Source organism: Panicum virgatum, chromosome 7N, assembly GCF_016808335.1.
Source record: "Panicum virgatum strain AP13 chromosome 7N, P.virgatum_v5, whole genome shotgun sequence".
Lineage (NCBI taxonomy): Eukaryota > Viridiplantae > Streptophyta > Magnoliopsida > Poales > Poaceae > Panicum > Panicum virgatum.
This window is the reverse complement of record NC_053151.1, coordinates 50,513,555-50,650,619: the sequence shown is the minus strand read 5'-3', so window position 1 is coordinate 50,650,619 and position 137,065 is coordinate 50,513,555. Positions and strand designations below refer to the sequence as shown.

The following is a 137,065-nucleotide window of genomic DNA, read 5'->3' as shown; positions in this document are numbered from 1 at the left end:
AGTTTCAGACAATACCTCGCTGATGTAGTACACCGGCCGTTGGACGGGCAGAGCATGGCCCTCCTCTTGTCTTTCGACAACGACCACCGCGCTGACCACTTGGGTCGTCGCGGCTACGTACAGATAGAGGGGCTCGCCATCTGCGGGTGGCATGAGTGAGCGATGCCTTCAGCCTGTCGAGGGCTTCTTGAGCTTCAGGGGTTCACGTGAAGCGCTCGGTTTTCCTCAGGAGTCGATACAGGGGTAAGCCTTTCACGCCGAGACGCGAGATGAATCGGCTAAGGGACGCTAGGCATCCCATGACCCTCTGTACCCCCTTTAGGTCTCGGATCGGCCCCATCCGAGTGATGGCCGAGACTTTCTCAGGGTTGGGTTCGATGCCCCGCTGGGAGACAATGAAGCCCAAGAGCATGCCTCGAGGGACTCCAAACATGCACTTCTCGGGGTTGAGTTTTACCCCTTTAGCCCTTAGGCAATCGAATGCGATCCAGAGATCAGCAACCAGGTCGTCCGCCTTCCTAGATTTTACAACGATATCATTGACATATGCTTCTACGTTCCGCCCGAGATGGTCCCCGAAAACGTGGAGCATACATCGTTGTCGGTGTCCCGACCCTGGGGCCCGGATGCCAACTAGTAAATGCCGCGTGTTTCCTCGTCCCAGGTGATGATGCAAGAGACAACACAGTAATGCACGGTTTATCCTGGTTCCGACCGCGGGGCCGTACGTCCAGCAAAGGGGGTGTGCGAGAGCACTGTATTATATTGCACCCGATGTGCTTGTAGTAGGGGGTACAAGCGAGGCGAGAGAGGGAGGGAAGCTCCCAGGTCTCTGCTAGAAGAGGAGTCGGGTATGGCGATGATCGTGAACGTTGGTGATCGCAGTAGCTGAGGCCCATAAGCGTCTGAGCATCCTCAGAGAGCGAGAGCAAGAGCCGGCCCCTCTAAAGGAAGCCCGCCTCCTCCTTTTATAGTCACAAGGAGGGGCGGTGCGGGTGAGTGGGGGCGTGGAAGTCGTAGTTTTCCCCCGAATCGCGGGGGTACAGTGACCGAATACTGTAGGAAGTACACTGTAGGGCACGGCGTCAGGCATGGCAGTCGCCCTGGATATCGTCCTTGGTCCTGCGTAGATCGCGCCGGCGTCCTGCCAGCCCCTGCAGGCGGCGTGGTTATCACTGTAGGGTGTACGGGCCTCCAGATCTGGCGTTCCATGGGCCCTGAAGGTCAGGGTCCTGCGTGCCCCAGCGGTGGCGAGGCACGCGGCGGTCCCGGACCCTTCCGGACAAAGTACTGGTGTGCGCCCTAAGGAGGTCCGGGGGTCGCGTGGAGGTTCCGGACACCTCGAGGGGGGAGGTCTGGGACTTCAGCTGCGTGTGCTGAGCATCCCCAAGGGGTACGTGGCGTCGCCGGGTCCTTTCCCAAGCAGGAGGCGGGTCCGGGGCCATGCGTATGATGAGGAGGAGTCCGGTCAACCGGAGTTGGCAGAATAGTAACGGGGACTGTGCTGAGCGCGTCTTGTCCTGCGTCACAGGTTCCGGGATGGCGGAGCAGTGACCGAAGTCGGCGGATGGGACTCAGGTCGCAACCATCATGAGGAATGGCGGTCTGACACCGTCTGTCCTGGGCGCCGTGGAGGAGTGATCGGCTTTTAATTCCCCCGTACGGCGAGCGGTTGAGCGGCGGGGCCGTTTGTCCTTTATGCCGAGGGGTGGCCTCGAGCGAGGCGGAGGTGAGCCGCATGCTCGAGGGTCGGTTCGCTACCCTCGAGCGAGGCGGAGATGCGTTGCTTGCTCGAGGTTACTTCCGCTACCCTCGAGCGATGCGGAGATGTGGGGCGCAGTCAAGAGATCTTGACGGGAGCCCTCGAGCGAGGCGGAGATCATCCCGCGGGCCCGAGAGATGTGTGAATGGGCCGCATGCTAGGTTTCGTTGAGTTCTTTCCTTTCTCTTAGATTGGAAGGAGGCCGTGGGCCTTCGTGGGCCCAGTTGCCTTAACATGTGTTTGCGTTTTAAGGCAGTCTTAGTACCCCGATTAGGATGTCCCTAATCGTGGTACCCAACAGTATCCCCCGAGGCTTTGGTCGAGTCAAAGGATTCGGCCAAAGGGTGGTTTCGGCGATTTCCCCCTTGACGTGATCAGTCAATGCCGCGCATCCGCCAGACGCGCCTTGGCGCCAGCACGGCGGATGTGACAACACGCCGGTTGGGGTAGTGCGCCCGTGGGAGGAGTACTTCGAGGCGCGCGCCTCTTTGTTTGTTTGTTTCAAGGACAAGACGTGTCCGCACGCTGAGGGGGGTCAGGGTGACGACGGCGCCTGCTGCTCGGCAGCTGGCACTTTCGTCGCACTGTCCCGCACTCAGGGCCATGGCCCTGCCTTCCCTGGTTGCCTGGCGGCACGCTATTCGAGGGCAGTCGGTCTGAGCCGATGCTGCACCACTTAGCGTTCAGGGGCTCAGCTCCACTTTATTTCGTTCGGTTGCATCTCGGCGCGGTAACCGAGGGTATCCTTTGCTCGTGGAGTGCCGCGCCGTCACGGGCCATCCAAGCCCCCGCTCTTCGACAGGCTTGAAGCTTGGTGCCTGGCGCAGCTATAAATAGGGGTCGTGGGGTTCCCTTTCCTCTCCAACCTCCCAGCTCTGTCTTCTAGCGTTGCCCAAGTCTTAATGTTTTCCTTTGCATTTCGTGGCCGGCCCCCATATGGGGTGGCCTGGCTTTTTTAGGCTTCGGTGCTAGAAGAATGCTTGCGAGCGGTGGGGGAAGACCGGAGTGGGTGTGCGCACCATCCCTCAGCTTAAGTGGGATCAGCAGAAGAGCATTGGGCCCGTGGGGTCCTGCTCCTGCGATGTCCCCTAGCCTGAAGGGGGATGGAGACGCCTGACCATGGCGCTGGCGCTAGGTCTGGCGGCTGTTCTTCGCATCGTCCCCCCCGGCAACAAGGTTGCTCTCGGAGAGACGGTGCGGAGGGCCCTGTCCGCCAACTCGACCCCCCGCGTGGTCTTCGGTGGAGGAGAAGCTAGAAGAAAGCTTGCGAGGAGAGCATCCCGCTGGACCCATGCGGCCTGGGGGCTGCTCCTCGCATCCCTAGCAGCCTGGCCGTTGCGTCAGCCAGGGGCTCGGTGCCTTCCTTCGTCACTCGCTCCTCCCCAAGACAGGGAAAATTGCCACGTAGGTGGCAATGTGTTTGTATCTTTTGACGGCTTCGCGCTGGTGACCCTTTGTAATCTTTATTTGTATTGAGCAATAAAGTCCCCTTTCTCCCTTTCGGGGAGGATGATCGAGGGTATAGGGATGTACAGAGGGTTACAGCCCTCGAATATGTGTGAAGTCTCCTTCGCGGGGGCGCGTTAGCGCACCCGTGGGTGTAGCCCCCGAGGCCTTGGAGGAGAGTTTGTGCTCGTCCAAGGGCTATAAACGTTGTCCCACTGGGTTGCCTCACCGGGGTGGCCGTCCAACGTCTTTTTCAGCCGGCAACGACACTCTTTCAGCCGCCCTCGGCATTCCCGTGCTGGTACAGCGACCCGACATTCAGCTTAACCATCAAGGGAGCATACGTTAACAGCGGGGGGTTTGGTTATACATGTGGAGCCTCACAACCGACGGTCGTCGACTTATTCGAGGGTGCGGTTTGGACCGTGGTGTGCGAGGACCCCCGAGCCTAGGCCTGTGTGAAGGCGTTCAGGGGAACCCTCGACTTTGATTACGACCCTCGTCGCCCTTCCGCAGGGAGGAGGGGGTGAAGCGCACCATGCTACCCATGCCCGGGCCGCGAGCTATGGCTGCTTCAGTGAGCTATTAGCAGGTAGTTCAAGCGGACGTCCGTGCCCCATTCGATAAGGGTCAGCTCGTGGTCCATAGACACATCACATAAAGCGCTTGCGAAGGTTCGCTAGGCGGGGCTCGGACCCATTCGATAGGGTCTGAGGGCTCGATGCTCTCCCTCGATGGGATCCCCCTTCTAGGCACCCCCGACTGGCCTTGAACACTACGTAGGATGTCTCGAACTCCGCGTTCAAGGGTAGCTTGTATGGAACATCCATGCAGTCCCTGACTCTGGCGATCTAGGGCGCCTGTCGAACCCCCCGACGGGCCAGGCTTCGAACCCCTGATCAGTAAGGCCTCGGAATGCGGTTCCTTTGAGGGTAGAGAGACCCGGGGGGGAATATTCCATCATGATTTGAGAACGACGCGGAGTCGCGAGTCACGTGCGCGGGTCTTCCGCTGGTGGTGGACGACGTGGCCCGATTCGTGCGGTGCGGTGCGGGCGCGCCTTTTCAGGCGGCAGCCTCGGGCAGACGAAGCGGTGTGGGCGGCGGCTGACGGATGGGATAGCACAACAGTCGCGCCGCGCCCGCCGGTTACCGTGCCGCAGTTACTGCTGTGTGCGTGCGTGGGAAACTCCCCGGCCATGGGGCCCAGCCATCAGCGACAGCGAAATCTATCGCATTCAATGCGGTAGATTCGGGCTGCGGCTGCGGATCCGCCCGTCGTGGTGAATAAAAACGAAAAGGAGAGGGTTGTTTGGGCTCACCTGGCCATCTTCCTTCATTCTACCTCGCCTTCTCCGCCTCCCGTGCATCCTGAGCCTGCAGCCAAGGGAGGAAGGAGGAAGAGGAAGGAGAGAGAGAGAGAAAGAGCAGCTTAGCCGTTTTGGAGCCTCCACTCCCGCATCCCCCGTCGACTCGCAGAGATGTCGGACATCTAGGTGCCGCTGCCGTGGGGGAAGTCCTCCGCCACTGTGGCGGTTCTGGAGCAGTTGGTCGCCGACCGGCTGCTGCCGCGGATCTCCGACTCAGGGGCGCCGGGGTGGATTTCCCCGCACCCAGACGAGACCGAGCAGAAGCCCCCGCAAAGCTAAGTCGTGAGCTTCATGCGCATCCACGAGCGAGGCTTCGGCGTCCTCGTCAGCAGGTTTATGCGGGCGTTGTGCGACTACTATGGAGCGGAGCTGCACAACTTCAGCCCCAATTCCATCTCGCAGGCGGCGGTCTTCGTCGCCGTCTGTGAGGGGTACCTCGGAATAGAGGTACACTGGGATCTCTGGATCCACCTGTTCCATGGCGAACTCTTCGTCGAGAACGCGCGGGGCCAACCGAGGCGATTCGCACGAGCTGGTGGCCTGACATTCCACGTGCGTCACTCTCGGAAGAACCTCTACATCCCGAGCAGGATGACGACGAACAACGCCGGGTGGAGCCGAGGGTGGTTCTACCTTCGGAACTACCGTGGTGCGCTCCCGGCGTTCACCAACAGAGTTCTCCGGGAGCGACCGCCGAAGTGGGACTGGGGGGTGTCGCCCCAGCGCAACAAGACAAGCTCGAAGTCCTCACCGACGCGCTGGCGCATCTGGCGAGGAAGGGGTTGACGGCAGCGGCCGTCATTGCGAACTTCCACCGGCAGAGGGTGATCCCTCTCGTGGAAAGGGCCCTGCCGATCTTCCAGCTCACCCCCGGGAGCCAGTGGAAGGCTCGAGGACGTCGTACAAGCTGCTCTCCCGCACCACCGCCGCACGGAGGGTAAAGTATGCGGTGGCAGAGTTCCCGCGCGATCCCGAGGATCTTTGGAGAATCAAGATGCGCCCCGAGACGGGGTACATTTCTCTGGTAAGTTTTGATTTCGAATCCTGCTGTGTCTTGTGTAGCCCCTTTTCCTGACTCGAACTCGGGCATGCTTTGCAGGGGTTGAGGTGCGGCACCTCGAAGCCCCCGATATCGGAAGAACGCCAAATCATCTGCCTTCACGCGGAGAAGATGAAAAGGCAGAAGGACGCGGCGGAGGCAAAGGTCGAGAGGAAAAGGAAGAGGAAAGCGAAGCACGACAAGGCGTGCAAGCTTGCTCATGCGGAGGGGAAGCCGCGGCCCGCCATGCCCGAGTCCTCGGAGGAGGATGAGGAGGAGGCCTCGGATGACGAGGACCACGCTCTGGGGGGCGACGGGACGGCAGCGGGTGCGAGCCCCCCGCCGACCTACCAATGGGAGGATGACGAGGGGGCGCCGGCGGCGTCGGAAGAGACAAGGGCCGTGGCAGAGTCGTTGGTGCGCCCGTCCCTCGAGGGTGCGGAGCGGGAGTCGTCCCCTCCGGCAACGGGTGAGGAGACGCCCGCGCCCCAGGTGCTGATCCGTGACGGCGAGGTTGCGGCGGGCGCGGAGTCGTCCGTGCCGGCAGCCTTGAGTTACCAGGCCGAGACGAGGGGGGCGCCCTCAGGGCAGTCTTCGACGGGCGGCTCGGTGCCTTGGGCTCGAAGAAGCGCCACGAGGAAGCGGAGCATGAGTGCTCGATCCGGGTAAGTAAACTTGGGTTTCGTTTTTGTTGCGTGTTTGGTCGATTCCTCGATCCTGTTGTTCTCAACTTGTGTTCCTTCATTTCCAGCCCCGGGGCCGTCACCAAGGATGCGGTGCAGCTTGCCCCAGCTAAGGCCCTCAAGACCGGGACACGCAGCACACCGCACACGGCGCCGCAGCCCCTGCCTGCCGTGGACCTCGTGGCGGCGGCCGCGAAGCTACGGGAGGCCGTGGCTCGAGGGGCCCAGGCGGCCCAGCAAGCTCGAGCACAGGAGGAGGAGGGCAATGTCAGCCGAGGCGGCGCCGAAGCAGCCGCTGAGACTGACGACGACGAGGAGACCGGCCGTGGCGGTGCGGGTGGCGCCGCCCGGCTGGACATTGAAGTTGAGACCGGACAGGGCGACGCGGCCTGTGCCGCTCGGCCGGTCACAGAAGGAGAAATTTGTGGGGGGGGGGGCGCAGGAGCACCCCGCCGACTATGTGGAGGAGGAGACCCTCGTCTTCGAGCCACCGAGGTCTGAGGTCGAGGGTATCGCGGAGGAGGAGACGGCGCTAGGGGCGCCAGTGGTGGAAGGAGCCCCCGTCTCGGTGCCCACCGAGGCCCGGGATGAGGGCATTGTCGTGGTGGTGCCCGCGCCAACGGCACAAGGGAGCGTGGTGGCGGTGGTGGAGCTGCCGGACAACAGCGAGGAGTACGGGGACTCGATGGACATCGACCCCGCTACTGCGGCAAGCGCAGCCGCGCACATCGCCGAGTTCGCATCGGCCGGCACAGATGTGCTCGAGGCGGGGACGTCTGAGGGGCCTCATCACGGGGCAATCATCCCGTCTGGGCTCCCCTCGGAGTTTCTCCGCAAGGAGCAAGAGGAGGAGGAGGCTTGGAACGCGCAGCTCAACGTCGGCCGGGAGATCCTGGAAGCCCTCGACCGCGCCTTCACGCTCCATCAGAGGACGGATTACCAGGTCAGCCAGGTAAATGCTTTCCCCTGAAAATTACTCGGATTCGGTTTGTCCTTAACATGTTTTTACCCACGCCCTCCTACCTGTAGCAGCTGAGGGACATCTCGCGCGGAAAGAGCGCCGAGATGACCCAGATGTACTCCCAGATGAGCCAGCTCGGGCAGCACAACGCCGAGCTGGTGCTCAAGAACATCGAAGCCAACACGAAAATGGCGGATCTGGGAGCGCGTCAACAGGCGCTGGAGGAGGATCTGGCATGGGTTACCGGTGAGCGGGACGTCCAGAGGGCTGCAGCAGAGCACAAGGCTCGGGAAGCCGAGGCGCAGGCTGCCGAGCTACAACGCCTCCGGACGTCGCTCGAGGAGAGGGCTCGGGAAGCTGAGGCGCAGAGCGCCGAGCTGCAGCGCCGCAGCACAGCGCTCGAGCAGCAGAAGGCCGAGCTCCTCCACAAGGAGGTGGCCGTGGTTGCGCTCACCGGGACCCTCCGGAAAAAAGGCGAGGCCCTCGAGGGGAAGGAGGTGACCCTCCAGAACGTGGGGGCCGCCCTTAGGGAGAAGGAAGCCTCCTTGTCCTCGCTCGAAGAGGCCGCCCGAGCCCAGAGGGAGGAGGCACAGAGGAACATCCCGGGTGAGTACCTTCGAGTTTTCGTCGATTTGTTTCCTTTCATAGCTTACGTTGATTTTCTTTGCCTAGAGCTGAGGCAGAAGGTGGCGGGCGAGTCCGCGGCGAAGGAAGCGGTCCACACCGCACTCACGGCGGCACAAATAGAGTTCGCTGAGCTGGAGCAAACCGTCGTGAGCGTGTGTCAAGAGCTCGAGGGGGAGGGTGCCATCTCGGGCAGTTCGGTGATAAGCCGCCTGCGCGCACTGGGCGGTCGGATTGCCAAACACGCCAAGAGCACCTTCAGTCTCTGTGTCCTGCGGGCTCTCGTCGTGGCCTCGACACACTACCTCATGGATCTCCAGAGGGTGTCGTCGGGGTACGTCGTCGAAAATGGCACCAACAGCCTCCTCGCTGGTGTTGGCGGGACGGCTTCGCGCAAGCTCGTGCACCAGGTTCCTGCACGTCGTGCCCTCGAGGAAAGCGTTGATAACCTCGACGTGGGTGACGCTTGGGAGCTCGGTGCATTGCTTGTAGAAGCGTCGCACGTAGTCGCGCGGGGACTCATTGGGCTTCTGGTGACTCCCTTTGAGATCCCAGGAGTTCCCAGGGCGCACGTATGGCCCTGGAAGTTGCCCACGAAGATCTGGACCAAGTCGGCCCAGTTGTGGATCTGGTCCGCGGGCAAGTGCTCGAGCCACGTTCGTGTGGCGTCAGCAAGATGAAGGGGAAGGTTGCGGATGATAACCGCGTCTTCCGTCGCACCGCCTAGCTGGCACGCTAGGCGGTAATTGTTGAGCCATACTGCAGGATCAGTCTCGCCCGAGTACTTGACGAGGGTGGTGGGTTGTCGATAGCGCGGGGGAAAAGAAGCAGTTCGAATCTCCCGGCTGAACACCCAGGTGCCCGGAGGCTCCGGCGACTGACCCCTGTCGTGCTCGGGGTCGAAGCGTCCACCCCGTCGAGTGGTGTACTTTTTGCCGTTAATGATGTAGCAGGCGTCGCCGTCGCCGGTGTGCCCGCGTGTGTCGTGGAGTCGCTCCCTCGCGGGAGCCTTTCCGATGCGGTCGTGCACCGAGGGTGCCTTCGCATCATGCGCTACGTCTACCTTTTCTTTCCCTCCTGGCGAAGTGTGCACCGAAGTCTCGTGGTCCTGGTGTGCAGTCCCACTGGGCTGCTTCGGGGCTATCGAGCGCATGCGAGACGCAGAGCTCTCGGCCTGCTGCACAGCAGCTTGCTCGATGAGCGCCTGTGCCTCGCGGCGCAGGTTGCGACCCAAAGTCGTCGATGGCTCGGGCATCGTTTGGAGTAGGTAGGCCGCAGCGGCGAGTTTTCCAACGTTGTCATTTGCAAGGATCCGCTCTCGGGCAACGCGTGCCCCCTCCTGGGCATGCGCGCCACGCGCGGTGCGCTGTTTCTCGAGTGCGGTACGCAGCTCCTGAGTGTGCCGACGCTGCTCATCGAGCTTGGCTTGAAGCTCCTTGAGCTGTGCCAGCGGTGCCTGCCGCGCCGCCGAGCTTGATGAAGAAGAAGGGGCCGCAGGCGGCACCACCGGTTGGTTCGCCTGCGTGTCTGCCCCGCCGTTCCCGTCATCACCCGGAGCGTTGTCGTCTTGCACGTCCGCAAGCTGGACCATGAAGCACTACCAGGCGGGATCGTAATCCCCCTCGCTGGAGTCTTCGGAGCAGGTGAGGCAGTAAGCCGTCGCCAGCTGGAATGAGCAGAAAGTGCCGGGGTCGTGGACCCCGGAGTAGTCCTCGGCCTCCTCGGCCGTGAAGTTGTCCATGAAGAAGTTGATGTCGTCGGCGATCGAGCTCGCCGTCTCGGGGTAGGAGTTGTTAGGAGATGATGCGATGAGGCTGCGGATCGATAGGAGATGATGACCCGGCAGGTCATCGTACTCGGCGAAGTTGGTGCTGGATGAAGAAGCGTAGGACGTAGCGTTGCGCATCCCAATGGGGAAGGGCGATGCCGCAGTCGCGCCCCCCTGGGAGGCACCAGAGCTGCAGTCGGTGATGGTGCCGGCGCTGCCGACGCCGAAACACGTGATGACGAAGCGACAGCCCCGTCGGTCGCGACGCTGAGTCGTGACATGGCAACCTCAACCCACGTAGGGGAGGTGAGGCGTGCCGCTCGGCGCCGCTCGGCGCCGCTCTGCGCGCGCTTGTCGCGAATGCTGGCCCAAGCGCCTGTTGCGCCGGGCTGGTGAAACAGGAATGTCCGGGTCGCGTGTGGGCGAGAGGAGCTCCATGAGGTAACCGTTGCCGGTTGCTCTGAACTCGAGACTCCCAAACCAGATCACGTATCCCGCTGGGAGCGGATCTGAGACGTCCATGGGGTATGGGTTGGATCTGCCCGCCATCCCTGGAAATCAAATGGGAACAAGAGAGAAAATGTCACACAGCGTGCCCTACCTAGCGCCCCAATTGTCGGTGTCCTGACCCGGGGGTCCGGATCCCAACTAGTAAATGCTGCATGTTTCCTCGTCCTAGATGTTGATGCAAGAGGCAACACAGTAACGCACGGGTTTATCCTGGTTCCGGCCGCGGGGCCATACGTCCAGCAAAGGGGGTGTGCGAGGGCACTGTATTATCTTGCACCGGAGGTGCCTGTAGTAGGGGGTACAGGCGAGGCGAGAGAGGGAGGGAAGCTCCCAGGTCTCTGCTAGAGGAGGAGTCGATTGAGGCGAGTGCCAATAACGAGTGCTGAGCGTTGTGCTCGTGTGAGGATGATCACCCAACGTCCCCCTTAAAGGAAGCACGTCTCCTCCTTTTATAGTCGCAAGGAGGGATGGTGTACATGCGCAGGGGAACGTGGAAGTCGTCGTTTCCCCCCGAATATCGGGGGTGCAGTGGTCGAATATTGTAGGAAGTACACTGTGGGGCATGGCGTCGGGCGTGGCAGTCGTCCTGGATATCGTCCTTGGTCTTGCGAAGATCGTGCCGGCGTCCTGCCAACCCCAGCAGGTGGCGTGGTCGTCGATGTAGGGTGTACAGTCCTCCAGATGTGGCGTGGTGGCGTTCCGTGGGTCCTGCAGGTCAGGGTCTTGCGTGCTCTAGTGGTAACGAGGCGCGTGGTGATCCCAGACCCCCCTGGACAAAGTGCTGGCGTGCGCACTAAGGAGGTCCGAGGGTCGCGTGGAGGTCCCGGACCCCTCGAGGGGGGGAGGTCCGGGCCTCCAGCTGCTAGTGCTGGGTGTCCTTCCTTAAGGGGCACATGGCGACACCGGACCCCTTCCTGAGCAGGGGGCGGGTCCGGGGCCATACGTGTGATGAGGTGTAGTCCAGACAGCCGGAGTAGGCAGAACAGTAACGGGAACTGTACCGAGTGCGCCTCGTCCCGCATCGCAGGTCCCACAGTGTTGCCACAGCGTCCGGGATGGCGGAGCAGTGACCGGAGTTGGCGGACGGGACTCCGGTCACAGCCACTGTGGGGAATGGCGGTCTGACGCCGTCTGTCCTGGGCGTTGTGGAGGAGTGGTTGGCATTCAATGCCTCCGTACGACGGGCGGGTGAGCGCAAGGACATTTGTCTTCTTCGTCGAGGGGTGGCCTCTAGCGAGGCGGAGATGTTTTGCCCGCTCGAGGGTAAATTCGCTACCCTCGAGCGAGGCGGAGATGCGGGGCGCAGTCGAGGGCCCCGATAGGAGCCCTCGAGCGAGGCGGAGATCGCTCCGCAGGTCCGAGGGGGGTGCGAATGGGCCGCATGCTGGGCTTCTTTGAGTCCTTTCCTTTCTTTCAGATTGGAAGGAGGCCGTGGGCCTTCGTGGGCTCAGTCGCCTAACATGTATTTTGTGTTTTTAGGGTGACCTTAGTACCTCGATTAGGGTGTCCCTAATCGTGGTACCCAACATTCCCCATGGACAGATCCACGCCGGCGTCCCGCGCCATCTCCGGCGGCGGGCGGCCTCCCCGTCCTACGACCGCTCCCCCGGAGAAGACGCGACGTCGTCCATTCGTCGCACCGCACCCCCATCCTACTGCAAATCCTCCCGCTGCCGGCCTTCCTCGTCGCCAAGATCTGCCATCTCCCGCCGCCGTCCTACCTTGTCAGCTCCCCAACAATGCGCTCGTTCCTCCACGCGGCCGTCACACGTCCACCTTCACGGACCCTCAAGTTGCTTCACCACCATTCTCCACCACCGCCACCTTTGACGCCCGCAGCACGGCATCATCGCCAGTACTCATGTACGAGGCCGCGGACGACGACTTCAGCTCCACCCCAATAGTTGACTGGACGCCTGATTTCTCTGCAAATGTAAGTCAATGTTTACTCTGCGCCTTGCTTCTTGCACATCATCAAGTAGGCAGTGAATGTTTTCTGAATATTGCTTGTCAATGTTTTCTGAACCTTGCTTTTGGTCATGGACTGAAAATCATGTGGTGAGTGAAGCTCTGCACATGATTACATCAACTCACCTTTTCATGTAGGGAGTACTGAAAATTATGTCCAATCTAAATGCAACAGTGAACAGTGAATAAATCAGAGTTGATCTTTCTATTTTTCCGTTGCCATTGTATATTAGGTATACTGCTGCTACTGTTTCAGTATCTATATTGCAGCACCCAAAATGTGGCACAAGAATTCCATTGCTTGCCAAAGTTCTAATTGCATTCAGTAGACATGCTTATTTGTTTTAATTTCACAGTGATGATGTATTATTTCCATATGGACTATTGTTACGCCTGAAACTATCAACCTTGGAAACTGATTATTTACCTTCATATCTGGATTTTCAGACTGCTAACTTTACGAGTGCCAACTTGAGAAGAGCTAACAAATGGAACTTTTCAGTTGTCTGAACCATATTCTGTTTTTTTTCAGTTGGAACACTAACAGTTTGCACACTCCACAGGAATATAGAAGCCAATCCCTTTTGAGCGAGAGCTGTTGTAGCACTGCATCTGCACATGCAGATAGAAAAAGGCCTGCACACTTCATTGAAGTATATTCTCTTCACTCGAGTCTCAAATAAACACTTGACAGAATGGAACAGAATGCTGATAGCATTGCAGTTCATTTGTGCCATTTCATTTTCCAGAATAACATGAACACTTCATTTGTTTTTCAGAATCAAACCTGTTTTTCAGAATCAAACCACTGAAAGTTCAAATATTGTGCTATGCTTTACAATCTGTGAGCTATTTGATTCTTGATAGTTGAAATACAGTGTGCAAATAGAAATGCGCCCAGAAGGCTCACAATCCAAAGTAACACTCATAGGTGCTGAGTGTTCTTTTCTCTCTCATTCTAAAGCAAAACTCACAATCCAGTACAGCCTTGGCAGCACACTAAAAAAACACTTTTTGATCCAAACAAATGGGCACTGAATGTTCTTGATTTCTCTGTTCTACCCACAGCTGCAGAGTTCATCAAATAGGTGATGGGAAGAGGAGACGAAGGCGGTGCCGCCACTGCCGCCGCCGCAGACCGGCAGCTCCACCCCTGCTCCTGCGTGCCGCTGCCGCCACCGCAGACTGGGCCAGTAGCAACGCTCCTGCTCCGGCGTGCCGCCGCCGCGGACCGAGGCCGCCGAGGACAGCGACTAGGCGAGGGAGCACTTGAGCTCACCCACGCTCGCGCCATGCTGCGGGCCCCGCGCCAGAGAGAGCACCGCAACTCGGCCATGGAGCCTCGGCCTCGCCCAGGCAGCGCGTCGAGCTCGAGAATGGAGCCCCGCAGAGAGGAATCGAGGGGAGAGGGAGAGAGATGGAGAGAGAAATTGAGATCCTGATGTGTAGACCGAGAGAGATGCGAGAAGGAGAGGGATGCATCGGGAGGAAAAGGAATGGAGATACGCAGCAGCAAGATGGGCGGGCAAGGCGGTTGGGGGCGGGCCGATTCCGCGGAGGGCGGGCGACGGCGACGAGCGGACGCGCGACGGCGGCGGTGGAGCGTGGCCGCGCGTGGGAGATGGGAGGGCGAACTGACAGATGAGTCCCACGTGAATAGGGGTTTGAGTTGCAGGCCCGGCTGGAGTTGGGCCTCAAATTGAGCCCTTATTTGTTGCAGGCCGGCTTGCAAAATGAAATTTCAGGACTTAATTTTGCAGGCCCAGCTGGAGATGTTCTAACGGAAGATGCCCGGAAGTACAGTATGCCATCCAACGCACATGCATGCATGGATCCATAAAAAGCAACTTTTTACGGACTGCCTGTCGCCACGCACCTGTTGCCCACCACAGCACCTTTTGTTTAAATAAAAAAAATCACACCCATTGGGCCAAATAAATTAAACGTACACATGGAAGCATGCATGCAAGGCAGCCTAGCTGTAGATGAATGAACAGTACGTGATCTTGACTTTTGTAGGGCCAGGCAATGCAGTAGTGCATATGCACAGACTTGACCCGCCGATCCATCCCGAGTCAAGATTTATCAGCAACCACATGTACTAGTACTACTAGGACTAGAAGCGTAATTAATATTGTAAGCACGCGTCCGATCCGGCGAGTCAAGATTAATCAGCAGCTAGCCTTCAGCCCTTCATCGTCTATCCAGCAAATTGCATGCAGGAAAGATCATATGGATCCAGCATTTCCCGGCAAGCAAGTACTCGATCTATATGCAGTAGCAATTACATATTACCAAGTTGGCAACTTGTGGATCAATCAAATCAGACACAAGTCATCAGTTCAGACCGATGATGCATGCAGAATTGAAAACGAATATACAGTAGCAAAATCTCGACTGCTGCTAGCTGCGATAGCAAGCAGCAGGATGGCCAGCTCCAGAAGCAGAGCGGCGGCGGCCGTCCTCCTCCTTGCGTGCAGGGCTGCGACGCCTCACGCCTCCGTCCTCCTGTCTGGGTCCAGCAGCGAGCAGCTTGAGGTCCCCAACCAGACGCTGCGCCCCGAGGCCCTCAAGCTCATCGACGACATCCGCGCCGCCCTCCACCGCGCCTGCGGCCCAAAGGTGTGTCGTCCGAAGCTAGAGCAAATTAATTAAGGAGGCGCGCTTGTCTTGTGGGTGCATCAAGTTGAGCTGTGGAGTGCATATATATATATATGGTGAAAAACTAGACTTAATCTCATCAATGATGCGATTTTGCTTATTTTGCATTGCAGGTGTCCTGCGCCGACATCACCACGCTCGCCACCAGGGACGCCGTCGCCGCGGTGCGTCGTCGTAACTACTACTAGATAAGGGAAGGGAGGGAAGTTTCGGTGATGGGCATGCAGTCATTCACTGAACAACTTTATAGTATTTTGGGTTGATGCTGGTCTGCTTCTTCTGAATCTGCAACTTTACTTTAGCTACTAGTTGTTTGATGTATCTATATATTCGATTTTTTTATTTTAATCCTTTTTAATTTAATATTTCAATAATAACACATGCATATCTAAATTTTCAAAAACTAGCCCTTTTGGCCGCGCCAAGCTCCGTGGCGCGACTCCGCAACATACTTTGGCGCGACCAAGCTGCCATGCTGGAGCGCCCGCGGCCAGGCAGCTGACGTGGCAAGGCTGAGTCGCGCCACATGCGTTGGCGCGACTGAGTCACGACATGCCCCATGGCGCGACTCAGCTGAATATAGGCCCACCTGTTGGACGGCCTCTTCCTCCACCTCCCTTTCTTTTTTCCTTCACTCCCACCCGACCTGAGCTCCATGGCGCCGCCCGTCGCTGTCCCCTCTAGATCCACTCGATCTTCCACCCGATTCAAAGGGGAAACGAAGGGAAATCGATCAGTGAAGGTAGCTCCTCCACTCTATCCGATTGGTTTTCCTCCATTTCTTGGTTTTGTTATGGTTTGAGTTGGCTAGAGTTTAGGTAAGGTTTGAGTTGAAATGGGGGATTAAGTACGAAACGGGAAGGATTAGTTGTGGTGTTTCGTGCAATTGAACGATGGTGACACTTTTATATCGTGTAATAATTGCTGCATGTATCAATTTAGAGGTGATAGTGTTGTCTAGATTTTTATAGTACAAAGAGCTATAAAGTGTGAATAATCGTCATAGTAGCAAATCTATTTTATGTGTATTTTGGTAAAAATTCTTATGTTTTGCTATATATAGTTTTATTATCTTAATCATGTATGAAGTAATGAAGTGTGTTGTACTTATAATGAAGTAATGCCATATATAGTTATATTATCTTCTTCATTTTGTGTATAGGTATATGTGTAGATGGATCGTTTAGTACGTTTATTTTCGGGTGGGACGATTAAAGAAAATGGAGAGTTTGCAAGAATGAGGCAAGAAGTAGCAAGATTTGATGTGGCACCTTCACTTGATGATATAATGTGTCGAGTAAATTCATTATTCAAAGTAAAAAATAAGCGTATGGAGTTAACGCTTTGTGATAGTTTTGATGCTGGAAAGGAAAGGTCACATTATGTGATGATGCCAATTGGTTATGAGAATGATTGGTTATTTTACAAAGAGTTGGTCAGAGGTTCGCAAGTGGGTTGTGCAGAGATAGTAGTTGATGTGTGCAATCGTAGTATGGATGCCCCTGCTGAAGATGCTGATGATTACCCCATTGAACATGTAACTCAAAAAGCCATTTCACCGGATCATGATTCCGATGCACCCGAGGAGGAAGATAAAAGTTATGATGATGATCTTTCTCATGACTCAAATGATGATGACAGTGGTGGTGAAATTGGGTTTGACACATGCCGTGTAAAACAATAATTTCGATGAAGACGACTTTGACAATGAGGAGGTCGATGATGATGACATATCTCAGAGGTCGGAAGAAAATGAGGGTGGCAAGGCCGGGCCGCCGCTGGCGGCGGCGCCAGGGACCGGCGGCCTCCGCGGCGGACAAGGCCGACCTCCGCGGGAGGCAAGGCCGGGCCCCCGCTCGCGGCAGGCCAGGGACCGGCGGCCTCCGCTGGAGGCAAGGCCGAGCCGCCGGCGGGCCAGGGACCGGCACTCTCCATGGAATCCGCAGTCGGCGGGACCGGTGGCCCGCGCCGCGCCCTTCCTTCCTCGCTCCGCGGCGACCGACCGAAGATCGGATGGCGGCGGCCCAGTGGAGGCGCGGGTGGTGGTGCCACCAGGCGCCGCGCGGGTAGTGGTACCTTGGCGCGGGGTCTCTCCGCTCCGCGATGCAAAAAAATGGCGGCGGCCGCTGCCTGGAAGAGGATGGAAGAGAAGGAAGAAAGAGAAAGGTGGACTAGGGTTACTTGCTGTGCCGCCTAGTAATGGGCGGAGTCGCGCCACGGCGCATGGGCGACTCAGTCGCGCCGATGCATGTGGCGCGACTCAGCCTTGCCACGTCAGCTGCCTGGCCGCGGGCGTTCCAGCGTGGCAGCTTGGTCGCGCCAAAGCATGTGGCGCGACTCTTCAGGGAGTCGCGCCACGGAGCTTGGCACGACCAAAAATGCTAGTTTTTGGAAATTTAGATCTACATGAGTTATTATTAAAATATTAAATTAAAAGGATTAAAATAAAAAAATCCTATATATTCCCCCTCCCTACGAACCTTTCGTCTGCATGCAATGCAACTTTACTTTAGCTACTAGTTGTTTGAGCGCGCGTCCGGCCTTTTTCTATGCTATCTGCTGCTTGCTCTCGGATAGATGCAAACCATGCAAGGGGGCCTTGCACAAGTCAGAATTTATGCGCCCAACTGAAGATAATGTTTGGTGTGCAGATAATATAAGATACACAGTATACATAAAGGCCTTGTCCTCCCGCTCATCTTCCACTGATGACGGTGGCTTAACTTTGCTGCTGTGCTCAACCAAACCACCTTATCTGTGTTCTCGGCAAGGGATATGGATGCATTCGTATGAAAGAAAGCAAATTAGAGGAGATAAGATGAAGACACTGACCATCAGTATCTTATATACGGGCAAAGTCGGCACAGTCAACCTCAAATTACAGATTATTATTAGGGTTTGTTAGGTAGGGCTTCGGCTCCGCTTAGGGCTTCTTTGGTACGGTGGAGTAATTTCTCTAGTAAAGCTGAAGCTATTTTCGAAATTGTTTGGCAAAACAACTTCTCTTATTTTTATACATAGATAATAAACAAGGTCAAATGTCCATTGTACCCTCGGCTACCTAACTTGGTTTAGGTACAAGTCTTATATTTTTCACAAATTTATAGTGCGGTTTAATGTGAAATGTTCAGATTGTTAAGTGGGCTTTACAAGAGAGTTGTGGGCTTTTAGGCCCAACAGAAGCACGGAAGCATGAGCAAACCAGGACTTGAATGAATCGGTCTTCTAGGACATGGCGGCCCAAATTGATGGAGGAGAGGATCAGGTTGGCGGCGGCGGAAACACGATGGCCGCGACCGGCGGGAATAGATGGCGCTCCAAAAATCGTGACCCTGTTTCGCAAAAAAAAAAAAAGATGGCGCTCCGAAAGGGGCCGCAGCATCGTGCCTACAGGCTCGCCACGGCTCCCCGCTCTGCTTCGCTGCGCCACCAGTTTTTTCTTTTTCTTTTTTTGTTCTCCCCCAACATCCCGCGCCGCTCGGTAATTCAACTTGTTGGAATAGGGAGGAACCAGTCAAGGTAAGCAGCCGAGGGGTTTCTTCGCAGCTCTAGTACGTGCCGAAGGCCGTTTGGGAGGGCTTCGCTTAGAGCCGCCCAAGGAGCCCTCCCAAACACAATGCAACACCATGCTGTCGGCTTCTGAAGATGGCGTCACATTACACCATGCTCAAGTAACTTCCAAAACAGCATGCGTAGTTGCCCAACGGGTTTTAGGCCCTGTTTGGATCTTTACATGTGAACACATTAAAGTGAAACGGAATCTTGCTAATTTGAAGCACTAAATGAAGTCTATTTACAAAATTTTTTGCATGGATGGACTGTAAATCGCGAGACGAATCCAATGAGCCTACTTAATCCATGATGTACAACAGTGATGCTACAGTAACCATCCGCTAATTATTGATTAAACATGGATTAATTAGCATCATTAGATTCGTCTCGCGATTTACAACCCATCTATGCAAAAAGTTTTGCAAATAGACTTCATTTAATACTTCAAATGCCCTGTTTACATCTATACACGTTTTTGCAAAATGAACTAAACACACCCTTACAAGATGATGGTCGCCTTTGCAGAAATGCACTGTAAGACCATTAGCCATCTCCATGGTCAATGCAGCTCACACCAAAATTATTGGGAGCAACTGAGACTGGGTACTAAGCTAGCCCTTGATCGATTGGAAGACAACAGCAACAACATATGCAGCTACAGCTCTCAGCAGCAACATAGTATGACCTTGATATTATAGGGTCCATTTGATTGGGTGGCTAAATCCCAACCAGACTCCAGTAAGCCACCCAGCCTATGTTTGGTTGCCTGGTTAGCCTCTTTAACTAGGCTACAGCAAGCCAAATCGGTCTCTTGGCCAGGCTCCATGGATTCGGCCGTCTCCAGTTAGCCAGGCTTGTGCAAGCTGAAGTTGCTCCAACGATTTGTCTCGCGTCACCCCCCGTGCATCCACCTTCTCCTTCCTCGTTCCCCAACAGCACTTGGCTCGCGCCCGAGTTCCGGTGCCACCGCGTGGGGATCCGCACGGTCGTCCTCCCAAGCCACCCCGACGAGGTAGCAGTTCGAGGGGTGGTACAACGCGCGCAGCAGCCTTCGGATCCGCGGGCCATCCCCGGGGCCGGCACCCGCAATAAGGTACGCGAGCCTTGGCGGCGGCCTCCGCTGCTGCTGCTGCTGCGGCCGCCGGCGAGGAGCGCGAGGAGCAGCGCGCGCATCCCCCACCGCGAGCTGGAGCCCCAGCTCCGGCGCCGCCACATGCAGGAGCCCGAGCTGTCCTCTCCAATTTCACGTGGATTCAGGCTTGGTGGCCTTGTTGATTCGGGGGAGGTCTAATTGCAGGATTGGTGGCCTTGGTGCCAGCCATCGAGCTCAAGATTCGATTGGTTCTGCAGCGAGGACGTCCAATTCAGGTCAATTTGCAAGAATCCTTGCGTCGAACGCTAACATTTACTCGCTCCCCTGCTTCTCATCGTCTGCTGCCGTTCTTGGCGACCCGGAGCTCGAGGTCACAACGGATCCGCGCGGCTCGTGGCGACCGGGGGCGAAGCTCGTTGTGCGGCCAGGGCGACGGAGTTTTGCAGCGCAAGGCGGCCCGCGGCAGTGGAGTGCGTGGCTCCCGCAAGCGGACCTCGGCTCCCGCCCGCAGCTTCAATGGCGGAGCGCTCCACAAGGCTCCTGCCCGGAGCTCGCATCCGACGGCTCCCGCTTGGAGCGCCCGGCGAAGTGCTCGCATGGCGTCGGTGGCAGAGCACGCGGCTGCCGCACGCACCACTTGCGGCTGAGCGCCGGCATAGCGGCGGAGGAGTTTGAGGAGGGTGACCACTCACCGCATGAGGAAGCGGTGACCCTACTCTAGTAAACCAAGCAACCAAACACCAACTTAAATAAATCAAGCTTATCTAATCTATGCAACCAAACAGGTCACGTTGTATCTCCAAAGCCAGACTTGAGCTAGCCAAGTTTAAAATTCTAGCCAGACTGGCTTAGTCCGATAACCAAACAGACCCATAGCTCCGCCGCTCCTCCCCAGGCCAGGAGCCCAGGGCGTGCTTGGGCCTCTGAATGGCAAGGCAAGGATAATAGGGCCCGGCCCTCAGTGTGTTTCCCAGTCTCCCTTCACAACAGGGCGCTCTACCTAACACCATTCACAGCTCGATGATGCAGCTCCAGAAAACAAAAAAGAAATACAAGTGTCAGGATCGGTCTGGAACTGAGGGGGTCAAGGTCAATGAAAAGGATAATAATCAAGCATACAACTGATCCCCAGGACTGCGCTCAAGCTCAACTGATTGCGCACACATTCAGATGCTCATGGCCCCTTGAGCACAGTCAAAATCACCACCCGAGACTGCTTCCTCAATACCCCAAGTCCGGATGATTCTGCCTTGCAGCCAAAATGCTTCTCACAAAGCAAACATACCTTTTTAATACTTGAAGGACTTTACCTGCCTTTCTGCTGAAGGCGAAATGCAGAAATGTACAGATGCACACAGGAACGTGCCAGCAGAATTTCAGCAGCAGCGCGATTAGATTTCTCAGTCAAGACCTTGTTTAGATCCCAAAACGCAAAATATAAAATTTTTATAAACCGCTTACATGGTGTATTAAATATAGTCAAAAAATAAATCGCGGGAAGAATCTAATTATGACGTGATTAGACACTAAATTGCTATATTAATGCTACAGTAAATATGCTCTAATGATGAATTAATTAGGCTCATTAGATTCGTCTCGTAGTTTACAGATGAGATCTGTAATTAGTTTTATGATTAGTCTATATTTAATACTTTAAATATTAAAAATTCCCTTCCAAAAACACAAAAATACAAAATGATCTAAACACATCCTAAATTGTTGGTAGCGCATGGAGGCTGCAGGAGCCAGGGAACCACAAGGGACAGAAAGTTTTAAAAAATAGGAGCACAAGGAGATTTTGCCTATTGACCAAGAAACATGCAGCGTGCATGATACTGCACTGCACCAGTAGCCGACAAAAAAAAAACAAAGGGTCCATACCAAAAACATGCACATTGACCAGCTCACATGGCTCAACTTCTTTGAACAATTCTAGAACCCTTGAATACTTAAAAAAACCACATCAGACTCCTATAAATCATTGGGACTCCACGAGAATTTATTCAGAGTTGACTCAGCCAGAGGGTAATCCAAATACCAAGTGATAAAATGTAGTAACCTGGCAAAAATATAAACCCAAAGATCACAACTCCATCTAAACAACCCTCGTTGACACTGAAATTTTCTCACTGACATCTATAATATGGAAAGCATTTTGAAGAATAGATCTATATAAATAATATGTACAGAGGTGTAAGGTATAGGCACCATTTTACAAAGCTTTTGTATGGAAAACAACAAAGTATGGCACCAAATGCTCTGAAATACAGCACCATTTCACAAAAAAAAAAATAGAAGGGGGGGGGGGTACAAGAATAGCATAAATATCCACGATACTATCAAATTTGACTGCATGGCCAAGTAAGATTAGGTTGGCTCACACAGCTCATTGCCCCCATCATGAAACATGATGAAACAACTACAAGTAGTATAAAGTTCTATACTCTGAACTAAGAAAGTAAGTCAGCTAGCTTCTATGGTTCTACCCCTCAATAACCGTATCATGGACAGAGCATGCAGTTCAAATGTCTATCTGAAATTAGAAGTCTAAGCCACAAGGATGAAGAAAAGAATGAAGGCAATGGTATGGACTAAACCAACAAAAGTAAAGGCCAAGTGATCAATGAAATGCTGTTCCTATTGTTTACAGGTAGTAAAAAGAGGGGACCATATTTGCAGCATCACTTCAGAATGTCTCAACAGGTCCTTTTGGGCAGTTCGGAACACTCATGCACACAGGACCATAAGCCTGCTTCAGTGTTCCACATGAACATTACTAATAACCATACCATGAACATAAACCAATCCCTGAAGCGACTCATATTACCAATTCAGCCCAGATTAAAAGAATGGAACAAATAGTATTAGGCCATTACTACTAAGCACCTGCCAAGTAAGGATTCACAATCTACAAAGGTAAAAATCAAATAAAAAAATACCAAAGCCCACGCCTCTATGCAGACATATGTATATCATGTAGCTGCTATATATACCTCATTTCGATCAGTGAAGCCGTGACATTTCACACGATGTTCCCTCAAGCAGCATCACAACAAGCATTCCCTCTTGGCCTGCCTACCTCATCACTCTGTGCCATGGGGCCTGCTCAAGCAATCAAGGATTTCTGTGCGGGTGCGCACAATCCGGTGGAACATCTCCCTGACCTGGCGCTCAAGAGGGTCGAGCCCGTCCTTGAGCGATTGGCACACCTGCACTAGCTCCTGCGCGGCCTCTTGCACATCAGCATCCTTCTCCTCAGGTAATGGGAACTCGGCGGTGTCAGTGATGTCCATGAGGTGCCTGGAGCAGAGCTCAATCTGGTGGATCTCCTTGAGCAGGCCGCACGAGTTCTTGCGGTCCTTCTTCTTGGACTCGTCGATGATGCGGTCGTAGAGCGTGGTGACGGGTCCAGACCAGGGGAAGTTCCTGGGCACCGAGAAATGCGCCTGGAGTCCGCGGTCCTGGCACGGGATGGCAGCCACAAGCGCAAAGGCGACGATGAAGAGCACGGCGCCCATGGCGTAGACTGCGGAAGCAAGGCCTCCTGTGGCGGTGATGTCGTGCGGGCGGGGCACCGGTAGGCCTCCGGCGATGGCCTGCAGCTGGCGCGCCGCGGACCAGGCCCGGGAGACGCTCCACGACAAGGACCTGAGATGGGAGGCTGAGCCTGAGCCTGAGCCTGAGCTGCCGCCGCTGCTGCTCCGGCGGTGGTGCCCCTGGACCTGGGGGCGGGCGTCCTTGTTGGCGCGTCCGAAGGAGCGGTTGCGCTGGCCGACGACGCCCCCGCTGTCGTCGAGCATGAGGATGGTGAGGTCGGTGAGCGCCTTGCGGGCGCGGCGGATCTGGGCCTCCCCGAGCGGCGCGGCGGGGGCGGAGAGGACGGCGGCGGCGATGGCGAGATGGTTTCGCCACTGGCGGACGAGGTCGAGGCCGTCGCGGACGGCGTTGCAGAGGTCGAGCGCCTTGACGGCGCGGTCGAAGAAGTCGGCGACGAGGCGGTCGAGCGGGGGGCGCGCGGCGGCGGCGGCCCCGGGGCCGAAGAGGAGGGCGCGGAAGTCCTCGAGGCAGAGGAGGAAGGCGTCGAGGAGGCGGGTGGTCCAGGCGAGGGAGAGGAGGTCGGGCGGGCCGTCGGCGAGGAGGTCGGTGAGGAGGTCTGCGGCGCGGCGCTGGAAGGCGTCGGCGGCGTCGAGGTCGGAGTCTCCGGCGGCGTGGAAGGAGTGGATCTGGTTGTGGTCGCGGCGGAGGGAGCGGATGGAGCGGCCGATGGAGGCGAGCGGCGCGGCCGGGGAGGAGGAGGAATCGGTGGGCGGCATTGTGGCTCGCATGCCTCGGCTGCTGCTAGGGTTGTTGGATTGGAGTCCGGAGTGGGATTGTTTCCTCGAGCTCTCGACTCGTCCCCTCCCTCTCCCTCTCCCTCTCCCCTAGAGGCAGGAAGGCTTCTAGAAGAGAAGAGAGGAGAATGGGGGACGCGTAGCGAAATGGCAGACCAGAAGAGAAGGGGGGGGGGGGGGGGTTGTCTGTCCGCCTGTCTGCTGCTCTCTACTCCCAAGGGTTCACCAAACCGCTCGGAACCGGACCGGTTACCACGGTTACCGGTCTAACCAGCCCGGCCCGGTTCCGGGCGGTTAGAAACCGGTCTAAATTCAAATTTTAAATTTGAATTTGAAAAAATGGAAAAATTCCAAAAAATTCTTAAAAATACTTCAAGTTGTGACGAATTTAATGGTGTCAAATTTTTTCAAATATTCATTCATTTAGTATACTTTGCGAGCATTTGAAGTTAAACAAAAAAACATGCATACAAAAGTATACAAATACAATGTAAAATTAGTAAAAAAAGAGTTGGAGGGTTCATTTAGGCTAAAACATATTATACAAACATTCATTTAGTATACTTTGCGGGCATTTGAATTTAAACTAAAAAAGAAAAAAGTTTAAATTTAGCCTAAACCGACCGGTAACCGGTCAAACCGACCGGTAAACCGGTCTAACCGGCCGGTTAGATATTCAAAACCGGTATAACTGCGGGTTTTGAATTCAAATTTGAGTTTGACCGGTTTCAACCGGTAACCGGTCTGGTAAACTGGAACCGGTGGCCGGCGGTTAGGTCACGGCGGTCGGATAAAAAAATCCTGCTCCCAACAGCAACAAGCCGAGGTCACAAATTGCTGGCTCCACCCTGGCCTCGCCTCTCTGTCTCCTTGCTGGCAAGCTCCCTTTTTTTATACTCTTCACGGTTAATCAATCTCACCCTCTCCCTCGTTTTTTAAGGCCAATCTTAATGGAGGTGTCATGAGAGTATTATGAACATTAACTTTTGCTGACATGACACAAGAGAGAATGCTGAATGTCATGAGATATGAGAGAAGTGTCATCACCATGACACTCCCTCGGCACGGTTACCTAGTTTACGGTCTTGGCAATCGTACTCCCCACTGAGACTGGTCTAAGAAGCTATTACATTAAATATTTGAATGTCAATTTAATATAAAAAATAGTTACATTTAGAGCTTGTTGACACCAGATTTTGACACGTGTCAGAATTGAGCGTTGAAAAGGAAAAAAAATTATTGTTTGGAGGGGAGCGTTGGATTTGGCAGGCTGATGGTTCGCCGTTTGGAGATCCTGTTGACCGGCGAGAGATTAAGTTGACTAGATTTTGTTGAGCCCCAGTTTGATAGGTGATATTTTGTTTAGAGAAGTTTTTTCTTTTGTGTAAAGATTGTGTTTTGCCGTGATCGGCTAGGATTCGTTTAGTATGGGGGTATAAATATGCACCCCCGATCATTATAGAAGATTCATACATATCCAACAAACAAACATTTACACTTTCCTGCTATTTATTTTTTTGTCGGCGATTTCGCTATTTTCTTTTCTGCGAGTTCTTTCAAGCTGATCAAGGACGTCTCACATTCGAGCGACTTGGTTTACTGGTAAGTGTTCGTTTTACCGAGTAAGTCTTAGCTTTAGCTTTCGGGCGTATCAATGTTTCTTCGTTCAGATCTATTCAAAAGTTATCCAATTTATCTAAGTTTTGATCTCTGGTGCATCGCTGTTTTCTCGTTTAGATCTATTCACAATCTACCCGGCTCATAATTTGTTTAATCGATTGTTAGTTCTTTTGCTGTTACGTTAAATCTTGCAGAGCTGATTTAATCCGTTGTGAGTTTAGCTTTGCTCAGATTCATACATTTGTGGGTTTGTGCATTGTCTCTTAGCACGTGTCGGTTTAGATCTCTTCATCTGTTGCATACCGGTATCGACAGTTTCTTGCCGATCCCTTTAGATTGCTTTTATTATTGTTTTATCTTTTTCGATCTGTTGTCGTCTTCTGTATCGGTAGCGCCTTTGCCGATATGATGTATGAAAGTTATTCAGAAATCCAGCTGATACGCTCTCGAATTTGACGGTTTGTTGATTGCTCGTCAATTTACAGGTCAAATTGACTGGCACGCTCGGTTTGAAGCATTTGCAGTCTGAGCTTGGTGAACGGTGCTCTCGGGTTTGGTGTGTGACTTTTTCGCGTCAACAGAGCTCAAAACGAATCTATTAAGTATAATTAATATATGATTAGTGAATGATTACTATATCAATTAATAATCAAATTATGAACTAATTAGATTTAATAGATTCCTCTTGTGATTATGAACTAATTAGATTTAATAGATTCGTCTCGTGATTAAATCGCGACTTATAAAATTAGATTTGTAATAAATTTATATTTAGCATTTCTAATTGGTATTTAAATGTACGTGTGCTGAGACTTATAACTGAAATTTAAAAAACCAAACCTGACCTTATTGTGTGCTACCGACGCACGATCCATCGCACAAGCTCCGCCCGCGGTCCGCCACTGCGAGTCAAGTGGCGGTCGGACTTCAAAGCTGGTTGCTAGGACGCCGATGGTTAGGCCCTGTTCCAAAATTTTTTTCAGAAGTCCCTATCACATCAAAAGAAATTTTACTATTTTATATTATTAAATAAAATCTGTTTATAAATATTTTTTGACAGTCGAGTGTTTTTTCGCGAGACGAATCTAATGAGCCTAATTAATTCATAATTTGCTACAGTGATGCTACATTAACCATTCGCTAATCATAAATTAAGATACATTATTATATTCGTCTCGCAGTTTAGCCCCAGAGTTCTGCAGTTAGTTTTATAATTAACTTTTATTTAATACTTCTAAATACTAAAAAGTCCCTAGGATTTTTTTAGTCCCTGTTCCAAAACACCTTCTTACTTGTGGCCTTAGGAACTGAGGGGAGGGGAGCAGGGAAGTCCGACAGTGGAGGCGGATTGTAAGGACGCTTGGGGGATAACTAGGGTCGGGGACGCCGGGTGAGGGCTGGGTGGTGGAGGTGGATCGGAGGTGGCGACGCCATAGGAACGGTGGCCGGAGGACGGGGTGGGGCGCAACTGTGATTGGATAATTTCCAAGACCGTCCCCTTCTCCTGCTTGCTACTACTATATACTAAGGTCAATCTCATAGTGTTATCACACAATTATCAAGAGTGCCATGTTTGTTTGACACTAAAATGAAACTATCTCCCTCAATGCATAGTTTCATTGCACAATTCCATAGGTAAGCTGTCATATTTAATTGCTTATTGGTATTAATGGTCAAATATATCATGTGACCAGTAGAAGTTGATGTGTGTAAATGAAACTTAAACCCTCAATGTAGTTTCATTCCAATTTCATGACGCTTTGTAGCTGTGCACACCAAAATCAATCACTATAAAACTCTATTATTCTTAGAGCTATGATTTTACAAGGACAGAACAAGGCGACGAATGTGGCTGGCTTCTTAGTAATGTAATGCCATGTTTTTTTTTATTTTCGATCATCTAATACCATGTTTTTGAAAATGATAAAGGCAAGTTATTAGTTATGTCTGCAAAACATCAACCAAATATACCCCCTTCCTTTTATCACTACTACTCCCTCCTTCCCCGTTTATAAGGCATGGTGGAACATGACACGGTCTTCTAAACAACACTTTGACCATTTATTTATCATATATTATATCACTTTTGATTATAAATTTATAATCATTGTAAAATATATTTGATTATGAATCCAATCATATGAAATTTGTATTATAAAAATAAAAATTTAATAGTCAAATTATTGATCAAAGATGACAAGGTTTGAATCTTGATATACGTGTATGCCTTATAAACAGGGAAGGAGGGAGTAGTAAAAATGGTATGGTAAAAGCTACGTTGATGGCTCGAAGGAGGTGTTGAGTGTGCTGGATGGCGGGCACCGCACGACACGCTGAAGCAACATGGAGAAGAGGTCAAAGTCACGTGACATTTTCAACATTGATTGGGTTTCAGGAACCAAGCGCGAATACAGCACGTGCCATGCTTAGTATTGGATTGGATGGAAGCCGACAAGGCATCAACAGACCAAGTATCCGAATTTCGGTCAGCTGCCTGATTTGGTTTGATTATTTGATTTGATTTCAACCCAATGATCTGGATGTTTGTTTTTGCATCTGGCATTGCAGCATGCTCGCGAATCTTAATTCCTGCTCGCTTGGTTGCTTAGGCACCCACCATCTTATTCTTATCCAACTCCAAGCAGCTATGCTCACCACATCCGTCGCTGTATATATCAAGTTGTTACTGTCATGGACTAGCACTAATCTAGATTCATAATAATCATGATGCTGAAAATAAACAATCAATCATTCCAAACACCAACCAAATTTATCTTCAGATTTTCCAGCGCAACCACTACAACATCATCTGATCGACGACCCACCACCAACATACAAACTCATAAAATTCAGGTTTCAGACCAAACAACACCTACTAGCCGTTATGTTATGTATGTACATGCACACTTGAATGCTCTGCTTATCACATACAACCTGCTACCTGCTGCTCTAATTCCTACCCTTCCTACCCATCATCTATTCGCAGGCCAGCTTCGTGTCAAAGCTGGTCAAACATATGGCGAAGGCCTGGAAAGCTGACAGCGGGTACCGGTAGTCCATGGTGAACATATCCCTTGCAACTTTGCCGAATTGCAAGATCACCGTGTCGTGGCTTGATGACGAAGATGGACCCGACGCCTGGGGCTGCGTCTGCACACCAGGCGCCCAAGCCCCTGCTGAAGCTGGCGGTGGCACAGAGGCTACCAGCTGGAAGTTCTTGACTGATGCCACTGTCACGCGCCCACGGAAGTTGAGGCACCAACACTGCAGCTGCTCATGCCACCTTGGCGCCTTGTTGTGCAGAACCAGGGGCCTCTCCTTGTCTGCGTCGTCGCCACCTTGCGGGTTTCCTCCACCACACTCGGAGTACCCACAAGTGCTCAAGTCCGTGGAGCTATCTGCGATGGTGTATTTGGAGAAGCAAGTTGCTGTGCTGCGGAAGGACTCATCGAATAACCTCGGAAGGAGCTCTTTCGGTTGCCCTGGCACAACACCGCCAGGCTCTACTGCTGACTCTGGGATGGAATGCATAGTGCATTGCATCCGCCTTGGCCCCCGGGTGCCGAGCACATTCAGCTCATAGTTCACCTGTCCAATGGGGTAGCTACCCACTGGAACTTTTGGTGAGACTTTTCTGGAAGAGAACCGACGGCTAGGGGCCCGTTCCTGTGAGCAAAGTCCCCCAGCATTGAATGGAGGCAGTGTGTCATAAATGATGAATTTGGTTCCAAGGAAATTTGACCTGCGGTGCCATAATTTATGTCAGGTTTGAATTGGCGACCAAATTCATCCAAATGGCATAGATGAGTTAAATTCACCTCAGCTTCCCAATGTATCCAGTACTCGATCGCGAGAAACTTTTTGAATCCATAGAAATGGCATAGTCCGTGCACGTCGTCCTCTGGCTCCTTTTGGCAGCTAGTAGGAACTTCCCGTTCTCATCAAGCACAGCTACAAGATCCAGCAGAAATTATCAGTGTGTTGTCTAGTAGCACCTGATGAAGTGATGAAAGTATGAAACCATTCTATTTTGTTTCTTCATATAGTCTCGGAATGTAGCTTAAAATATTTCCGCCAAATATGTTTTTTACACCATTGTCACTGAGAATGAAAGCAGACACAAGCAACCACAGGTAGAACTCATATATCATTTCGCATGTATTAGATACTAGAATGGAAAATATATGCATGAATAGTTGATCCAGGGAGTTTGGCCAAGATGGAACAGCACCATTTAAGAGGTGAATCATTACGATTTGGTCATTCGAAATACCAAACTATGTTCAGATGAACCACATCATTTTGGAATTCATAAGTGGAACTGTGGAAGGCACAATAATCCCAACATGACTAATGTAGAAAGTGAAAGAAGCCTAATTCTATTAAACTATTCATTGATTGATTTTTGGATAACTACTGAACCATTAATTTAGATGCTTTACTCTGCTTCTAATCAATTCTAATCACCCCCTGAATTTTCCGGCGGTTCAGAACAGACAAATGTGTAGCGAAAATTTTCCAACATACTGAAAATGACCCATGGTTCTCCTTCAAGCACAAAATCGAAAATTGATGGTAAGGACAGGAGTTTCAACAAACAAACAAAAGACTGCTGACTTCAATTCCTAACGTGAAGACAAAAGCTTGACACTTACCACAGCTAAGGCACAAGTAGAGACGGTACGTCAGTTTTGATTTGTCCCTTTTTATGAAACATTGGATCACTCCATCTCGTGGTCCAGGCTGCGCAAGAAAAAAAAACAAAGAAGCAAATAACAGATGAAACAGCATATCTCAAAACTATTGTCAAATTATAGATGCAAAAAATAAATAAAATACTTAAATTCAAAGTTTCGTTGTTAATTAAGCAATAATCTGAATAGCTATAGCTAAGGCCTTACTAATATTAGGCTATACGAGAGAATTTTATGAAAGGCAATGTGCATTCAGAGATCCTGAAGCTACTCATTACCTGCTTAAGAGATACTGGAAATGTGAGCTTTGCGCAAATTTCTGGACTTCTCACTATATCCTTACACATATCCCTCCAGGTTGTACAAACAGAGGCACAGGAAACAACATCCTTGCGGGATGGCCAGCTACTCTCATCTTCCTCCAACCTTTTCATCACATCACGGAGTAACTCAGGAGGAAGGCTAGCCCATCTGCTTTGTTGAATTACCATAGGCCCGTCTTGCAGGTCACTTGAAGATCCAAGAGACTTCCCTCTGTGATGAATTCTCACCTCAAAGTTACGCCTCGATATATAACCAAAGCTTTCTCTTAAATCACGAACCATACTCCGAAAAGACATCTCCAGATAAGGGGAAAGTCTGAAACAACAAGAGACACTTAATGCCCAAAAAAAGAAATGCAGAAGTTGAAACTCACAAGTAGCGTGTTTATCACAATCTCCTAAATAAGCACAAAAGTAGTGTTGTGAACACTATACTGCACGAAAGAGCATAGAGTTATGCATTCCCTTACGTTGTTCTTCGTATTTTGGTGGTAAAATTTCGTGATGTATCACGACATGGCAAAAAAAAAAAAGCCAGAGAAAGTGAGAATATGGTGGGACGTGAAGAGGCAATCAAAAAGTCAAAGCTATCAGCTTTATAACTATTGGCATGTATTGCATATCCTGCCCTTAGAGTCAGTGAGATTGGAGGGCGTCACCAATAATCATGTGATGTCTCGCTCTAGATTATTCCATACCAACTTGAATAATGTAGAAGTTTGCCTATGGTCGTTGGACTATCATATAGTAATTAGTTGTTCTTGTCGTGTACTTCATACAAAGATGGCCATTGGGATTTCAGGGCACAACCTCTGCGATGGGGAAAGGCCAACAAAACACTATTATTAGACCTAGTTATAGAAAACAAGCACGGTCAGCATAAGTAACCTTTTTATTTGGTTCCAAGCCTCAATTTGAAAGCTGTGGATTAAGCAGTATGTTATATAGGCCTCGTGTTAGTACGGCATATGCTTATGACACAGATAAGTGAGGACCTTGCTAGAGTCTGAGGAACGGTGAATAAAAATAATGTTTTTTTTCTGCCTACATAGTATCTGGTAAAGGAGACAGCTTTGGCCAGATCAAGCAACGAAACGCAGGGAACAAAGTGTCAATCCAGCAATCAGCACCGTAGGGGGGATAAACAAGATCTGCGGAAGACCAACTGCGCCTTAAGCTACGGCCAGCGGATACGTAAAATCGAAGGTTTAGTGCAAGGGTGTGAGAGAGTTTTCTTACCACCGACACGCAAAATCCAGCGGCCAGTGGGCAGCGGCGCAAATCGAAACCTCCTGAAAAAGATCCGGAAACGAGGAGGAAGAACACTTGAAATTGCTGGGTCGCGAGAAGGGAAATTGATCTATCTCTCTGCGCATGTGCGCGTGGTGATGATGGCTTTATTAGTAGTTGGGGCCTTGGGGGTGCGCGTGATGGTGGGATGCCAGCAGGAGCTGTCGATCGGATTTAAGGGGAGGGGGAGGGGAGATGAGGAAGAAGAGGTGGGTGAGCTGAGGACAAAATCGTGTGAAGAAAGAGGAGGGGCCCCGCCACGTCGGAGAAGCCGCCTTTGTCCTCGGCCCACTTTTTTCCTTCTCTCCTTTCAGGTTTCAGAGAGATGATTTTTTTACCCTTCTTTAATTCAGTATTGAATTCCTTACCCTAATACAACTAACTACCTGGCATAGAAATACTCCACTTAGAGGGTGTTTTGGAACATGGAAAAAAAGTCCCAGGGATTTTTTAGTATTTAGAAATATTAAATAAAGGTTAATTATAAAACTAATTGCAGAACACTGGGGCTAAACTGCGAGACGAATCTAATGATGTATCTTAATATATGATTAGCGAATGGTTACTGTAGCATCACTGTAGCAAATTATGAATTAATTAGGCTCATTAGATTCGTCTCGCGAAAAAGCACTCAGCTGTCAAAAAACATTTATAAACAGATTTTATTTAATAATATAAAATAGTAAGATTCCTTTTGATGTGATAGGGACTTCTGAAAAAAGTTTAGAACCAAACAGGGCCTTATAGCTTGATATAAGACCAGACAATCATAGTTAGGGAAAGGGAAAAATCCACTTTACACTCTCGAACTATCACATAAGTCTGAATTTCAATCTTTAACTACAAAATTAGATAACATAGACCATCCAACTATCAAAACCGTGCAAATTTGGACCTTGGGTTGGTTTCCAAGGTGGTTTTGTATTTTGTGAGAACAACATTATTCAAATTTAAATTTTAAAATTCATAAGTAATTCATTTTAGATCAAAAAATACGAAAGGGGTATCAAAAGTTTTCTAAAAATGCAACATATCTATTGGCATGATATATTTTAGTAATTCAGATTTTTTTTATTTCATAATATTTGGCGGCTTGTAGTTATGTCTATTATTTTTTAATAACTAAACTTCAAATAGAGCAATAATAGATATATCATATTTTTAGAAAAAGTTTAGTGCTAGTTTATATTTTTCTGATTTAAAATAAATTTTGATTTTTTAGATCTAATTAGAATTTTTTTAATTTTTTTTTAAAAATACAAAATCACCTTAAGGTTCAAATTTGTCCAGTTTTAATAATTGGATGATCTATGTCATCTGGTTTTGTAGTTGAAGGTTAAAAATAGAACTTCTGCGATAGTTTGAAGGTGTAACACGGAAAGTAAAGAAACTTACGCATGCTAGAGCAACGTACTCCTCCCTTGCTAAAGTCAAAAGTGGAGGAAAACAGCTGATCCATCACTGGACGAGTATGCGATGAGTAATTGCAGGGGTGCATGTATGAGTATGACTCAGCATACAGGCTGCTACGAGTCTGAGGATGACTATCTTTTTGATACAATTGGACATTCCATTTACATGTGGATCTGCATTTGTTTGACTTTTATGGCAAGAGCAGCAAGCGGAGCAATACGATACGATACACGGCCGCGACAGAAAACAAAAGAGAATCCATGCACTTTGCAGAGCATAATCCGATGTGGAGAGCAGGGAGAGCTAGGGATGTCGATCCGATAAATATCTGGAAAGCCCAAGCACGGGAATCCTGCCTGCCCTACTGAATCACAATTTGCCCTGAAACTCTGACTCCACTACTCGAGTGCCATCTTGAATGAAATCAGCATGCTGCTCATGATGAGACAATGACAACGGCTTTGGCAGTTTTCCTACCGGTCCATCCACAATTGCCAATGGAGAGAGAGGGAGCTTTAAGCAATGAATTCAGGACTGCTTCATTCGGGTTCCTCAAGGGGTATCATTTGGTTCCGAGAGGAGATGATGGTTCGCATGCGCATCCGACGGCAATTGCGAGCAGTGAAGGCATCCGGTTTTGTGTAACTATCAGCTATTCATAAGCTCAACTGGTACTCCACTGTATTCATTTCATTTCAGCCTTTGTTTAGATCCCAAAACGCAAAATGCAAAAAATTTATAAATCACTTGCATGGTGTACTAAATGTAGTCAAAAAATATATCGCATTACACAAATAGACTGTAAATCGCGAGACGAATCTAATGAGCATAATTATGACGTGATTAGACACTAAGGGCGTGTTTGATTTCTGCGCTCTAGAAGGCCTGGGCGCCTGGCTCGTGGCTCGCCAGCCACAGCTAGGCTCAAGCCAGCAGTTGCTCTTGTTTGATTTAATTGTACCAAATGAGCCAGGCTACGTAGCGAATGTGTTTGATTTGCGTGTACCAGCGGTATGGGTACCTTGCATCCAGCAACATGTAACCTTACCACCCATCCTTTCCCTGCTCTCGCCTGTGAGTCATTTCGTCGAACACATGCATGGCGACCAGCCAACCACCTCTGGGCCGGCGAAGCAGCACCTCAGCGCCGTGGAGACCCTCGTGTCTCGCTCCCGCCAGCCGCTGCGCACGCTCTCGCTCGTCGGTTGGCCACCGCGCTCGCCCGCCGTTCTCGCGCATCTCAACGCCGGAGCAGGGAGCCCGCCGCTCGAGGTCGACGACAGCACGGCCGGTGTGCGGGTGCCCGCGCCTGGCCCACGGTGGGCGAGTCCGGCGGCCTCGCTCAGGCCCACGCGGAGGTCGCCGTCGCCCGCGACAGAGCCTGCTGCCGTGGGAGCCGGTCGCGGACGCTGAACGAATGAGGTCGGACGGGGACGCCAGTGGAGCAGGGGAGAGCGGCGCTTGGCCTGGGCGGCGGCGGGGGACGCGGCCAGCTTCGGGATGTCCATGGTGAGGAACACCGCGAGGGCCGCGGCCGAGGGTGAGACCGGCGCTGGCCTCGACGCCAGCGCCGCGGACGGGGGCACCGCGGCGACGGCTTGGACCAGCCGTGCTCTGCTCCACCACGAGCGACGACACGTCCTCGCCGCGCCGGACTGCGACAGGAGCGTCGAGCAGAACCCCAATCCACCGCCGCCCTGCTGCCAAGCTCTCGGCGCTGGCTCCTCCTCCTGGCGCGCCTGCCTGGGCTTCGTCGGTGTCGCCGGGCACGACGACGAGGAGGCGTCGAGGTACCGAGTTCAAGGGGGCGGTGGGTGAGAATGGAGGTAGCGCTATCCTCACCCGTGGCTCGCGCGAGCACGAGACGCGCTTGGCTCCAGAAAAACGGAAGTCAAGAGCGTCGCACGGGAGCCAAGAGAGCGAAGGTTTTTTGGTTCGTTGGAGCCTGGTCGAGGAGCAGTGAAAGGAAATCAACCATCGGCTGCCTGCATGTGGGGAGCTCGAGCCACTAAATTGGCCCATATCAAACACGCCCTAAATTGCTACCGTAATGCTACAGTAAATATGCTCTAATAATGGATTAATTAGCCTTATTAGATTCGTTTCGTAGTTTACAGACGAGATCTATAATTAGTTTTGTGATTAGTCTACATTTAATACTTCAAAGATTAAAGATTCTTTTCCAAAAACGCAAAACTACAAAATGCAAAGTGATCTAAACACACCCTTAATGGTTCGAATGTTAGCTCATGACAAGTGACAGCAATCCACCTTGTGATTATGAGTCCTGATATTTTTCAATGGGGGATGCAATTCCTGACTTGTGACTGAAAGAGAGGTGCTTCAGTGCCCATGCCTCATATTCTCCCAAATAGGAAGATAAGTAGATAACTACTTCTTTTTTTTTTTGCGAGTACAAGTAGATAACTAGCATATATTAGCATTCACAGTGTTGTTACTCCGATCCTACTAGCGCTTGTAGTAGCTCTGTTGGGGAACAGTGTGATGCAGGAAGGAGACAGAGATGATAGCCACGAGGAATTGTGGCAAGCAAGGCAACTAGGCAAGTGTGTGTATCCATCATGGCTCTGCCGAAGGGCAAATGCATCGCAGGAACATAGCAGAAAGGTGCGCCTGCCTGCCAGACAAAAACGGCGGCTATGCCAGCAGCAGCTGAGTGTGTGTATCCATCAGATTAAAAGAGGGCTACATAGATCGATAGAGGATAAGAAAGCAAAAGACATTACAACGCCACAAAGGCAACCTTTTTACACATCGATCTGACGATCCATCATGCAAGGAAAAAGATGCATAACAATAATATCTTTGGCAGATATTTTCTAGCCCAGTTGCACATGCTTAACGGACGACGGTCAATAATCATATGTTCAGCACGGCATAATATAATCACTTACTTCAATTTAAAAGGAAAAGGACATCATATATCTCCTTTTTGTTTAGTTCGATGGTGCTAAGACAAGCACAAAGGCTGATCATACAGGAACATACAGCAATGTTACGCTATATATGACATGTATAAAAGGAACAAGCAGAGCATCACCCAACTGCTGGTTGTTGCATCAAACCAAACTGTCCAAACAAATCAAATGTGGTTGTTGTTCTCGAGTGCAGATAGGGTTGCCTCTCGCTCTCATGTATTAATCATCTTCATTTTTTCTTTACTGAAAAAAAAATTGTGTTTCACCGGTTACCATTGTTTTAATGAACTTATAAGGCCTAAGTTTGCAGAAGCAAGATTAATGTTGGCAATCACCAAAGAAAATGACATGGAGACTTAATCATATATATATAAATAATAATTAAGCAGCAGAAATATATCAACATATGTGTATACTAGCTAGGAAAGAATCACTATTGTTTCATGAGTGCTGCTGCCGATACAAAGTTGGACACGAATGTGATCTGCGGAAGGCACACTGAAGAAAGTTAACACACGAGTGATTCAGAGTGAAGATGTCCCTACAGATAACATTGAAAAGGTCATGATCCTCTCTCGCTCTCTCTCCACGTCAACATGCACTGCATTCTTATCACCACTTAAAGTCAGTGTCGGTCTGTGCCAGCATGCATGTTGGAGATACAACTAATAATTAAAGCGAGCATACTAGCCAGCTTTCTTTGATGATACTGATGCCCCACTACTGCTTGCATTGTTAAGCAAGTGTAGTTCGTTGTAGCATCCATTGATTAATAATAATTATAATAATAATGAATAATTACCAAAGAACACGATCGAGATGAGATCCTGCAGCGGGCATTATTTTGGGAACGAATATATAGTTCCTTTTGAGTTGCTCACCTTACTTTCTTGCGTATAGTATTATATAGTATATATCCGGTGCTATATATATAGTTTGTTTTGTGTTTGTGTACACTGCTGATTGATAGCGTTTATATTTAAAGAAATTGTATTACTACTTTAGTTCGGCCGGGCGAATTAAAAGCAACACATGTGCTTTTTTTTACCTCTACTTTAGTTCGAGTGAATGAAAATGACAGCGAGCTTTATCCTTATCTCGCGTGTATCAATCAAGGTGTTTGGCTGGCCAACTCTAGGCTGCTCTCGGCTGGAGGTGTTCCGGCCAGTGGCAGCAGACAAGCAGCCCGGCTGCTGATTGCAGCCGTGCACTGTAGCAGTAGTGGGGGGAGGGGTGGTGTGGCAGTGTTGAGCCGTTGGGGCGGCTGCTAGAAATCAACCAGCCGAACAGCTTGCGAGGGCCTTCCGAACGGCTGCGCTGTACAGGCCCAAGCCAGCCGCTGCTTTCAGTCCAGAGCAGCCGCAAGCAGACCAGCCGAACAGCTTAATATTGCACAGCTAGCTGAATTTGATCACGCCAGTTGTTTAATGGGCCGAACTGAGGGGTCACTTTGGATCAGAATCAACACGACATACAATTTCTCTAACGGGCCGAAAAAAGGCATGTCAGCCTACCTACACATGTACGGTCTTGTTTCCTTTCCGATAACTCATTTCATTCCATTCCATCTCATCTCTGCTGCTATCCGACTCATGCATGTCATAGAAAATGAATTCATTCCGGCTGCTGCTGATGATCGGCGGTGGTGGGCAGCAGGTCGCCGACGACGACCTTGGCGTCCTCGTCGGCAACCTTATTGGTCTCGCGTCCCTTGCCCCAGAGCACGGCGTAGAGCCCCATGACGATGAGGACCGCGCCGAGCGCGCTGCCGAGGTGCAGCCTCTCGCCGAGGAGCAGCGAGCTGAGCACGGCCACCACCAGCAGCATCAGCGGGTTGAAGACGGAGGCGAACAGAGGGCCGCGCCGCTTCACGCACCAGGAGAGCACCACCAGCATGACGCCCGACGCGAGGACGCCCGAGTAGACGACGGAGAGCAGCCTGACGTCCAGGCCGAGGCGCCACCGCGCGACGTCCCTGCTGTCGTAGCAGAGCGCCAGGGCCACGGACTGCAGGGTGCTCATCACGCACATGATGGCCGTGCTGGAGTAGTGGAAGGGGTACTCTTTGCTCAGCTTGGCCTGGAGGATGAGCCACAGCGCGTAGATGAAGCAGCTGCTGATGCAGAGCAGCGAGCCCATGGCGCGGTTGGTGGCCTCCGCCTCGGCCTCGGCAGCATGATGCCGGCTGCGGCTGTGCCAGGGCGTGATGTCGGCGCCCTTGTACAGGGTGAGCAGCATGGCCCCGGCGACGCCGAGGAAGGTGCCGGCGAGCTTGGCCTGGCCGGAGAAGGTGCGGATGGCGAGGCGCTCGTAGCGGAAGATGAGGGCGAGGAGGAAGGTGACGGCCGGGATGAGGTTGGTGGTGGCGGTGGCGAAGGTGGCGGAGGTGAGCTTCAGGCCGGAGATGTACAGGTTCTGCGCCAGAGAGCCCCTGCATTGCATTCGGTTCATCAGCAGACTTGACTAGTACTACTTTAGAGCAGACAGACATACATACTGACTGACTGAATCCATGGATCGGAGCTGACTCATCAACATCAGGATCAGAGAGATTTGAAGGTAGGACAAGAACAAAGAAGCTACGTGAACTAATAAGCAAGTCAGAGCATCATGTGGTGTATTGTATTTGTATGCCGGCTGCCAACCTGCTTTGCTTTCCCCGGCCGGAATAGAATAGTGCGTGGTATTGCTTGCTTGCTAAGCTTGTATGCGTGGACGACGACATGTCGACATGTGAATGTGGTCGGGTGTGCCGCACCTGAATTCCGGCAGGCAATACTATAGTACAGTGATGGGCATGCCCTTGCCAAACTAAGTCTACTATATCTATAGGAGCGGTACGTTTAACGCGGGACGGCTTGACCCACCGCCATGGCTTTCTCCGGCTCCGGCACCACGCCGCTGCCACCTTTGCCGCCGCCCACCGCCGCCCGTACACTAACCGCTCTTGTTCTTCGTCCCCCGCCGTCCACCGGCCGCCTCCGTCTCCACCTGGCGCCCATCGCCTCCGCCGAGCCGGCTGCCACTCTCGCTTCCGCCAGGCCGCCCGCCGCCCCCGCCCCCTTCTCGGCCCGCTGGGGATAAAGCTCCCGCCAGAGGTGTAGCCAGGAATTCATTTTTTTCTATTATTAGAGAGACCGGCAGTGCTAATTTATCTAATAATTTGATTAAATTCAAAATTTTCAGTGCAAATTACAGATCATAGGGGGCCAGCCCCTGCACCCCCTGACTCCCGCAGCAACCTCAAACCCTAATCCGGCGAGCGATTCCGGCGCACAACGGATCGTCTAATAGACTTAGACATATCCATAACTATCAGGGCAGGGGAAATGAACGAATGGTCTGAACGAAGCAATCAATGTCAATGCAACCCACCCGGTGAGGCCGCAGATGAAAGACAGCACCACCACTCTCCACGTCAATTTGGTTCGGTTCCTCCTGGGGGAAATTAAAAATGCAAAAATTGATATATAGATATAGATCGAAGAGAAAGCTCGCTCACGCATTCCCTACCTCTCGATGAAATATGCGAGCGGCGCTAGGAAGGCGGAGGCGAAGAGGTAGCGGTAGGCGACGAGCACCCTCATGTCCATGCCATCCGACACGGCGAGCTTGTACACGATATTCACGCCGGCGAAGACGACCTGCACCACCACCATCGCCGCCACCGGCTTGCCCGCATCATCGCCGCCGCCGCCCATTATTCGAATTGGAGCTAGGTTGGCGAGCTCGAGCCAGCGGCGGGGACAGGATATATAGGCGCAGGCAGGCAGCAACAACAAGACCGCCTTACTTCTTGCATTGCTTGCAGCTAGCTCAAGCTGGGAGAGACAGAGAATAATATATGCAATGGTCAGTCAACCCAGTGGTGGGGTTGGCGGCTTTAATAAGCTACTAGTACTAGCTAATAATATAATACTATACAATTAAACTCATGCATCATCGATCTGTACCATCCATGCATCTGCTATCAACGAATTTGCACGTGCCCGTAATGCTATATATATATATATATATATATATATATATATATATACACGTTCTCTCTACCCGTATAACAAGCAACTTGTATGCCACTTTGCATGCATCTATCCTTTTCCATCAGCCTTACATGCAAACTTAACTAGCTTATTCTTACCACAATGCAATGCAACCTCTCTAAAACAACTGCGTAGCTTACAAAAGTTTTGAATGCACAAAATCTAGTACACACATCTATTAGATCGCAAGATATATACGTATACATGTAGCATGCATATGCCCATTTTCATAATCTAATTGCAAATTGTATAAATTATTGCTAACACTTGACCATCGATTCTATACGTGGATCATGGTCTGCCCCCCCCCCCCTCTTTTTTTACCAAAAAAAGAGAGAGCACCCATCTGCTGCATGAATCCATGTCCGTCCATCTCCACTAAAATTTGAAAGTCCAGCCAGGCTTTTCAATGGCACTTTGGACGACCTCTCTTTCTGAGTATCTGCAATGTGTATAATTTTCCCTAATGTATTTAAACAGTTCTTGCATATTTTATTTGTTTAAGATGTTAGCCGAATTGAATGAACTTTTTACATATGTATAGACTGGTGCCGTCCATCCATACATTTCACAAAAAAATACATACTCCCTCCGTATCCTTTTATTTGACGTTTCAGACAAGAATCTGTATAGAAAATGAACTATTGTTTGATGTCCTAACGTCAAATAAAACAATATGGAGGGAGTATATATTATTGGAACATAAAAAAGCGTAGAGGTCTACCAACAAAGAGGACACACACAAGAGATCGAAAAGGAAAATACAATCATATACATGCCGTTTTCCAAGAAGCCTAGCTATGTGGAAGTTTATTTGTATCTAATACACACACGCGGAACATGTTAAATCATACACACTCCTATATATCGTTGTTCACTAGTACAGGATACCCAATTTGTGCCTGTTTCCAACCCTCTTTAATGCCAATTATGAAATCGGAACTAAAGACCCACTACTACAGAATAGGCCTTTGTTCCAAGCCATTTATCCCGGTTATCTTTAGGCCCGGGACAAAATGTGGCTTTTGTCCCGGGTCCAAAGGATAGCCGGGCCAACGTGGGGGACAGGGGCTTTTTGTCCCGGGTGGAGCCACCAACCCGGACAAAGACCCCCCTTTTTGTCCCGGTTGGTGGCTCCACCCGGGACAAAAGGGCCCAACCCTTTTATCCCGGGTGGTAACACCAACCCGGACAAAAGGGTGACCCTTTTGTCCCGGTTGGTGTTACCAACCCGGACAAAAGGCCCCTCCACATGATAGTTCAAAAGTAAGTTATTCTATACTGAGTCACGTGTACTACTTAGGTGAGTTAGCAAGGAAACCATGCGCTAGGAAAGAGGTCTTGGGATCGAATCCCGTGGTGTGCATAAATTTTTTTAACGTCAGGCACCTTTTGTCCCGGTTCTGCCACCCAGGACAAAAGCCAGTTTGGAACCGAGACAAAAGGCTGAATCTGTAGTAGTGACCTGGATATTATTAGTCCCGGTTCCTACACCTGGGACTAAAGGTCCGTGGCAAGACAATACATATACTCCGCTTAGGACTCGAACCCGAGACCTCTTGTCTTGCGCGTAGCTTTTACCACCCCCACCTACATAGCATATGAAGGACCCTTTAGTCCTTACAAAAGCCTTACACAAACACATCACTAAACCATCACAACACTCGCCTGCTTAGAAACTCGATGTCCGAACTATCTAATGCTGCCGAGGTAACTTAGTTAGATTCAAGGATCTCCAAGATGACGCTCCAAGAAGAAAACAACATCAAAATACGCTGTCGCGCCACCTCATCTAGCAAGCTAAAATTTTGTTTTCACCCAAAGATCCACCAAAATTTGTGTAGATAGCGCATGGACAATGCCTCCAAGAAGGAAATTGGCTCAAGAAGCGTCGCCATTGTCGGCTGGCATGAGGCCGAACTGGAATTTCTCCCTGCGCTCCCCAAAGCCACCTCCCACCAAGAGCACCAACCTGACGGTCGGCCAACCTCCGAGGCCGAGTCTCCACCACAACGGGCCGTAGATGCCATTGCCACCACCCAATCAGGCATGCCGCCACTGCGTAGCGGTCGAGCGGCCGCTCCTGCAGTGTTACCACTTGGGATTAAATGTCCAGAATCTTTTTGTTTCGGTTGGATACACCAACTGAGACTAAAGTGTGACTTTTAATCTTGGTTGCATTGATGGCTCTAACCCGGACTAAAAGGGACTAAAGGGTGAATTTTAGTGCCGGTTGATGGTTCCAATCGGAGCAAAAGCTCCTGCCGGCCTCAAGCCGTTGGATCCGAGATTAAAGTCTTCATTAGTCTCGGGCCCAATAGAAGCCGGGACTATCAAAGATCAAAGACCATTTATGTACTAGTGTTTCTTTTTTTTCTCTGTTGCAAAAAAAGACCTCGGGTACATACTCCTAGTAATGAAAGTATATGATAGTATCTCTTTGGCTCCTTTTCTCCATCTAGCTAATTCCTATAAAGTTTCTTTCGCATTTAATTAGGCAGTTGTCGTCGTCCTTTGTGCTATGATCAATCTAGTGCCGGCCAGGCCAGTTCCCCGCAGGTTCCTAACTCAACTAGATAGACCACCCGCGTGCTTGAATTGCTACTCTGTTTGTACTACTACTTTATTTTCTAGGTGATGTTCATTTCCAGTTTTCCACATTGCCGTACACTTGTGTACCTTTGGTCTCTTTCCTTTCCGCTCGATCGACGACGGATGATCCTACCCATAGCATATAAGCCCCATGTATTTGAATCATCATCATGCATGTACAGCGAAAAGGCACAGATGGACATGCATGAGTCTATGAGAGCGATGTATCATGTCTGCCTCGACCAAAGCCTTTTTCTCCTTTATTTTTCATTCATGTTCCATGCATCTTTTTAACTCTTAGTCATGGTAGACAACAACTGCTCACATGACATCCATCTGTAGCTGAACAAGAAAGGCGCTCGCTGGCTGCAGCTTTATTTTTTTATATAGAATATATATAATAGAATAGATGATGGGAGCTAGCTTTGAAAGGCCATGGAATAATACGCACCTGTCAACTTAAAGAAAGGAAGGAAACAAAATTAAACATGGATCAATCTATCTGTAGTGGAAACATTTCATCATGAAAAGGGGAAAAGGTTCTGCGCGCACACTTATATGAATAAAATTTTGGTGGGAATTATATAGATAGAATAAAAATCTTGAAAGTAAAAAAAAAATCTTATTTATTCCACAAGCAAATTAAAGGCCTGAGTGAGTGCATGAGTGGAGCGAGTGGACGAATAAAAACACTGTACGTCGAATTATTTGAGTGACGAGGGAGTCGTATTCGTTCGAAATAAAGCACGGTGCCAAAGCAACTCTGATTTTTTTCTAGTGCTTTCTGAGCCTGCCGAATGAATCGATCGAATTTAGGTAGGAGCTGATGGAGCCCATTGCCCAACCCAAATAAAGCACGTACGTACTAGTGTACCTTTATTTAACAATTTGGCAGGATTAGCACCTTGCCTGGTGCAGCATCTATCATCCATCAAAGCAACGTGATCCAATGACGATGGAGACAGCTAGCAGGGCCTAAAGGTAGAGTCATCTGGGCCTCAAGATGACTCGGACATGGGCCTCAATCCAACCCAACCACAGCTCCATCGGTTGCGGTGCGGTGATTCCCCTCCGTGGCTCCGTCCCTCCCTCTCCGGCTGGCTCCCCCCCGTACCAGACGCCGCAGATGGAGATGGAGGCCGCCTACGCACTATCCCTGCCGCTGCCGGCGACACTGCCTTTATCGAGTGATGACACGGACAAGAGATCCTATTTCTAATCCTCCTCCTCCGTCTCCGATTGCTTCTGCGTGTGGGCAAGGCGAGCTGAGGTCAGGCAGGCCAGGGGAAATCAGCATAGCCAGATTCGCTCGCCCGCCACGCCAAGACGGCCAGACCATGCAGGCCGCCGCCCCACGGACGGTCAAGACCCTGCCCGTCCTAAGGAATCACCTTTGCGACCCCACGCGCCTCGCCGGCGCCTCCTCGTCCTTCCACTCCACGCCCGCCTCCTTCGCCAAGTGGAAGGACAAATGGGACTGTCCCAAGGTCCGTCCTTCCTAGTTCCTACCTTCATTTCTCCCCATCCAGAATCCTCATTTAGTTACTTTAATTACTACGAAAAGATAAGGATGTCATAGAGCACGACTGGATTGAGTTGAATTGGGGTTTCTTCACTCGTCATGTGCCAAATGTGCGCCAAAGCAGCAACATATATATGCTTTATTCCGCCAGACAAAGTAGTTTGGATCTCCAAGCCAAGCATCTGCACAGGATGCTTGCAAACATAACTCAGCATCTCAAGTGGCCAGATTCCAAATCACCAAACTACCTGCGTCATAGTTGATCATGGTTAGTTGCTTTTACTATGTATATCAACTACAGTATTCAACTGTGATGTGAACCCCCACTCTTTAGTCATTACTCATCTTCCTTCACTTTACACACTCAACCTGTTATCACCATGATATCATTCTCTGTTACCCACTACTGGGACTCCGAAATAAATTAGGACGACACATATCAGCAACGGATTAAAATTGCTAGGATGATGCATACCACTTTATGACACTTTTCCATACCATGATACATTCCTTCCAAGATATTTCCAGGATGTTGCGTATGATTAGCTAAACTTTTTTCTCCGTTTTTTCATTCTGCACAAGTAGTTCACAAGCTGACATGAATTTCCTGATGCCAAAATACTATGCAGAGTGAAAAAGGAGCGCGAAAGGCATCCAGGGTATGTTTTTGACTCCTTCCTCTGTTGAGATTTATCAGCTTTGAACCCTCTGCAATCTGTCATCTTATAACAGTTGGACCACAATATAGCAGTTTAAGCATATAACTTGATGTCTTATGCAAGAAAATTACTAGCATATACAATACCAATGCTCAATAACTAAAGGACGGTGGGCTGTAAGGAATGGGACTAAATGTAGTATTTTATCGACTGGACCTTGGCCTTAGGATTAACTCTATGCTCATACAATATACTGGGACATATAGTTAGATTTATGGTTAGCTGGCATACTTGTGGGATATAGACCATATTGAATTCCACATGCTTCGATATGCTGTAGCTGGAGAGTTTAGTATCTTATGAGTCCTTTCTTGTTGTGTTTGACGTAAACATGACCACCATTTCCTATGTCCATGGGAAATGGAAGGGTGGTGCGGCTCCAGTACCTATAAAGGGAAAATTTTCCTTTTCTACCACAGGTTTACACATAATGAGCTTGTATAGCTGCCACAATATGATCTTGTCAAAAAAAAAAAAAAGTGAGCGAAGCTGGAAAATTGATCTTGGTAGATTTAGTTGTGTACAGCATCAGCGTGCTTTTATTTTATGGCACTGTAGACATTTTTGAATTGACTAAAACAAAATTATAATCCTATGTTAATTACGGAAACAGCTTATTGCTTATGTTGTCAATGATATCCATATATTTATTTATGCATTTAGGTGATTCTTTTGACGAATATCTTGTCAAATGTCAACAGAATTATGAGAGGTATGTTGTTCGGCAAAAACGAGCAGAAGGAAAGAAGGCCCTAAAAGACTATCTTCTATATGGAAAGTCCTCACCTCATTTACAGGTGAATCTTTCTACTTCACTTTTGTCAATTGAACTGTTTCTTCTTTTTTGGGGGCTGGGGGGTTAAGCACCTAATTCCTCTTTTTCTTCAAATAGCTCGTTAAGGCAATAGTGTGTGTGTGTAAGGAAATAAGTCGGCAAAAGAAGGAAAAATCATCATCGTTTATGACATCTGAAATCTGTAATGTACATGTGTTCCCTCCAGGATAGAAGCACTGGAAGCTTTGCTAATTCTCATGAAATTCCACGGTTCAAAACCTTAAGGAAAGGACCTCAGAGTCACTGGTCGTCGAAACCTCGGCAAGGAGTACACAATCACAGAAAGAGTAGGTTATTCAACAAAGTAGATGCATATTGTAGTCCTGAAACTTTACTTCCTTGAAGTTATTCATGAGTTTTTTTTATCATTTCTGAATTATGTCGTGCTGCTAATGTGTAGCACAGTCATGAGTCTTGTATGATCTGCATGTTATTTTTGTAGCTCCTACATATTTTTCTCTGCTTTTATATACATATTTGTGTGCAATCTATTAACACATAAATGATGCAACTAGCCATATGCAAGTACATTCTCTGTCTCATGTTGATATGGTAGCTTATGATGCCGTTTACTAGCAACAGCTTGTTTCCTTCCCTAAGATAATGATTCTAAACCATGGATTTGTCCCTTTAACTCACGTCTTGTTTGGTACTGGATCATAAAAGGTCGTACTTAGCAAGCACTTCTCTTTTGCAGGTAAAAAGGACAAGGCAAGGTTCTGCAACTTCTTCCATGAAGACCACCATGTGCACCCAGACGAAATCTTTGAGGCCATATTTGGCACACATCATGGTTTTACTTGGTCCCATATATCATGGGAGGATTTTCACTTCAGAAACAGATCGTTCAGATTTAGATGGAGTGGTGGTGAATCACACAGAGAGAGGATTCCAAGTGACAATGAAGATGAAAGTGAGGAGGACAGCAGGGAAACAACCAGTGTCGGTTCACATGCCCACAGGGTCATCCTTGGATTACCACCATGTGGTCCACTAACTCTAGAAGATGTTAAAACTGCGTATGTTGTCCTGTTGTTATGGTTCTTCAAATTGTTGCTTGTTTGCTGTTATTGCTATTTTGTACAAGATGCGCCCCACACTGTGGTTCACCTGAATTACCGTTGTGGCGTGCAGTTTCCGGGCATCTGCTCTGCGGTGGCACCCTGACAGGCACCCGGGGTCTTCACAGGTGTGTATCCAATTCTATTTTCCTGAAATTTAACAGCAGAAGCCGGATGTAGTCTCTGTGTGTGTTCGTTATCTGTTGGCAAATAAATATGCAAAGGCAGAGATATAACAAGGGTATGCCACATGTTTACCTTGTGTGCGCAGGCTGTGGCCGAGGAGAAGTTTAAGCTCTGCGTGAATGCGTACAATTCACTCTGCAGCATCCTCAAGGCTGCTTAGAGCCCCCTGCGACTACACACATGACATGACGAATGTTGCAGCTTGTATTATCAGTTTTGCAAAGCGCAGGCTATTGCTTTGTTTCAGTTTTAATTTGAGATGCACACATTTGTGGCAAGAGGCAAGCTCCGACATGGAAGGATGGAGCCACTGTTGTACACTAGTGTCAATCAAATGTAACAACATTTGATTCCTTGATTTGTTTAATCAATTCAGTTATTCAGAAAGAGGGAATAAAAGCAAGCAACTTGTCAGAAAATCTGCGTATGGGATTGGTAGCTACAGCACCGTTGTGTATCCTCTATCCTGTGTGTGTTTGCTTCTGAAACTGGTGGCTGCTGCTACATCTGGTATTCTGATGTTCAGCCCTGCGAGGCTGCTGGGTGTACTGCTGCCGCCATCATCAGCGATTCGGTGTGGCCTGGAAGTTGCAAGATGCACCGTGGTGACATGATGGACACCCTCGCCTTGTGGCGGTTTTATTCGAAAAGCCCAATAGCCTCAAAGTGCACGGGAGAGAATGAGAGTCCCGAAACTGCTTGTCACAATTGCAGTTTGCAGTGAAGTGAACAGCATCATCATCTCAATAACTAATCGAGAATGGTACATGGAATTATCTTAACAAGGGCAACAAGGCTAGTAGTTAATAAGCTCTGGTTCCCTAGTCCATCTCCTGCCCGCTACAATGCTACATGGGCATTTCTAATGGAATACAGGCAGCAGTGAAGTGATAACCTAACCTCCTGGTCATGGAGATCCATAATAGACTAGAACTAGAAGCAGAGGATTGCGACGGATGCGGCGACGGAGAAGGCGAATGTGGCGATGAGGAAGGCGAAGTGGATGGCCCAGCTGCGCTTGAACTTGGCCAGGTAGCTCTCGGGCGGCTCCTGGTAGGGCACCTCGACGTCGGCGGCGGGCACGACCTCCCCTGGGCCCGACTTGAGCATCCTGAGCCTGTCGGCTGCCAGCGCGAGGGTGAGCTTGTGGCAGCGGCGCTGGTAGCGGAAGCCGTTGAGGCAGCGGAGGTGGTGCGCGACGGCGGCGTAAAAGGCGAGGTGCGCGAGGGAGAGCAGCCCGGCGGGCGCCCAGAGGTGGCGGCACTGGAGGCGCGCGGGCGGGGAGCCGGCGACGGCGGAGAGGACGAGCGCGAGGAAGAGGAAGAAGGCGAGGAAGAGGCGCCAGAGCTCCTGCTTCTGGGCGTCGGCGGCGCGCTTCTTCTCGACCGTCTTGTCGAAGTGGAGCTGCACCACGGTGCCGAGCGCCTGCGCCGCCGAGTCGCGGGTGACCACGTCCACCACGCCCGACCCGGCGCCGGCGCTGGCAATGTAGGCCGCCTCGCCGGCCCGGCCGCCGTACCCGTAGTGCAGATCCATCGATCTTGCAGCAAATGCAGCCTTGCAGTTGCAAAGCAAAGAGAGAGAGAGAGAATGGCCTGGTCTGGTCTGGTCAGGTCAGCTGACTCGGGTGTGGGTGGTAGTTTGGCTGCCCTGCCCTGCCCTGCCGGCGAAGAAGAAAGAGAGATGGCGCCCTGGAGACTGGAGTGCTGGTGGTGAGATGAGATGAGATCTCATCGATCATCAATCAGGACAAGATAGATTTCGGTCTGCTTGCTCTGGACTGCTGATAGCAATTAAATGGATCCATGCCTCATGTCATGAGTGGCCAGAATCTAAGCTAATCCGAGTGAAATTAGCATTGGTTTGTTCATCGCATCGAATGGGACAAATGCAAATGCCAATTTTAATCAGCAATAAAACTCGAGAGCAGTACTCTGCAGCGGGCACGTGGGTTGCTGTTGAGTTGAAAATGAACTGTTGGAAGGAAGAGGAGCCTGATTGGTTAGAGCAAGTATTATAAGGGGCGGTAAGAAAGCTAAATCCTAGGTGGAGGAAAGAGAAGAGAAGAAAGAGAAGGAAGCGGGTGGTTTGCTTGCCGCCGGGCGTTGAAAGCTTCGTGCTCTCTGCTTGTGGGACCGAATAAGTTATTGCGCCAGCATGCAGCCGGCACCAGGCGCGGCAGCGGGCGCATGGCCGCGCGTGCAGCCCGCTCGGCGGCTGGGTTATTGCCCATGCTCTTATGGCCACCGGCGGGAGTAGCGAGAGCTACGCTGGATTGAATCAGACTGGGCAAATTTAACAGAGAACTGAGAATTGAACCGAAGGAATCGGAACCCAGAAAATTCGGTTTTGCTTCAGTTAGGCAAGTTTTTCGGTTACTCGGTTCTTGAACTCGGTAAACCAAGGAACGAGCCGCGCGCCGCCCTGTTGGCCAATTTTCGGTATATTTTAATTCTAAATATTACTAGTAATTTCATGGCATAAAACAGTGATAATGTGTGAACAAAAAATTTGCTTGTGTTCATATTATTCTCACTAATAAGTATGAACAAAATATTAAACCATAATAGGTTTAGAGTGTACCCCAAGGCGGGACCAGTGCCGGAGGCACCGGTTGCGCCGTTACTAGCTGGAATAGACATTCTATTCGACTGGCCTTGCCTGAAGTAGCCGAACGACGTTGATGCAGGAAGAGGTTCGCAGTGCAGTCCCACGAACGATCACCAGGAAGTAGACGAAGTACTCGTTCGTTCACGCCGGCATATAGACGAAGTAGTCGTTTAGGGAGCGAGCAATCGCGTCAAGACGCTCCCCAAAAACCTGATTGACCGCGTCCCGTGCAGGACCTTCAGCGAGCAGAGGTTCCGGAGACCTGCTCTCGCTAGAGCTGTGCGCGCAGCGCTAGCGATGAGAATGCAGAAAGCAGCAGAGGGAGAAGGAAGATGTCTCCTAAGCAGGAGTACCTGAAGCAAGAGTGCTTGTGTTGTGAGGATGAGTGGAGGAGGGCCTGGTTTACAAAGGCGTGGAGGTGCCTCAGATTCAACGAACCTGGACGTCATAATGGGTTTTGATGAGCAGCAATTACTGGTGAATCTCATTAACCGCAAAGGTTTTATTCTCTGTTATCATTCACCTATTAATGCCAACGTTTTATTGTCTCTGTTTTAATGCTTTCAATAGCAAAACATTCTCTCATCTCAGCACATCACGTCGCACCGCACTGCACCTGCACATCACGTCACGCACACGCACACGCACATGCACCGCCCGGCCGCGCCGCGCCGCGCCGCGCCACGCCCACACCCTCGCCCTCGGCCTCGGCTCGGCTTCACAAGTGGTGTACACGAGGTCCACCCTTTAAGTCGGTTGAGATCCTCCTCAAATCCCGATACGAAATTAAGCAATTGATTCTCTAGCATTTAATAGTGGGTTTTTAATTCTTTTATTGCATTAATTAGAATAAATGGGCCAAGCCCATAATTCCAACAATCCCCACCAAGAAATTCAAACCACACTAGAAATGCTCTCATTCCCTCATTGATATATCAGTATTTGACAGAGACTGTTAAGTTGAACTTCCATCTAGAACAAAAGCTACACTTATTCACAACTATACAATGGACTATGCCTTGAATTGCCAGTCTTGTGCAAACAAGTTTGACTAGAGCCCTACACTGGTACTAGGCTGCATAAGCATCCCCGCGGTTTGGAGCTTATAAGTCATACTCCAGGCCTTCATGAGTTTCTAGAGAATACTCAGTTCTCATAGACTATGACCAGTAGTCAGACTCATATAGGTGTGTTCCTTTCAGATGTTCTGTAGGTCAACATCTTTGTTTTAAGAAAACAACTCATTTATTTTAAAGAAACCACCTGGAACACATTAAGGTATAGACCATCCTGCCATATAGATTAGAAGAGAAATGCACCTTATACACGAAATGAGCCTTTTTCACAAAGGTTCTCTTCTCTCAGTCAGACTTTAGTTTGTTTCACCATCCTACTTCACGGGATCTCCGATCACGTAGGACAGATTTCCACTATAGAATGACTCATGTGGGTCTCAAGTCCAATTCCATAGATGCATTGTCTATCACATTCCGTGAAAGACCCTTTGTAATCTGATCTGCCAGATTTTTAGCCGTCTGAACATAGTCCAAGACTATAACTCCGGAGTTTCTTAATTTTCTGACAGATTTCAACCGCCTTTTCACATGTCTAGATGACTTCATGTTATCATTTGAACTGTTCACCTTGACAATCACCGTTTAATTATCACAGTTTATTAGAATTACCGGTATCGGTTTTTCAACTATCGGCAAGTCCATAAAAAGCTCACGAAGCCACTCAACCTCAACAGTGGCGGTATCTAATGCTGTGAGTTCTGCTTCCATAGTTGACCTCGTTAAGATGGTCTGTTTGCAAGACTTCCAGGAAACAGCTCCACCACCAAGTGTAAACATATATCCACTTGTGGTCTTTATCTCATCAGCATCAGAAATCCAGTTTGAATTACTATACCCTTCTAGTACCCTTGGGTACCCGGTGTAGGGAATTCCATAGTTCATTGTCCCCTTTAGATAGCGCATTACTCTTTCAAGAGCCTTCAATGATCATCTCCCGGGTTTGAAACAAACCGGCTCAGTTTGCTTACAGCAAACGAGATGTCAAGTCTTGTAGTACTAGCTAAATACATCAATGAACCAATGATCTGAGAATATCTCAGCTGATCTTGCATTATCCTTTTGTTCTTCCTAAGAATTAAACTGGCATCATATGGTGTTGAGACAGGTTTATAGTCGCTATAACCAAAGCGACTTAACACCTTCTTCACATAGTGAGACTGTGTAAGAATCACCCCACCATTGCTCTCTTTTACCATCTTTATATTAAGGATAACATCAGCTTCTCCCAGATCCTTCATCTCAAAACTTTGAGACAAAAACTCTTTGACTTTCTTAATCACATTAAGGCTAGTGCCAAAAATCAGTATGTCATCCACATATGTTGGCGCTCCTTAAGTACCCATTTCTTCGGGATGATTCATGTACTAACCCGCCACTTCGCACCCGAACTTGACCGTTTTTGATTTTGTCTTGGATTTTGGAGCATGTTGCATTTTGGCAGGAAATTAGACATTTTCGGAGATGTTTTGACGCAGGGTCACAACTGGGCTAAGATGAAGAATAAGAAGAAGAGCCCGCACGCGAAAGATGGAGCTGAAAGGGGGCAGAAGGAGCCCAAGCCGGCCTTGAGCCTTTAAGCCGGCCGGCCTAGCCCATTCCAGGGCCCAATCGGCCTCAACTTTCTTCAGCGCGAAGTACTCGTCAACTCTAGCCGGTTTTACAAAAACCATCGACCAGAGCTGCCTACATATGCCCCGAAGCCGCCGTCAAGAAAGAGGGGGCATCCAGAGACGATTTCCAGAGAGATCCATTCAAATTAGACACAAGAGAAAGGCGACACCGGAGGTCTCATCGTCCCTCGGCGTCGCTGCAAGTTGGAGGACAGTAAGGGATCCATCCCTTGCCGGAGATTTCATCACCATGATCGACTACGCTTCGCTTAGCTTCATGGGGTAAAGTCCTCGTTTGTTCATGGGGTTGTAAGGAGACCTTGAGTTGTAATTGCCGAATCCTTTATGAGATTGATCTATCATGATTCTTGTTGATGATGCTTTGATGCTTAATAGATCGCGACTTGGCTTTGGGTTTGCTTTGCTCTTGCATGGTTTACTTAGATTACATCAACTATCGTGTTTTAGTTGTTCGTTACCGATTATTCTCGTGTAGTGACAGTATGCGGGAGGGAAATGTTTTGATCTTGGAACACACCTTTGGTAGATTAGATTCGTTTTTTGTTGCTCGGCGATTACATCTCTAGTGATCCTAGACCCTATGGACAAATGCTCTTCATATCTTGTGCACACACCTGTCATTGCTCACTAGTCTAGATTAGATTAGATTGGTTAGATTAGATCTATTTCACACTCAATCACTCAATATAAATCTTTTACCAACATCATTAGTGCTTAGTTAAGTATAGTAGAATGCTTATTCAGTGGATTGATAAACCTTGGAGGAATGCTCTAAGGGAAAAGCTACACGATCCGTGCGCTTTGCGGTATGTAAATTGGGGCTCTAAGGAGCGTCAACAATATACAAGTACAAAATCACTTCCTTCAGCCCCATCATAGCAATAGTACACACATTTGTCAGCTTCGTTCACAACAAAGCCAACAGACGTCAAAGTTTTGTCGAACTTTTCATGCCACTGCTTAGGCGCTTGCTTGAAACCATATAAAGATTTCAACAATTTACAAACCATTCCTTCTTGACCCTTTGCTACAAACCCATCCGGCTGATCCATATAGATCTCCTCTTCTAACTCTCCATTGAGGAAAGCCGTCTTAACTTCCATCTGATGAACGAGAAGACCATAAGAGGCTGCCAGGGAAAGTAACACACGAATTGTGGTCAATCGAGCAACTGGTGAATAAGTGTCAAAGAAATCTTCTCCTTCTTTTTGGGTATAACCAGTGTTATCCAAAACACTAAATGGTAAACAGTCGGTCACCTACCGTTTAGCCCATTATTCGGGCAAAACGGGTGTTTAAACGGGAAAACGGCCGTTTAAACGGTCAAAACAACCGATTAAACGGAAACAGTGTGCCACTGTGTAGCGTTTAGACGGTGTTTAAACGGGCTAAACAACTGTTTAGGCGAACAATGGGTATAACCCTTGGCCACAAGCCTGGCCTTATACTTTTCAATAGTACCATCTAGCCTAAGTTTTTTCTTGAACACCCACTTGCATCCAACAGGTTTACATCCATAAGGACGTTCAACGACCTCCAAATTTCCATTAGACATAAAAGAATCCATCTCACTCCTCACTGCTTCCTTACAATAGTCAGCATCAGGAGATGAATATGACTCTTCAATGGTTCTGGGTGTACCATCCATGAGGTATACAATGAAATCATCACCAAAAGACTTTACAGTCCTTTGTCTCTTGCTCTTTCTCGGAGCATCATTGTTATCCTCATCAGAATTTTCCACAAATGTAGGTTCATTTTGTTCTATCGGCTCAGCAGAGCTATCATCCTCGATGAACTCTTGCCTAGATGAACTTGTTCCATCTCTCATGGGAAAAATGTTTTAAAAAAATGTAGCATCTCTGGACTCCATTATAGTACCAACATGCATGTCAGGTACTCTAGATTTCACTATTAAAAATCTATACCCAACGTTGTGAATAGCATAACCTAAAAAGATACAATCCACAGTTTTATGTCCAAACTTACGTTTCTTGGTTATTGGCACACTCATTTTTGTCAAACAACCCCATGTACGTAAGTATGAAAGTGTTGGCCTTTTCTTCTCCCATTCCTCGAATGGTGTTATCTCTTTATTCTTTGTAGGAACACGGTTTTGGACATGACATGCAGTCAATTTAGCCTCACCCCACCATTCCTTGGAAAGTCCCGTTGTATCTAATATGGCGTTAACCAAATCCGTTAGAGTGCGGTTCTTTCTTTCGGCAACCCCATTTGACTGAGGTGAATAGGGAGGCGTCCTCTCATGAATAATACCATGTTCCTCGCAGAATAAAGTGAATCAATTTGGGAAGTACTCGCCACCACAATTTGACCTAACTCTTTTGATCTTTCTCTCAAGTTGGTTTTCTACTTCAGCTTTATAGATTTTAAAGTAGTGTAAAGCTTCATCTTTTGACCTCAACAAATAGATGCAACAAAATCTAGTACTGTCATCAATCAAAGTCATGAAATATCTTTTACCACCTTTTGTCAACACTCCATTCATTTCGCACAAATCGGAATGAATTAATTCTAAGGGTGCCAAGCTCCTCGCCTCCGCAGCCTTATGAGGCTTGCGAGTTTGTTTTGATTCAACACATACATGGCACTTAGAATTTTTGACAAAAGTAAACTTTGGAATTAAACTCAAATTAGTTAAGTGCATCATACAACCAAAATTAACGTGACAAAGCCTCGAATGCCAAACATTTATTTCATCAACGTTAATAATATTGTATGCAACTTTATTACAAACATCTGACAAAGAAAAACGGAACAAGCCTCCGCTTTCATAACTTTTTCCAACAAAAGTACCAAACTTAGACAAGATACATTTATTGGTCTCAAAGACTAATTTAAAGTCATCTCTACACAGTAGAGAGCCGCTGACTAGATTCTTCTTGATGGTGAGGACATGCTGCACGTTCTTCAGCTGCACGGTCTTCCCCGAAGTAAACTTCAAATTTACCATACCAACACCAAAAACACGCGCATGCGATCCATTCCCCATTAGCAAGGAGGAAGTCCTGCCGTCCTGGTAAAAAGAAAACAAAGAAGCATCAACACAAACATGAATATTAGCACTAGTGTCAACCCATCACTTGGGTGAACAAAAAATTGAAAGAACTGTAGGTAATAAATTACCGTACCGTGATGTTCCTCCAGGCTCGCTAATGATCATGTTGGCTGAGTCGTTGACTTTGCGGTTCGGACACTTTGCAGCAAATTGTTCCGTACTAGCGCACACATAGCAAGCTCCCTTCTTCTTCTTCTTCTTGAAGGTGGTTGTCTGCTTAGTCTTTGGTTGTCTCTGCGGTGGTTTTTTCTTGTTCTTGTGGGAGTTGTTCTTCTGAACAAGATTGGCACTAGAAGCACCAACAACTCTTTTTCCACGTATGTCCTTTGCTCTCGCCTTCTCCTCAACATTAAGAGTCCCAATGAGTCCATCTATGGTGAACTCCTGTCTTTTGTGTTTTAGAGAAGTAGCAAAGTCCCTCCAAGAAGGTGGTATCTTAGAGATAATACCTCCGGCCACAAACTTATCGGGTAACACACATGGTGACTCTTTGCTGTAATTTTTGAAATCTTTTGCCAGAGTATGTATTTCATGAGCCTGTTCCACTACAGAACGGTCTTCAACCATCCTATAGTTAAGGAACTGCTCCATCGTATACAATTCACTGCCAGCATCAGACACTCCATATTGAGCCTCAAGAGCATCCCACAATTCTTTGCCAGTTGGCAGTAGGACATAAGAGTCCACCAGGTTTTCAGCGAGAACACTAATGATGCAGCCTCGAAAGAGGGTATCAGCCTCATCAAATGCACTCCCTTCCTCTGGAGTAAACTGTTCAGGCTTATCCTCTTTTACATGCATCACTCTCAGCTAATTTGAACCATCAAAAAGTGGTGGTTTGATTGTTGCAGCAAAGCTAGATACCGAAAGCCTATTAACAAGATCAGGTTTTTGGATTGTTAGATAACTAGGCAATTTTCGATATATTTTAATTTCAAATATTACTAGTAATTTCATGACATAAAAGAGTGATAATGTGTGAACAAAGAATGTGCTTGTGTTCATGTTATTCTCACTAATAAGCATGAATAAAATGTTAAACCAGAATAGGTTTAGAGTGTACTCCAAGGCGGGACCAGTGTCGGAGGCACCGGTTGCGCCATTACCAGCTGGAATAGACATTCTATTTGACTGGCCTTGCCTGAAGTAGCCGAACGATGTCGATGTAGGAAGAGGTTCGCAATGCAGTCCCACGAACGGTCACCAGGAAGTAGACGAAGTAGTCGTTCATTCACGCCGGGATATAGACGAAGTAGTCATTCAGGGAGCGAGCAGTCGCGTCAAGACGCTCCCCAAAAACCTCATTACCCGCGTCCCGTGCAGGACCTTCAGCGAGCAGAGGTTTCGGAGGCCTGCTCTCGCTAGAGCTGTGCGCGCAGCGCTAGCGATGGGAATGTAGAAAGCAGCAGAGGGAGAAGGGAGAGGTCTCATAAGCAGGAGTACCTAAAGCAAGAGTCACGCCCACGCCCTCGGCCTGGCTCGGCGAGGCGAGCGAGCGCGCGGTTCACCGACCTCCTCTTACCGGCTTCACAAGTGGTGTACACGAGGTCCACCCTTTAAATCGGTTGAGATCCTCCTCAAATCTCGGTACAGAATTAAGCAATTGATTCCCTAATATTTAATAGTGGGCTTTAAATTCTTTTATTGCATTGATTAGAATAAATGGGCCAAGCCCATAATTCCAACAGCCCCAACCCCTGTCCGACCCTCGTCGCTCGGGCCGCCGGTCCCCACCCCTGCTCGGCCAGGCCGCTAGCGACTCGGGCGCCCGTGAGGTGGTGACGGCACGACCGCCAACCGGCTCCCGCTCCGCCAGGCCGCCACCCCCCCCCCCCCCCGCGACGATCCCGTGGAGGCAAGGCGGCTGCGGCCTGGCAGACACGATCGGCGCGTGGTGTCGACCGCCTACAGTGTGGCAGTTCTCCAACGGGGTTGGAGGGTCTCTGATGAGATCCGGATCCAATTTTTTCCCTCCTCCTTCACTTGTGTTGAGATAGCCTCGGTCAGTTCAGTTAGATCTGAACCGAATCGAACTAACCGAAGCCGAAATTGCTCAATTCTTAATTCTCTGATCGGTCTCTATTTTTAAAGAACCAATCTTCTCTGAAAACCAAAAACCGGACCGATATATCGATTCGGTTAGTACCGAATGCCCGGACTGGAACTAGAAGAGACTAGCTAGCCTTGGGGGTGTAGGGTCCTTTCATACAAATGCAAATACAAATGGAAGGGAATGTAATTTAATAATAAACAATTATTACTTGCATGCAAATATATGGGCCTGAAGATACGATACAGGCCGGGGCGTCAGCAAAGCGAGCTTACTTGGGTTGGTTCTCACAGGCCGTGGTGGGCCGTGCGGCGATTCCTTCCTTCGCGGTTTTTTCTTTTTTATATTTTTTAAAAATTAAAATTTCAAAAATATATGTCCGTTTTGAAATATTTCAAAAATATACCCCGGTCGCCCTCCCATAGGGCGACAGGCCCAAATTGTAAATTTTTTTCTTTAAATTCGCAACGAAGTCCCTGGAGAAAAAAAAAAGGGTGGCCCCCCCCAACGGGCGACAGGCCCCTGTCGCCCGAGGGGTGGGCGACAGGCCCCTGTCGCCCGTTGGGGGGGCGACAGGCCCCCCCCTTTTTTTTCCAGGGACCTATTTTGAGCTATTCGAGCGTGTATTCGTCATCATCGTCGGCAAGATCTCGGCCGCTAACTCCTACCGCACGTAACTTGTCCTTCATTAAATCACGAGAAAAAATCGCATGAACTTCCCTTATTTCACGAGCATTATGGAACCCACAAACATAATAAGTTCACATCAATAATATCTATAGAAACAAATGACAAGTAACCTAACATAATCATAAACATCGGATACAACTAAACGGTCCACAGCTATCTCATTACAAATAAACATCAGATACATCTAACCACCCCTAGGGCGTCGGACCCTCTTAGCCCTCTGCTGGGCACGGACATGGCCCTCGGAGTAGGTGAGAACATCCGGAGACCTCACCTGTCGCTCAGGACGCGCAAGGGGCTGCGGTGTCTGCTGCTGAGAGATCCCAAGTGGTGCTCCTCCTAGCTGTGAATACCCCAAGACATCGGGGTCACCTTGCGCGGCAGGCTCTTCTGGACTCAAGCTGTCGAAGTCGTCTAAGGTGAAGGTCTCGTTATCTGGTCGAAAGGAGGAAGAAGAAGGTCCGGCGGCCGCATGGGGGTAGAATCCTACGCAAAAAAATGTGGATGTTAGCGTACGCTCGTATATTTTGTCATGCCATGTAGAAACCGAAATACGAAACATAAACTAACCTGTGTAGGCCGGTATCTGTGGCTCCGGTACCATCCCTGGATACGGTCCGCCAACTGGTGCTGTCCCTCTAAACATTCCAGTATGGCCGAACGCAGTAGCTAGATCGTATCATGTATGTGATATTAGTAAATATGTAGGAACACTTGATGTAATTTTAAAGAGATATGTACATTACCTGCACTTGGGAAGAACTGCGACGTCGGCCCGTGCATGGTCGACGGACACGGGAACGACGACGAGGCCTGAGACGACCCGTGGCTGTCTTCGTACTGCACACGGCTTCCGAAGTTGTGCTGGACCTGACGCAACTGATCACGCTGCCTCGACCATGCCTCTGTCTGCTCAAACTGGGTCATTGGGGATCCGGCACGTACCCTCGTCAAGTAAGTCGAGCAGTCCGTCTCCATCATGTTGCAAAGGCGAAGCTGCATCAATTCAGTAAAGTTACATTTACAAACACATGAATTATCTTATGAATATGTATATATATATATATATATATATATGCAAATATGATTAAGAGACTCACCGCGCCAGCTAGTGCCTCCACGTGGTGCCGGCCATATCCATCCTGAGGCCTCGCCTGGTGTGGCTGCGGGTGAGTGTCAACAAAAACCAGACGAGCCCGAGTCCGGGGTAAGTACCAGGTGAGGTAAGCCCTAAAGGAGCTGTCTGTGTGTGGTCCTGTTGGATGGACCAAGAGCTCGTCTGCCTGTTCCCATTGGTCCACCCACGGCTGGATCTTGGTGAGCCAATCATCAGAGCACGGCAAGCCACTCCTTGACAACCTACAAAGTGGACCACGAAGAATCGTTAGATTCGACACGAATGTATGAGCCAAGTTCATTCATAATTACCTGTGGTCCTGGCGACTGACACGCTCCAACGCGGTGGGCACCGGAAACTCCTGGCGCTGCCCAAACTGTCTCCTGACTCTCCAGGGGCAATATGCCTCAACCGCGATGTCATAAACCAGGACGGCGGAAGTAAACCACAGGCTCGCATTCGCGGAGCAGTGCGAAGACAGGCCTGCTGGTGCACGGGTAGCCACAGCCTCTGGGCTGTAAGGCTCCCAGATAACGTCCTCGGGCGTCAGCATGTCGAGCTCCTAAACAAACTCAGGATATGCGCGTCAAACCCGCGCATGTGCCTAGGACCTCTGCATTCCGAATAAGTAAAATTAAAATTACGCTAATACATCATGTAACAATGAATAACAAAATTAGATTTGTTGCGAACGTACCTGACGCCAGATCCAGATAGTTCCCATAGTGGGCCTCTCGTCCTCCTCGTTGCCGTACATGCCTCCATGGTAAGGCTCGTGGCTGACAAAGGGCCGACCAACGGCTAGCCTCTCGTACGACCAAAGCTGTAGCAGTAGTGGGCACCCTGACAGGATAGCATTCCCATGTGTCTTCATGCAGCCGTCACAGAGTCCACGGTAAGTGGCTGCAAGTACCGCCTCACCCCAGCTGTAGGGCGGTACGTCCTCGTCCCCATCCGCAATCTCCCGTGCATATGGAAGGAGAATCCTATCGACCGAGTTGCCATGAGTGTTGTTGAACATGATGTAACCAAACAACCAAAGTAGGTACGCCTCCAGCGATCTGGTCACACTGTACTCGTCGGCATCCGCAGCCAACAGGGCAGGCTGCATAAACAATTAAGATTAATGGTTTCAACTATCAATGGAACATGTGAATTGTAACAATTAAATTTATATATGGAATGAATACGTACTGTAAACTGTAGGAACCAGGTCTTCGAAGGACCTGCTGCTCGCGGGTGCGGGATGATCGGACCTGCTTCTTCCACGCGGTCAACCAGGGCAAAACGGGCCTCCAGCTCATCCTTCCATGAGGCCGCCACCACACGCGGACCTACAGCCTCCCCGACGATAGGGAGGCCGAGGAGGTAGGCCACGTCCTGCAGCGTAGGAGTCATCTCCCCACACGGGAGGTGGAACGTGTGTGTCTCCGGCCTCCATCTGTCAACGAGCGCCGTCAGGAGGGATCGGTCAAGCTGAATAGGCCCAACCTCGACAAGACGGCTCAGAGTCAGTAGGCCGGCGTCACGTAACCTGCAAAAAACAAAAAATGTTGAAACAAAGGAATACCGGCGAATACATAAGTGATAAACAATAATATTTCATTACATACCGGTCACACCAATCGTGGTGTATAGAGATCGCCTCGCCGGGTGGACGAGTACGTAGCACCTCTAGGGCTCGGTGCTCAACAGCTGCAAAGTAAGACCTGTGGCTCGAGACGATCACTGGGTCTAGTAAGGAGTCCATCTCCATACCTGCATTCAAAAATATATGAGAACACATAGGTAAATATATATTTCATACAAACTGGACGTGTAATATTTATACATTACATATAGGTTCGATACAAACTCCACGCACGATTACTATATATTACAGATAGGTTCGATACAAACTGCACGCACGATATTTATACATTACAGATATCCTCCATACAAACTGGACGCACGATTACTACATATTACAAATATTGAAATACAATTGTGGATCATGACACGGAATGTCTTCCACGAGCAATTCTCGCCGATGCTCGTCTGAACGTAGGAGGTGCTCCATCTCTGGGATTTCCGGAAGGACCGACGTCAGCAGCATCATGAAGTGCATTCTGAGGACACTTCTTGTAGTTGTGACTCAATGATCCACATTGGCTGCAACGCTTTTGTGCCTTGCTTGCTTCCGACTCGTCCATACCATTCCGAATACGACGTGTCTGACGGCGGCCTTTGCCTTTCTTAGTGGCTGGATCAGGAATAAACATCTTATTCTCATTATCCTGAGTGAAAGGCCCCACAATTCCAATCCCGTATACCTCATGTCCCCAGGTGGATACAGCTGCTTCCTTGCTGAAGTACGGTGAAACAAATACTCCTGGCTGCAACGCAGACTCTGCACATGCCGCAATGAGATGGGAGCATGGCAAATGCAATAACTTAGGCTTCATGCAGGAGCAGAAGGCTTTGCCATCAACTGTAATCAAACTCTCCTGTACCACCCTATCTCTACGGATACCACGACCAGTTCTATCCTTGCATACAACCTCGAATCTATGCTCCATTGTACCTGTCGATATGACGCGGTGCAGTTTGGCCTTTTCAATCTTCTCTTGCATATATTGTGTCACTCTTTTGCAAAACTGAATTTGGGGGTTGCTGATGTTTATGCTTGCAGCCGTGTAACGCTCTCTGAAATACTTCATGCACCCATACATGATGAACTCAACAATTCCCACAAGAGGAAAGGCACGACAAGAACGCATAACCATATTGAAACACTCTGCATGGTTCGTTGTCTGAATACCATACCGTATTCCGTTGGTATCATAAAGGAATGACCATTTCTCCTTAGGTGCACCTCGAATCCACTGTGAAAATGGTTTCTCAATTGAATCCCTAGCCTCTGCAGCCTGACTCGTGCCTGCTCCTGATGCCCTTACCTTCACTAGCTCTGCAGTCAACTGATCAAGCATCTGCCATAATGCATTGAATTTTCTCTGTTGATTTTGGGTGCACAACCTCTTAAACAAGTTCTTAAGATCCTTGTTCTTGAAGTGCTCATAGAAGTTTGCACCCATATGCCTAATGCACCACCTGTTTTGGACATCAGGCCATAATGGAGGCGTTGTCGCAGTTCCACGTTGCAATTTCAGTATTGATTGCAGGATACCTGCATGCCTATCACTAATAAGGCACACATCTGGACGTGCAGCAACAACATGAATCTTCACTCGTTCAAGGAACCAATACCAACTGTCTATGTTCTCGTTCTCAACAAATGCAAATGCGAGTGGAACAATTTGGTTGTTGTAATCTACACCGATTGCGGTGAGTATCTGACCTTTATACCTTCCAGTCAAAAATGTGCCATCAATGCAGATCACCGGAAGACAAAACTGAAATGCTCTAACACAAGCACCTATGCAAAAGAAGGCTCGTTGCATAATTCTTTGTCCCCTAGTCGCGGCTGGTACAAGGTATGTGTCATAAAAGGTTCCAGGATTTCTAGCAGCAACCTGGGATAACATACGAGGTAGGTTATCATATGATGCCTCGTATGTGCCGAACCGCATCTCGAACACCCTTTGTTTAGCCCGCCATGCCTTCAAATAACTGATGGTGTACTGGTAAGTCTGCTCAATGTGTCGAACAATCATTTTTGGCTCATAATTTAGGTTGTCCATAATAAAACCATACATTTGCTTCGCAACAAAGTCGCATGATATATTGCGATGCAAGGGAATAACTTCTGACAGCAAACAAGTGTGCTCTGTGACAATGGAACATTTCCCGTTTGACTTCCATTTTCCCTTGAATGCATGTACTCGCCATGGACATCCAGCATTCACACACTTCACCTCATATTCTTTACTGCCAGACTTTACGACTCTGAATTCTCGTTTCAATGAGATTGCCCATAGTCTCACAGCATCTTTTACGGCTTCAATGTTTGGATATGTTGCACCTTGCACTACCTCATTCCCTCTGTACTCCCACTCCTGATTTCGTACATCTTCTGCGACATGACTGCCAAAACCATGCTCTTTCCACTCTTTTGGCAATGAGTACTGCTCGTCATCAGATGAGTCCTCATATTCTTCAATCTCTATTGCGGTTTGGTCTTCTGCCTCCATCTCGTCCACAATGTTATGTATCCTCTCTCCCTCATCAGCAAGGCCCTGTGGTCCCATGTTCTGGTTCTCTGTCTCTTCTGACTCATCTTGCTCAACATAATTGGTCTCTCTTCGAATACTCGGAGTTCCTTGATCTGCACAATGTTGGATTTCATTTTGTGTCTTCTCCTGAATTTGAACAAGGATGGCCAGAGGCCACCCACGCTCTAGAGCTGCTTGCATGTACTTCTGCCATTCATCAGTGCTGTGTATCATCATTAATTCCCATAATTCACTATCTACCTCCCAATTAACAAGAGACTGGACAGTGATCACATGTGTCAACGGATCAACATGGAACCCACGCTGCAGCCACTTACATATGGAACCAAAACTCCTTTCCAGAGATTTATCTATGCCGCTAGATGTGCGCTTAAAGGCTGAAAGATCTACTCCATTTGGCCCATACATAATATTGTATTCACCATAAAATACTTGAAACTGCATCTTGCTCGACATATCTGTATATCACATAATACTTATCGAGTTATACTCTTTACTTCACTACCTTATTCAATAATTCGTAAAAACTAAGTATGAAATTCAACTACAACGTATAAGTATTCATAACTACGTGATGACACTCAAATTCTATACTGCATATGCCAAATTCTATTCTAAATCATAATTAATTTATAAACACATCTCTAATAGTACTGCAATTGCAATAATAAATGCGTAGAACTAATTTTCTAAACTAATTTACTACTACGTAACTACAAACTAAAGTATCATTGAACTCCTACTTAAATGGTTCTACTATAGCACTAATTAAATTAAATTACTCATATTTAAATACGTAGTACTTAAATATAACAATATTTAAACTAAATTTACTAACCTGCAGATCACAAGTGCTGAATCCGGCAGGGCTTCGCCGCTTTCCTTCTCCTTGCTCCTCTCTTTTTTCTGGATTTTTGGTGGAATTTTCGGGCTCAAATGAGGAGGGAAGGGGAGGGTCAGCCCTTTTATAGGGGTGGGTACCCCGGTCGCCCGCGGGGGGGGGGGGGGGGGGCGACAGGCCCCCTGCCGCTCGTGTGGGCCGAGCCCAGCGCCGGTCGCCCGTGGGCTGGGCGACAGGCCCCCTGTCGCCCCCCCCAACGGGCGATATGTCTTTTTTTTTTCTCCAGGGACTTCGTTGCGAATTTGAAGAAAAAAATTACAATTTGGGCCTGTCGCCCTATGGGAGGGCGACCGGGGTATATTTTTGAAATATTTCAAAACGGACATATATTTTTGAAATTTTAATTTTTAAAAAATATAAAAAAGAAAAAACCGCCCTTGCTTCCTTCCTCCACAACAAAAACAAACCGAGGCCATTCCTCTGAAGCCATTATAAAAGTTCACAATTCCATACATACCACTGAAAATGTTCTTGTGCCTTCGGAGCCACTGGTTCAGTATCTTATTTCCCTTAGTGCCACTGCCATTCATTTTGGCACATATGGCAGCTAACGTCAGGTCGCATTGACCATCTTGCCCTTGTCTTCCACCTCGAGCTCCCCTCGCATCAATCCCTCGCCGCCTGCCATGAGCACGCCCTGACCTCCCTCCTCCGCCTGCTCCCCTCGCCACTGGCCGTGCGCCATCGAAGACCTTGCTAGCCGCCGCCACTGCGCCATGCCTCGAGACATGGGTGCTGCTACGGTGGGCGCCTCCACCCAGGGCCGAGCAGGCCTGGCCCCTCTGCTCCTCCACTCCGTGGCGCCTCCCTCTGCTCCTCTTCCCCCGCCGCCCTCTTCTCCTCCTCGCCCCTCCATTCGAGCGCGCCGGCCGCGGCGGAGCTGGCCCGGGTGCCGCGCTCGGCGAGCGGCGGCCGCCTCCCTCCAGCAAGCAGGGGCCCGACCCTCCCTCCCTCCCCTAAGATTGAGAGCGCTTACCCTGCATGTCGTCAAGCTTGGCGGACGCGACGGGGATCCCTGAGTCGCCGGCGCCCCCCCGACCGACCGTGTGCGAGAGCGACGTGAGCCAGGGGCTCACCCACGGGGTGGCCGTCGTGGGCTCGTCGCCCCGTCCCCCATTGCTGCTGCTCCCACTCCTCGGCGGAGGAAGATGGGCGCGGGCCCGGCGAGGAGGCGGACGAGTCGACCAATGGAGGCGGGGGCGAAGGCGAGTGTGGAATCGCCGGATTGGGATTGCTGAGGTGGGGAGTGGCGAGAGGAGGGGATCGGGGGATTTGGGGGCGTCGGACTCGAGAGCACCGGAGCAGTGGAACAGGAGCAGCCGGGGAAGAGGATGTGGTGGGCCGCGCAGTCCCGGCGGAGGTGTAGTCCCGGCGCGGGCGGGCGGATCGTCGCGCGCCGCCGCGAGAGGGAGGAGCAGGAGCAGCCTACGCCACCGAGAGCGAGCTGTGAAGCGGGGCAGTGGTGGGAGATGAGGCGGAGGTGGGGGACGGGACGATGCGCAGGGAAGGCTGAACAAGAGCAACACCGAGAGGAGGCTGGAGGAAGAAGACGGCTTACACGAGCCCACCTGTAAGAGGGGCAAAAGAGACATTTTAAGCTGCCGTTAGCGGCCGTCCTTAAAAAAAGCTAACGGCAGTGGCATGCAGGCTCATAAGAAATAGCCTCAAACAAACCACCGTCCCGTCGCACGCACGCACGCCTTGGTTGTCTCTCTCGGTCTCGGCGGCCTTTCCTTTCCTTGCTAGCGCTAGCGGCGACGACCGGGCGAGTGCCGCCGTCCGCCACTTCTTCGTCGGCCGACCACCATCTGAAAGGGGTAAGGTGGTACGCCCGCCCCCCTCCCTTCCCTTCCCTGCGCGAAATCGACCACCCAAACCCTAACCTTCGGTATTTGTATTCGGATTTCATCATGATTTTACCCACTAGCTTCGATTTTTTTTCTTTGAAAATATTAGGACTGGGTGGACAGTTGCCTCGGCCCTCGGGGAAGGAAGCATTTGTCCGCATGATTTTACTCACTCGATGATTTGCGGTTGCGCGTCTCCTCTCGAGAGACATCGGGGTCCGACCCTCCACCTCATCCACTGCCCCCCCCCCCCCCCCCCCCCCCCCACACACACACACAAGAAGATCCCTCTGCGTTACTAGCTGATCGATGAACAGTACATTTTTGCCTGCCTAGACCTTTTACTGCTCTAGTGGCTGCTGATGTGATTTTGGTATTCATTATAGCAATTCCTGGAGTTTGATTGCCTCACTTCAAAGTGGAAATGGTTTGTTACATGTTTCTCAGTGGAAACAGATATGGATCTTGCGCTGGATAGATTTATTGATTTGTGGCTCCTTTCCAATGCAGGATGAGTGAAGAGGACAAGACTGCTGCTGCTGCTGAGCAGCCGAAGCGAGCCCCTAAGCTCAACGAAAGGATCCTCTCTTCTTTGTCCAGGAGATCTGTAGCTGCTCATCCATGGCATGATCTTGAGATCGGTGCACAGCTCGACTATCCTTTTCTAGCGTTCCTAGCACCTTCATCAAGTAAGCATATGCTAAACGAATTTGGTTATGCAGGTCCTGGGGCTCCCGCTGTCTTCAATGTTGTAAGTATCATCATTGCCCTCTACATGTTTGACAAATTAGATGCTTGCTGTTGTGGCCTTGTGGATAGTCCAAATTTTGGGAACCTTTGAGGAGGGTTTGCGCAGCTATAGTGTGGCTGTTTTTCTAGTGGTTTCTGACCACTCAAGTCTCGCTCACCTCACCTCATCTTTGTATGCTGTCTAAATCAGACTGAAATGGTTGGGAACCACAATCTGCATACAGCTATCTACTCCTTAGCTTATTCACATTGAGTTTACCAAAGCGTTTACCAAATAATTTTTCTTAGCTAGCAGAAAGGCACCACTAAAGTGTATCATTAGTTTGTTTTAATTAATTTTATCCTGTAAAAGGTGGCTAGTTTCCACTCTCGATTGTGCTGTTAGTAGTGCAGTTAATTCTGTCATGCAAAAGGTGGTTTCAACTCGTAATTTTGCTCATACCAGTTAGTATAATTAATTTTGTCATGTCCAACGAAGGCCTCCTGAGGCGCCGGTGCGTAATGGGGTTCTTGAGCGGGTCGATAATGTAAAGAGGGGTAGAGGTAGACCTAAACTGATGTGGGATGAGTCGGTTAAGAGAGACCTTAAGGATTGGAATATCTCTAAAGAGATAGCTTTGGATAGGAGCGCTTGGAGACTAGCTATCAATGTGCCTGAACCTTGAACTTATTTCTTTCGGGTTTCATCTCTAGCCTACCCCAACTTGCTTGGGAAAAAAGGCTATGTTGTTGTTGTTGTTGTAAATGGCGGGATTATCTCAGGATATTGCCCTTACTGTTGAATGGTTGGTATAATTATTTCTGTGATGTTGATGGCATTTAGACTCGCAATTTTGCCATTAATGTTGATTGGTTCTTTCTAGCCTTTAAAAAGGAGTGGTTCCTCTAACACACCCCAAGCACCTATTTAATTGTTTAATTGCACATTTTTGCATTGCGATTGCCAAATATTTGATGCTCCTAATGTTCACGAATCTGTTGACAATAATTTGATTGCTGGTAAAAAAAATTGCTTCATTTTGTTATGATTACGATGTTTAACGTTTCTATTTAGTTCCAGAGAGTGACTGGACATCTATACATCACCATGCAGGTCGTTGAGATCACAAAGGGAAGCAAAGTTAAATATGAGCTTGACAAGAAAACTGGACTGATTAAGGTCTGTCCTCAAAGTTGCGTACATCTTGATCACCAGTTTCTGTCTCAAGAGCTGTATGACTTGATTTCTATTTCTTGTAATTGTGCAATGAATGAAAGTCATCATCCATCATCAATTTGAACTTTTGTTACTGTGCACGCATTAATTTTGTCAGGATTATTAAGTCTTCCACTTATGAAATGTGAGAGTTTATTTTGCACTTTTTTCCTGACATCATATTATAACAATGTCAATTGATCATTATAATTTACCTATTGTGCTACAACCTGACAGGTTGATCGAGTCCTGTACTCATCAGTTGTATACCCTCACAATTATGGTTTCATTCCGAGGACTCTTTGTGAGGACAATGACCCAATGGATGTTTTGGTCCTGATGCAGGTTAGTTAGTCTTCCTTTTTCCACTTTTCTGTGTCATGTACTCATGTGGAGACATTTGGGAGGAATGTAGAGTGTTCAGTATTACTATGTCCTCTTGCTAAGGACAAAAAATTTGTTAGTCCGCTGGCTTTCACATTCTCAAACTGCTCAGCTGTTCTTTAATTGTGTCATTTCCAGTTATTTGTAACTGGATTGTATGGTACCATATAAGCAGTGGTGCCATGATCCTGTGATGATTATTTGTTCTTTTTTTATTGTGCCAAGCATGGAAAAATTACATAGATTATAGCATGCAGAATTAAAACGTTATGATTGTGTATTCTTATCTCCTACAGGAGCCTGTTATTCCGGGTTCATTCCTCCGGGCAAGAGCAATTGGCCTTATGCCTATGATTGACCAGGTATTTCATGTTACATTCTCTTTGAGGTAAATGGAAAATGAAGATCTTTTCAAGTTTTTTTATTTCTAAATATGGATATCTGTTGGGTGTTGTCAGGGTGAAAAGGATGACAAGATAATTGCTGTCTGTGCTGATGATCCTGAATACCGTCACTACAATGACATCAGTGAGCTGTCTCCTCACCGCCTGCAAGAAATCAAGCGCTTCTTTGAAGATTGTATCCTGTATAATTCATCTACTGCTTTCTTACTATATGCTCTAGTATATTTTGCATGATCACATTCACAGGTACAAGCTTCCTTAGCAGTATCTTTCAGACAAGAAAAATGAGAACAAAGAGGTTGCTGTTGATGCATTCTTGCCTGCGACAGCTGCTCGAGATGCCATTCAGTACTCCATGTAAGCTCAGTTGGACATTAAAACTTTGCTGTGCTGTTACAAAAGTGCATTTCCTTTTGGTGCTTGCTGAGTATGAAAATGCTCTGTAACTTTCAGTAACACACATTTCCTGACTTGATTGCAGGGATCTGTATGCACAGTATATTTTGCAAAGCTTGAGGCAGTAGAATGCCAGCAACTATTTATTGTGGCGTCTTTGATTGTGTGTGATTTTAAGTGGACGCTTGAATTGTGTGCAACCATTACAACTGAATGATGTTGCTGGCTGTTATTTCCTTCTGCTTTTCCCAGGTCTTGTATAACTTTGTTGTTAAATTATGAATAAGCAACTTTGTTGTTAAATTATGAATAAACGAAGTTCTTCGTTTACCTTGCCCATCCAAGCTAGGTAGCCATATGCAGGATGTTTAATGTTGCCGTTGTTTTTTCTGTTATGGATCGCTATTCGCTAGCTCTGTTTGTTGCAGGGATTTGTGTGCGCAGTATACTATGTGTCTTCATTATTGCGGCGGGTCAGACACTGATAATCGTCTTCTGGATCATGCGTGTGGTTGGAGATGAAGAAGTCTGCCTTCAAGAACCAGCTAACAACATAATGGGATTGTTAAGGATTGAGATGCCATGAGTGACCTTGGATGGCTTGAGTTCTTGTTCAAAGTGAGGCACATTAGTGGCAGAAGATCGGTAGTGGTCTATTCGGGCAGTAGCGGCGATCGCCGGGAAGGACGTCTGGTCTTCTAGGGGCAGCTACGTCTAGTGGTGTGGCTATGAGCCGGCCGGGATTATTTCACAAGACGCGCGCGATAGATGATGGTCCATGGAAAGATCTATTTGTTGCACCAGGCAATGAGTAAGGAGGACATAATTTATGCTAGCAATATAAGTTGGTCTGAATTTGCTGGTGGCATTTTTTTTGCAACATTCTAATGACTATATCTTTTCATCCGAGCATCTATTTCATTTGATGATCTTTCTGAAACCTAAGTTTAAGTAGTCTCTACACCTATCATTCCAAGTGATATCACTACAGCATAAAAAGTTTGCCAAGTAACACTCAACATTACTTCCGTACCGAGGATCATATCATTCTCACTCAAAAATAGATATTTCACCGGTCCAGCTACATGAAGCAATCACATTTGGTATTACAGGGTGGTATACAACATCAGTGCAGGCTTCTTTGAATGCTTCTATTTTCAGTAAAGGCCTTCCTGATTTATAATCAAAAAAGTAAATGGATCCATCTGACGAACCGGATGCAAGTTCTCTTCCACTTCGAGAAAAATTGCACTTTATCGGGAAACCCCAAACTCCATGTCCTTCAAACCGCATATACTTGTTCAGCTTGAAGGGTGACCTTGCTGAAAAAATCGCAATGTAGTTCCCATTCGATTGTGCAACAAAAGAAGCTTCATGCGGGTGGTATCTTACACATGGGCATGTGAATGCTTCAGTATAAACCTGTGGATACAATGGTGATTTGTGTCAGCTTCCATTCTGCTGGTAGGATCCAGTTCCTATTTTTGAACAATATATTCCCTGGACTAACAATAGTTTCACTATCTGATTTCAGATCAGTCATTATGGCCCTGTACCTTTTTAGTTCACAGAAAACAATGCACCTTCACTATTTCTCAATCATTGTATTAGAGTGTGCAGAATATGTTCTGTCCATGCTCCAGCCCAAGTGTTGCAGCATGTCAGAATATGTTCTCATGAATATGCTGAATCTCTATATAGCTCTATGTATCAATCCAGAATATCCAAGTGAAAATTGCATAGATAACAGCTATTCTCTAATTTATAGCAAAAAAAAACTAACTGGGTTTTCAAACTAAGGCTTTATTTTATACCTTATTAACATGCTGTACACACACATTGATGCAGGCAGATAATATGACACATGCAAGCCACATCCACCTAAAGAGTAATGTAATTATAAACATATTACCTGATTAGATAAAGGAACTTGTCGCAGGACATCCCAGACAATTATAGTGTTCTCACTAATATTGCTTCTGGTTGTGTCCGTTGAAGAGATAAATTGTTTCCCATCAGCACTGAATTCGATGTCAAGGATGGTCCCAAGACTTTTATGAAATTCTTTTATTACCAGACCACTTCGAATATCCCATAGCCTAAGAGAACCCTTGGACCCACCAGATAGGAAGAGATTGGGGTTACTTGGGTTGAACTTGATAACCTCCACAGCTTGATCTTCCTTGAATACTTTGATTACCCTTCCTTCCACAACATCAATTAGCTGTACGGAACAATCGAGCCCTCCAGAAAGTAAAGAGAGGCTATGAGGGGACCACCTCACATCCTTCACAGCAGCAGTGTGATGCTTCAAAACACGAGCAATAGTATTCCCTTTGTCCCATACGTTCCATACATGGACTGTATGATCCATTCCAGCAGAAGTGAGTAGATGTGCTGCCCCAAAAAAAAAACATTAGCATCTTCTGACTTGGTCAAATTTACTATCAATAAAGATAATGCAAAATCATCCTAGGAATAGTGTATGTCTAAAAGTAATATCTCAATCAACCAACCAACAAAATTTGAAGCTGGTGGGCTGGCCTCTTTTGTTCCTAGTTTTAGCTGCTTTTGCTACCTTAATGGCGTAGTTTCTTTTCGTGGTTGATGCTTGCTGAATCTCCGTGTTTGTAAATAAGTGGCAAAACCACCCCGGCTACTGTTTGTGAACTGAAAAATCTTTGTGTAATTTCGTTACTGCGAGGTAATGAAATCAGAGCGTATGCTCGGTTTGGATTTAAAATTTGAAGCTGGTGATTTCACTATCAACTCATCTCATTAATTGATACTTACTATCAGATTGTCGGATGCATCACACTGTTAGTTGATAGTGGAGCATAAAGACAGAAAAAGGAACTGAACTTATATCTTTTGAGTTAAGCAACAAGGCATCAAAATATTTATTTATTTTGAAAAACCAAGCTTGTTCATGGTTCCGGTTAATAATAACACACCAATAATTATTGCAGTTTCTGTGGGTTCTGTGGTTGTAGAATGAGCTCTTTTATTGATGCTCTACCACGTTTATAATCTCCTTCCCTTGTTTATTCTTTAAGGAAACATCAAGTTACAAATGAATGTAGATATCAACACAGCTTAACATTTCAAAAGAAGTCAAATTTACTAACAACTTTTTATTCGCCACGTATCTGTCCAACCCATGTCAAACTTCTACGTAGATATCAACACAGCTTAAGATTTCAAAAGAAGACAAATTTACTAACAATTTTTTATTCGCCATGCATCTGTCCCACCCATGTCAAACTTCCTCAGATAATTTCTCCTGTTTGTTGTCCAAGACCACTAGACTAGACAAAGTAGTGCAGTAAGATTTCAATCAGAACGTATTATCACTGTAAAGAAACAAACAAACCAATGGCTGGTATATCACAAAAGTATGGATGAAAGAAGTGAAGATAAATTCTCATCGATTTTTTTTAAAAAAATAGGATCATTCTATTTGTTTTTTTTTAAATTCCATAGAGATATTGCCAAATATGATATTTTATAAGCATCCCCAGTTAGCGTTAAATTAGCAAGGGATATGAATTTTAAGAACTTCCACAACAGTACAAAATCCAATATGAAGAACAAGGGGTTAGTAGAGGTGACATATGACACAACTTGGCTCATACAAGATTAGAATTGCATAATGGTCACTTAATCCTAATGGCCTTCTTAGTGAACAACATTACCATGCACCAATGCATTTCAAAGCATAATTATCTGTATAGTGAGTTACTTGGCTCAATGGTAATCTACTATGACTAGTAGCCAGATCATAGAGAACATTGAGAATGCCACCCAAAAACTTGTCAAATATGCGGGGGCGGAGCTGCCCATTGGCATTGGGGTGACAAGACCCCCGACAAAATTTCATAAATCCTATAGAAATCTACTGTTTATTAGTATTTTTGACCCCATTCCATAAACGTGGCGACCCCGGTAACATTTGTGGCTGGCTTCGCCCCTGTAAATATGCTAGCCCAGAATCACATGATCATTTGGTGAAAGACACTGCAACTTCTAATGCTGCTGTTCTCTTGTAAGTTTTTTTTATAAGGGTCTCATGCCTGAAATTGGTAGATAATATTTTGCCATTTCATATCACTAATGTTGGTAAAAACAAATCAATACCAGGGCAGCAGCGCCACGCAGCACAGTACCTGCTTTGTTTCCTAGTTAATATAAGAGATATCCCCATTCCCCCCATGTTGGTTACCCCATTTTCTTGACTATAACCAACTTATTGATACCTGTTTCCACACCCCAATTAGCAAGGTCTGGTGTGATAACCATTGCACAATGTCTCCATTTTCCTGATATCCCAATACACAACTCCAGGTCTAATACCATACTCATGCTGATAATGTAAGTCAAACAGAACGGCAAAGAGGCAGTATCATGTAAGAACAATGACTGACCATGAGTTGGCGACCAATCTATACAATTTATTGCCTTTGTGTGACCCTTTAAAGAAACCGAGAGCTTTGAAGGTAAACTTCTGCTAGATCCAGGCTTTGGTTGGCATCGCAAGGAATGCAAAATGTCAGCTCGCAGATTTGAATCGGTGATGGAGCCAACTGCAACAAGATGTTACAGTGAGGATTAAGAAAGGGCTGTTCAAGCAACATAACCAAAGAAAAACCTGAAGTATAGAAGCATCACTCTTATACACTAGTTCCTCGTGAAATCATCATGATAACAATAAAAGTGGACTCTTGAGACAAGCATTTTGGCTTTCTCGCACATCATGGGTAACACAAGCTTTTTATTAGCCTTTATCCAAGATCTGAACAATTCCTCCAAAAAGTTCAAACCATTTGAGATTAAATTGATTCTAAAATGCAATACATTATTGTCAAATCAATTTATCTCAAAACCAATCACACAAAAATATTCTAAACTCAACAAGCGGTTTGGTGAAGCTGCACACATGAGTGCTTTCCCATGTGAGAATTAGAATCCCAGGACGAATTTTATATTAGGATAAATTAGTGTAGACGTATGGAAAGCAATTTTCGCTTCCAACCAGCTGCTAACCTGAGGAATCGATCTCTGCTGTTGTCTGCGGAGGAAGGAGCGATGCGGCGTCCACGGGTGCACGAGATGCAGCCAGGAGGGCGCGCTCCCTCTTAGAGACGTACCTGCCGCTGGCTGGAGATGGCGGCGGCGGCGCTGCTTTGGATAGGGGCGGCTGCGGGAAGGACGAGGGTGGAGGGAGGTATGGTTGGTATTGGTATTCCCACCGCGGCCGCTTCACGGGAGGTGGTCCGAAGGAGGTGAGCGCGGTGGCGATTGGTGTGGAGGAGGGCGGCTCGCCCTCGTCCTCGTCGGAGGTAGTGCCGTACGCAGCGGAGAGGAGATCCATCGGTCGTCGGAGGTCTGGGCGACCGGCCTTTTTTTTAACAGGAGAAATTTTGATTTTTGACCCTCCCTTTAAGGGCAGCCATAATGTACGAAAAATTTGACTTTAACATAATGATTGCATCAGTAAAGTTAATTATCAATATTACTGTAAAAATTAGCTTTAGACTAGTTTCAATGCATAGTTTCACGGTACATTTAATTAGACTGGAAATTAGATAACTGTGTCAGATGAGTTTCATGATGATAAAATTTTTCTCACATCCTATGAAACTTCATCCTTCTCTCTCATTATCTTATCAACAAAAGTAATGATATTTAATGCCATAAAATTCTCCATGAAACTCTCATTAAAACTTACTTTAGCTTGCGGTGCATCTCAAGCCTAAAGGTCGACCACGAGCAATTAATAAAGCATTTCTCTTTCTCCCTCTAATCAGCTGGTTCTTTTGTAGTTGAAACCTGGCAATACTGTGTGCATTGCTTTAACTATAGCTAACTATTTATGAATCCCACTCTTAAGGTTACAATGCACCTGAACATTTGTTGTTGCCCTAAGGAATCTTGATGCCTTCTATACGTTGTCCTTTTGCAGTCACTCCCTTTAAGCCATTTAGCGCTTCCATCAACAAAACAATTTTCATTACCTACCCACCCCAGGTAAAAATCAAAGTTATAGTAGTTTTTAATACTGTATTTATTATAGTTAATTCGGCATTAATTTGTATTTGATTTTTGTAGTGATTATATATATCATTATTGTGCACGTGTTTTGCGATATTCGACTCTTTATTTGCATTTATATAAGTAATGTAATACAATATTTCTGTGAGGTCAACCTTATATCATATTGTAAAATGAATACGGAGAGCAACTGAATGCCGCGATGCTTATATTATCCTTATTTGCATTCCTTGCACAATGTTGATGCTTGCACACCAACAATGAATCTTGCCTTTCTTTGCACCTAACCTAGTGCTAGGATGTGGATGAGCAAGAAAAACAAGAAGGGTCGGGGAAGAATCACTTTGATAAAAAACACTTGGTGTTATTTGATTTTTTTTTACAAATTTAGTATTTTCTATTAGAATATTTAATAGCTTTGGTATGGCTATGACTATTGCCATTTTGAAAAATGTTCTAATAAAAAATTAAAAATGATTAGATAAAAATCAATAGCATCAGGGCCGGATAGAGGGGATCAAGCCCCATCTACCTCCACAAGAGATCAATGGATATCCCCCTAAGCCCCGCTCCCCCCCCCCCCCTCCTGAAAAAATTCATTTTTTTAGAAGAAAGAATGAAGAAGGAGGAGGAAGAAGAAGAAGGGAGATGAGCTCCCTCTATATATTGGCTAGTTTTGCTAATCAATAGTATTATATTGAGCACGTAGCTCTTAATTAGCGAAAGCAAAGAATCATGTTTCACTAGAAAAGGTTTTCCCTGATAACATTCTCCTGAAAGATTCTACAAACAAGTTCTTTAAAAACTTCCTGAAATGTAGGTTTTAATATGGTAAACTTATTATAAAATAAAAACTAGAAAACCTTTTCAAAATAAACAGTTAATAGAAAAAAGTTTGGAATAATTAAGCTGTGAGAGGTAGGGAAAACCAAGTATGCTAGATGGGTGGCACACGGCATGATGGTTGATTATTAGGCCTACTTTTGTCGATGGACAATGGAGTGTGGAGCCAGCAGATGGCCGGGACAGGACAAGGAATGCACATATTATCCGCATCTCATATCTTTGCTTTATTTGTCAGCACTCACTCGATCACTGGTGGCAATTAATTAATTGATTAATTAATTAATTGTCAGCACATATTATCCGCATCTCATATCTTTACATGATATATGAAGTGAGAAATTGATTAATTAATCAGTACACTTGAAAGATACAGAGATGGATAGGCAGTATAGCTAGTAGCTAGTGTGTTTACACATGCATTATTCCATATATAGTCGCGTCTTAGACTACTCTTGCTTGGAGCTCACCCAGGCCAGTATATTACATTAGCGTTGCATGAATGCATGCTGGTAAACCTATCGATCTATAAAATTCAGCAGCAGCAGCAGCAGCAGAGATGAGAGCAGCAGCATGCAGGTGGCCGGCTATACATATGATATGAGGCCTGCAGGATTACAGGTGTATATATAGATAATGCAACAAGATCATCGTCGTCTATCGCTGTGATACAGCAGCTAGCTACTCTCATGGGATATGATGATGGTTAGGAATAGATGCACGTAGGAAGCAAGCAACAACACCAAGATCAGAACAAGTATATATGAGCTAGCTGCTAGCCAGACAGACCGACCGACCGACCGACCGGCCGATCAGCAAGTAGCAGGCAGGCAGGCAGGCAGGCGCACACGCCAGAACGTAACGAAGCGTGTTGGAAAGGACGATCATCAAGGAATTATATGCCGGTGGCTTTGAAGAGCCTCATGAGCCCGAAGGTGACTCCCATGGCGGCCCAGCCGCCGAGCACGACCCGCGCGCACGACCTCGCCACGGGGGCGCGCCCCAGCACGGCGCCGACGCAGCCGAAGGCGGCCAGCGTGGCGGTGGCGAGCGCGATGACGACGGCGATCCGCAGCCTGTAGTCGCGGATGAAGCCCGCGGCCAGCAGCGGCACGAGCGCGCCGACGGAGAAGGCGAGCGCGGACGCGGCGGCGGCCTGCACGGGGCTGGGGAGCGCCTTCTCCTCGTCGTCGCGGTGGAGCTGCGCCAGCTCGACGTCGCGCTGGGAGCACACGGACACGAACTCGCCGATGGCCATGCTGCAGGCGCCCGCCAGGAGGCCCGCGAACCCCGAGATGACCATGGCGCGCGCGTCCGCCTTGACGGCGCCCACGCCCAGCATCAGCGACGCCGTGGACACCAGGCCGTCGTTGGCGCCCAGCACGGCGGCGCGCAGCCAGTTGGCGCGCTGCGACAGGTCGTCGTCGTCGTCCACGCCGCACGAGACGAGGGCACGCGGGTTCTCCGCGTCCAGCTTGCGGCTAACGTTGCCGTCCATGTTCATGGCCATCCGCGGAGGAGGAGGAGGGATGTAGCTAGTGATCGTCAAAGACTAGCTAGCTAGCTAGCTTATTGGGTAGGTAGCTAGTCCGCAGCGGCAGTATGTAGTGTGGCGGACACACGCTAGCTCGTGCCGCGTTTTATAGAAGGAAGAAGAAGAAGAAGCAGAGGAATGAAGATGCATGGTCTCGATCGATCTCAGGCCAGGGAGGAGGAGAGGTCGTTGCTGCCTACTAGTATATTATTATATTGTTTGTTTTGTTGCGTGCGGCCAATGCACTCGCTGCTCGTATGTAGTGGGGGATCCACTTCCACTGCACTGCATCTTTAATTTTGGTGGATCTTTTTTTTTTTTTTGCACCCCGGCCGGCTAGCTCTTGTCTCTGACCTCTGGTATCGGTGTGTCAAGCACACTCCCTGATATAAAGGTAGGTAGCTAGCTAGCTACCCGGCCTTCCTTTTGCAGCTGGTTGTGGTTGCCGATTGTATATATGCGCAATCGAAATAAAGCCTAATTGATCACATATACAGGGAGCAGCAGCAGATGTCATTATCCAATTATATATATATATATATATATATATATATATATATATATATATATATATATATATATATATATATAATCCAAGTCTGTCTGTCTGTTGCGCCACAAAAACTGCGGCCATGCATGCATTTTTGTTCTTACTAGCTAGTCATGCGCCACAAAAACTGGCTAGCTAGCTACCGAGTGTCACTGCAGGTATGCACCTTGAAAGAATTATAGTATACTTACTAGTCATGCATTTTGTACTGTACGCGCGCGTGCCATATTATATTAGGAACGAACACACCAAGTATAGCTAATAACGGTTCTCCTTTCGCCTTTTGAAAAAGACGGCTGCAATAATATATATATATATATATATATATATATATATATATATATATATATATATATATATATATATATATATATATATATATATATATATAACGCCACGAAACATGCATATATCTTGTCGCCTTTTGCTAGCTACCTCTACCTGCTAGTCGAATGGAGCTCTTGTAAGGGTGCACTAGCTAGCAAGCAAGCTGTATATAGCTGGTGGATCGAGGGACCTAGTACGTCAAGAACTGAAGAAACAATCAAACTAAGAATCACCGCCGGAAGCCGCCTATTTGCCCAGTGACTTGAGCTTAGCTAGGTGCTTTCTATCGAACACTCGGTAAAGAAGTTGTGTGCCGGGTTCTCTCTAGATCTAAGAAGATGTATATTTAGTAGAGTACTCATTTGTTCATTTTACTGCAATAGCTCAAAGGTGGTAACAGAAACATACAAGTCTGTATGTACAAGTTGTAAACGACATGTATATGAAACTATCCTACAAATTGGATTTTATGTAACCATAGATGCGGACCTACGTGTGTGTATATTATTTTCTTATCTTTTTGGTTGGTTTAAGAAATTGTAATCATGCAGATCTGTGTTTGTAAATATATTATTTTTTAGCTCTTTGCCGAGTGTCATTGCAAAGGAACTCAACAAAACTTTGAATCTTTGCCAAGTATCTTGATCCAGGCACTCGGCAAACCCTCTGTTACCGTTATTTGGCCATCTCCTCTAATTTTTTTGGCCGAGAAATAGCACTCGGCAAAGACAGTTTTGCCGAGTCTTTGGTTGCCGTGTGATGTATGCCATGAGTGGCACTTGGCAAAGTCTTTGCCGAGTGCATTTAGAGTTTTGTCGAGTGCCTTAGTCTTGGAATCCGGTAGTGAATGGCCAAAAAGCTTGTTGTCTCCATATATGCATGCATATGTTCCTCCATTTCTGTCGTAAATTAATTAAAGCGATGAGTACCATCGAACAGGATATTGCTAATTGGAGATAGATTCTAGTGGAAAACGATCAAGTTATTAGCAGCTTTTTTTATCAAGGGTTAACCCGGCTTTTATAGAAAGCACAAGAGTACATAGTTGTATTAGCAGCTATTTGGAATGGCATATCGTTGTGGCTTGTCATGAAGATCGAATCCACCAGCTGGCAGATGCATAACAAGAAAAATGAGAAGAAGAAGGGGAAAAAAGAAGCAGCGATAATAATTATTGATCATGCAACCATACCGGCCGGCCCTCTCGCGGTCGCGGTTACTGTTTTCTTTTTGCTTCTTTGGAATCCAAAAAATGAAAAGAAAAACGAGGGAAAGAGACAGAAAGTTTTTTTTTGAGGGAAGATGATGACAAGGGAGACACACAGACAGCATCGACGATCCATCTCACGGCTTTTGCTTTGGTAACAACAAATAAATAAAGCAGACGACCCAAAACACGGATCGGCCGGAGTACTTGCCGTGATCGATGGATTGCGAGAAGAAGAAGAAGGGGAAAGAAAAAGTAGGTCATCAAGAATTTAGGTCCGGGCGGCGATGATACGATCTCCATGATGGATGTGGCTCGGATCGGATCCATAGTGAAGCAGAGCAGGTGAAGGCATGCTGCAAGCAGCAGCAGCAGCAGCTGGCCGGCGAGATGCATGAGGTGAGGTGACGGCCGTGGCCGCCGGCCGGAGAATTATTCGCGTGTGTGCTGTCGGGTCGGCCGGCCGTGCGGGACGGAGCCGATCGATGGCTACTAGTGAGTGAGTGAGTGCTGAATCGGCAGGCACCCTAGCTAGCTGCCTGCTGGCCTTGTTACCCAATAACCAGGATGATCATATCTGAGAGCAGCTAGCTGGTTGCATGCGCTAGCTAGCCAACTGCTGGAGAAATTAAAGTGTAAATAAAGCAGCAGGCCAGGAGCGAGCAATCAGATGCTCGCAGGGAGTAGTTAAACAAAAAATAATATAATGGATCGATCCGAACTGAGGGAGTGCGCGATAAGCAAGCAGCAAGCCGCATGCGCTCCACACGAAAGCCACCACCCCAATCATTCTTTATCTTATCGCCTCCACCTCTTTTCCATTTTTCCACTCGAGTATGTTGGAAATAAATTTCAGTTAGTATATTTGTGATCTTCACTATTAAGGAAGCGTTTAAACCATCTAAATGCGATTAAGGAAACCTAATGATAAAATCCTAATGATAAAATCCTAATGGGCTGTGATCTGCAGGCCCATTAGGCCCGTTTCCAGAGGCTGGCCCCCAGCCCCACAGTGCCTATAAATATAAGGTCGTGGTTAGCACCTTAATCACCCATTCACGTCATTCTAAAACCCTAACCACCGCTAGTCTGATCGCTAAGGGCACCGGAGAGGTTTGGAAGGCCAAGCACTCCCGTTGGCGCCCGAAGGACGCCGATTCGCTGCTGCATCTTCTACACCGACAAGAACGTCTACTTCTTCTACGGATCAGGCGTAAATGGCTGCTGCTACTACTAATGCTGGTATAATGATTACCATTTATTCCGCATTAGATTGATTTGTCATGAACTAGGTTATGCTAAGATTCTGGGTAACGTGCCACTAATGTTAAGTTTTGGTAAATTCTAACAATTGGTATCAGAGCCATCTTAACCTAGTCATGCACGGTCAATTTTTGAGCCATGTTTATGCCTCTGTTTTCATCGGTTTAAGATGCAAAACGTGCTGTGCAGATTAGATCCTATTGCACAGTTAAGTTTGATTCATGTTTTAGATGCAATTAGATCCTGCAGAATGGTTTTTATGTGTTAATCATGCGTGATTAGATCTAAATCATGGTTAATTAAGTTTCTGATCATGAGATTAGATCTAATCTAATTCGGTTTAGGTCAAGTTTAAGATTAATCTTGATCTGTTAATGCTAAGTATCTCGGATTAGATGCAAATCATTAATGTTTATGCTAATTCATGTTTAGACCGAGACAAATTGATGATTAGCTATGCAATTAAGGTTAGGGTTTACTGCTACTTAATATGTTCCCCAAATTAGATCTCTGTTCATGTTTAATTTCCGCAAATTAGATCCAAAATCATGAAACTAGATGCATCAGTAAGCATTTGAGAAGAAGGGGAATGCAAATTTTCAGATCGATTTAAGAAATCCCCAAATCCCATGATGAACCCTAACCCTAAGATTGAAGGAGAACTTACCTGTGTGGCCATGAGTACGCTCGCTGCCATGAAAGAGCACCACAGCAGGGCCTCCCCGATGGAGCCGCGCGCGACTTGCGCACGCGGCGCCGGCGGGATGGCCCGCGGTGGTGCCAGAGAAGGCGGCAGGGCACAGCAACTCAGGCGCATGAGGACGCGGAGCTCTGCGCGCATGAGCAGCGTGCGGCGCTCGCGGCCGGGGGGCCCGTGCTGCTGGGCCCGCACACCAGCCGGCGGCGCATCAGGAGTGCCGGCGTTGGCCGCACGGCAGCTCTCCGGCCGGCGCTGGCGGCCGCAGGGCCCGCTGGCGCACGGCACCGGGGCCGCGGGGCACGAGCCCGCCCACAAGCGCTGGGCGCGCGTCGCCTTGACGTGAGGCGCCCCTGGAAGGCGCTCGGGCGCGTGGCCCTGGCTCCAGCGCGGCTCGCGCATGCGGCCGGCGGTAGTCGGGCTGCAGCGGCTGACGGCTGCGGGGCCCGTGCGCGTGAGCAGCGGCCGGGACAGAGCAGCTGCGCATGCGCGCGCATGAGGAGCGCCGCGCTCGCGGCAGCGGCATGGCAGCTGTGTTGCGATGCGGCAGCTCAGACTGAGGAGAAAGGAAGAGAAGTGAGGTCATGACTTAGGTTTTCCGACCGGGCTTCCATGTTTTATACTGATGCCATTAAGTTTTCAGCCGTCAGATCGAAACGAACGCTCCAGATCCACCCGCATTAGGGTTGCTGGTGGGCAGGCCGCTGATGGGCCAAGCAGCTTAATGGGCCGCGCGCAGAGGGGAATGTTTTAGGCCGAGCTGGCTAGTGGCGCGCCTAACGGGCCGCGCGCTACTGGGCTGAGCTGAGTGCGCGCATTTGGGCCGTGCGGTTTGGGGTGTTCACGGGCCATTTTAGTTTTTCGGTCTGTTAATGAGTTTTGAGCCCAGTTTAACGTTTAAAGCCTTTTCCTTTACTGTTTCTTATGATTTAAGCTCAATTTAATTGCTGTTATGTTTAAAGACTTTAATTATTTCTGTTGCACTTATTATTACCAGCATTATATTTATTTAATTTTTCCATGAGTTATGTAAATGCTTTTAATTATGTTTTAATTGCATTTATTCACTGAAAATTATGTTCATCCACCATAAGCAATTAAGATGCACTCTATTTAAATGGAACCATCGGGAAGTTTATTTAGAGTACTTGTAATTAATTCTGACCATAGTTGATTTAATTATGAGTTTTAATGATAAATTTCGTTTGTTTTCCCCATCGGTGATGCAAATTGAAATTTATGTATGATTTTAATTAGACCATCGTAGGGTTAATTTCATACTTCTTATGCGCATCTTAATTGTGAGTTTAATTAAGTTATTGTTCTCATGATTTTCAGTGAACACTGTGACGGGCTACCTGAAATCCATTGAGCCCCTGAATGGCACCAACTATCCAAGGTGGTATAAAGATGTTAATGTTGCCATTGCTGTGTGCGAGTATGATCTCGCCTTACGTCAAAACAAGCCAGCAGAGCCCGCTGATCCCAATGGTGATCGTACTGCCATTGAGAAGTGGGAGAGATCAGACAGGATGGCCAACATGATCATTAAGAACACGATCACTCCAGCCATCTGTGGTGCTATTCCTTATAAGGACCAGGATGGTAATGATCTGAGTGCCAAGGCATACCTTGCCAAGGTGGAGGAGAACTTTAAGAGTTCTTCCAAGACTTATGCTAGCACCCTGATCATGAAGATGCTGACTTCACAGTATGATGGGCAAAGTGGAATCAGGGAGCACATTATGAGCATGTGTGACATGGCAAATAAGATGAAGACACTGGATATGGCTATCTCTGATGGTTTTCTGGTGCACTTCATCATGACTTCTCTGCCAGTACAGTACAGTCTCTTCAAAATAAGCTACAACACTCAGAAGGCGACTTGGAGCATAGCTGAGCTCATTAGCTACTGTGTTGAGGAAGAAGAAAGGCAGAAAGCTGAAAGGATGAAGGATGCTGTCAACATGGTCAGCGAGCGCTTTTGGCGTGTTAGCATGAGCAACACTCCTAAGCATCAGGCTGAGTCTGGCAGCAGCAGGCAGCATAAGAGAAAGTTTAAGTGCCATAAGAGCAAGGCCGTGTCACATAAGAAGACCTCTAATGAGAGGCTGTGCAAGTTCTGCAAGTCACCTAAACATGAGCAGAAGGATTGCCATGGATTTAAGGAGTGGCTTAAGAACAAAGGTACAATTACTGATTATGTATCTTTTATTGATGAATCATTCTTAGTGAATTTTTCTCCTAATACTTGGTGGATTGACTCAGGTGCCACTGTGCACATTTCCAATTCACTGCAGGTATTCAGTTCGATCCGAACTATAAGAGAAGGGGAGCGAAGCCTAAGAGTGGCTGATGGAAATGAAGTGAAGGTTGAAGGCATTGGGAGCTTCAATTTGGAGTTACCAGGCGGCTTCAACCTTAGTTTGCATGATGTTCTTTATGTTCCCAGTTTGAAGAGAAACCTTATTTATGTTTCGCGTTTAGATAAGTCAGGACATATTTGTAAGTTTGGCAAGTCCGTATGCAACATTAAATTTCATAATTTAAGTGTGGGACTTGGTCATTTGCAAGGCTATCTTTATTTGCTCTCTCTTGATACTGTTTATTCTGCAATGAATGTGGATGATGTATCGCATAAACGTAAGCGTGATGATGAGACTTCTTCGAAATTGTGGCATTGTCGTTTGGGCCACATTTCGAGGGGGAGAATTGAGCGTCTCATAAGAGAAGAGATACTCCATTCATTAGATCTCTCAGACTTAGATCAACAATGTGTTGATTGTATTAAGGGGAAATTCGCTAAGACAATTAAGAAAGGAGCTACTCGGAGTTCGGGCCTATTAGAAATAATTCATACTGATATTTGGGGCCCGTTCCCAGTAAAGTCTGTTGATGGTTTTGACTCGTTCATTACTTTCACTGATGACTTCTCTCGTTATGGTTATATTTACCCCATTCATGATCGATCCGAGTCATTAGATAAATTCAAAATATTCAAGCCTAAAGTGGAAAATCAGCATAAGCTCACTATTAAATTAGTGAGATCGGATCGAGGTGGTGAATATTATGGGAGACATGCTCCATTCGGCCAAGTACCTGGACCATTAGCTAAGTATCTTGAAGAGAATGGCATAAAGGCCCAGTACAGTATGCCGGGCGAACCACAGCAAAACGGAGTTGCTGAGCGTCGTAATCGTACACTAATGGACATGGTACGTAGCATGCTTAGTTATTCTGCTTTGTCTGTGGAGCTGTGGATGGAAGCATTAAAAACAGTTGCACACATACTTAATCGTGTTCCTTCCAAATTCATGCCAAAAACACCTTATGAGTTGTGGTTTGGGAAGAAACCATCGCTTAATTATTTTCGTGTGTGGGGCTGTCCTGTAGCAGCACCGTCCAAATTAAACCGGCTTAAATGCACTAACCATCATCTTAATACTTAATCAAGTTACTGTGCACTTAAAACGGTGTAACCTGACAGGCTGTCGGGTAAAATCCCGATTAAACTACTGTACTCCAGGATCACAATTGCACTTAGACCCGTACGAAGACGAGCACAGGTGATACCAGCATACAGAAGTCTTCAAATTAATTTACAACACAAGTTTTACATAAAAGTCTTAATACAAGCGACAGAGTTTAAAACACAGCGGAAGTTTAAAACTGAGTTTGAAATACAATATGATAACCACGACGACGATACAAGGTGAGCTCCACATCCTGCCCACCGATGTGATGCCAACCTGCCCGGTCTTCACGGGGAAGACGGGGCCCACTCGACGGTCCACCCAGGAGGAAGCGGCTGTCCAATCCAAGACGCACATACCTCCTCGAAGTCAGCGGGAACGCAACCTGCTAAGAAGGGTTACAACAACAACCCTGAGTATACTAATACTCATCAAGGCTTACCCGACTTTGGGTATACTTAGCCCATTACCTAGACATGCAAAGCTTTTTGGCTTTGGAGTTCTTTTGCTGAAAGGCTACTAGCAGTGAGTCCTTACTTTCAATATTTTAGCTCCATTTAGTACAGCGAGTATTAACTATATTCGCCTAACATCTAGAGCACACATGGTAGTTCAGATTAATTCTTCAAAACAACAGATACAACATGCCGACTTCACCTTTCAAAGCTTATTCCACTTCTTACTACGATGTGATGCAGTGACCAAGGTTCTCTTAATCGAGAGAGACGGCGAATCGATCTGATTTAACCTTGCAAGGTGGACCTAACTTACACGACACGCGTAAACCCCGTCGGGCCACACACGTCAACTGTTACCATCATCACCCCGACGTCTGAATCACGCCTGCCAAAACCCGGGTGAAGGGTCCCTCACGGCGAACTCCCAGAGAACCCGGAGGCGACATACAATCCAACACCCGCCATCATCCCACTCCCAGAATAGCAGGTCACGATTCAAAGTATCATTGCAATTCAGGTAATTAGCTTACCGGTTTCGACTACCTCCTACTTCCAGCATGTGGTTAGTACTGTTCAAACTCGGTCATCAGAGCCAACAACGGTACGGTCCTCAATCGACACAGGCGGGAGTTCATTTTCTCATCTATTCATAGCAATACTCCAACTCATTCCCGCCCGGTCTCCAATTCTTTTTACTCATCAGCGCATTTCAAAGCCATAGTTAAGGAACCAAGATCCTAAAACTCGCGAGTGACAGTAATCACTCGACTTTTACCGAGATCCTACTTAGCATAGCATTGCTAATGATACCTGCACACTAGTATGGACTCTCAGGTACCTAGGGAGAACATGCATACTAGGGTTTCATACAACTCCTAATACTTAAATACACAATTACTTAAATAAGCATTGAATAATTAAATTATGGTTATGCTCCGGGGCTTGCCTTGTAGGTCAGCGGGGTTAATGAGATCTTCTGGAGCGGGCTCAACGGCGTCCTTCTGCGGCTCTTCTGCTCGTGGGCGACTTCGTTCGCGGCGTCTACACGAATAAAATATGCCATGCAACAGTTAGGATACGGTGTAACGCATGAGTGCTTATGATGCGATGCAAAGATCAACTTATTTTAGCCTGAAATGTTTCCTTCAAAACAACAACTACTAAACTTGCTTAGAGCAACATGGATTAAAACAGAGGCTTGCTTTGCTAAGGTTACACATGCATGAAACAAATAACTAACAACATTTAAATAAAGAAAAGAGCATGGCTAGGGGCAAACTATAAGCAAAACCCTAACTTGCATACAGGATCTAGATATTAAAATTTACCAGATCAACGTGAATGCAATAAAGCATGCCTCACACATTTTTCCAACATTTACTGATATAGAAAAACATTTCTTTTAGCCCTAGAAAAGGAAAACAAACACTAACAGATCCACAACCAAGCACATATGCCATGCATCTGAAACTTTTACAGTGGACTACACATACAAGAATTAAGCCACTGCAAATTTTTCATAATTTTTAGAGCCACAAAACAAGTGGTACAAATTAAACTACCTTAAACACAAACTGAATTTTCAATAGGGCAAAAGTGACATTTTACATGCACAAGTATTTTTCCTCTGAATATCTTGATTTTAGAAACCTAAAAAATTTTACTTTGTATTTTTAGCATTTTTCTACGAATTTCTATGAATTTTCAAAGTTTGCAGCCTATGTAAGAAAAAGGTAAAACATTAAAAGAGGGGCTGACAGCCGGGCCCCACACATCAGGGACCCAGGCCCGCCCCCCTCCTCTGCTTCGCCCGCGCCACGGCCGTGGCTGGCGCGGCGGCCACAGGGCGGCGGCGGCGGCGTCCCGGCCCGCCCGCGGCACGCCGGCAGCGCGGCCTGGACCGCCCGCGGCCAGGGCAGCCCGGCGGGCCGGCGCACGCGACGACAAAGCAGGGCGCGCGAGCGGAGCGGCCCGTGGCGGCGCTGGGGGCAGGGGCGCGGCGGCGCACAGCCGTTCCGGCCCGGCCGGCGGCGGAGGCGAGGTCAGACGGCGGCGTCGCGGTTCACGGGGGCTGGCGGCTGCGAGGCGCGCGGCATCGGCCTGCGGGGCCCGCGCAGTGCGGCCCGCGGCGTGCGCGCGCGGCGCGCCGAGCGCCTGCGGTGGCGCGGAGGCTAATCAGCGGCGGCGCCGGATTTGGGCGGGGAAAAGGTCGGAGAGGGAGAGTAGGTTGCCGGGAAGCTCACCATGGTTCGATTTGAGGCGGAGGATGGTCGGAGGTGCGGCTCGACGGAGAGGGGGCGGAGCTCGACGAGGACAGCAATGGTGGCCGCGACGGAAATGCCCGATTTGGTCGGGAAACAAATCGAACGGGCTCAGGGAGGGGCGGAGTAGGTGCGAGGTGAGGTCGCGCGGCTCCGGGTGCGCGGAAACGAAGCAGGGTGGTGAGAGTTGGCCCGCGGGATGGATGGCGGCGAACTCGAGCTCGTGCGCTGCGCAGCAGCAGCTCGAGGCAGAGAAAGGGGATGAGGAACACGGAGATGTCTCTGGGAGACGATAAGGCTGAGCTTGAGCGGCGTCGCGGCGCGATTGCCGACGCGTGGCGTTGCTCACCGGCGGCCAGACGTCGGGACGGCGTCGGTGCGGCACAGTGAAGGCACTGGAGAGCACAGTGATCGAATTTAAGGATTTTGACTTGATTTTGGTTAACTGAAACTCCAAATTTCATGTAGCAACTTGAAATTTGGCCAAAATAAAAGTTGTAGAGGATTAAAAGATCAACAACTTTCGTTTTGGGCGGAAGTTGATTTGGAGCTCAGATCAAGGACAAAAACGAGATCGAACATCGGTAAAACAAAGATTACTATGCGAACCCGATTAACGCTAACGACGAACTCGAGTCCACGATTAGCGAAATAAATCGTGATTAGCGAGCATGATTAACACAGGGGTGTTACATGTCCAGCCGAAGCTAAGTTATTTAATCCACAACAAAAGAAATTAGATGATAAGACGGTGAGCTGCTATTTCATCGAATACCCTGATAAGTCTAAGGGATACCGATTCTACTGTCCTGATCGTTTCACTAAGTTCGTTGAGACCAGACAGGCTGTATTCCTAGAGGATGCAGGAATCAGTGGGAACTTTCCGAGGAGGGAAATTAATCTTGAAGAAATACGGGCTGAGCTTCCCATCCCGGTGATTCAAGAAACAGTAACACCTCAGTTAGTGCCACTGTTTGTTCCTTCCGTTCAGAGTACACCATCTGTTCAGATTACGCCTCCTGTTCAGAGTACTAGCGCTGCTCCGCCTGTTGAAGTAGCTCCTGAGCCTGTGAGCGAACAACAAGCTGAGCAAATGGCGCCTAATGCTGAAGTTGAAAACCCTGTCGAGGTGCCTCAGACTGCACCTCAACCAGCACCTCAGCCTGTTGAACCATTAAGAATATCACAGCGGGCTAGGAAACAGACAGTTTTCCCTGATTATGAGACATACTTAAGTGAAGACATGTATGATATTGGGAAAGCTGATGATCCTAACTCGTTTAGAGAGGCAGTATCATGTGAGAACTCTGCCAAATGGGTTGAGGCCATGGAAGAAGAGCTTAAGTCCATGAGTTCCAATGATGTTTGGGATCTGGTAGATATTCTTAATGGAGTCAAACCAGTAGGTTGTAAATGGGTTTACAAGACTAAACGTGATTCTAAAGGGAATGTCGAACGATTCAAAGCAAGGCTTGTAGCCAAAGGTTTTACACAAAAGGAAGGGATTGATTATAATGAAACTTTCTCCCCTGTGTCTAAGAAAGATTCATTCAGAATTGTTATGGCGCTAGTAGCTCATTATGACTTAGAGCTACATCAGATGGATGTCAAAACTGCGTTCCTTAATGGTGACTTGGATGAGACCATTTTCTTGGCACAACCGGAAGGTTTTGTTGTGAAGGACAATGAACATTTAGGATGCAGACTTAAGAAATCTATTTACGGGCTTAAGCAAGCATCAAGACAGTGGAACCTTAAATTCGATCAAGTGATTAAGAAATTCGGATTTAAGGAGAATGATGTGGATAATTGTATCTACACTAAGATAAAGGGTGGTAAATTTATAATTCTAATGCTTTATGTGGATGATATCCTATTAGCGAGCAGCGATAAGCGTATGCTGCATGAGACAAAGGGATTTCTTTCATCCAATTTTGATATGAAAGATCTTGGTGAAGTCTCTTATGTTCTGGGCATTGAGATACACCGAGATAGGACCAAAAGAGTACTAGGATTGTCTCAAAAGGCATATATTGAGAAAATGCTTAAGAGATTTAATATGGATAAGAGTAAGGCCACACCTGTTCCATTAGCGAAGGGTGATAAGTTTAGTGAAGCCCAATGTCCTAAGAACCAATTGGAATCAGATGAGATGAAGGACATACCTTATGCTTCAGTTGCCGGAAGCCTGATGTATGCACAAGTCTGTATGCATCCTGACTTGGCATTTGCTACCGGAATGTTTGGAAGATATCAGAAAAATTCCGGAAAGGTCCACTGGGTTGGTGTCAAGAAGGCATTACGTTACTGCCAAGGCACTAAAGACTTCATGCTCACATACAGAAGATCAGATAACCTTGAAGTTGTGGGTTATACTGATGCTGACTTTGCTGGATGTGTGGATAGTAGGAAATCTACATCAGGATATATCTACACGTTAGCTGGTGGAGCTATATCATGGAAAAGCTCTAAGCAAAGTTTAGTTGCAGCGTCGACGATGCAAGCTGAGTTTGTAGCATGCTATGAAGCAACTGGACAGGTTGTTTGGCTTAAGAATTTTATTCCGGGCCTCAAGGTAATTGACAGCATTACAGAACATATAATGTTATACTGTGATAATCAGTCTGCAGTATTCTTTTCGAGTAACAACAAGTCAAGTGGTGCTTCCAAACACATTGACCTTAAGTATCGTGTTGTGAAAGAAAGATGCCAGGATCGAACCATTAAGATTGAACACATAAGAATTAATTCTATGTTAGCGGATCCGCTCACTAAAGGCTTACCACCGAACGTGTTTAAGCAGCACGTTACTAATATGGGTTTGGTGGATAGTCTTTAGGTCCTGGTTTAGGGCCATTATGACTCCCAACTAACGAATAAGCGTTCTACCGAGGTGTTTCAGTGAGACTGTGGGTAATGGGGTCCCAGTAGTGCATCAAGCTACTAACGACGCATTGGTTCGGTACTTTCTGTTACTACTAAGGGTGAACATTAGTATAATACGACCATTAGCCTTAACCGTTCGATCAAGTGGGAGAATGTTGGAAATAAATTTCAGTTAGGATATTTGTGATCTTCACTATTAAGGAAGCGTTTAAACCATCTAAACACAATTAAGGAAACCTAATGATAAAACCCTAATGGGCTGTGATCAGCAGGCCCATTAGGCCCGTTTCCAGAGGCTGGCCCCCAGCCCCACAGTGCCTATAAATATAAGGTCGTGGTTAGCACCTTAATCACCCATTCACGTCATTCTAAAACCCTAGCCACCGCTAGTCTGATCGCTAAGGGCACTGGAGGGGTTTGGAAGGCCAAGCACTCCCGTTGGGGCCCGAAGGACGCCGATTCGCTGCTGCATCTTCTACACCGACAAGAACGCCTACTTGCTCTACGGATCAGACGTAAATGGCTGCTGCTACTGCTAACGCTGGTATAATGATTACCATTTATTCCGCATTAGATTGATTTGTCATGAACTAGGTTATGCTAAAATTCTGGGTAACGTGCCACTAATGTTAAGTTTTGGCAAATTCTAACATTGTATTCACTAATAATCTGTTGCTGCCCTCGCTTTAATTTGCTACTCCTAGCTAGCTAGCTTTTACTTTATCTGTCCACAAAAGAATGCTATAATGAATTCAGTCACAATAGTGTTTAAGTTTGACCAAATTTATAGTAAATAGTATTAGCGTTTATGTCTCCAAATAAATTTAAAATAATATATTTTATAACTAATCTAATGATATTTATTTTTTAGTATCATGAATATTATTATTATATAACTTTAGTCTAAGTTTAAACTGTTTGATTTATCAAAAAGCGAGAATTACATTCCTTTATGCAGTGGAGGGAGTACATTACATACATACTCCGTACTCTCTTCTAAGCCTGACCACAGCGGAGGGAGCAAGAGCAAATTTGCTCCCTCGTCGTTTTTCACGCCCTCTCTGTCTACAGTGCCAAACAGTACATCTACAGTGTCAAACAGTACATTTGCTCTTTCATTTGCTCCTTCCACTGTGGATGGTCTAAGTCGTCTCTGCATGCGGTGGACTGCCGGCCCCGTCACTGTCTTGTTACTCCCTTCCTGCTTGTGCTTCCTCTTGATGTTGATCATGTGCATGCATGGTCAGCACAAGAGATTTGGGCGTCCTCCAGCCTCGACGACCCTTGGGTGTTCCAAGCAGTCAGTCGACTTGCCCACAGGAATGGGTCCCACACCAAGGGTGACGGACCCACATCAAAAACACCGGGTCCTTTCTTCTCCCCCGAGTAGTCATCTGTTTGTTCCCCAACAAAAAAATCCCCACCAGGCCGGCCACCACCAAACCCCACCCCCATCCGCCATGGCTGCCGCCGGCTCCGACCCCGCCGCCGACTCGCAGCCCCCGCCGCCGATCCACCACCTTCCGCCCGACGCCCTCCACAACGTCCTTCTCCGCCTCCAGCTGCGCGACGCCGTCGTCTGCCGCCCCGTCTCGCGCCTCTTCCACGACACCCTCTCCGCCCAGTTCCTCGCGCTGCTCCCCACCCTGCGCCTCCTCCTCCTCCGCCACCCGCGCCCCGAAGGCGGCGGATGCCTCCACGCCTTCGACCCCGCGCGCCGCCACTGGCTCCGCCTACCCTTCGCCCACTTCCTCCCCTACCACTCCTTCTCCCCCGTCGCCTCCTCCACCTCCCTCCTCTACCTCTGGCTCGAGACCTCCACATCCACCTCGCCCCTCCTCCCCTCCACATCCACATCCACATCCACCTCCACCTCGCCCGCGCACCCGCCCAAATCGCTCGCCGTCTGCAACCCCTTCGCCGGCACCTACCGCCTCCTGCCCCCGCTCGGATCCGCCTGGGCGCGCCACGGCACCGTCCTCGCCGGCCCCGCCGGCACGGTCCTCGTCCTCACCGAGCTCGCCGCGCTCTCCTACACACCCTCCGGATCCGCCAAGTGGATGAAGCATCCCCTCTCGCTGCCGTCCAAGCCGCGGAGCCCCATACTGGCCTCCGCCGCAGCAGCCGTCTTCGCTCTCTGCGACGTCGGCACCCCGTGGCGCAGCCAGTGGAAACTCTTCTCCTGCCCGCTTGCCATGCTCACCGGCGGCTGGGCGCCCGTCGAGCGCGCCGCATGGGGAGATGTCTTCGAGATCCTCAAGCGCCCCCGCCTCCTTGCCGGGGCCGGCGGCCGCCGAGTCCTTATGATCGGCGGCCTTAGGTCCTCCTTCGCCATGGATGCGCCGTGCTCCACGGTGCTAATCCTCCGCCTAGATCTGGCCACCATGGAGTGGGACGAAGCTGGCCGCATGCCGCCCAACATGTACCGCTGCTTCACTGGCCTCTGCGAGGCTGCTGCTGCTTCACAGGGCAACACAATGCCCACTGCAGCTGCTGGTGGCAACAACAAGGTGAAGGTGTTTGGAGGTGATGGGAAGGTCTGGTTCGCCGGAAAGCGGGTTCGTGGGAAGCTTGCAATGTGGGAGGAGGATGAGACCGGGGGCAGTGGTGGCAAGTGGGACTGGGTGGATGTTGTTCCTGGTTACGGCGATGGTGTATACCGTGGATTTGTGTTCGATGGTGGGTTTACAGCGATTCCTTGATGCTGATGGAAACTGTATCCTAGTCCGGTGCGTGACTAAATGAGCTAAGTTAAGATTTTCATTTGGTATGGGACATCTATCTGTTGCGTACACGGGAACTGATATGTCCCCGCATTTTATTTACAATGTTTAGCATGATGAAAACTTCTAATTGTTGTACTTGATTAATGGAAAATGAACCTTAAGTTGTTTGTTTTGGACATTGAAATGCTGTAGAGTGATCCTCATTTCCTTGATGAAATGTTTCTTGATTAAGTTGGAATTTGTAGTGTTTGGTTACCATTCTGCTTGCTCATATGCAAGGTGGGAACATTATCATAATACCTTTACGTCGGTGCTGTTATTGGATGTTTGCTTCGGATTGAAATTTGGTCACCCAGCTGCCTTTAAGTAACCAAACTGATCAGCATTATGATTTACTGGGTGTTGGTGGTGTTGATACTTTTTCTAGGGTTTGCAATGGTCTTAACCTACCAGTCTACCACTTCCGTCGCTCAGCATAGAGTACTGTCAATCTGTCATGCACAATTCATAACTGCTTGCTTACTAATTCGCCTGGATTGGATGGTTAACTTGTTTAGTACTCAATCGCGGTTACCTGTTATTTGATCACTAGGCCTTTGATTACCTCTCAGTAAATAAGATGTATGCACTATAGCTGTTATTTTGGCAATCATTACATGAGTTGTGGAACCACAGGGTAACTAGTGTCTGGATGTAGCGCTGTCCTAGTTAGCACTAAAGTAATTGATGTAATTGGGCTGGCCGAATCATGACCTTATCTACCTCTAACGATGACCATGTATAGAATTTAGAAGGGATATTAATGAATATGCCACTTTTCAATATGGTCATTTTCACGATTGTGTCACAATGTCACTGATATGTTAGGGCTGCTTCTGTCTATGACAGCGGTTCAGGGTGGCAAATACTATGCACTTGCAGTGCCCCCCATTAAACATGATTTCTGGTCTACCTTTTGGCACTAGCTAGTATTGTTTTGTTACTTCACTATTGCGTCATTAGTCTCTTGAATTTTCTCAAAATAACTCATGGTACTATCATGTTATTATCAGCCTGTTTCCACTCAGAATTTGATAAAGAAGATTGCTAAAGTCTTGAAGAGCCATTTGCTTGAAGTTGGGATGTTCTCTTGGAGTCGTTGTAGTGCTCCTATGGGCTATCATGTTCACCAGTGCTCCACTTCTGCATAAAGCAACGAACAAGCGTCAACTATAGCCAATGTTATCTAAGTAAATTATAAGATTATATCTTTGTGTCTTAGGGATGTATTACTGGTAATTTTAAGCCTATGTGCAAAAGGTAACATCTTTTCAAAAAAAAAAAATCATGCTCTACAAACTCATGTGTGTACACATAGGTACTTGTATCTGATGTTTTTGGATGCCTGTGTGCTGATCTTAGCTAACAAAATATCAAAAATTGCTAACATATTTTGACAACTATTAATGGTAATTATTGTCAGCCCTGATTTTCATGAAGTTTGTTATAAGCTGCTTAGTGAATCATTAGCTTGAAAATTTGTCTGTGAAGTGTATTTGTTGTAGTGCATATTTATGCGTCGTGATAATACATATGATCCATAATTCCATTTAACCATAATTAGTGGTGGAAGCTGTTGAAACCTCACATGCCTATCTTAAGCAAACTATATGCAGTTTGTCCTTTGTCACCATAATAGAAATTTACAGATTGTGAGCTTGAAAATTTCACACTTTAGTGGTCGCTGGAGTCCATGTTATCTAGTCGTCCGACTAATCGCGATTAGTCACGATTAGTCGGGCTTATCGGTCCAGTGACCCCGATAAGGGACACCGAGTAGGTCTGGGCGACTAGTTTTCTAGTCGTCTGACTAGTCGCGATTAGTCGCGTCGATCAGGTTGAAAAACGATCAGACTTGAGATTGTTTTGTGGGCTGTTTGAGTTGTGGGCCTCGGCCGGTGACGGCTGGCAAGGTGGCCCATTAGGTTTTTAGTATATAGAGGCTGAGACAGAGTTCTAGACAGTTCACAAATCATCTCACACAAGTGAAAAATCAACCATCATTGTTGCCTTCATGCTTACTTTTTATTAAGTAATATGCAGTACATATATCATATTGGTCTTGGGACATATAGGACGACTAGGCTCGACTAATCGGCCTGATCGACGACTAATCGCGACTAGTCGTCTGATCGGTCCCATGGCGACTAGGTCCGACTAGACGATTTGAAAACATGGGCTGGAGTTGAAACTTCACATGGTTGTCTCAAACAGTTTAGTTGCAGTTCATACTTCGGCATTCTACTAGAATTCTTTGATTGATTATGAATTTGAAAATTGCATAGCAACACCTCCTGAGGGCTCTTATATCATCATGTTGCCAATTGATAGATGTCTATGGTTCCTTGATATTGGTATCGAGCCAAATATCATCATCACATTTGGTGGAATTGTGAGAAACAGTGAGAATTAGGCACTATTTCTCACGGTTGCTGTCAGTTTATTTTTCTGGTGTCTCTGAAATCCATGTTGATAAAGCTCCTCCAGATCTGGAAAAGATGCCTCAGTAGTTCCTAATTCAGTAGAAATGCTTGATTTTTGGTTGCATGGAGTTTTCTAAGACCTAGAGAAATTGACAGTGGGGCATCTCAGAAAGCTGTCCTGGCCTGCTGGCTGCTGGCCATGTCCCTGTTTTGGATTCTGGAACCGTGATTTCTGTATGTAGCCACACACACAATATTTGTAATATGGCTGGCCATTGCATTCTCCCAAGTGTGGATGTGGTCTTGTACTAAGCACCACAATATTTCAAGAAGCTGGGAGGCCTGTGTTGGCCACGGAGGTGATAATAATCTGAATGGAAATGACTCGGCATGGGATTCTTTCTGATCAGCAGCTGCTCATGTCTGATTTGGCCACTTGATTACCACCATTACAACTTACAAGCACTTTTGAGCCTTGACTGACTCTTCTCCCCCTTTTCGCAATGGATGCCACATCTAAAAGCTTGGATCTCTTTTTGGTTGCTGCATGCTACTTTCTCCTGCACAGCTTGGTTGATTTTGAGTTTGGCAGTGACGTTTTGCATTGTGTTTTCCCCTCGGTGGTGGTGATGGCAACAAAGCTAGATGTTGAGACAAACAGATTTGACACTGGACCCACATTTCATAAGCACAGATGGTTCCACAGTGTCATTCAGTGGGAGTGGCAAAATTACGAGTGGTCAATGTTTGCTGTCCTAATATTACAATTTTTTCCAACACAAAATGGCCTGCACCAAATAAACCAGAGTGGAGTCCGTGCACAGGTCCTGTCCTGTTCAGCACCAGCCAAGTGTGGAAGCGAAGTTCGGCGTCGAGGGGACCAGTAGTGCACGTTGATGGCCTCCAACCAGGACCAGGAGCCGTGGAAACCGAGGGTGGACCCTGCATCGCCGGCCGGCCGGCCGGAGATGTCCGCCCGCCTCTCTATAACTACGGTGCCGGGCTGCCGGCGGCTTCTGCCACAAGATTCTGCCAAAAAAAAATCCCCTCGGAATCCCCCCCGCCCGCCCATTTCGCCGTCGCCATCGCCATCGGACTCTGTCTCTCCGCCGGCCGCCGCCACCGCATTCTTCGCCCCTAAATCCTAGCCTTGATGCCGGACGTCTCTACGAGTATGACCAATCGAGCCGCGGGACACGATGGGGTACCATGACATCGCGGAGAGCTCCTGGACTTCCGCCGCCGCTGCAAACCGAGGAGGCTCGTCGGGCGGCGGCTACACTGACATCCTGAAGGAGATCTTCGACCGTCTCATGGCCAAGGGAATCGAGGAGGTCGTCTCAGACCCGTCGGCCTTCCGCGAACAGCTCCACCGGCACTTTGAGCGGCTGCCGGCGAGGTCAGCGTCATGCCATCTCTATCTCTTATGCTCCCTCTCTTCTCACCTGCATGCTTCCCTGCTTGGTACGGTTGACTTCCATTTCTCGGCAATTAGCAGCTACTCCATCGACTTGGACGTCGAGAAGCCGGAGGACGTGTTGCTGCACCGCAGGATTCTCGACGAGTGCGCCAACAACCCTGACAAACGCCCCGTCTTCCATGTCCGCTTCTTGAGGGTGAGCACTGCTCTGCTCCATCGTCTTCTCACTGAAAAGCGAGGGCAATCCAACACAGACTGAGAGACATTCTATTTCTTCTGCATCTATATGTGCAGTGCATTCGTGCCCCATTGGATTCAGAAGATAGTGGAGGCTCTCTCACTTCCACTTTGAGGTATTTTACGGTGTTATGTCTTACCTGCTATGCTAAAAGGTGTGTATATATATAGAAGATAGTGGAGTCTCTCTCGCTTCCACTTGAGAAACTGAATTTAGGGGATCTGAACCATGTGAAAGGATGATGGAGGACCTGAGTTTGGAGAGAAGAAAAGTTGACTCTGAGGCCAGTTCTGCGAGGGACGGCCTCGTTTAGTTGCCTCCGTAAAGTTTTTGAAATAGAATCTTTACACATCTGAAGTATTAAACATAGAGTAATCATAAAATTAATTATAGAACTCGTCTGTAAACTACGAGACAAATTTATTAGGACTAATTAATCCATCATTAGCACATGCGTACTGTAGCAATCTAGTGTCTAATTATAGCTTAATTAGGCTCATTAGATTCATCTCGCAATCTACAAGCAAACTATGCAATTCGTTTTTTATTTAGTCTAGATTTAATACCCCATGCATGTAAGATTCCTTTTCGATGTAATAGTTTTGGAATTTTGAATTTTGCAACTAAACAAGGCCGTAGTATTCTCTAATTCAGAGTTATTACACAGCCCCGGAGCTGTATCAGGCAACAACTCTTTTTTGACAACAAATATCAGGCAACAACTCTTGTATTGCATCACGATCGATCTTGTTAAGTTGAGCCATATGGCTCAATCTGAAACATCCACCTCGCTCTATCATAATTTGTAGTGAACAAAGAGGCCGCTTCTGCAACCATAGTTCAATGGGAAAAGTTATTGCTGGGAGTTGCTTCTTTGACCATGAGCACAAACTTCTATGTTATAAATTATCAATTCAGACCTGTAAAATGATTGGCCTTTCTTCCTCGCCCGCTTTTATATTTTATTACTTATTTGTGCTATTTCCGACCAGTTTGGCGAGTCCTGTGTTTTGAACTTCCCTTTTGGAAATCATTCTCTTAAATTGCTTGAGATATGTGTTTGTGTTGTCTGGTTCTTGACACTGCCAGAATTGACATTCAAATATCCACAGGAGGGACATAGAGATTCGCCCTATTCATGAAATTATTTTTTCTACCATTGACAAGACAAAGCTCCTACGTGAGGTAAGACTTAGAACACCAATCCATGTTCTATGTGGTTTCCGTTTAGGCTTCAGATGAATGACCTTCCATATTACTTAGGTGCAACTTTTTTTCGCACTGTTGTTTTGTAGTTATCTGATTTGATGTCTGAAGTTGGACTGAACATTCATGAAGCTCATGTTTTCTCAACAACCGATGGCTTTTGTCTTGATGTATTTGTTGTTGATGGCTGGGATACAAAGGTAAATAGAGTCCATGGTTGTGTAGCGCAAGCTATTCCTAATTATGATCAACCTAGGCATTAACATCTTGACTTACAAAATTTGAAGACCCCTATAAAATGTTTGATGTACTTGTACAAAACTATTCACTTTGCAAACCTCATTTCGTTGAAGGCCTATATTAGAAAGCATGTGTAGTTACTTCTTGTCATTTCATTCTCATAATTGTATTCCTAACAACATGATCATGCATGATAATGGCATGTTCAACCTTAACAACCGTAATTAATACCAAAGGTTTTTCAATGAATCAGGCATCAGTACTTTATGTTACATACTTTTTTTTTGCACGGACTTCTTGAGTGAAAATACTGTGTAATGCTGATTGCAGGAGACAGATGGTTTGCTACAGGGACTCAAGGAGACAGCAGCACGCAGTCATGTATTCTGCTTTCTTTCTCCATTAGTTTTGCATGGATATTTAAAATTTGCTGGTGCCTTCCTGGTTAGGATGAATCCACATGCTTGTAAATTACCTTTTCAAGTCAATACAGTGTTTTTGTACTTCTACTCTGATTTATAAGACAAAAGGATGAACTCATTTTGAATCCCATGTGTTATGTAGGCCTCATTAATCGAACCCAACAAATTCTGCAGCCACGGAAAAAAATACTAGAGCTGCTAGAGAAGATTGGTGATTCCGGATGTTGACAGAAGTTTACGGCAGCAGATTAGGGAGAAGATTGCATCTGGATCTTCTGGAGTCTTGTAAGAACAAAGTAACACTTTGCAACGAGTACTACGATATATGAAGCCAATTGTCTGGAGCAATATCAGCAACTGAACTTCCAGTGTCTATTTCATGCCCTTTGTATGCATTACATATTAAGGAAATGGTTTGATATGGGGACAACCTGAGTCCCTGAATAAACATAAGCAGCTGCATTTTAAAAAAAAAATATTTTGACTATATATACAGGGTAAGACTTGAAGATAGTTCAGCAATCAAGAGGTTGTGTATCTGTGTCTGCAGATTCTGGGAAACTTATCATGGTATGAATGTCGCAATAAAGTTCCTTAGAGCCGACCATGTTAAGGACTCTTCAAAAGTGGAGTTCTTGCAAGAAATAATGATCTGAAGTAAGCATTCATACTAAATCAATGTGGTACATAATAACATATCGAATCATTTAATTTCAAATTGACAGCGAGGCATCTCAGAAAGCTTTCCAGCCAATAATTCATAGTTTCATTCACAGTTGCAGGAGTCTCCGGCATTTTTTTTATCTCAGAATTTTACTTTGTTTGTGCAATCATCATTTTTTATTTGAAAGTCCTCATATGCATCTCTTGCCCAGGATGGTGGTCAAAACTATCTTAAACTTGTGACAATTGGAGCAGATCTCTTTGAGCTTTAATCTTTTTCTTTGTCTGTATGGCTATCTTGCCTTATTTGTAGTACTGTGTGGCTTGCTCACTGCTCAACTTGTTGCAAGAATACTGCGGTTTGGGTTGCATGGACGTCCCATTCCCATCACTCTCAATCTTCACCTATCCATGTAGGAGTATCTGCTAATATGAAACAGTAACCCTATGTAAGCACTGCGGCGTTAATTGCCTGATAAACAAGTAAGCCTTGCAGCAAGCTCTTATGTCAGCAAAAAAAAAAAAGGTTAAAAGTCATTGCTGTGTTGCTACTATATTATATATATCATGATTCTTATCATGTTCAATAGTGTAGATTTTCCTTGCTCGATGTTCGTGATGAATGGAAGTGTAGCCTGAGGCATGGAAACCTTGACTTATAAAAATAACTAATATTACCGTTCACTTGTGATCGATGTCCTATCATCTGAGTCAGTAACTTTGAGCATTGTATCGTTTTTTGTTTATGTTTATGAACCAGGGGGTGCGAAATGAGTGATGTTATGAATTGGGTGTCAACTGAATGATTTTATACGACGATCTTGGTTACGTGATGCCTGAAGACGTCTGTTTATGCCCGTGGTGCCAAACAGACCAATGAGCGACCAAGCACTTGCTTTGTGATTGCTTGGTATGTGTTCAATTTTTTTAAAATGAAATTGTCTAGAGTACGGAGCAGTTTTATTTTGACTTGACTGGGTAGGAAACAAAAGGAGCTTTATTACTCCTATAGATAGATTAATACTAACTCATTGAGAATTTCGTATGTGCTGACGCCATTGCCTGAGCTTTTTTCTGCCACTCTACGCATGTGCGTGCGTTGTTTGTGCATAATCTTTGATTAATTATTATCAATAAAAATGATTTTTTCTGATCTGTAAACACTAGTGGTACAGTAGAAAATCTTTGACGACTCTGAGGTCTGATGAATGATGATGGCCTGCTTGGATTCTGGAACCGTGATTCCGTAGTATAATATTAATTTCAAGTGTGGTCTTGTTTTGATAGAGTTGTATGTATTTGGTAATAAGCAGGCAGTAAGCACCCAAATCATTTAATTTAGTTTCCAGAAGCTGGCCTGGTCCGATCCTGTATTGCCGTATTGGCCACGAATTAATTGAAGGTGAGTGATGCCGCGCGCACGTAATGATAATCTAAATGGAAATGACTCGGCACGGGATTCTTTCTCATCAGCTAGCAGCTGTGATTTGCCCACTTGATTCTAATCAATCAGCTTCAAAGGTGGCTGCATCAGCATCAGCTTAATTTGGTACCTGCACCTGCCCATTACAACTACTTTTGAGTTTTGAGCCTTGACTGACTCTTCTTCCTTCTCCCCCTTGTGGCAGTGGATGTCACATGCAAGCTTTCATCTCCTTTTGCATTGGTTGCTGCATGCTAGTACTTTCTCTTCTCCCCCCTTCACAGCTTGGTTGGTTAGTTTGGCAGTGACATTTTTGCATTGTGAGCCGGCCCTCTCCCTCTTTTCCCCTCGGTGGTACGGTGGTGATGGCAACAAAGCAAGCTGCTAGATGCAGGCTGCATTGCATTGGCTCTCAGGAGACAAATAAAAGAGCCACACACAACACCAACATACTGAACCAGAGTGGAGCGCAATGTATTCCAACTCGACTCAAACCAAAGGTGCACTGCTTGTTGTTTAATTAAGAGGACTCTCTCTCTCTCTCTCTCTCTCTCTCTCTCTCTCTCTCTCTCTCTCTCTCTCTCTCTCTCTCTGCAATACAGTGGTCAGCTTTAACCACGCATTTCCTTTTCGTTCGTCGATGATGGCCTTGACAAGAAACAATTACTATATATTATTTAGTGATGAGTAGCTTTCTAAATGGGAGCCGCCGGTGGCACGACGTCGTCGCTTGCTCTGATTAACATTGCCAAATAAACTACTCCCTCACACTAGTCGATCAACAACTTGCTGCTTGTAACCAATCAACCAATCTGCCGCTCTTAACCTCTTTCTTATTGTAATACGGGCATAACCAATACTACTTGAGCCCCCCTCCACTCCGCTAGGGTCTAGGGCTAAAAAACAAGAAATGGCATCGAGGTTGCTATGCTTCTAGCCAAGTGGTGATATGATGCAGGTCGGCCCGGAACCTGACCTGACCTGACGACAGATGGACAGCAACACCCTCCGTGCCGTGCCTGAAGCCCCAAGCCAAAGCTTCTCCATGGCCTGATTGCATCTCTTCAGCTTCAGCACGGCAGATGGATCGAAAGTTGAAAGTGGGTGAGGTCAAGCGCGGAATCTTGGGTCCAGTAGTCGCTTGGTGGAATCTCCGGATCCTGTCTCTCGGAATCTCCAGAGAGAAGAAGAGAACACTACAGTAGTATCAAAGAAAGGAAGTGGCTCTTGGAGCCAGCCCCCAGGCCGGCGACCGGGGTTCGATCCACCGCGTTGGCACCGGGGAGGCCCTCTGTTACCTCTCCTAGTGAAAAAAAAAGTATCAAGAAAAGGAGCCGGTGCAAGAGATTTTTTTGGCCCTTGCTGTCTTCCGCCGGAAATGATGATGATCAGGTCAAAATCTCCGGCGGCGCACAAGGCTTTATTTTATTTACCTCATGTATGTATTGTCCTGAACCATCAGTATAGTGAGTAACTAGGGAGCAAAACCTAACAAGTCAAAAACACATATACGTACTCCCCATCTTATATATGACACTTTATATATATGAAAAGAAAAGAAAAGAAAAAGGCCTAGCCGCCTAGGACATGTCTGCATCATCCTGTCAGCAGCTTTTGCTTCAGCTTTCACAATCCGGCTTTTAGAAATCCAACTCTGGGTTTTATCAGCTTTTGCCAATTATATAAAAATATAAAAGCCGTGGGGGTTCAAGCAGATTAAACTTTGAAGTACCTGGTAGCTTTATAATCATACAAACATTAATAAGTAAAAAAAGAAAATGAAGGCTAAAGTCATCAAAGGGAGAGACGTAGACACGTAGTCTACTAGTGGTTACAAAGAGTCCTGATAGCACTTTAATTTCTGAATTCAACTCCTCGCATGAGCCTATATTTTAAGATTTAACGACGTGGCTTTATTAATTTTGATGATTGCTGGCTTAGTCTTTGAAGATGTTTACAGAAGTAGAGTTTGCGTACGCGTGTTAATAGGGATGAGTATACATCTGTTGCGATTATGTGTAATTAAAACAAAAAGTGAAGGGAAAGCACGATAATGCCAAACCTAAGTACAAGAAAGCTAACAGCGATTATGTGTAATTAAAAAAAACTGAAGGGAGAGCACGATAATGCCAAACCTAAGTACTCCCTCCGTTCGGAAATGATCTACATATTTTGACTAGAGAAAGTCAAATTTTATAAACTTTGACTAATAATTAGTTAAATTATATGTATAATTAGTTTATAAAATTTATGTCAATACATATGTATTCAAAGAGGTTTTGAGATGACATTGAGTTATTCGTAATTGACATTATATTCTAAGAGTGATTAATAAGTCAAACTTTACTTCGAATGACTTTCTCTAGTCAAAATATGTAGATCATTTCCGAACGGAGGGAGTACAAGAAAGCGGGTCCCACCGATTATATCTCGTTGTCTGTCCAATCTCCGCTGGTCGCGCGCGGAAAGGCATCTAGTATCTGCTCCGTCCATCCTCCGCCGCTCCGGCTAGCCGGGTAGTCATTTCCGCATCGGATAAGGACCCCACGCCGCCGCCGGTGCAGCAGCGGATCCGCCGCGAGCCAGAACAAGAGCATCATCTCACACACAGGCGCCAACAAGAACAAACAATTCGATTCCTTCCCTTCCGATTCCGACGACCACCCACAGGCCACAAGCACAGGGGGGCTCTGCTCCGCACTCTGCTCGTCTCCACCTTTTGGATTTGGACCTGCATCGCCGGCCGGCCGGCGACGTCACCGGCAAGTACCAAACTGCCCCCACCGCTCGCCTCTCTATAAATACGGGGCCGGCGGCTCCCGCCACAAGATTCTGCCAAAAGGATCCCCTCGGAATCCCCCACCCGCCCATTTCGCCATCGCCATCGGACTCTCTCCCTCCGTCTCTCTCTCCCTCTCGCCGCCGCCGCCGCATCCTCCGCCCCTAAACCCTAGCACTTGCCTTGCTGCCGGACGTCGCTATGACCGAGCCATAGGCGGCACCTCGGCGCCGCGGGACACGATGTTGGACGATGACATCGAGGAGAGCGAGGGCGAGAGCTCCTGGCCTTCCGCCGCCGCCGCCGACCGGGGAGGTTCCTCGGGCGGCGGCGGCGGGTACACTGACATCCGGAAGGAGATCTTCGACCGTCTCATGGCCAAGGGAATCGAGGAGGTCGTCTCAGACCCGTCTGCCTTCCGCGACCAGCTCCACCGGCACTTTGAGCGGCTGCCGGCGAGGTCAGCGTCTTGCCATCTCTATCTCTTATGCTCTCTCTTCTCACCTGCATGCTTCCCTGCTTGGTACGGTTGACTTCCATTTCTCGGCAATTAGCAGCTACTCCATCGACTTGGACGTCGAGAAGCCGGAGGACGTGTTGCTGCACCGCAGGATTCTCGACGAGTGCGCCAACAACCCTGACAAGCGCCCCATCTTCCATGCCCGCTTCTTGAGGGTGAGCACCGTACCGTACCACTGCTCGATCGTGTCTCGAGTTCCTTCTCACTGAAAACCGCGCCAACACAGACTGAGAGACGTTATTTGTTCTGCCTCTCATCTATATGAGCAGTGCATTGAGGGCCAGCAGGGACCCCTGGATTCAGAAGAAAAGCCGCAGGGCCCATCCACGAGTGAAAACGGTAATAGTGGGGGCTCTCTCACCTCCACTTTGAGGTACAGTACAGGCTAAAAACCCACGCACTTGGCAACAGGCAGCAGTTAAACTCAACCTGTTGTCGTTTCCATCAGCTTTCTCAAGGAAACAAATTATATTGTACCTCGTCGTATCAGTACTGTTATATCTTGCTTGCTAAAAGGTATATACATGCTTAAATACACTGCACAGAGATGCTGAATTTAGGGGATCTGAACCATGTGAAAGGATGCTGGAGGACCTGAGTTTGGAGAGAAGAAATGTTGTGGATGACTCTGAGGACTGTTCTGTGAGGTATTTCTCTACTTCAGAGTTATTACACATAGCCTCGGAGCTGTATCATCAGTCAAAGACTCTTGTATTGCATTGCGATCCATCTTGTTAAGTTCACCCATATGGCTCGATCTGAAACATCCACCTCGCTCTATCATAACTTCACCCACAAAAAGCTCATGCTTCTATTTTGATCTACAAAGCTTGAAAGACACTGAAGGAGGAACTACTGTGTTTGGTTTTAAAATATATATATATATATATATGCCTGATTGGTGTAGATTTCATATAAATATTTTTGCCATGCTTTCATTTCTTGTGAACAGAGGGTCTGCAATCATAGGTCAATGGGAAGAGTTATTGCTGGCAGGGAGCTTCTTCTTTGATGTGAAAGCTACCTTTTGTAGTCACCATCAGTGCGGTGTTCATGGCTAGATGCGTCATGTTCTGTTTGCTAAATTTGGTTCATCATGAGCACAAATTTCTAGGTTATAAATTTTCAATAATTCAGCATATTCCTGTAAAATGATCGGTCCTCACCCGCCTTTATATTTTACTTTATTGTGCTATTTCCCACCACTTTAGCGAGTGTTGTGTTTCAAACTTCCCTTGAGATTATTATCTTAAATTGCTTGAGATATGTATTTGTATCGTCTGGTTCATGACACCGTTGCAATCGACATTCAAATATCCACAGGAGAGACAAAGGGATTCGCCGTATTCATGAAATTATTTTTTCTACTAATGACAAGACAAAGCTCCTCGCAGAGGTAAGACTTAGAACACCAATCCATGTTCTATGTGGTTTCTGTTTAGGCTTCAGATGAATGACCTTCCATGTTCTATGTGGTTTCTGTTTAGGCTTCAGATGAATGACCTTCCATATTACTTAGTTGCAAATTTTGTTCGCGCTGTTGTTTTGTAGTTATCTACTTTGCTGTCTGCAGTTGGACTGAACATTTGTGAAGCTCATGTTTTCTCAACAACCGATGGCTTTTGTCTGGATATATTTGTGGTTGATGGCTGGGATACAGAGGTAAACATAGACCATGATTGTGTAGTGCTATCTTGTTTGTTGATATATTTTTGGAGCATGTTCCTGTTTGGATTTTTCAAACTTACGGTGGAATGTTCCTGTTTGAGTCAGGCATCAGTGCTTTATGTTAACTACTTATGTTTGCACGGATTTATTGAGTGAAAACACTGTGTAATGCTGATTGCAGGAGACGGATGGTTTGCTACAGAAACTCAAGGAGACAGCAGCACGTAGTCATGTATGTTGCTTTCTTTCTCCACTAATTTTGCATGAATAGTTTTTTTAGGCGAAATTTGCATGAATAGTTACCATTTGCTGGTGCCTTCCTGGTTACGATGTGTCCACATGCTTGTAGATTACCTTTTCAAGTCAATACTTCTACCCAGCTTTATAAGACAAAAGGAATGAACCCATTAGCTTAATATTTTTCTTACAGACTTGAATCCCATGTGTTATGTAGGCCTCATTATTGAACCCAACAAATTCTGCAGCCAAAGAAAAAATACGAGAGCTGCAAGAGAAGATTGGTGATTCGAATGTTGACAGGAATTTCCTGCAGATTAGGGAGAAGGTTGCATCCGGATCTTCCGGAGACTTGTAAGAACAAAGTAACACTTTGCAATATGAAGCTAATTGTTTGGAGCAATATCAGCAACTGAACTGCCAGTGTTTGTTTCATGCCCTTTGCATGCATTACATATTAAGGAAATGATTTGATATGGGGACACCCTGAATAAACACAAGCAAGAAACCGGCTTAATCATGAACTCTAGAGACATCTAGCTGCATTTTAAAAAAAAAAATATTTGGACTATATATATACGGCAAGACCTCAAGATAGTTCAGCAATCAAGAGGTTGTGTATGTGTTCTTATCTGCAGATTCCGAGGAAATTATCATGGTATGGATGTCGCAATAAAGTTTCTTAGAGCCGAACATGTTAATGACTCTTCAAAAGTGGAGTTTTTACAAGAAATAACGATTCTAAAGTAAGCATTCATACTAAATAACTGTGGTACGTAATAACATTCCGAATCATTTAATTCCAGAAAATTCTAACAGCCTATGTTGTGCCCAGGAGTGTTAATCATGACAATGTTGTTCGGTTCTATGGGGCATGCACTAAGCAGAGCAAGTATGTCATTGTAACAGGTGATGGTCATATTGCCTCTAATCTTAATTTCTGCTATTAATTTGGATGGGTGTCAGCGTCATTGCTATCTTGAATTTATTTTTTTAATGAAACACATTTATTTATTGATTCTGAAATCTGAACTTGACTCTATTAGATCTATATTGTTGTACTATTTTAACTTGTACGTTGTGTAATTAGAGTTTCCTGCTAACTGCATGGTTGACTAACAGTAGAGAAATTTGATTATGTTATCTTCCGTTGTAGATAGCCGTTGTGCAATCATCCTTGGCTATATTACACACAGAAAACTTGCACTATTACTAAATGTAATTCTTTTTACATTCTCATATATGAAACATCATATATGAGAACGCAAGCCCAAAGATTTTAATCCCAAAGAAGCCCCTTTTCCATGACTATTCTTATTTATTTATTTAGTTTTTGAGCCATTCAGACAACTGGATGTAATTTCCATCTGTCTAGTGTTTCATTGTCAGACAATTCATCTATCCTGTCAGCTGACATTCATGGGATTATATATATATATTTGTTCTGCTATTGGTTGTGTCCCTTTCAGAGTATATGCCTGGAGGTAATTTATACGACTTTCTTCACAAGCAAAAAAACAATTTGGATCTCACAATGGTTCTTAGGATTGCTATCGGCATCTCAAAGGGGATGGATTATTTGCACCAAAATAACATCGTCCATAGAGACTTGAAGACTGCCAATTTGCTGTTGGGCTCTGATCATGTATGTATATTATTTTGAATTCATGTAGTTACTAGTTCATGGTTCATCAAACATTGACAACTGGTCTGTGAAAATAGGTTGTGAAGATTGCAGACTTTGGAGTCTCAAGGAATCCATCTCAAGATGGAGATATGACTGCTGAAACTGGTACCTATAGATGGATGGCGCCTGAGGTGTGTTGACTCCTTGCTAGTGTGCTCTCATGAGAAGCTCATCTTACCAGATCAAAAGCATTGCTGCATGGACGTGTTCACTATTATGTTTTCACGTGTTGACATATTCCCCAATTGAGATGTACAAGTTGTAGGTGTTGAGGACGATTACTTTTAAGTTTTAATTATTGCACTTGTCGTCTGAACAACAGTATACAAAAGCTTTCTTCTGAAAGCAGTTCTTTCTGTACAAGTAGGGACATTTTGTATGTGCATCCTGCTTATAAGAGTTGCCTGTCTTATTACCAGGTAATAAACCATAAGCCCTATGATCACAGGGCAGATGTCTTCAGCTTTGCTATTGTTCTGTGGGAGTTGGTCACTTCAAAGGTAAGTCATGGTGCCATGTCCAGCTTTGACTCGTCTTGAGTTATATGAGCAACTACCTAGCCTTATTTGTGCTGTACCTGTAGATCCCATACGAAAATCTGACACCCTTGCAAGCTGCACTTGGAGTGAGGCAGGTAATTTCACAATGAGCCGGGCCGGCTGCTTGCTAGTGGTAGATGCGGCACAAGGATGAAGGGTCACAATAATAGACTAAGCTTTACTTGCTCCTTGTTTATACAATATCAGGGGATGCGGTTGGAGATCCCCCCATCGGTGCATCCGCAACTGTCTGAAATGATTCAGCGGTGCTGGGATGAAAATCCCAACATGCGTCCCTCCTTCGCTGAGATCACCGCAGAACTGGAAGACATGTTACAGCATCTGCAGGTAGCATTCTTCTTCCCTATGTTGCTAGTAGCTACGCTGGGCAACGGCGAGAAATGGTTTGTGCACTGAAGGTGGCCTGATGAAAATCTGAATATTTTTCAGGCCTCCAAGGGAACCAACCGTCATTCCAAAGCAAAGGTGCACAAGAAAGTACAGAGAGAGATAGAATAACGAGGTTCTCAGTAACGTTGTCAAGAATAGCTTGCTTAGAGGAGTTTTAAGTATCATCGCCCATATTATATATGTGGCTACTACGCTACGGTTAGTTGCTACGAAGATGCTGCGAGTATAGAATGCTTTTACAAAACTTGGAGCGATTTATGGTTCTACATATGTGGGGTGCTTGCTTGCCTATATAATCTCTTTTCCTCGATTTGTATGGGCTTCTGTTGCTCCCAAAATACAGCATGAAAGGACAGAAAAGACATACTCATGTATATATAAGATGGCTTGGAAGCAGCATAGAAGTGGTCGCTGTAGTGTTTTGTCTACTTGTTTCCCATTTCTACATGAGACAAATATATTTGTTTCCACTAGCATTCTTGGTGCGCCGCATATTTTATTGAGTTGCTTGATGTTGAGTTGGCGTTTTTCTCTTTTGTTGTACTTTGAGCTTCCATCTTTTCTTAATATAATCGGCAGCTCTTCTGCCTGGTTTGTTTAAAAAAACTAGCATTCTTGGCAAATTTCTTTCCATCTCCCTTTCCAAAAAAAAAACCTTCCATTTCTAAAACTGGAAGTGAGAGATTTATTTCATGATGAATTATTGCATTCTTGGGCCTGGCCTGGTTGGCGTTGCTTGAGGCCTTGGGCCCGTCTGTTTGCTACTTTTGTGTACAAACGGACCATGGGCCTTTACGGATTGTCCACGCTCTCCTTCCTTCCCCTTTCTTCGCGTGCTTTCGCGATGGCGGCCACCGACGCGACGACGACGGAGGCGGCGGCGACGGTGGGCGGTTACGAGCTACTGGAGCGCCTGGGCGGGCGTCCGCCGTCCACGGTCGTGTGGCGTGCGGTCTCACGCTCCACCGGTGCGCCCGTGGCCGTGAAGCAGGTGCGGCTCGCCGGCCTCCCCGCCCGCCTCCGCGACAGCCTCGACTGCGAGGTCCGCTTCCTCGCAGCCGTCAGCCACCCCAACATCATCCGCCTCATCGATGTCATCCAGGTACAACTCCATTTCCGTTTTATGGAAGAATTTTCTTCTAGTAGCACAGCGGGCACGGTACGGTACCAATCGCCGCCGCTCTTCTCCATTTGGGTCCGTCAGACACAGAGCTGCCTGTACCTCGTCCTGGAGCTGTGCGAGGGAGGGGACCTGGCGGCCTTCATCCGGCGCAACGGGAGGGTAGACGAGCGCGTGGCCAGAAATTTCATGAAACAAATTGGTAATTCAGTTCTCCATCGGTTGCTACCCATTCAATTCACGGCTGGGGATGTGATGTGTGAGAAATGGCGCTTGCCCCTTGTGGCAGGAGCTGGCTTACAAGTGCTGCGCCGGCACCATGTCGTCCACCGGGACTTGAAACCTCAGGTCCAGGGGCTGCATACTTTTCTCTTCTTCTTTTTTTCTCATCCTCTTCTGCTCTCTAACTGAGATGGATCTGCAACCTTTTTTCAGTAACTGATATACTGTGATTATCCATCCATCTAATGTTGCAGAATATCCTACTGTCTTCTCCAAGCAGCGATGCAATCCTTAAGATATCTGATTTTGGCCTTGCAAGGTGCACTCATAAATTTCAGATATCCTTTTCGACCACAGTAGCAGAAGTACACAGTAATATGGAAATTCAGGCGTGGAGTACAGGACGATTAGGCTTTTGAAACAGATGGGATCTAGATGTAGTTAAGCTGTCCTTTCTCTTTGACCTGCAGGGTTCTTCGTCCTGGGGAGTATGCAGACACAGCTTGTGGCTCTTGTTTGTACATGGCCCCAGAAGTGATGCTGTTTCAAAAGTACGATGACAAGGTATGACCGTATGAGTGACATTTGTGCTCACACCGACATGAGAAATCTGAACCTCTAATCGTTCAAAAAAAAAAAATTCTGAACCTCTGTCGTGCGCAGGTAGACATGTGGAGTATCGGCGCGATCCTGTTTGAGCTCTTGAATGGCCACCCACCATTCCACGGCAGAAGTAATGTTCAGGTGGCTGCCCCTCTTTCTCTCTTGTCTGAGTCGTTCATCTACTGTGAATACATCACTTATGTTTGGGAGCTTAATTTCTGTCTGTCTATCTTCAGCTACTTCAATGCATAAACAGAAGCACATCTCTTCCGTTCTCCAAACCTCTGCTGTTCAGCTTGCGTCCTGATTCTGTTGAAATGTGCACGAGACTGCTATGCGCAAATCCAGGTCTGTCACAGGTCATCCAAAATTCGTGATAATTTGGTGAGAACAGCTTATAATGAGGCACAAATCTTTCAGTGAAGAGGCTGTCCTTCCAAGAATTCTTCGACCACAGCTTCTTCAGAGTGTGAACGCCAGCCACGCTGAGAAATGGACGGGAGTTCAGACAACAATACCATGTGATGCTGTAAAGCTGTATTGTTTGGTCTTCTGTATTGTAAAGCTTCAGAGAGCTTGTTTCCTCGGGATTATGCTTATGCTCACAGAATGTGAATGGATACATGTGCATTGTGGCCACCTGTATCTGTATCTGTTCTCTCCCATTTTTTGATCGAGGAGCCCATCAACATCTGAAGATCTCCCTGGTAACATTTGATGGGCCGTTCAGGGCCACTGCAATGAAATTCAGGTGGGGGACACTCTCCCCTCCCGGTGACCTTCAAAAAAAAAAAATCTCCATGTCTGCTGAAGAAGCCTTGTGCCCGCTCCGCAATAACCAGGCAGAGCCTAGGAAAGCAGGCCAGAATCAGTCACCCGCTATAGTTTGCCCCTGGCCCCTCGTGATCCAGTAGCCAGCAGAGCCGAGCTGTTTGCATGAGCTGCAGTGGCATTTCGTGCACATCCCACGAAACCAATGGAGCGGCGGAAGATGATCGCCGATCTCCTCAGGGCAAGCGCGAAAAGCTCGGCCCTCCGCGGCGGCATCCAGCTGCACGCCGCCCTAACGAAGCTGGGGTTCGGGTCGGACACCATGCTGAGCAACAACCTGATCGACATGTACGCCAAGTGCGGGAAGCTGGCCATGGCAGCCGAGGTGTTCGACGGAATGCCCGGTAGGAACGTGGTCTCCTGGACGGCGCTCATGGTGGGCTTCCTGCAGCACGGGGAGGCCAGGGAGTGCCTCAGGCTGCTCGGCGAGATGCGGGCCTCCTCCGAGGCTGCGCCGAATGAGTACACGCTCTCCGCGAGCCTCAAGGCCTGCTGCGTTGCCGGCGACACGAGCGCCGGAGTCTGGATCCACGGAGTCTGCGTCAGGACGGGGTACCAGGAGCACCACGTCGTCGCCAACTCGCTGGTGCTTATGTACTCCAAGGGTGGCAGGATCGGCGACGCACGGCGAGTCTTCGACGGAACCGCCTTCAGGAACCTCGTCACCTGGAACGCCATGATCTCCGGGTACGCGCACGCCGGCCATGGCAGGGACGCGCTGCTCGTGTTCCGGGAGATGCAGCACGGGGAGGAGCCGGATGAGTTCACCTTTGCCAGCTTGCTCAAAGCCTGCAGCGGCCTTGGCGCTGCACGCCAGGGCGCGCAGGTTCATGCGGCCATGATGGCTAGAGGGTTCTCCACGGCCTCCAATGCCATCCTCGCCGGCGCGCTGGTGGACCTGTACGCCAAATGCCGGTGCCTGCCGGTGGCAATGCAGGTGTTCGAGCGCCTCGAGAGGAAGAACGCCATCCAGTGGACGACGGTGGTCGTCGGCCACGCGCAGGAGGGGCAGGTGAGGGAAGCAATGGAGCTGTTCCGGCGGTTCTGGAGCTCCGGCGTCCGAGCTGACGCCCATGCTCTGTCCGGTGTGGTCGGCGTGTTGGCGGATTTTGCGCTGGTCGAGCAGGGCAGGCAAGTTCACTGCTACACTGTCAAGAACCCGGCCGGGCTGGACGTGTCACTGGGCAACTCCATGGTCGACATGTACCTCAAGTGCGGGCTGATCGACGAGGCAGAACGGCTGTTCCAGGAGATGCCGGCGAGGAACGTCGTCTCGTGGACGGCGATGATCAATGGCCTGGGAAAGCATGGGCTCGGCCGTGAAGCCATCGGCATGTTCGAGCAGATGCGAGCAGATGGCGTCGAGCCTGACGAGGTGACCTACCTGGCGTTGCTGTCGGCGTGCAGCCACGCCGGCCTTGTCGAGGAATGCCGGCTGTACTTCTCAAGGATCCTACAGGAACGCAGGAGGGTGAGACCAAAAGCAGAGCACTATGCGTGCATGGTCGACCTCCTCGGCCGCGCCGGAGAGCTCAGGGAGGCAAAAGGCCTCATCCTGACGATGCCCGTGGAGCCGACCGTGGGCATATGGCAGACGCTCCTGAGCGCTTGCAGGGTGCACAAGGACGTCGCCGTGGGCAGGGAGGCAGGTGGCGTCCTCCTTGCCATCGACGGCGACAACCCGGTGAACTACGTCATGCTGTCCAACATCTTCGCGGAGGCCGGCGACTGGCGTGCGTGCCACAAGGTAAGAGACGCCATGAGGCGCAGGGGGCTCAAGAAGCAGGGCGGGTGCAGCTGGGTGGAGCTCGACAAGGAGCTGCACTTCTTCTATGGCGGCGGCGACGACACGCACCCGGAGGCCAGCGACATCCGCCGCGTCCTGAGGGACGTCGAGAGGAGGATGCGGGAGCAACTCGGGTACAGCGCAGACGCGCAGTTTGCGCTGCACGACGTCGACGAGGAGTCGCGTGCAGAGAGCCTGAGGGTGCACAGCGAGCGGCTCGCCGTCGGGCTGTGGCTTCTGCGCAATGGCGGCGGACAGGAGAAGGTGATCAGGGTGTACAAGAACCTGCGGGTGTGCGGGGACTGCCATGACTTCTTCAAGGGCTTGTCTGCCGTCCTCAAGAGGGTGTTGGTGGTGAGAGACGCCAACAGGTTCCATCGGTTTGAGCTGGGCGCGTGCTCCTGTAGGGACTACTGGTGACTCAACGGCACTGCGCCCGCCCAAATCTGACATTGTATTCCCTTTCTCTAATTCTATTTCGATCTGATCTGATCAGCGGCAACCAGATGCTCAGTTATTGGACAAGATCCAGCCTCCTTTCTCGGCTGGCATAAGAGCAAGTACAACAAGGGGCTTATAGCCCTTTGTTTGCTTACATGGCAGAGAGAGAGAAAAAAAAGCAAAAAATTGGAGAAAAGACACTTATGTAAGAGCCACCTCTTCATACGCTCATAGACAGTTACAGTAAATGAAGTGGAGAGCGAGAAAGAGAGTGATCATTGGCTCATTGGAAGAGACAAAGAGTCAACATATTGTATGAGTCATTTTATAGGTGTCTTTTATAAACTTAAGAGACAATAACAGCCTCTATTATTGAACATGCTCTAATGGGAACTATCCCCATTTATTGGACAACAGTCATACCATACACCAACATCATGGACGACCTTGGTAGTCCAACAAGCAACAAAGCGAAAAAGAGACGGCCCAATCAATTCAACGGCAGCCAATAAAATCAACAATCCATATGCCATGCACTCTTTCAGAAGGCTCAACTTCTAACAAACTTCCAACCTCATTTCACAGGTATACAGCTATACCAACTTGCATCAGTTTATAGCAGCCACCGCCTTTTCTGACTCCACTGTCTTCAAGACTTCCTCCCCCATCCGCTTGCATCCAACCAGTGTCTGTAATTGAGAGCATAAGTTTCCAGAAAAGAGGTAAACCAAAATGAAACACCATTGCCAGCTTTGCAAACTTGGTACTAGTTTCCTCCACACCAACTTGGCAGTCTAAACTGGCGTAGGCCTACCACATTCCTTATACATAAGTACATACGAGAAGATGATTCCTAAGTGATTACCAACTACTTGAAATTAAGCATACACAATATGAAGTTAACAAGATTTACCCGTTTATCATACAGCAAAGAAAAGGAAGAAATAAACACTTCCCTTAAAATAATTAAGCAATGCTAAACACAGTAAATTCTGGAAGAAATGGAACCATATGATTCATCAATAATTAAAGAGTTCTGTCACAAATTCATCTTACCGTTCCAGGAGAATATATGTCACCAGTTCGGAATCCCTGGTTCAGAGTTTCTGTAACTGCAGCTTCAATTCTCTTTGCAGCATTTTCTTCTCCAAGGCCATATCGCAGTAGCATTGCTGCACTAAGAATTGTAGCTAATGGATTGGCCTTGTCCTGCACACAACAAATAACAAGAGAGGAAGCAAATTCAAACAGAGCTACATACATTAAGCCAACCCAGTGTCATAAGAATTAATTAAAAAAAATAGAAGCCATCTTAACCTGCCCAGCAATATCAGGAGCAGAGCCATGAATAGGTTCAAAAAGACCGGGTCCCTGCACAGAAACATAACCACCTCTTGAGCTGTAAAAAAAGGGCGTACCCAGTGCCGTAGGCTTCCCGCACTGTGCGGGGTCTGGGGAAGGGTTGTACATCCAAATTTTCAGCAGAATATTCCATAAATGATCTAGAGGGATCGAGAGAATTGGAGGGAGCCTATTACCGATTCACCAACACTGGCAGACGGAAGCATTCCGATGCTTCCCGTAATCATTGATGCTTCATCAGATAATATGTCACCGAAAATGTTGTTTGTGACAATTGTGTCAAACTGCAGTGATACAGGAAATTTACTAATTTGGCCAGGATGCAACGACTCACACAGGAAAACAGATAATAGCCAGAGCGCAATGAATCACACAGGAAAACAAACAAACCTGCTTAGGATTCCTAACAAGCTGCATTGAAGCATTGTCGACATACATGTGCGAGAGTTCAATGTCAGGGAATTCAGAAGATAGTGCAGTCACCCTTCTTCTCCAAAGCATGGATGCCTACAATAATATTGGAGCAAAGAGTTATAACTTTCCAACAGGTATTCTAGTGCCAGCATAATGCTAAAAGATGATGTACATGAATGAATTCTACAGATCCTTTATACCATGTATCAAAAGGATGGAGCTTCAATTCAAATTAAAAAGATCAAGTAACATTCCAACATTTGGGACAAGCATAATACAGTACCTCCAGGACATTTGCCTTATCAACTGAGCATAGTTTCCCTCTTCTCTTGCGAGCAACCTCAAACGCAACACGTGCGATGCGATCAATCTGTGGATGAAACATCACATCATCGCCAAGGATCAAAACTGTACAAAAGAACCTTTCAAAAGAAATTTTATACAAGAATGCATTCTTCAATAAAAAAATATATTATCAAATAAAAAAATTCTGTGTACATTATAGATATTCTCCCAGAAATGATATCCTGCCATCTCCAATTAGTTCCACTGAAGGCATGAATGTTAAAATGGATGGCACTTTTTAAAAACATTTTTTTAGGAGACAGCGAAGGATTAGGGTGGAGTCACCTCAGAAGCTGAATAAACTTCTGTGTTGAAGCCAGTTTCCTCTCCGTTGTCATTTGTTTCAAAACCCCTAGGTTTGCCAAAGTATATCCCTGCCATGGAGGATTACAAGTTATTGCTATTGGCAAGCACAAGGTTTATCAGAGTGCACTCGCAGATATTGTATTGAAAATGAAACAAAACTCCTGGCTCATGTTTGAACAGAATTTGGTCAACATTACCTCCAGTAAGCTCTCTGACAACCATGATGTCAACACCTTCAGCTACCTCTTTCTTCAACGTAGATGCATCTACTAGCTACGATTTGCAGATCAGTTAAACAACCAAAGAGCCACAATACATATATGCTAAGATGTGGCTTTGGTATACCTGCGGCAGTACCGCAGCTGGACGCAGATTGGCAAACACACGGAGGCCAGCACGGAGCTGGAGCAAGCCTGTCTCAGGCTTGAGGTGCTTTTCATTGTTATCCCACTTATACCTACATCGACAACATGAGAACGGAGTCGGGGAGTTGTGAACAAACCAAATGCACTTTGCTGCAGTCAGTCACTACTGGGACTGCTGCTGAAACAGCCACCAACTCACCCCCCTATGGCTCCGAGGAGGACGGCTTCAGAATCCCTCGCTGCCGCGAGCGTTTCGTCGGGGAGCGGCACGCCGGTGGCATCGAGCGCCGAGCCGCCCATCAGCTTCTCCTGGAACCGGAGCTCGACGCCTGTGCCGGAAGATGAAAAAACAGGGGCTCATCGTCCTGCCGATACTAACGGACTTCAAGCTAAGGCATTGGATGTGGACGAATCAGCTTGCCTTCGAGTGCTCCGGCGAGGGAGAGAACGTCCTTGGCGACGGCGACCACCTCCGGCCCGATGCCGTCCCCTGGGAGGAGCGTGATGTTGTAGCTCCTCGCGGCGGCGGAGCACCGGAAGGAAGCCATCTGCCGCGGGCGCAGCGCCGCGCTGCCGGCTCGCCGGCGGGAGAAGGCTAGGGTTTTGAGCGGCGTAGCTTGCAGAGCCGCCATTGCTGCCTGTTAGTATTAGGCATAGCCACACCACACTACCGCAAGTGATTGTTTGTTTGATGGCCTATTCGGCCCAGCCCATGTCGGCCCATGTCCATAATAGTGATTAGTGGGCCCAATTGAGCCGGGAACGACTCCAGGCCGGACCGCGGAGACCACCAGAATACCAACCAGATGGCTCCGGGCAGCGGTCATCAGTTCCTGCTTGTGCGTTTAGTGGATCTACGGCACGTCGATGATTTTGGCGTGCTACTCGGTGAGGCAGTCAAAAACTTCGTTTCTTCGTTGAGATGGGCTTTGGCTTCAAGCTGCAGCCTTGACGGCTTCATCTTCCAACCTTTGGGGTGGTGGTGGAGCGTCGAGGGGCGGCTCCTTGCGCCGGTGACGAAGACGACCGGGAGGCCCTTGGGTGGACCAAAATGTAATTTTTCATTTTCCAAGGGTGTGTTTGTAAGAGTTGCAATGTAAACCTTTACATGTGAAATGAAATCCCGGTTCTCTCAAAAATAAAGATGGCTCCGGGCAAGCGAGGAAAGGGCATTTTTTCATTTTTATATTTTAAAAAAAACAAAATTTCAAAAATATATGTCGAATAGGGAAATTTTGTGCCTGTCGCCCCCCTAATTGGCGACGGGGGCGACAGGCTGCCTGTCGCCAATCCAGTGGGCGACAGAACCTAAATGTAAAAAAAAATTACATTCAGGTCCTGGCGCCAAGGGCACATTAAACAGTGAACTTGTAAAATCGATATAAAATCATAGAAAAATCAAAAAAATACAAACTCAACTGTTATGGATTCTATGAAACAAGATCTACAACTTTTGTTACATAAAGGTTTTCATTTGATCAATGTATCTAAATCAAGAAAAATAGTTCTTGTGCCTAGAAAAATCTGAAATAATTTATTTGGTCTAGTTGTGCTTATCTAAAATTTACCAATTTTTTATAGCTCTTAGGAAATAAAATAATGGTACTGTAAAAGTTATGACTTCTAATACTCAGTATAGCAGCATGGATAAATAACTCATTTAAACTAGACATATTGCAAGATCTAATTTAAAAACTTATTCTAGAAATGTTTTCTGGACCTACCAATTTTGTACAAGCCTATGCTCACCATATGCAACACTCTGGGCAAAGATGACATGCATCCAAAGGATGGATCTTGAGATTTAAATAAAAGTGCATTAAACTGGTATTTAAAATAAAGCAAGATACATTGATCAAATGAAAAACTTTATGTAACAAAAGTTGTATATCTTGTTTCATAGAATCCAGAACAGTTGAGTTTGTATTTTTTGATTTTTCTACGATTTTTTATTGATTTTACAAATTTACTATTTAATGCGCCCTAGGCGCCAGGACCTAAATATAATTTTTTTACATTTAGGTCCTGTCGCCCAGACAGGCACCCTGTCGACCATTAGGGGAGCGACAGGCACCTAGTTTTGAAATTTTCACTATTCAGCATATATTTTCGAAATTTTGTTTTTTTTTAATATAAAAATGAAAAAAACGCCGAGGAAAGGCCAAAGGGCAGACGCCGGCCGAGGTGGGTTCCCGGGCTGCCTCCGGTTGATGCCGCCGTCGACCGTAGCCATCTCGATCCACGCCAAGCCTGGCTCCAAGGTCGCCACCATCACAGGTCGGTTTTGCCCCTTGATTAATCTCAGATTCTCCATGCTCAGGCGCGGACCCTCAAGGTGTGCGTGGATTTTGCAGAGATCGGGGACGAGGCGGTTGGTGTCCAGATCGACGCACCAGCGAGGGATGGCGAGGCCAACGCCGCGCTTGTAGACTTCATCAGCTCGGTGAGCAGTTGGCTGCACTTGCAAAACATTAGATCGACTTGAATTGACTTGTGATCCTCGCTTAATGGAAATATAATCTTCTTTCGAAATGCGTTTATAATTTTACCTCGGATCAGCAGAGTGGATGACTTTAACCTAACCCCTCTTCAAACTAAGGGTGTGTTTAGTTGGTGAAAAACTTTGGGTTTTGATCACATTTTCTTGTTACTTGACAAATAATATCTAATTATGGATTAATTAGACTTAAAAGATTTAGTTCGTGCTAATCAGTTAGACTATGTAATTAGTTATTTTTTCAACCGCATTTAATGCTCCATGCATGTGTCCGAAAATTCGATGTTTGGGAAGGAAAAATTGGATCCATACCACTAAAAGATCACAAGTTTAGAAAAATACCATTGAAAGATTGAAAGTTGGAAAAATAACATTGGAAGATTGCTCCATTATTGATATCTAGCATTCACGTTATCTCCCACGTTAACTTAGAACTCTTGCCTACTGTTCATCTTGGGTCGTGCCCTCCATGGTCCTCGCTAGGCGGCGGCGGCTTGCTTTTCTTGGCCGCGTCCTCCCTGCCGGCGCTCCTCGCACCCCCAGTCCCCACAGCTCCTGTAGCTGCACGCACACCCCGCAGTCCTCCACGCCCCCGATATCGTTCGAGCAGCTAGAGGAAACGTTGAAAACAAGATCGATGGAAACTCCAATAAACTAATTCAGACTAGACCAATCATGCTGATTCACTTCCTATGCACTATAGATCGAACATCTGGAAGCAAGATTGGTGCGAATTGATCCCGAACTAGCCCTCCTGGCTGCACAACTAATCGAACTTGCCTTTTAGCCGTGAGCTCTGCCCCCGCCTGTGGGCGGGAGCGTGAGCTCCGCCCTGGGCGTGCGCGCTTGAGCCGCGAGCCCCGCCACCGCTCGTGGGTGGGAGCATGAGCTCCGCCGTGAGCGAGCAAGCTTCGCGGGGGTGCTCAGACACGCGCGAGCCAGCTCCGACCGCGCGGACCTTCACCGCCACCACACACGAGCGAATCGCGGGCAGGTGAGCTTCGCGCCGCAGCTCCACCGCTGCCGCGTGCGAGCAACCTTTGCAGGGGTGCTCCGCCGTCTGTGTGTGCTCGCCGGAGGCCGGAGGCGGAGACGAAACAGATGCAACGGCGGAGGTGCGGACGTGCGGTGATGGATGGGGGAGATGAGTGGACTTTTGGGGGAGGTGAGTGAAGTTCCGGAGAAGCACAGACCGGCCCATGACGAGCAATAACGGAGAGATAACGTGAATGGTAGATATGGATAACAGAGCAATCTTTCAATGGTATTTTTCCAACTCTCAATCTTTCAATGGTATTTTTCTAAACTTTCGATCTTTTAATGCTATGGATTCAATTTTCCCTTTTGGGAACTAAACAGGGCCTAACTGTAAATTTGATAATACTGGTAGCTCTGTAATCGACTTCTCTTACTCGGCACCTGAAGGAAGGCTGCATTGAATTGCGCAAGTACTCAATTGGGTAGCGTTATTTGTCTTAGTGCTTGCGCCCTTGGTTTTGGGATGCAAAGAAAACTATAGCAACACTGATGCTGATTTAGACATGAACAATTATCATTTTTGTTATCCGTTACATTGTCAAACTGCAATTCAAGGGGTTAAAGTCATGGACAAAACAAGATTGGCAACAAGCTATATGATTGAGAATAGTGCTCAATGTGACTACTAAGTTCATGAATAAAAATGCAGAGGGTTAGACTACACCCTTTCATGCTAGTATTAAGCTTTCATCTAGAATGGCGACAACTTATGAACTATGATAATATAGACGATGCTGTCAACGTTTGGATCATCTAGTATTTTTTTCCTCTGCCCATCTGGCGGAAAAAATTGCAATACATAGAATCTGTGTGAAATCTTCAGGTACTTGGGGTGAAGAAAAGAGAGGTATCCATTGGCTCTGGTTCTAAATCAAGGGAAAAGGTTGTGCTTGTACAAGATGCTACTCTTCAAGGTGTCTTCGATGCTTTGAGCAAGTCCTGTAATTGTTGATGATGTGTGCGTGCTAAACCTGATATTGCTTGAATTGGCATGAGCTAAACTAGTGAGTGACCTTTCCAATAACACATTTGCCCTGTTAAGTGTATCTTCCTAATTTCTGGTGAGTGGACATCTTCACCCTTGCAAGATTTCCGACCAATTACATAACTGAAGTGGGCCTTTTGGGCTGTTGCAAGTTGCTGGGCCGGAGAAGATTACAAACCTTTGCTAATCGTTTCTGGCAAATTTCCTCTTTTTAATGGAACACAACAAGGTGTTCATCGAGGCAGAGATCACTGTTTTCATCTCGATCCTGGCAATGAATGAATGGATGAAGCTAAACAATTGCAGTCAAATTGGCATCTCAAAGTGAAATAAAAAAATTAGCAAATCATGAAACGCCTTGGACCCGGATGGACTTGTTGGTGGGGCAACACGTGTAGCTAGCGTATTGCTGCGGTGCTGCCGCAGATTGGAGGTGTGTATAATAATAAACTCGGGTTTCTTAAGCGTTAAGCATTAGATGTCATACCACAACGGCAAATTTGTTGATATGGCAGATTAATTATAAGAGTAATATCAAATTTGTTGATATGGCAGGTTAATTATAAGAGTAATGTCCTCTAGTTCGGTTATCAAGTTTATAGTCTTGATAACACTGTACAATGAAACCGTACATTGGTCTAACAACCAAACGTGCAAGCGACATTACAACATACCCTGGCAACTTATATACATCGATGAAATACGACTGAGGCCTAATGATAAGATACGCATCAACTAATGGTCTCTGTTTATTGGCTCCCTCTTTTATTGATTCTAGTATATAAGGCCCTGTTTAGTTCCCAAAAATTTTCCTACAGTAGCCATCACATCGAATTTTCGAATACATACATAGAGCATTAAATGCAGTTGAAAAAAATAACTAATTATATAGTTCAACTGTAAATGACGAGATAAATCTTTTAAGTCTAATTAGTTCATGATTGAACATTAATTATCAAATAACAACAAAAGCTGCATTGTTGGGCTGGCTGGATGCGCATTTGTGCCAAAAGTTGGTGAAGATAGGGTGGGCTACAAGAAAAAGGAAAAGGCTCAGGCTGTTACCTATATGCTCATCATTTGCACTGCCTAGTGGATGCGGTGGCTAAGGAGTCTAGGAGCTAGCTAGCTAGGGTAAGTTTAGCAGCACAATAGCATCTGCTCTATAGGTAGGGGTGTTAGCAGGGCTCCTCCTGCATGTTTCTCTCAAGGAGTTGAAGCCATTTTGAAGGAGCCATAATTTTTAAAATGGCTCCGACTCCACTGTTTCACACGAGAAAATAGCTCCTAAAGCTGTTTGAAGCCGGAGCCGTTTGGTACAGCTCTTGAAGGAGCCGGTGGCCATGGCAAACACTTCCATTCCATATTGTAGCATGCAGGGCCGTACCGGCAAATTCGAGGGCCCTGTGCGAAAAATGGACTGGACCCTAGTGGCCTAGTGCAGGATTGCGAATACCAAGCGATAGCAGCCGGCAAGCGTGATAAGCGCGATGTGCTGTGTGAAAGCACAAATATTAGAAGTCACACGTGTGACTGGCAGTTAAATCATCACAAAAGGTCTAATAACTATTTTTTGTTCCGGAATAATTTCTTTTATTGCTGGAACAATTGTTATTGTTTGAGCAACAAAAAATTTTCCAAAAAAAGTTTGTTTTAGCAACAAAGCATTGAGGGGCCTGGTTTATTAGGCCGATTTTATGTTCAAAATATGGAATCCTGGAGAGGTTGTGGTGCTGTGATAGGTCCACTCGAGATCACACACCTGACCCCGAGTAGCACCCATGTAAAAGGAAGTGATAAGTGATACGCCTACAATGATTTATCTTTTAGGAGCAATTTGGGCCATATTTTGCTACAAATTGGATCAATAATTAACTAAATTAAAGTATTTACATGACTATATCTAATGTATATCTAATATTTTGGGGGCCCTTCAAATTTGGGGGCCCTGTGCGGTCGCACGGCTCGCACGTGCTTAGATACGGGCCTGGTAGCATGTAGCCAATGCAATTGGGTGCGTTGGATTTGGCGCGTCGAGATTGCGGCCAAAGCTAGCTAGCTAGTAGTAGCTCTCATCAGTGTGCAGGGCATGGCTGAGTTGGCGACCGCGACTGATTGGATGGGATGTTCAGCTGAGGTGTTTTGGGGCCGTTTATTTCCCAAAAATTTTCACCTCCCATTTAAACACATGTATGAAGCACTAAATGTAATTAAATAACAAAACTAATTACACAGTTTGGATGTACACGACGAGACGAATTTTTAAAACCTAATTAGTGCATGATTAGCCATAAGTGATACAGTAACCCACATGTGCTAATGACACGGTCAAAGGCCTCAAAAGATTCGTCTCGTGGTTTCCAAGTGAGTTCTGCAATTAGTTTTTTAATTAGTGTACAAAAAACCCTCCCGACATCTGGTCAAACAATCGATGTGACCTTTGATCCAAAAAATTTCACTAACTAAACACCCCCTTTGTCTTGTACGAATGCGATTTGTTTTGGGCAGATGTTGAGGCTGCCAGCTCTTTATTTTACTCTAGCTCACAGGGTAACTAACTACTAGTAACTAACAGTGCTGATTGGGATTAAAGTGTTCCTTGCAGCACGATTGCTGAGGCATCAGTGTGTGTGTGTCTATATATAGAAAAACATAATACCGACCAACTCGCAGTCGCACGCACCAAGGAAGAGGAGAAGTTGGCTTCTAGGACTAGTCCGTATTACCTAGAAATTAAAAACACTAGTTCCTTGCAATGCAATGCATATGCATGCAGAAACCGGCATCTGCTTGCTAGATCCCCAATAACTTGATCGATCAGCGTTGCATCCACCAATGCAACACCATCTTCTTCTTCGCTTCTTAATTAATAACTGATGATCCATGGCGGCCCGGCCCGGCTTTGTTTGTTTGCTTGCTTGCTTAATTACACAAACATCGATGATCTCGAGCTACACGTTGACCGGATCGGAGCTGGTGGTTCGTTGCCGGGGCGGCGGGACCTGCGCGGCCAACTTTGCGTGCGAGCGTGGCGAAGGATCGGAGGACGGCGACGACCGGGGCACCTGCAGACAGACAGGGGCGGATCCAACGTGGGGCCGGGGGGGGGGGGGGGGGGGGGGGGGGGGGGGGGGGGCTCCATTAGATTCATTGGAGATAGAGTTGAGCTCCATCTCCGGTTATGCGGCCTGCATAAGGCTCGTGCACCATCTTTGTGGGCCGAACTGCATTACACAGTGCAAGTCAGCCTACAAACAGTGCAAACCAATTTCTTGTGCAGCCAACCAAATACAATCTAGCCAGAGCAAGAAGTTACAACGCAACCAACCAAACATGGGTCTAAAGACTTCCCATAGTCTAGCTTGTACTGACCATGTATAACTCCCTGCCAGATTAGGAATAGCCTAAGTAATCAATCACACTATATATAGCCTAGCAAGTCGCACCGCGATGCATGCATCCAACTAACCAAATTGCACCGCCTAGCAAGTCGCACCCCGATGCATGCATGTGGTGCTTTGCATTGGTGATGTACGACGGCAGGTACTTGCAACTCCATATTTAATTACTTTACTACAACCACGCTGGATCTGATGATCTGCTGGAGCTAGCTATTCATCAAATCATGTATCGTCATTAGAGGTGGTAACGGCTCATGATTCTAGTGGTCTCTTTACAATTCGAGTTGGCTCTTATATATTTGTAGCTTAAAATTGTATAAGTTTAGAGACCAGCCCTTTTAGAATCCGATACTTAGATTGTCGGTACCCTGCAGCAGGGATACCCACTCTTACTGCAGGGAAGCAGGACCCGCGTAGTTATCCGTAGCTGCGCGGGAGAGACGGAGTAGCCAGGCCCCACAGGCCAGGCTTTTTCCCTCACCAGGCCAACGGCCCCGGACCGTTCCCCGCCTGAGGATGGGTCCGGTGGCGCCACGTGTCTCCATGGAAGGGAAGCTCCAAGCTGACCGCCGAAGCCTCGGACCCCCAGAGGGGTCCGGGACCTCCTACGCCCGTCCGGACTCCCCTCACCGTGTAGGGGTCCGAAGCCGCCACGTGTCCCGGAGGCGTGGGATCGTGCGCGAGCCTTCCGGAGGAAGACTCGCCCACCTACCGCATTTAATGCGATAGACAAGGCGTGCTCTGCCGCCGTGGTACACAAGACAGCCTTTTGTCAGGCCCCGCTGCGCGCCGCGTATTACCAAGGAGCACAGTGCAGCCGCCTGAGCCGCGCCCGCGCAGAGCCCGCCTGTAGCATTAAACGGATACGACAGCACGGCACTTTTCCATCATGCCGCCTACGCCGCAAGCTACACCGCCCGCTTAAGCAATGTGACGGGCGGTGTCACTAGCTGCGACGGGCCCGACCTGACAAGACGACGCTGGGACATGATGGACGAAGGGCTCCGGGAGCAGGCGAGGGAATCCAAGAGAAAGATCTCCTTTGCCTGCGACGCCATAATGCATGAACAGTGTGTTAGGTTATACTACATCGATTGGACCCACCTGTCGGGGATCCAACGACTGTGTACGCGCCCCCTTGAGATATAAAAGGGAGGCGCTCGCTGTGCACAGGACACATCCATACAGACTCAAGCTCTCGCACCTCCTCACGCTTGTGGGAAGGCAATACAACACACAGTGGATGTAGGGTATTACGCTCCGGCGGCCCGAACCACTCTAAATCCTGCTGTGTTTCTTGTGTTCTGGAGGGAGATCGATCTAAGACTAGCTACCCCCTGAGTACACACCCTCTGGGCTAGGGCGGGTGCCTTCCGCCACCCGGCCGTGGTTTGCAACACCACGACATTTGGCGCGCCAGGTAGGGGACGCTAGCTGGTCGCATTTCATCATCCTCTTCGTCCCCATGGTTCGTGTGGACGACGTGGAGATGACGGAGGGGGTGGCGTCCTCCACGCCACACGCCCCTCGCGTTCCTGCTCCAGGGGCAACCGTGCCTGTGGAGCAGCCACCGTTGGCGGTGGCGCGAGCCGCCCGCCGGCAAGAGTCAGGGCGCCCATCAAGGGCCCCCTCACAGACTGCGAGCGGCGGAGCTCTAGCCGCGGCTAGGGAGTTGCTTCGCAACCCTCCGGCTGAGGCAGCCTCGCCAGACGCCCTGAGGCAGTGGCGAGACGACGTCGACCGTCTCCTCCACCTGGCTCAGGCCTCCCCCAGTTCTGCAAAGACTGGGCAACGACCTCCGCCTGGCAACGCGGTGGTACCTTACCACCAGCGTCAGGGCGGTGCGTCGGCATCTGTGCGCTCCCCCACCGTGAGGGGTGCACGAACAGAAGACTTGCGGGCGGAGCTCAACCGCCGGCGCGCGGGGGAGGATGCCCGCATCGCTGTCGAGAGGGCGCGAGAGCGCCGTCTCAACATTGAGGGACGCAACCTCAATGTCGATCTGGACGCGGCGGCACCCAGGCCTCCGGTGAACGCCCGGATTCAGCCAGGGGCACCGGTGGCCGGGGTGGGCTGTGCTGCGCTTGCGGAGCACCTCCGCGCCGTGGCGTGGCCACCCAAGTTCCGCCCCCACTTGCCGGAAAAATACGACGGTACTACTAACCCGTCGGAATTCCTGCAGGTGTACGTTACCGCCATCACAGCAGCTGGTGGCAACGGCGCCGTCATGGCAAGCTACTTTCATGTAGCCTTGTCTGGGCCAGCCCGGACCTGGCTCATGAACCTCACACCTGGGACGATCCAGTCCTGGGAAGAGCTCTGTGCAAGGTTCACAGCGAACTTCGCCAGCGCCTACCAGCAGCATGGTGTGGAGGCACACCTTCACGCCGTGAGGCAAAAACCCGGGGAAACGCTTCGGGCTTTCATCTCGCGCTTCACTAAGGTACGGGGTACCATTCCTCGTATCTCAGATGCATCTATTATTACTGCTTTCCGTCAGGGGGTGCGTGATGAGAAGATGCTCGAGAAGCTGGCGACGCACGAGGTGGAAAGCGTCACTACGCTTTTCTCCCTGGCAGACAAGTGTGCCAGGGCCGCCGAGGGCCGTGCATGGCACTCAGCTCCCCAAGACGGAGACACCAAGGCTGGTGGCTCCAGCGCTACCGCTCAGGGCGGTGGCAAGAAGAAGAAGAAGAACCGGGGTCGTGGGGAGCCGCATTCTGGCGGACCAGTCGTTGCAGCAGCAGCGCCACCAGCGGCGCCGGCAGCGGCGGCAGCGGCTGGGGGCCAGAATACACACGGCAAACGCCCTCGCCCGCAAGGTGGAAGCGGAGGTTCATGCCCAGTGCATCCCACCGCTCGCCACAGCGCTGCTGACTGCCGCGAGATCCAAAAGCTCGCGAAACGGGTCAGTGGGCGGCGGGAGCAGTCCTCTAAGGATGACTCACCCCCTCCTCGCCAGCGGGCCGGCAAGGAGAAGGCCTCTGACAGCAGAGCCGCAGCCGGGGAGAAGGAGCTGGGGTACCAATCCCCCGCTCGAGAGCTGAAGGGCGTCTATCACAACGACGACTCCGATTCCGACAACGGCGACCGCCGCAAGAAGCTGTACGTGATGTATGGCGGGAGCTGGGAGCTTGTCTCCCGGCGGGACGTGAAGACCCTTCGCCGGGAGGTCCTTTCGGTGAAGCCGGGGGTCCCCAGGGCGGCGCCGCACCAGAGGTGGATGAACACCACCATCTCTTTCGGGCCATCCGACTGCCCGGAGAATATGGCTGGAGCTGGTGTGCTACCTTTAGTCACTGCTCCTGTCATATCCAACGTGAGGCTCTACCACGTGCTGATTGACGGTGGGGCTGGCCTCAACGTCATCAGTTATGCAGCATTTAAGCAGCTGCAGATCCCAGAGTCCAAGCTGACTCCCTCTCGCCCATTCTCCGGAGTGGGCCCACATCCGGTGTTCCCCCTGGGGAGCATCACATTGCCGGTCACGTTCGGGACCGAGGAAAACTTCCGCACAGAAAGCGTCATGTTTGATGTTGCGGAGGTGAACCTCCCGTTCAACGCTATCATTGGCCGACCGGCACTCTACCGCTTCATGGCCATTGCCCACTATGGGTATTTGGTCTTGAAGATGCCTTCCCCTGCCGGAGTCCTCACCGTGCAGGGCGACCGCACCGCTGCCGTTGCTGCAGTTGAGAGACTGCACACTCTGGCGGCAGAGGCTGCACGCTCCGAGGAGGATCCGTCCACCTCGCAACCCAGGGCGCCTGCAAAGGCTTCCAAGGTCCAACCATCTGATCCGGACCAAGTTCCCGTGAAGTCGGTACAGATTGGGGCAGACACCACCAGGACCACCCGCATCGCGGGGAACCTGGAGGAGAAATAGGAAGACGCGCTCATCGCTTTCCTCCGGGCAAATGTCGACGTGTTCGCCTGGGAACCGTCGCAGATGCCCGGGATCCCCAGGGAAGTGATCGAGCACAATCTGAGGATCTACCCCGACGCCACGCCGGTGCGCCAAAAACCTCGGAAGCAGTCTGTGGAGCGGCAGAACTTCATCCGCGAAGAAGTCCACAAGCTCCTACACGCTGGCTTCATCGAGGAGGTCCACCATCCCGAGTGGTTGGCCAATCCGGTCGTCGTCCCAAAAGCCAACGGGAAGCTCCGGATGTGCATCGACTACACCAACCTCAACAAGACTAGGGTAGGATCAACACTAGTGGAGGACCTGTCCCTCGTCTTCGACCGTCTTCGCGCCACCCGCACGAAGCTGAACCCAGAGAAGTGCATCTTCGGCGTCTCAGCAGGGAAGCTGCTGGGTTTCGTGGTCTCGCATCGAGGCATCGAGGCAAACCCAGCCAAGATCAAGGCGATCGAAGCAATGAGGCCTCCTGGCCGCATCAAGGACGTCCAGAAGCTTACTGGATCTCTCGCTGCTCTTAGCCGCTTCATATCGAGGCTGGCTGAGAGGGCCCTTCCCTTCTTCAAGCTGTTGAGGAGGTCCGGTCCATTTTCATGGACCGAAGAGGCTGAACAGGCCTTCCAGGAGCTGAAGCAGCACCTCACCTCGCTGCCAGTATTGGTGGCACCAGAACCCGGTGAGCCGTTGTTTCTGTATCTTGCTGCATCTGCGGAGGCGGTCAGCATGGTGCTGGTCGCCGAAAGGATGGAGCAAACCCGCCAGGGGAGCACTAAGGTCCTCTTGGCCAAGGATGGTGAGCCGGACCCCGGACACGGGGGCCCGTCAGCCTCACCCCAGCTTGAAGGTCCGGGCCCCGCACAGGCAGGCCCGGAGGAGCCTCATCCCATTGGGAGCCCAGAATCACTGGGGGCCCAAGGGACAGATGCGGTGGACAAGGGCGAACCGGACCCAGGAACTAGGGTCCGGACCGTCCAAAAGCCAGTCTACTACGTCAGTGAAGTCCTCCACGAGGCAAAGGCCAGGTATCTTGAGACGCATAAGCTTATCTATGCAATACTTATTGCGTCCAGGAAACTGCGCCACTACTTTCAAGCACACCGAGTTGTTGTAGTGACCTCTTACCCATTAAGAGCGATTCTACACAATTCCAACGCCACAGGCAATATCGCCAAGTGGGCAGCAGAGCTGGCAGAGTTCCAACTGGAATTCCAGCCACGCCATGCGGTCAAAAGCCAGATCCTGGCTGATTTCATAGCGGAGTGGACTCCTTCCCCAAGCAATCCTGGAGGTCCGGCCATAAATGTTGGACCCCCGGAGCCGGAAATCAGGACACCAGTCTTCACCGAGCCTCACTGGACACTCTTCTTTGATGGGTCCGCCCGCGAGAAGTGGGCCGGAGCTGGTGTGGTCCTCATCGACCCAAACGAAGATCAGCTGAAGTACATGGTGCACCTTGAGTTCAAGGCCACCAACAACATGGCGGAATACGAGGCTCTGATCTTCGGCCTGACCCAAGCCCTCTCATTGGGGGTCCGGCAGCTTCTGGTGAAGGGGGACTCCCAGCTAATCATTAAGCAGGTCCGAGGGGATTGCAACTGCAATAATCCCCAGCTCGCGGCATACCTCATACACGTGAGGAAGCTCGAGAAGGACTTCGACGCTTTGGAACTACAACACGTTCCCCGCGAGCACAACTCAGCAGCAGATGATCTCTCTGCGAGAGCATCTACCTGGGCTTCTGTGCCTGAGGGTGTCTTTGAAAGACGGCTGCTGAAACCTACCGCCCAGCCTGCCGAGCCGGGTGACGGGGATCAAGCTGGCACCTCGAAGCTAGCGGTCCCGGCAGTATTCCACCTATGGTGCCCAACTAGGGCTGTGTGTTCTGTTGAGGAGCCTGTTGTCCTCACAGAACCACCCCTATCTGCTTTGGGAGCTCCCGATGCATGGATCTCCGAGATCCGGGACTACCTGAAAGATAACATCCTCCCTGATGACGATGTGTCCGCTGAGCGCATAGTCCGATTGGCTAAACGCTACGCGGTGGTAGAAGGGGATCTCTACCGCCGTGGCGCCAACGGAGTCCTCATGCGATGCATTTCCCAGGGAGAGGGCCGCGAACTGCTTGCGGAGATCCATGGAGGCGAGTGCGGAAGTCATTCCTCCTCTCGCACGCTTGTTGGCAAGGCCTTTCGGCACGGCTTCTACTGGCCAACAGCACTCCAGGATGCGGCTGAGCTGGTAAGGTCCTGCAAAGCATGCCAGTTCCATGCAAAGCAAATACACACCCCAGCTCAAGCTCTACAGATGATCCCGCCCTCATGGCCATTTGCTGTGTGGGGTGTGGATATCCTGGGGCCTTTCCCCCGGGCTGTCGGCGGGTACCGGTTCCTCTATGTTGCCATCGACAAGTTCACTAAGTGGCCGGAGGTTACTCCTGTGGTGAATATTACTAAGAAATCAGCAGTCGCATTCCTCAGGTCCATTGTGTGCAGATTTGGCGTCCCAAACCGCATCATCGCGGACAACGGGACCCAATTCAAAAGCAGACTTTTCCAAGAGTACTGTGAGGACATTGGCATCCAGCTATGCTTTGCGTCCGTGGCACATCCCCGCAGCAATGGACAGGTTGAGAGAGCGAATGCAGAGATCCTCAGGGGACTCAAGACCCGCACCTACAACTGCTTGAAAAAGCATGGTGCCAAATGGGTTGACGAGCTTCCATGTGTACTATGGGGCAACCGGACCACACCCAGCCGAGCCACCGGGGAGACTCCGTTCTTCCTGGTCTACGGGGCTGAAGCATGCCTTCCCCCAGAAATTCACCTGGGCTCACCACGGGTCCAGGCCTTTGACGAATCCATGCAGGAGCAGCTGCGGTGCGACGACGTGGACTTCGTTGACGAGCGAAGGTGGCGAGCAGCGATCCGAAATGCACGCTACAACCAGGCGCTCCGGCGCTACCGTCAACGGTTCGTGCACAGTAGGGAGCTCCGGGCTGGCGACCTCGTCCTCAGACGGATCCTGAACCGAGCGGGGCTCCACAAACTCTCCCCCAGCTGGGAGGGGCCTTTCAAGGTTACAGAGGTATGCCGGCCCGGATGTGTTCGCCTCGCCACAGAAGACGGAGTACCGCTGCCCAACCCGTGGAACATAGAGCATCTGCGTAAGTTTTACACCTAGGCAGAGCAGGGAAATAACCTTTCCTTTGTAATAAGATAGAGTTAGCGTGCGGCCCGGAGCGGTTGAGGGCCACCCTCGTAAACCCGACCTCTGGCATCCATCGCACTAGCGGCTAACGCGCGGCTCAGAGCGGTAGAGGTCCGACCTCATAAACCCGGCCTCTGACATCCATCGCGCAAGCCATGTACATCGAGATTGCAAAGGAAAGATTTTTTCCTAATTCTGTCTTTGTGTCAAAGTTAAATTACGCATTTCGATTCTCGTAATTTTCGCTTTTTTCTAACCCCCGCGGGACCTCTACTCTTGTTGCTGCAACTAAGATCTGCATTGAGCTGCTGGACTACCGTACAGGTCCGGACCCTCTTGCTGCAGGAGAGGGGTCCGGACCCCTAGGGACCTACTCTGCGGAGCGGGTACTTGTTTCCTGGGGTGGTTCGGAGTACAGTGTAGCCGCTTAGCTGGTTCCGTACCCAAAAGCCTGCACTCTCCACCACCCTGTAACGAGTACTCTAGTACCTGAAGCCAGGTAATTGGGGGCCCGGACCTCGACCCAGCTCAAGAGCTGGCTTCCTAAGTCCAACACGGCGTGTCCAGCACTATATCTCAAAGGATCGAGCACAGCAAAGTGACCTCACCCACTGCTGCGAAGGGTCTAGGACGAAGAAGCCAGGTCCGGAAAGATCGTACTGTTTCCTGGAGTGGTCCGGAGCCCTGCGTAGCGCCTTAGCCTGGTTCCGACCCTAAGCCTACGCACTCCCCCACTCTGTAACAAGCACAGAGCTACCTGGACCTGCGCATCTAGAGTCCTAGACCTGGTACCAAGCCTGGGATTGGTCAGGAATGAGCCCCGCGGGTCTGCTCTAAGCTATAACTTTGAGGTGGTACACAGGTTCAAACCTGGCCAGTGGTAGACAGTCTCAAACCATTGAGCCTATCTACCAGGGGGGCCGAGTATCTGCTTCAAAGCTTTCATGCAGGATAAGAGCCAATCTCGGTGGTAGACAGACTCACAGCAGCTGAGTCTCTCTCCCAGGGGGCCCAGGGAACAAGGCGCTTGCTCGCCTTGCAGGCTATGTGACACCTATGCCCAAGGTGGCAGACAGGTCCAAACAACTGAACCTATCCGCCAGGGGGCCAGGGCGCCGGGGTGCCGCATACCGCAAATCAACAACCGCCAAACAGCTAAGTTGAAGTTTCTTCTATTTCAAAAACTTTCAACTAATACAATGTTTGTTACATAATGCAAAAGAAAAAAGATACAATCCCCAGCCTAAGGGTCCGCAGGCTCTCGCTTGAAGTAGGCGGCGACGAAGTCAACGACCTCCCGCACGCTGTCCCGAGCGGCGGCCTCCGTCTCTGCTACAGGGCCATCGACCACGGGCGCCAGCGAGATGGCCGGGTCGTGGCTCCGGAGGCAGGTCAGGATGTGCTCCGCCACCATCCGGATCAGCTCGCGGCCCTCGGTTTCAAGCTGTCCAGTAAGGACCGGCCCCAGGCGCTGGAGCCTATCCGAAGCGGAGCTCAACACTGGGAGGGCGTCAGCTATCGAAGCTGGCGGCTCCGCCACCTGGATCGGGCTCATTCCAAATGGCACCAGTGCGAGGCTCGCTTCGGCCGCCCAGTCAGCGATCCGCTGAGCTCCAGCGCGCTGGTCTTCCTGGTGCTTCTGGACCGCCTCCCGGACAGCCTCCTGCACCCGGGTGTCCAAGGCCGCCTTGGCCACCTCCACCTCGCGGGACCTCTCCTCCAGCTCGCGGGATCTCTCCTCGAGTCCGCGGGACCGCTCCTCCAGCTTGGTCTCCTTCTGCTCCGCGTATACCTTCCGCTTCTTGAGCGACTCTCGCTGGCGCCCAAGCTCCTTCTCTATGGCGGTGGCGTGAGCTTCCCGCTTGGCAAGAGACTTCCGGTCCTCTTCCAAGTCCGCCTCGTCGGCAGTCAGCTGGCGGGCCCTCTCCTGCAGTTGTTCATGCCATCCCTGCAGAGTCGCAGAGAAGACGTCGAGCTCCTGCCTCCGGACCTCGAGGTCCTCGCTGCGAGTCTCCAGCTCTGACTGCTGGGCTGCGAGGTGAGCCTCGAGGCCGGACCGCTGAGCAGCAAACCCAACAACCTCCAGGGTGAAGTCCTGCTCCCGCTGTGCCAAGGATTTCTCCCGATTCGACACTGCGAGCTCTCGGTCAAACACCTTCTTAAGGCTGGCTCGGTAGGCCTCTTGGTCCGACTTGAGCTTCGACCGAGCTTCCGCAGCGCGGGAGGCTTCCGCCTTCGTGTGCGCCTCCAGGCGGGTGTGCCAGTCGGAGAGGCGCTGACGCTCGCTCTCCAGCGCAGACCACTCCCGCCGGAAGGCCACCTCGGCGGAGGAGGTTGCCTCTTCAATCGAACGCCGAACTCGCAACAGCACCTGAGGAAGCGGAGTCGCATCCTCCTCCGGGGATTGGAGCTGCAGGAGCCGCCTGCCAAACACCACCTCCAACTCTTCCTCCGCAGCAGGACCGGAGCTGGAGGTAGGGGCTTCCGCTGCAGCACTTGTCTCCGGCGCTTCCGCTGCCGCCGAGTCGGGCGCGGCCGGGCCCAGCTCCGGCGCCTCCGCTGCCGCCGAGTCGGGCGCGTCCGGGCCCAGCTCCGGCGCCTCCGCTGCCGCCGAGTTGGGCGCGTCCGGGCCCAGCTCCGGCGCTTCCGCTGCCGCCGAGTCGGGCGCGTCCGGGCCCAGCTCCGGCGCCGCCGCTGCCGCCGAGTCAGGCGCGGCCGGGCCCAGCTCCGGCGCCTCCGCTGCCGCCGAGTCGGGCGCGGCCGGGCCCAGCTCCGGCGCCTCCGCTGCCGCCGAGTCGGGCGCGTCCGGGCCCAGCCCCGGCGCCGCCGCTGCCGCCGAGTCAGGCGCGGCCGGGCCCAGCTCCGGCGCCTCCGCTGCCGCCGAGTCGGGCGCCGTCGGACCCAGCTCCGGCACCTCCGCTGCCGCCGAGTCGGGTGCGGCCGGACCCAGCTCTGGTGCCCCCGCTGCCGACAAGTCGGGCGCGGCCGAGCCTAACTTCGGTGCTCCCGCTGCCGCCGTGGCAGACGCGGCCGCATCGAGTGCCCCCGCCACCAATACGTCAGGAGCGGCTGCACCCAGCACCGGCGCCACCGCCGCTGCCGCTGCTGCACTGAGCCCTGCAGAGTCTGGAAATGGCATGACAGTCAGCATCGCATCATGTGTCACGGAGTTAGCAACAGGACGCCGTACCTGAGGGTCCCGCACCTACTGCCACCGTCGCTGTCGATGCCGAGGTCGCTGCCGCCCGGGCACCTGCTGATGTGCCAACGGTGGTAGAAGAACCGCTGGGGCGGGAAGCCCTGGTAGCAAAGCAGAAAAGCCGTCAACACAAAAAAAAAAACAGAACACCGGCGCAAGGGAGGAGAGCAAGATGACACTAACCCAGCAGAACCGGGGACCCAGCGTCCCCGGAGCCCGGGCCTCTTCTCTTGCGGCTGCTGCTGTTGCTGTTGCTGTTGTTGTCCCTGCAGCTGCGAAACAGGCGTAACCCGGGCCTGCGCCCGTTGCTGCTGTACCTGCGGCTGCGGCATGGGTGCAACCCGGGGTCGCTCCTGTTGCTGCTGCTGCCGTCCGCGAGCCTGCTGCCGCTGCTCCTGCGGCTGCTCCTGCTGATGCTGCTCTTGCTGCCGGCGCGATGAATTCCTCGGCGGCGATGGTGGTGGTCCAGTTACGCCAGAGGACCCGTGGGGGCCAGCAGCCCGGGAGCTACCCTGGCCTGCGCCCTCGGAAGACCTCTGGCGCTTCGCGGCGGGCTCCGACACCAGGGTCCCGTCGCCCCGGAGTAGCCTCCGCCGGCCTACGTCCCCTGACGACGCACCGGAGCTGCTCTGGGCCCGGCTGGAGCCGGCCGCAGCCGCGCTGCTAGCCACGGCCTGTTTCCCCTTCGTAGTGGCACCGGACCCCGCAGCGCTTAGCGTAGCCTGATCCCCGGACGAGCCAGGGATCCGGAGCCCACGGTTCGGGTCACCCCCGGTCTGCCGCGGGGCCAATCCCCCGTCGTCCAGGGTTGGCAGGGTGGCCAGCACCGCCACCCTCGCTGGGTCCTCGCAGAGGGGGACTATGCTCTGCGGGAGGATCAGATTCTCTGCGATGAAGGTGTCTCCCGTCACGTTCCGCACCAGGACCTCCAAGGCCTCCTGGGTCAGGTCGCTTCCCTCCCCGCGATGGGTCCTGCTGCAATCGTTGAGGCCGGTGAAGCTCCACGCCGGTCGCGGCCGCTGCTTCAGGGGGGCGACCCGGCGCTTCACGAAGTCGCCGAGCACGTGCCACGAGGTGAGGCCGCTCCCTGCCAGTGACCTGATCTTATCCAGCACGGAGTCGAACTCCGGCTGCAGCGATGGCTTGGCCCTCCAGGATGCTTTGTCGGAGGCGGGCCCCGCGGTCGGCAGGACAAGGCGCTCGTTGGCTTCGGTGGTGGCAACCACCCAATCCCTGCGCCACTCCTCCCACCTTCCGCCAGCAAGGCCCGGAATGTAAGGAGTCGGCAGGTCGCTTCTTATCTGGAAGTAGTACCCTCCCACTTCGTCCTTGCTCCTTCCGGACCTCACCAGGATGAAGAAGTAGCGGAAGAGGATGACGCAGGGACGCACTCCCACGAACATCTCGCATAAATGCACAAAGATGGACGCCAGGAGGAGGGAGTGGGGCGTCAGATGCTAAAGCTGGAGGCCGAAGTCTTCCAGCAGCAGCAGCAAGAATGAAGAAATCGGCAGCCCCACGCCGGCG

The 137,065-nt window shown here is 48.7% G+C and overlaps 16 protein-coding genes across 32 annotated transcripts; 9 read left to right on the top strand and 7 right to left on the bottom strand.

Moving 5' to 3' along the window:
- The first annotated feature begins 14,546 nt into the window (after positions 1-14,546).
- On the top strand, positions 14,547-15,075 carry LOC120680595 (peroxidase 12-like). Its single transcript, XM_039962093.1, has 2 exons — positions 14,547-14,752; positions 14,905-15,075. The coding sequence occupies exons 1-2, from the start codon at positions 14,558-14,560 to the stop codon at positions 14,977-14,979; spliced, it is 270 nt and encodes an 89-aa protein (XP_039818027.1). The 5' UTR covers positions 14,547-14,557; the 3' UTR covers positions 14,980-15,075.
- A 7,012-nt stretch (positions 15,076-22,087) lies between these two features.
- On the bottom strand, positions 22,088-23,917 carry LOC120682770 (protein ROH1-like). The gene has a single exon (XM_039964781.1). It carries the CDS (start codon positions 23,759-23,761, stop codon positions 22,520-22,522), a length of 1,242 nt encoding a protein of 413 aa, XP_039820715.1. The 5' UTR covers positions 23,762-23,917; the 3' UTR covers positions 22,088-22,519.
- Positions 23,918-28,135: 4,218 nt separating this feature from the next.
- On the bottom strand, positions 28,136-31,902 carry LOC120680797 (tubby-like F-box protein 7). The gene is made up of 5 exons (XM_039962341.1): positions 31,644-31,902; positions 30,360-30,720; positions 30,043-30,130; positions 29,206-29,338; positions 28,136-29,129 (listed from the first exon to the last, which is right to left on the bottom strand). The coding sequence occupies exons 2-5, from the start codon at positions 30,699-30,701 to the stop codon at positions 28,364-28,366; spliced, it is 1,329 nt and encodes a 442-aa protein (XP_039818275.1). The 5' UTR covers positions 30,702-30,720; positions 31,644-31,902; the 3' UTR covers positions 28,136-28,363.
- A 5,546-nt stretch (positions 31,903-37,448) lies between these two features.
- Positions 37,449-39,917, bottom strand: LOC120683979 (WAT1-related protein At1g09380-like). The gene is made up of 3 exons (XM_039966064.1): positions 39,560-39,917; positions 39,422-39,484; positions 37,449-38,477 (listed from the first exon to the last, which is right to left on the bottom strand). The coding sequence occupies exons 1-3, from the start codon at positions 39,745-39,747 to the stop codon at positions 37,661-37,663; spliced, it is 1,068 nt and encodes a 355-aa protein (XP_039821998.1). The 5' UTR covers positions 39,748-39,917; the 3' UTR covers positions 37,449-37,660.
- A 3,825-nt stretch (positions 39,918-43,742) lies between these two features.
- Positions 43,743-47,420, top strand: LOC120682666. Its single transcript, XM_039964644.1, has 7 exons — positions 43,743-44,165; positions 44,830-44,859; positions 45,621-45,716; positions 45,921-46,041; positions 46,452-46,773; positions 46,889-46,943; positions 47,087-47,420. Exons 1-7 carry the CDS (start codon positions 43,869-43,871, stop codon positions 47,159-47,161), a joined length of 996 nt encoding a protein of 331 aa, XP_039820578.1. The 5' UTR covers positions 43,743-43,868; the 3' UTR covers positions 47,162-47,420.
- A 259-nt stretch (positions 47,421-47,679) lies between these two features.
- Positions 47,680-48,972, bottom strand: LOC120682667. Its single transcript, XM_039964645.1, has one exon. The coding sequence runs from the start codon at positions 48,535-48,537 to the stop codon at positions 47,935-47,937; it is 603 nt and encodes a 200-aa protein (XP_039820579.1). The 5' UTR covers positions 48,538-48,972; the 3' UTR covers positions 47,680-47,934.
- A 17,000-nt stretch (positions 48,973-65,972) lies between these two features.
- On the top strand, positions 65,973-69,634 carry LOC120681790 (soluble inorganic pyrophosphatase). 12 transcript variants are annotated; one of them, XM_039963394.1, is made up of 10 exons: positions 65,991-66,144; positions 66,284-66,390; positions 66,685-66,815; positions 66,897-66,925; positions 68,018-68,083; positions 68,357-68,464; positions 68,800-68,865; positions 68,962-69,082; positions 69,183-69,264; positions 69,389-69,634. In XM_039963394.1, exons 3-10 carry the CDS (start codon positions 66,686-66,688, stop codon positions 69,429-69,431), a joined length of 645 nt encoding a protein of 214 aa, XP_039819328.1. In that variant the 5' UTR covers positions 65,991-66,144; positions 66,284-66,390; position 66,685; the 3' UTR covers positions 69,432-69,634. The 12 variants fall into 12 exon arrangements, with proteins under 12 accessions (XP_039819326.1, XP_039819322.1, XP_039819330.1 ...); XM_039963389.1 differs by having other exon boundaries at positions 67,985-68,083; XM_039963392.1 differs by lacking the exon at positions 66,284-66,390 and having other exon boundaries at positions 65,973-66,144.
- A 669-nt stretch (positions 69,635-70,303) lies between these two features.
- LOC120681789 (WD repeat-containing protein 25-like) lies at positions 70,304-74,710 on the bottom strand. The gene is made up of 4 exons (XM_039963385.1): positions 74,347-74,710; positions 73,728-73,886; positions 71,216-71,700; positions 70,304-70,725 (listed from the first exon to the last, which is right to left on the bottom strand). Exons 1-4 carry the CDS (start codon positions 74,672-74,674, stop codon positions 70,354-70,356), a joined length of 1,344 nt encoding a protein of 447 aa, XP_039819319.1. The 5' UTR covers positions 74,675-74,710; the 3' UTR covers positions 70,304-70,353.
- A 1,800-nt stretch (positions 74,711-76,510) lies between these two features.
- LOC120680460 (vacuolar iron transporter homolog 5-like) lies at positions 76,511-77,905 on the bottom strand. Its single transcript, XM_039961955.1, has one exon. It carries the CDS (start codon positions 77,705-77,707, stop codon positions 77,093-77,095), a length of 615 nt encoding a protein of 204 aa, XP_039817889.1. The 5' UTR covers positions 77,708-77,905; the 3' UTR covers positions 76,511-77,092.
- A 14,338-nt stretch (positions 77,906-92,243) lies between these two features.
- Positions 92,244-93,796, top strand: LOC120682174 (SKP1-interacting partner 15-like). Its single transcript, XM_039963954.1, has one exon. The coding sequence runs from the start codon at positions 92,314-92,316 to the stop codon at positions 93,553-93,555; it is 1,242 nt and encodes a 413-aa protein (XP_039819888.1). The 5' UTR covers positions 92,244-92,313; the 3' UTR covers positions 93,556-93,796.
- Positions 93,797-97,059: 3,263 nt separating this feature from the next.
- Positions 97,060-100,164, top strand: LOC120682177 (serine/threonine-protein kinase STY8-like). 4 transcript variants are annotated; one of them, XM_039963959.1, is made up of 7 exons: positions 97,060-97,440; positions 97,540-97,657; positions 97,756-97,814; positions 98,812-98,884; positions 98,995-99,105; positions 99,476-99,526; positions 99,710-100,164. In XM_039963959.1, the coding sequence occupies exons 1-7, from the start codon at positions 97,241-97,243 to the stop codon at positions 99,758-99,760; spliced, it is 663 nt and encodes a 220-aa protein (XP_039819893.1). In that variant the 5' UTR covers positions 97,060-97,240; the 3' UTR covers positions 99,761-100,164. The 4 variants fall into 4 exon arrangements, with proteins under 4 accessions (XP_039819893.1, XP_039819891.1, XP_039819892.1 ...); XM_039963958.1 differs by having other exon boundaries at positions 97,072-97,440; positions 99,476-99,589; XM_039963957.1 differs by having other exon boundaries at positions 97,060-97,657.
- A 3,957-nt stretch (positions 100,165-104,121) lies between these two features.
- LOC120682173 (serine/threonine-protein kinase STY8-like) lies at positions 104,122-109,970 on the top strand. Of its 2 annotated transcripts, XM_039963953.1 has the most exons (16): positions 104,175-104,892; positions 104,990-105,107; positions 105,222-105,325; positions 105,498-105,599; positions 106,276-106,348; positions 106,504-106,614; positions 106,802-106,852; positions 107,075-107,211; positions 107,496-107,603; positions 107,693-107,766; positions 108,327-108,502; positions 108,580-108,675; positions 108,964-109,044; positions 109,128-109,178; positions 109,291-109,431; positions 109,534-109,970. In XM_039963953.1, exons 1-16 carry the CDS (start codon positions 104,675-104,677, stop codon positions 109,600-109,602), a joined length of 1,710 nt encoding a protein of 569 aa, XP_039819887.1. In that variant the 5' UTR covers positions 104,175-104,674; the 3' UTR covers positions 109,603-109,970. The 2 variants fall into 2 exon arrangements, with proteins under 2 accessions (XP_039819886.1, XP_039819887.1); XM_039963952.1 differs by having other exon boundaries at positions 104,122-105,107; positions 109,534-109,922.
- Positions 109,971-110,072: 102 nt separating this feature from the next.
- LOC120682172 (putative pentatricopeptide repeat-containing protein At3g15130) lies at positions 110,073-114,874 on the top strand. 2 transcript variants are annotated; one of them, XM_039963951.1, is made up of 8 exons: positions 110,073-110,596; positions 110,699-110,816; positions 110,904-110,962; positions 111,091-111,155; positions 111,307-111,400; positions 111,500-111,580; positions 111,676-111,787; positions 111,860-114,874. In XM_039963951.1, exon 8 carries the CDS (start codon positions 112,416-112,418, stop codon positions 114,474-114,476), a length of 2,061 nt encoding a protein of 686 aa, XP_039819885.1. In that variant the 5' UTR covers positions 110,073-110,596; positions 110,699-110,816; positions 110,904-110,962; positions 111,091-111,155; positions 111,307-111,400; positions 111,500-111,580; positions 111,676-111,787; positions 111,860-112,415; the 3' UTR covers positions 114,477-114,874. The 2 variants fall into 2 exon arrangements, with proteins under 2 accessions (XP_039819885.1, XP_039819884.1); XM_039963950.1 differs by lacking the exon at positions 110,904-110,962.
- LOC120681404 (serine/threonine-protein kinase ATG1t-like) lies at positions 110,339-111,912 on the top strand. Its single transcript, XM_039962891.1, has 7 exons — positions 110,339-110,816; positions 110,904-110,962; positions 111,091-111,155; positions 111,307-111,400; positions 111,500-111,580; positions 111,676-111,787; positions 111,860-111,912. The coding sequence occupies exons 1-7, from the start codon at positions 110,339-110,341 to the stop codon at positions 111,910-111,912; spliced, it is 942 nt and encodes a 313-aa protein (XP_039818825.1).
- Positions 114,765-117,953, bottom strand: LOC120682176 (3-isopropylmalate dehydrogenase, chloroplastic-like). Its single transcript, XM_039963955.1, has 11 exons — positions 117,711-117,953; positions 117,489-117,618; positions 117,270-117,381; positions 117,122-117,197; positions 116,904-116,992; positions 116,557-116,643; positions 116,250-116,366; positions 116,036-116,143; positions 115,815-115,868; positions 115,554-115,706; positions 114,765-115,186 (listed from the first exon to the last, which is right to left on the bottom strand). The coding sequence occupies exons 1-11, from the start codon at positions 117,919-117,921 to the stop codon at positions 115,106-115,108; spliced, it is 1,218 nt and encodes a 405-aa protein (XP_039819889.1). The 5' UTR covers positions 117,922-117,953; the 3' UTR covers positions 114,765-115,105.
- A 1,496-nt stretch (positions 117,954-119,449) lies between these two features.
- On the top strand, positions 119,450-121,960 carry LOC120682178 (UPF0235 protein C15orf40 homolog). Its single transcript, XM_039963960.1, has 3 exons — positions 119,450-119,566; positions 119,644-119,732; positions 121,648-121,960. The coding sequence occupies exons 1-3, from the start codon at positions 119,500-119,502 to the stop codon at positions 121,774-121,776; spliced, it is 285 nt and encodes a 94-aa protein (XP_039819894.1). The 5' UTR covers positions 119,450-119,499; the 3' UTR covers positions 121,777-121,960.
- Positions 121,961-137,065: the final 15,105 nt, after the last annotated feature.

Bases quoted from the DNA above. Each gene is read 5' to 3' on its own strand.
- LOC120682666 (XM_039964644.1), top strand. From the start codon at position 43,869: ATGACACGGACAAGAGATCCTATTTCTAATCCTCCTCCTCCGTCTCCG. The intron at 45,717-45,920 runs GTGAATCTTTCT...TGTTCCCTCCAG, and splicing joins AGTCCTCACCTCATTTACAG to GATAGAAGCACTGGAAGCTT. The intron at 46,944-47,086 runs GTGTGTATCCAA...TTGTGTGCGCAG, and splicing joins GGCACCCGGGGTCTTCACAG to GCTGTGGCCGAGGAGAAGTT.
- LOC120681790 (XM_039963386.1), top strand. From the start codon at position 66,686: ATGAGTGAAGAGGACAAGACTGCTGCTGCTGCTGAGCAGCCGAAGCGA. The intron at 68,084-68,356 runs GTCTGTCCTCAA...ACAACCTGACAG, and splicing joins AGAAAACTGGACTGATTAAG to GTTGATCGAGTCCTGTACTC. The intron at 69,265-69,388 runs GTAAGCTCAGTT...ACTTGATTGCAG, and splicing joins GATGCCATTCAGTACTCCAT to GGATCTGTATGCACAGTATA.
- LOC120680797 (XM_039962341.1), bottom strand. From the start codon at position 30,701: ATGTCTTTTCGGAGTATGGTTCGTGATTTAAGAGAAAGCTTTGGTTAT. The intron at 30,131-30,359 runs GTAATGAGTAGC...TTTCTTGCGCAG, and splicing joins TTCCAGTATCTCTTAAGCAG to CCTGGACCACGAGATGGAGT. The intron at 29,339-30,042 runs GTAAGTGTCAAG...TGGATCTTGTAG, and splicing joins CTACTTGTGCCTTAGCTGTG to CTGTGCTTGATGAGAACGGG.
- LOC120682177 (XM_039963956.1), top strand. From the start codon at position 97,241: ATGGGGTACCATGACATCGCGGAGAGCTCCTGGACTTCCGCCGCCGCT. The intron at 97,658-97,755 runs GTGAGCACTGCT...CTATATGTGCAG, and splicing joins TCCATGTCCGCTTCTTGAGG to TGCATTCGTGCCCCATTGGA. The intron at 98,885-98,994 runs GTAAGACTTAGA...GTTGTTTTGTAG, and splicing joins AGACAAAGCTCCTACGTGAG to TTATCTGATTTGATGTCTGA.
- LOC120683979 (XM_039966064.1), bottom strand. From the start codon at position 39,747: ATGGGCGGCGGCGGCGATGATGCGGGCAAGCCGGTGGCGGCGATGGTG. The intron at 39,485-39,559 runs GTAGGGAATGCG...AATTTCCCCCAG, and splicing joins CTCGCATATTTCATCGAGAG to GAGGAACCGAACCAAATTGA. The intron at 38,478-39,421 runs GTGGGTTGCATT...AATGCAATGCAG, and splicing joins TTCATCTGCGGCCTCACCGG to GGGCTCTCTGGCGCAGAACC.
- LOC120681789 (XM_039963385.1), bottom strand. From the start codon at position 74,674: ATGGATCTCCTCTCCGCTGCGTACGGCACTACCTCCGACGAGGACGAG. The intron at 73,887-74,346 runs GTTAGCAGCTGG...ATCTTGTTGCAG, and splicing joins AGCAGAGATCGATTCCTCAG to TTGGCTCCATCACCGATTCA. The intron at 70,726-71,215 runs GTAATATGTTTA...TTGTATCCACAG, and splicing joins AAGTTCCTTTATCTAATCAG to GTTTATACTGAAGCATTCAC.
- LOC120680595 (XM_039962093.1), top strand. From the start codon at position 14,558: ATGGCCAGCTCCAGAAGCAGAGCGGCGGCGGCCGTCCTCCTCCTTGCG. The intron at 14,753-14,904 runs GTGTGTCGTCCG...TTTGCATTGCAG, and splicing joins ACCGCGCCTGCGGCCCAAAG to GTGTCCTGCGCCGACATCAC.
- LOC120682770 (XM_039964781.1), bottom strand. From the start codon at position 23,761: ATGCGAGCCACAATGCCGCCCACCGATTCCTCCTCCTCCCCGGCCGCG.
- LOC120682174 (XM_039963954.1), top strand. From the start codon at position 92,314: ATGGCTGCCGCCGGCTCCGACCCCGCCGCCGACTCGCAGCCCCCGCCG.
- LOC120682178 (XM_039963960.1), top strand. From the start codon at position 119,500: ATGCCGCCGTCGACCGTAGCCATCTCGATCCACGCCAAGCCTGGCTCC. The intron at 119,567-119,643 runs GTCGGTTTTGCC...TGGATTTTGCAG, and splicing joins CAAGGTCGCCACCATCACAG to AGATCGGGGACGAGGCGGTT. The intron at 119,733-121,647 runs GTGAGCAGTTGG...TGAAATCTTCAG, and splicing joins TTGTAGACTTCATCAGCTCG to GTACTTGGGGTGAAGAAAAG.
- LOC120681404 (XM_039962891.1), top strand. From the start codon at position 110,339: ATGGCGGCCACCGACGCGACGACGACGGAGGCGGCGGCGACGGTGGGC. The intron at 111,156-111,306 runs GTGCACTCATAA...TTTGACCTGCAG, and splicing joins TCTGATTTTGGCCTTGCAAG to GGTTCTTCGTCCTGGGGAGT. The intron at 111,788-111,859 runs GTCTGTCACAGG...CAAATCTTTCAG, and splicing joins ACTGCTATGCGCAAATCCAG to TGAAGAGGCTGTCCTTCCAA.
- LOC120680460 (XM_039961955.1), bottom strand. From the start codon at position 77,707: ATGGCCATGAACATGGACGGCAACGTTAGCCGCAAGCTGGACGCGGAG.
- LOC120682176 (XM_039963955.1), bottom strand. From the start codon at position 117,921: ATGGCGGCTCTGCAAGCTACGCCGCTCAAAACCCTAGCCTTCTCCCGC. The intron at 116,993-117,121 runs GTAATGTTGACC...CCTCCATGGCAG, and splicing joins TGTCAGAGAGCTTACTGGAG to GGATATACTTTGGCAAACCT. The intron at 116,644-116,903 runs GTGACTCCACCC...TTTCATCCACAG, and splicing joins AAGTTTATTCAGCTTCTGAG to ATTGATCGCATCGCACGTGT.
- LOC120682172 (XM_039963950.1), top strand. From the start codon at position 112,416: ATGGAGCGGCGGAAGATGATCGCCGATCTCCTCAGGGCAAGCGCGAAA.
- LOC120682667 (XM_039964645.1), bottom strand. From the start codon at position 48,537: ATGGATCTGCACTACGGGTACGGCGGCCGGGCCGGCGAGGCGGCCTAC.
- LOC120682173 (XM_039963952.1), top strand. From the start codon at position 104,685: ATGACATCGAGGAGAGCGAGGGCGAGAGCTCCTGGCCTTCCGCCGCCG. The intron at 107,212-107,495 runs GTAAGAACAAAG...TCTTATCTGCAG, and splicing joins TCCGGATCTTCCGGAGACTT to ATTCCGAGGAAATTATCATG. The intron at 107,604-107,692 runs GTAAGCATTCAT...TGTTGTGCCCAG, and splicing joins CAAGAAATAACGATTCTAAA to GAGTGTTAATCATGACAATG.